The following is a 144,179-nucleotide window of genomic DNA, read 5'->3' as shown; positions in this document are numbered from 1 at the left end:
CAAAAAAACTATTCGTGACTAGAAGACACAGGAGCCCAGAAAAGCATCGCGATCTATTCACGATCGTGTGGGTGTACATGGTAGATGCGCGAATGTGTGCGTAGGAACTCAGAGGGAGCACGGATGTTTTACAGAAGCAGGAAGGTTTCGCAGCTATAGAGACAGGGAAGGCACGCAATTTGGAGGTGCAAAAGTAGAGAATTGCACATGGAAGAGGTCGCAGAGCTGCACCCAATCGTAGGAGTAACAGATTTTACACCACTAGCCGTGGAGATTTTGATCCCGGCAGCCACACCATTTCTATTGGCCGGAAAATAAATCAAGACAAGAGGCTAGAGGATAGGTATGGCGACGCTTCAGGGCCATAGAGGAATAGGGAACGTGAGGGGAGGAGCATTAACATAGGTGGGGAAAAGGGATTAAGAGGGGAGGGAAAGAAGAGGGGGACTATGGCACAAGGGGAGAGAGAGAGGGGAAAGAAGAGCATGTACATGATGGGAGGAGGAATGTAAAGATGGAGACATCAAGGGAAGAGGACCATGCTTTATTTGAAAGGAAGGGAAGGGGGAAATCAAAGTACTAGCTAGGTGGCTTTACAAGAATGAGCGTGTCTCATCAAGGAATAGCCCCCTCCTTTTATAGCCAAGAGAGAGGGTCTCTCCCAATAAATGCATCCTCCCACATGCATGGTGTGTGTGGAAGAGTCTCCCATGTGGGCTAGGTGGTTATGCACTCTCAATTGTGTGCGATAACGCTTGGCCACATTTTTCCACATATATCAACTCCCATATCCCAAGTCTATGATACTCCCTTGGTCTCTTCCCAATTTTATAATACGTTCAAACATCTAGGAGGACAAGTGGAGGGTTGGCACAAGGAATCTTTCCACCTCATCCTACTTTCCCCATTATTTAACTTGCACTCTTACCTCCCCCACATGGGCCTATCCTATATGGAGGGAATAACCCAATATAATATCCATCTCCACCTATTTTATATTACTTCTCCCATGGACTTTGGGCCATATCTCACTAAATGCAGGCATGGGACTGCCTAGGTGGAGGGTAGCACCTGGGGGAGCCATGCCACCTTAACATTTTAAAATATTACTACCATGGATTATGTACAACACACCTTATGGGTCCTCTTACGTGAAAGGGTGGCACATGGTCATGTCTTGCTACCTCACAACCTTGGGCCCTATGCACACCATATTTTATTATACTATTGCCACACATACAAGCACACACATATTTATGCCTTTTTCATTGGTCAAATTTATCCATAACAACGTATGTATGTATGTATGTTTATCTAGCAATCTATCTATCTATAGCTCCATCTTGCCACCACCATAGCCGCATGTGCATCTTGATTTTGGCATGTTTTAGCTTATGTGATGTCCTCTCTTTCAAATCTCCTCACCCACCCTACATTTCACTTTGCAATTGGAAAGTGCATGCTTTGTGGCCTAATTCAAACATTCCCTTTTGGTTGCTCTAAAAACCCATCATTTTTTCTTTATATACCTCTCTAAAACCCATATCTCAACTCGATTTGGGACTTGTATATCAATCCCTCTCTAAAGCCCATATCCCAACTCAATCTGGGACTAGTATATCAATTCCTCTCTCATCTATTCCAAAGGCCTTTCTACTATTACAACTAAGTTTTGGGGGATGGTATGCATTCCTCTATTATCCAGTCTAGAAACCCACATTTCCCCCTCTGATTGCATTGTGAAACTCATATTTTAACTCAATTTTGAGATCGATTTGCATTCACCTCTCATTACTCTAAAACTGCAGTTTTTCCTCTTCAAATTCTTCCCCATAGCTTTTTTAAACTCGATGTTAAGACAAATTTTCATTCCACTCTTGATTGCTCCAAAAACCCACTTTTTTCTTTCCAATTCACTCCCCATATTCCCTTTTGAAATTAAAATTTGGGATTGGTTTTGCATTCTTGTCTTGGGTACTCAAAATCCCAACTTTACATCTCTAAATTCCACTCCTCAATCATATTTGGGGTTGTTTTAAATCACTCTCTTGGACTACTGATAGCCACCCTCATCTTTTCTGCTTTGGGTTTGCCTCCCAAATTTGAATCTTCATCTAAAATAAACCCACCAATCCTAGAAAATGGTTTTTTACATGAATGTATAGATTTAGAAAAACTCTCAGGATAGAAAACGAACAAAAGAGTATATGTTATCCATCGAAATGGCAAGTAAAAGAAGAAAGAAAGGTGTAGAGACAAAAGGAGCAAAGGATAGAAGGAAAGGGGAAAGGAGAAGGAAAGAAAGAATGAAAAAAGAGGTAGATCTCCAATTCAATGAATCACTTTTAGAACATTGATACGAGAGGGGGGTCCATAGGGCACCATCTTGCAAGCTACTCAAGGGATCCCCCTTGCCCTCCCCCCCCACCCCTCCCATGCTTGATTAGCTTCCCTGCGCCTCCTTATATCTCCTCTTTTGTTACAAATGCCTGGCATATCTCAATATATATCCTTTTACTCTACAAATGTCCTACATATCTCCTCTCACTCTACAAATGTCCTATATATCTCTCTTTTTACACAAATATTGTACTCCTATATCTCAAAATTCTAGATGCTACCTCCACTCCTACTTTTTATGTGGCATTTTAGCCCATATAGAAAAAGGAATTCAAGTTAAATGAAATTCAAACTTTTATGTGACCCCACCTACCCTTTCTTGATCCCCTTCCTTTAGTTCATGCAGACTTTGCAAATGAGTACCTTGGTTTGAATGAATGAAAGAAGCTGAAACGGAATGTTCATTTGTGAATCTCTCTCTTATAAGGAATTTGGCACTCAAATCGTAGCACCCATGCATTGATCTAATGGGTAGTTTTGACATCTAAGAGAGTTGCTAGTAGGACCCTGGATCACAATTCCATTTGCATCATAGTCATACTATGGGAGAATTTGCAAAGTGACCATTGTTTGAACTCATTGCATAATTCGGAGGTTACTACCACATGATCTCGATGGATATGGACCGGCCTAAAGTTTAAATGATGTGGATTGGGCTAAAAATATGAGGCTCTCAACATGTCTTCTACTTTGCCAATTATTTAATCCTACAATGTGCTAATTAGAACATTCAAGCTTTTTTCAATTGGGAATTTTCTAAAATTTGACACCCATGGATAGACATCCATGATTGCACATTTTAACTCTCAACTATGGCACCAAAGTCCCAAAAACCAAGCCACAAGAGCCAAGAGACCATTGGAACTAGTGCACAATGACATTACAAGGTATATGACTCATATGCCATCGCTCGATGGTGGAAGTACTTTGTCACATTTATTATGAATATAAACAAAAAATTGTTTTTTCTACTTCATGAATCAAAGGTCTAAACTTCTTGAAAGGTTTAGATAATTCATATACACTTAATCAAACTTTTGAATATTTCAAGTCGGTAATGGCAGTGGAGAATGTCTCTAAGGTATTTATTGTGTGAAACAATGTGAAATACATAGAATATAGATGGATTTCCTTGCCTAAGGCATGACTACAAAATGAGTAGTGGAATGGAAGAACTGCACCATTGTTGGGTGTGTAAGGATCATGATGCAAACTAAGGACATGCCTATAAAGTAGTTTGCACAGTGGTTTATTTATCAAACCGGTTCCCTTCTAATGGTTTATGTGATGTTGGGAGAGTGGAGCTATCCACCAAGGGAAACAATGTAAGTGGCTACAAACAAGTCTCCAAGGTCAGCTCAAAGATAACAAGCATGTAGACGCATACAAGGCAAGATTGGTGGCAAAATGGTACGTTTCATTGGAGGGCATTACTTGTGAGGAGACATTTGCACCAATCATAAGAATGAAGACAATCTAACTTATTCTCTCTCTTGCATGTAATATGCCTTTGAAGTAATCTTTTAAGCTAAATTTATTCACATTAACATTTTATTAAATATTGATATTTTTCTTATTTGATGACAAAAATTGTAGGCTATTTTGTTTGAACACAAGGAAACCTGTTGCTAAGATAAATGCAAATCTTTATGTTGATCTTATGTGATCACAATCTCCTACATAATCATTGTCACAAAATCCATATAAGCATGTTTCACTAGTTTTTAATTCAATGCCATGTTAATTTCTTTGTTCTATTGATGTATTTAAAAATTCTTTGTATTGCATTCAAGTATGACTATTTAGGCTTTGACAAATATCGCATGATAGAACTAGCAACGTAGCTAATATCTAGCCTTGTTATTGTCAGATCAATCAATAATGAACCAAATAGTTTTATGTGAAATCTTTCTTTCATTATAAGCTTATTTACATCTTTTGTCAAAATGATGTTCTATTCTATTGTTATTGTAGAAACTTTGCCATGATGTCCAAACTGATGGCAATGATTACCCTAAATATGTGCAAACCTATTTGAATAACTTCCATTTTTTGGAAAAAATTAGCCACCTCTATTTTGGCAATGCCTCAATTTGAATGCCATGTTGTATATACAATTATTTTTGTTTGATTTTGATAGTGTTTTTATGTTGATAATGTCCACCTCTATTTGATGATGAACTTCTTATACCTCTACCTCTGTATGAAGCAAAAAATCCTTGTTTATTAGAAGTTTTTTCTGCTTGAATAGCTCTATTTCTCAATTCGTCATCGAATAAAATGAACTGTAACTCTTCCAATGTTGGTCTTTATTTGTGAAATTGCAATTCTTTCCACCAAATTTTAGTAATCTTCAAGTAAACCATTGCATGACCTTGTGGTAAATTTAACTAAACTTTAGGTGATTCGATTGGGTTAAGCTAACCTAACCCTAGCAATATATTAACAAGGTGTGGTTAGGAACCTGTGTATGGTAGAACCTAGGTTAGTTTATATAATTGGGTTAGTACATGGCAATCAAGGTTAATACAAGGTTTATTTTCATAGAATCAAATGTGCATGAGTGACGAGCATGTGAGCAAGGAGGAGGTCATGAGAAAAGGATGGGTCGCAAGGATGCAAAGGCCAAGCTCACAAGGGGTTGTATGATGAAGCACAAGTAGAACAATTTCCCAATGGTACTAAGGGTCGAAGAGGAGGCTATTACAGGTTTACAAATAGAGAGAATGAAAAGTAAGGTCATGAGGAGAGTGATCATGGCTCATGAGGGGTTCACAAGGTCGGTTGACAAGATGCAAACAAAAAATCATCTCAAGAGGATGAAGAAAAACAAGATCAAAAGGAGATAAGGATCTCATGAGATAAAACAGAGGGGTCTCACATGGGTGTGAGAATTATAACAAGGCTTCCATAGTGAACCAATGTGTAATCTTGAAAATGCACACAAACATCGATTGGGTAGACACATGCTATTGTGCACACATATTTGATTTAATATATGACATCAAGATACCTACAAACATTGTGAAGGCTTAAAATATCACTCTTGGAAGATTTATTGTGTAATTATTATACAAATCATATAGTCTTGGTGCCTTTCTAGACCTCACATGTCGCGATAATTCTTTATGGTTCTCTAGTCTTCAAGTTCAAACTTTTACGCAACCTAACACACTTATAGCAATTAACAAATAGTGTTGAGAGCCATGAACCTCCATGAGTTCAAAGGAAAAAACAAAAATGAGTTTAGACACAAGGGATATTCACTTAATCTATTCATGCAAAATCAATTGTGTGCATCAACCCTCAAGAAATATCATCTTCACCAAAACATAAGCCCTAATACCGCATGTACATGATCCACATGGTAGACTCCTTATACCATCTTATACAATAAATACAAGTAACCTAATCCCATAAATACCCCCATTCAATTTTCTCATAGCATGTGGGCAAGCCCGAAAATACCCAAGTATCCTCTATTGCCAAAATCAGCACAATGAACCAAAAGACTCAAGAGACAAGTACATGTGACACGTCTTACAACCAATTGGGAACCAACCAATACTGGCAATTCGTACCTTATTTCATCTCCACTATGCTCTAAAGAGATGTAGACACAAACAACTGAAGAAAGAATGCTTTGAAATCATATATGAGGAGCTCAAAAGCTGTAAAAGTAAGCTTTTTAAGCTAAAGCAAACATAAAAAGAGCTTCTAAAACCAAGAAAGCAATATCACAAAAGCCTCAAAGCTATAATTGCTTTAATACCATGTCAAACAAGTTTATCACAACAAAAATAAAAAATATGAGGAGAGGACCTCTCACATTTAGCTAAATGTACACCAATCTCTCTTATTCACAAATTTAAGCTTTTATACGAAGTCCATGCAGAGAGAGATGATAAGGTGCCTTTTTGGCACCAGCTAACCTTGTATCGATATTGTATGATTTATTCTAGTAAAAGGGTCTTGATTTTAGTGCCTCTGGAATTTAGTGTTCGATCCTCATCTTATAGGGCCCATTTTATTCTAGCTAATTCTTAAACAAGCATCTTATTTTGTCTCTGTCATTGTATACTAGTGGGATAGAATCTACACTTAAAAATGCATGTCTTTCATTCATCATCCTTTTTAAACAGTGTACTCAATGAGTATCTCATATCTCAAGTTTAATTCCATTAATCCTACATAACCATACTCGACACTACTTAAAATCATCACTTTTCCTCTCGTTGGTCGCACTTTATGACCCTCACAACATGCATACATCTTTGAATTCTTTGTTCCTTCATAGTGTGCAAACATCCATTTGCCTAAATGTGCACCACCATTCTATCTTTAATTATAAGGTATTGGCAAGAATCTATTGGTGAAACTAGCTACCCAAACATCTAGTAATGCATCTACATATATCAAAGCCTAGATTGAATAGAAAGTAATTAAAGCAAACCTCTACATAAGCATATTGAACTATACCCACAAATTGAGATGATAATTTCATGCATTTACATCGATCATTGATTCCATCCTATTATTACAAGGTTCTATCTAAAGTTTAAGAGAAAAGCCCATGGCAATTAGCTTATAGGATGTGTTTAGCATCAAAATGACCTCAGAGATTCTTGGGTGCTAACCCTCTAGAATCTACCTGGGCACCCAATAAATTACTGAGGTGAGATAAGAATATGATGGCAATACACCAAATAACCAACGTCTAGGATTCACCAATAAGATCCTTGTACTTCCACCTGTCATTAGGAAAATTTAGAGCTCATTTTTGAGCCCTCTAAGGACTTCCCTTGAGAATATTCTCTCAAAAAAGGGGGGCATGGATAATAGAAATGCCAAGTCTGACAAGTTTTGAGCCCCCATAACCTTTGTCGAACTTGGCATTTCTATTATCCATGGCCCCCTAACCTTTGTCGGACTTGGCATTTCTATTATCCATGCCCCCCTAACCGGACTTGGCATTTCTATTATCCATGCCCCCCTTTTTTGAGAGAATATTCTCAAGGGAAGTCCTTAGAGGGCTCCAAAATGAGCTCCAAATTTTCCTAATGTTGCTTTACCCTATTTTTCCCAAGCAATAGCCTCCCTAACAACTCCTCTGATAGCAAGATCCCATCTCTTGGCAAAAGGCAAGGGAGGATAGGTATTTATTTCCAATCTTGCATGGCAAATAGAAACCCCATTACTCCACCCTTTTCCACGCTCAATTCATCAAGGGTGCCCTATTGGCCCTCTTGTTTGTTCTTTGTGCGGTGGTAACTTGGACATGGAAAGGGGTAATCAGTTTTGTACTCAAATGTTTGCTAATAACGATTTGTTGGTAGTGTGCAAGGAAGATCATACCAGTTTTAGTGTCTTGAAAAGAATTATTTCCTGCTTCTGTAATGCATCCGGCTCAGTCTGCATGTGGAAAAAGTCTTATGCCCTGCGATCTATGTTTGATGATATGCTTGAGTGGGTTAATGCTTTGTTGGTACAAGTGATCCCTCCAAGACAAATAATCCAATATCTTGGAGCCCCACTGGGCATAGGGGTCTCCATGAATCAATGTTTGATCATATCAAATCATGTTGGTATGGTTTCCCCCTTGGTTGGAACGCCAGGCAGGCATCTTTTTCCTTACCCATAAGCCCTTTACTTGAGTGAGATCCATCACCTTCACCCTCTTCCATGTCCCAATCTCTATCAAACAGCTAATATGCATCAAAAAGAGAAGATTTCAATGCATTCCAACAATGAGAATGGGCACTAGCTCCATTCGGGGCATACAAACTAGCCAATTGAAACGAAAACCCAATTCCTGAAGTCCATGAAAGATCCTAGCTAGGATGGTCTTGCCTCCTCACCCTCTAACCAAGTTCTTAATAGCATGCAATATCCTAGTAGTAGCTGCCGAAATGCAAACCATAATACATCATCTTCTCCACACTTACACTCCCATAACAAATCAACATTTGGCTTTTTAGTATTGATAATACCTAATCATCTCTTATGTTTGCTTCCCCACAACAACTGTGTAGATTCCGTGAAAAAAATCTCACCAAGGCCATCTGACCAATAGTCTCCTTACTATGCAAAGGCTTTGGCCTTTTGGGTGCGCCCCCCCCCTTTTCCCTTTCATAATATAAGTTGGCTGGGTTTTTTTTTAATTATAAAGTTTAAGTAAAAAGAGGATCAACCTACTGATATGGAGAAGCCCTGATATGTAGCCACAAGTGTGTGTCATGTGGTTTCTCTCCTTACCATATAATAATATTCAATATTCCAACAATAATCCTTTGAAACATTACATACAAGGAAAAGTATATTCAATCAACCTCTTCAACTTTAGATAACATGCTTCTAAGCAAATTCATCCATCAAGAAATACACATCGATAAGTCTTTATCACTAACGGATCCACGTTTCTTGGATAATATCCTTGGGCATGTGGCACTCAATAGTTCATAGAGATCAATTGACCGTATTTAAACCATTGCATTCTAGATTATTTGGCCTTTATTTCTATTACGCTCTAGCTGAGGTGGCATGACCTCGAAAGAATCAGTTGACATTTCCCTTAAGGATCTACATTTGTAATATATTTGTTTGCGCTTCATGTAAATGATCAGGAGGGAATTAATGTCAAGGTCCTAGGTGAGGGCTGATAGCACCAAACTAGGTGGATCTGAGGCTAAGGGCCTAATGCAAGCAATGTGCCTAGGGGCAAAGGAAATTAAAGTATCCCAAGAGAGGGGTGAAAAGATGCATTAGGAAAGGCCCTATGATGATGACATGTGGCATCTAGATCCATCGAGGGAGATGGGGCTTGTTGGAGTTAGTGAGAGAATGAGAAGGGACCTTCACGTATGTTTTCAGATTTTGATTTTCTCTGTGTGAGCTCTCACGCTCTAGCAAGGATTTGGCTGGGAGGATATTCTATGGTGCTACTCCCATGATCTGCTGTAGTAAGTAGGAAGTTCGTTTCATTTGGTATCAGAGCAAAGGATGGAATGATCCTGCATTGTGTGTCAAGAAGCGACGAGGTGGGATTTCTAGTTTTGACATCACGATCGATCGAAAGCAGCACAATGGAAGTGTAGGTAGATTCCGGTGGTCGTCATCGCGGTTGATCGAAGATTCGCGTATCGTTGCGATTGCATGATTCGACGCAGGTACAAGGGTCATGCTGCCTGGGGTTCTTCGAGTGCAGAGCGCGAGCCTTGCCATTCACACGATCTAGTAGCTTCTCCAACGTCGATTCACAGAATCATAGCCATAGCTTGCTATCCAGACTCAACGTTCGCTAACTTTGACCGTGAGTTAGAGTTTGTTGACAGCGGGGGAGTAACGGCGACTCAGGGGCTGACGAATACACACAGGAATTCGACGACCAACCATAGATACGACAGGAGCGAGTGGACCAGGGAGGCGGAACACACTTGTGAGCAGAAGCGTGACAGAGATACGTATCGAGGGAGCCCTTTGATACTAGGATTCCAAGGTGCAGCATGGCGTGACGCATGGTGGAGTGCTACTCGACGAGCAGCTGGCCACAAATTCAGGACTTGGACAGCGAGGGTACAACTGAACGCACTTCCCTAGATCTTGCACACAATGGGATTGCATATATAGTGCGGGAGACTGTTGGTTGGATTTGCATGGATTGAAGAGGGAAGCGATTCTGAAGGCTGTGATGAAATCGTTGATGACCAGGGGGCTTCTCAAAATCTCTTTCCCTTTTTATTTTAACTCCTTTCCTGAGTTAGAGTTTCGTGAGGCTTTCATTGATCGTGAGCTTGTAAAAAGGTTAGATGCCATAGCAGGCGGTGGATACCAAGGCAGGGTATGATGCAGGAATTTCCCTAGTACAGGGAAAGTGGTTTGGGGTATATTGTGATATATGCATGTGTCAAATGCCTAGTCAGTGTGCATGTGGGATTGCAGGTATTCCCTAGAATAGGGAATTGTGTCAGAGTGCCACTACACTGAATTTTGTCAGTTTGTAAATACAATGTTCTAGCGGTGTTTTTTTTTTTTTAAACCACAAAATAAAACAAAACACCCATTGACCTAAATGGAAGCATAAGAAGGAGCTTCCAGGATGGAACCTATAGAGTCAGGAGTCCGACCGACCCAGCAGGTGTCGCGCCTAGTAGTTCACACCTTATCTGGCAAGATTGCATTACTTGAGGATGCCTTGCAGCAGTTATTAGCGCAACAATTATAGGCAAATGCAGGGCAGTCTGAACTTAGAAGAGTGATACACAGTATGTCTGCCAGACCTTCTCGAGATGAGAAAGAACAGGCTCCAATGGAACCGGAGTACCGGAGTCTAGTGTCCATACGGTCGAGCCCAGGAAGGCTAAAGTACGTAATATTGCCAATTATAGGCCGGAAAAGTATTCTGGTCGGATGAATTACCGTAGTTCTGATGTCATTGAGACCTGGTTACACAAATGGGATGAGGCGTTCACCATTTGTGAAATCAGAAATGATATCAAGAAAATCCATGAGGCCACCCACATGTTTAGTGAGGCAGTGGATCGGTGGTGGATTAAACAACAGAAAGATGGTATTGCATCCACTACCTGGGAGGGGTCTAAAAGGGAATTTAGGAAACACTTCTTACCTCCTGATGAAGCATCCTGAGCTTGGGATCAGTATAGAAACCTTCATCAGAAGAGTTTGTCAGTGGCATAATACACTGATAAGTTTCGAGAGAGCGTAATGAAGGTTGATGAACCCCTACATCAATCAATCCAAGTGAAAGATTTCATATTTGGATTGAATGATCGAATTAAAATGGAAGTTCAGGCTAATTATGACAAGATATGAAGAGGGGAGAGGAGAAGAGTGGAGATGAGGAGAGAGGGCACAGCTAGAGAGCACACCACAAATGACTAACTGTACACTAGATTTAGTTAAAAAAATAGAATATATACAAACCCTTTTAGGGTTAGGGTTAGGGAATCTAACCCTTTCCTTTATAGCACTCTATAAGGTTAGTGCTATGCACATATGATCACATGATGGTGCTATGCACACATGATCACATGATGTTGAGCGTGAACTCTCAACAAAGTATGCGAACACGTTGGATGATGCAATAGCCATAGCCCTGAATTATGAAGATGCCAAGGGCGGCAAGCCAAGTGGGTTTGCGCAAGTCGTGACCCAATATGGGTACCAGAAGAAATCTAGGTTTAAGAAGAAGTGGATTAGTAAAGGGAGTGGTTCGCAGCCGAATGGTCAAGCCAAGCAGGCAAAACCAGCTGAAACTCCTAAATCAAGTACCACCATTGGAGTGAAGAGGAAAGTAGCACCAATGGTAGCCCGGGCTTGGTCAAAGTCTCCCTTAAACCCAGAGCAAAGAGAAAAAGCGAGGAGAGAAGGCTTATGTTTTGGTTGCCTTCAGCCTCATCAGTGGAAAGATTGTCCATGAAATAAGGATCTGTTGAGAGTTCACGCTCAACATCATGTGATCATGTGTGCATAGCACCATCACGTGATCATATGTGCATAGCACTAACCTTATAGAGTGCTATAAAGGAAAGGGTTAGCTCCCCTAACCCTAATCCTAAAAGGGTTTGTATATATTCTATTTTTTCAACTAAATCTAGTGTACAGTTAGTCATTTGTGGTGTGCTCTCTAGCTGTGCCCTCTCTCCTCATCTCCACTCTTCTCCTCTCCCCTCTTCATATTTTGTCATGGTATCAGAGCTCCCTTGTCTTCCGCTGAGACATTGAGATTCTTGAGAGTGCGAGAGAGATTGTGAGATTGAGAGTTCTCTTGAGTGATTGTGAGATCCTTCCCTTCACTTCCGTTGAGAGAAATTTCTATTCATGTGAGAATTCCGTCCATGAGAGATTGAGAGATTTCCTTTAATCTCCTTTGCTCATTCTAGGACAGCTCCGTCCATTATTCCTTCTTTGAGTTCTTTGAAAGATTTCATTGCTTGAGAAAGAGAGTATTCCTTGTTTATGAGAGAAAGAGAGATCTAGATCTTAGTCTTTTGAGAGATCTTGTAAGGTTTTGTGAGAGAGAAAGGTTCATTTCTGAGCCTCTAAGTTTCTGTAAGGTTTTCTTGAGAGAATCTCTTCTTCGACGTGCTCCCGTGACTGTTTCCACCTCTGCTATCGGCTTCGACGTGTTGAAGAGGTTCTACTCCAAAGGCCACAATCGCAGCTCCTTGCTCGACTCTCCAGCTCCATTGGATTAAACGGCTGCAAGCTGGCGAGCCCACTGCAATAGCGGCTCCTTAAACAAGCTGCAACAACCATCGGCAGCTCCACCTACAAACGCGAGCCTCCGCGAGCAAAGCTGCACGCAACAATAGCCTCTTTAAACCTCTGAGGCTTCCTCAATCGACGAGCTTCCAGTAGCCCAAACGGCGGGCTCACGGTCGATGCTCCAACAAAGACGCCTCCATCCGAAAGGAGCTCCTTCAACGCAGCTCCTTCAACGCAGCAACGATCACGGGCGATAAGCCACGCTCCAAAAGTCTACAAGCGAGCTCCTAAGCCTCTTCCACAACTAAGGCGACCCTGCAATAGAGCTCTCCAGTGTGCAACGGTATCCTCCAACGACCGGCCAGCAAAACCATCTTCAACTACTCTCGCACAGATCTATCGGCCCTGCAGTAGCTTCAACGCAGCGCATGGCTGACCTCCAATAGCAAGCTCGCAACGCCACGCCCTCTCCAACAAAGCGGATGACTCCTACCTCCCAGCGGCCGTCGACCCAGATCAACAAGTGACTCCTTCAGCAAACGGCAGTGCAGCTCTACATCGGCTCTCATCGACTCGACAACCTTCCATGACAGCACGCCTCACCAAGTCCGTCGTCGAAATCCGTCATCATCTTCTTTTGCTTCACAAAGGTTCAGAGACCTTAGAAGTCGACACGTGGCAGATAGAATTTGACCCATGTTAGGTTAATCGTTAACCTTGGGTTTGGTCTTTGGTTAAAATTTAGCCACGTGGCAATCTTATCTGCCACGTCATCAGGCCACGTCACTTGTGCCACGTCATCTATGCCACGTCATCACTGCCACGTCATCAGGCCACGTCACTTGTGCCACGTCATCTGTGCCACGTCATCAGTGACACCTCAGCACTGCCACCTCAGCACAGAGCTTCACTGGCACACCTCTTGCTAAGCACAGTGCCACATCATCACTGCATGTGACTCACAGTGACACATCATCATTGAGCACCATTTGCACTCCTTTTGCCCCTCCACCTAGATCAAGTCATATCTCTTGATCCAGGAAGAATTTGAGGGTGCTCCAAAAAGGAAAGTCGCTCGATTTTTCGTGCTCTACGCGCTCGTTACATCACGCGCACATTTCGGCGCAAGTTACACTCACATTTGAGCCTCGCCGACAAAACCACTTCCTTCACGCACATTTGCCTCTACATCGACGCATCTGACCCAGCACTTAAAAAGAACAAAGGAAAAGGAATTATTTGCTGTTCTTTCATCGATCGACGGTTGGTTTAGATCTAGATCAGAGTAGACTAGATCGCCATAGAGGGGACGCTTTGAATTCCCCAAGTTGCCAATCTAAGCCATGCCCGAAATTCCCGACTAGTACCTACTCGGAGTCAGTCCATACGCTCACATCCGATTTCACATCATTGCATTACCTGAAACCTTACGTTCATCAGTTCAGTGAGCAGACTTCAGAGTTCAGAGGCATTGCAGATTGACTCAGTGGGCAGATAGCACTTGATTTCACACACACATGCCACCATTGTAAAGCCTATTTGGCTATCTCACGGCATCGTGCACAACATTTTTTTTCAGCCTTGTAAAGCCTCTTGGCTATTCCCGGCATCATTGCCACAAGCCTTGTAACACAGGTCAGATCTTATTTACTGCAGTTCTATCTTCACCGACGGTACAGAGATTTCACTTGGCATCTTCAGTGTATTTGCAGTTGATTCATACAGAGTTTTCCAGGACACTTTTTGAGTACATTGTTTGCACCATGTCGACTAGCAACCTCAATCTGGAGGCATCTGCTAAGTTAGACAACTCCAATTACGGTACATGGAAATATCGAATGGAGACCATTCTTGTGCTTCAGGACAAATGGGAGTATGTCGATGGATCCCATACCTAGACCATTGGCCGATCCAGCCACCAGTAGCTCTACTCCATCTGATGTCACAGCACCAGCAACGGGATCTACATCGGGATCTACATCTACACAAACAGTTTCCGCATCAGTAGCAGATCCTGCCATTGCCCGAGCTCAAGCAGAATGGGATAAGAAAGACAAGTATGCCTATCACCTGATCAAGCAGAATGTGCAAGATGTCATGTTAGGACAGCTCAACACAGTCAAGACATCAAAAGAAGCATGGGATATGTTCGCAGCTCTCTACGAGTCCAAGAACACATCCAGGATTCTCACCTTGAGAAACCAGATCAACCAGAGTTTCCGCAACAGCAGTGAAACCGGTCATGCTTATGTACTCCGCATCAAAGACTACAATCAACTTGCAGCAGCAGGAGAAACTATGAATCCCGCAGAAATGGTTCAAGTAATCCTGAATGGACTAGGAGAAGGATATGAGAATCTGGTCCAGAGTATTGCCATCCAACGGCAAATTCCAACACTTGAAGAACTTCAGTCAGTTCTACTTGGTGAAGAACTCAGGACTCAAGCCATTCAAGCACGTAAAGGTCATTCTAATGATCAGGCATTTTTTTTCACCGCTTCAGACAGAAGCAGAGGCAAAGGCAGAAACAGAGGTAGATCATATCAGAAAAGTGGTCAAAATCAAAGTCAGAATCAGCATCAGCATCAGCAGCATCCTCAGCAACATCAAAATCAGCAAAGAGGAAATCATTCCAACAGAGGAAGATTCCAAGGACGAGGGAATGCATCCACCAATGTGTCAAACATTCAATGCAACTATTGTCACAAGTTTGGACACTATGAAAGAGATTGCCGCAAGAAGCAGTATGACCAAGGCGGTCAATCCAGCAGTAATCGAGGGAATTCCCGAGGAAGAGGAAATCATCGTGGTGGACATTCTAGTCACAGTCATTTTGCAAATGAACATGGCAATATGTTTCTTGCAAGTGAGGAATTGCATCAGACTGATACAATGCACCTAGACACTGATTTCAATCCCAAAGAAGATTTCAGTTATCAAGTCGACCAAGTGGAACAGGATCCTTGGTACATCGACAGCGGTGCATCATCTCATATGACAAATCATCAGGAATGGTTCACAGAAATGAAGCCATTAGAAGGTCAAAAGAATGTCATCTACACAGCAGACAATACACCGAATCCGGTTCAAGGGACAGGTGTTATCCCTATGAACAATTTCACTGGTACAAAAGGATTAGTCAAAGATGTGCTCTATGTTCCGAAGCTCAGCAAGAACCTTTTGTCAGTAGGTCAAATGACGGAACACAACTACAAAGTCATCTTCGACAGTGATGAATGCACTATCAGAGACAAATCCAAAAGAGGTCAGCTAGTAGCAAAAGGTGTCAAGGAAGGACGCTTATACAGGATGCTAGCTACAGTACCAGATAAGCATGCCATGTCCGCTCAAATGCAACAGATGCCACTATCTGCAAAATGGCACAAGAGATATGGTCATGTCAACTTCAAGTACTTGTTAGATCTAAGGAATCAGAATATGGCAATTGGGATTCCGAAGCTACAGTTTCTTGGAAAGGTTTGTGAAGCATGCTGCTTCGACAAACAAAAGCGAACCAACTTTGTCCGAAGTACCTCTCGTGCACGAGGTATTCTTGATTTAATTCATACAGATGTATGGGGTTATGCCCAGACCCGCAGCATCAATGGTTCACTTTATTACTTGACCTTCATCGACGACTACAGCAGATATTGTTGGGTCTACTTTCTGAAAGAGAAATCTGAAGTGTTTGCCAGATTTCAAGAATTCAAAGCCATGGTAGAAAACCAAACAGGCAGAAAGATCAAGGTCATGAGATCAGACAGAGGAGGTGAATACATGTCTTCAGCATTCATGAACTTTTGCAAAACTCACGGCATTCGAAGACAATTCACATGTGCAGATACTCCTCAGCAAAATGCAATAGCTGAAAGGAAAAATGGGACTTTAGCAGACAGTGCTAGAGCAATGCTTAGTGAAAAGCATCTTCCGAATCAGTATTGGGCAGAAGCAATAGCTACAGCTAACTACTTGCTTAATCGGCTTCCTACCGAACCGATACAAGGAATGACTCCTTATGAAGCATTCACTGGACACAAGCCACGCATTGGGCATCTCCGCATATTTGGTTGCATAGCATATGCCCACATACATGATGATCATCGCAGGAAATTGGATGCGAAGTCACGCAAATGCATCATGGTTGGCTACAGTGAAGAAAGTAAAGCATACAAATTGTATGATCCCATCAACCGCAAAGTCATTATCTCCAGAGATGTAATCTTCGATGAGGAATCAGAATGGAAAACCTCACCTACACAGGAGATAGAAGCATCGACTTCACAGTCATCTACAGAACAGGTTGATGAAGAAGAGCAAGAATTGCCAGCAACACCCCAATCAGCGTCACAGCAGCTCAGACGGTCTACTAGGGAAAGCAGACCACCAGCCAGATTGACATATGCTCAGAAATGCAAAGCAATTCAGGTGGAAACCACCAACTATGCTCTTATGACTACCATCATGGCTACCGAAGAGCCAGTGTACTTCGAAGACGCAGTAGATAAGCCAGAATGGCAAACTGCAATGAATGAAGAAATGGATGCTTTGTATAAAAATAACACTTGGGAATTATGCGACCTTCCACCAGGAAAGAAGGCCATAGCCAACAAATGGGTATACAAAGTAAAGTACAATCCAGATGGCAGTATTCAGAGATACAAAGCCAGATTAGTTGCAAAAGGATTTGCACAACAATATGGCCAAGATTATGATGAGACTTATGCTCCAGTAGCAAAGATGGATTCCATACGGTTCTTGATATCACTAGCGACACTCAGTAAATGGAATGTGTATCAGCTCGATGTCAAGAATGCATTTCTCAATGGTTATCTAGACGAGGATGTCTACATGCAACAACCAACCGGTTATGTTGAACCAGGAAAAGAGAACAAGGTTTGCCATCTCAAGAAAAGTCTCTATGGCTTAAAGCAAGCACCGAGAAGTTGGTACAGCAGAATTGACAAATATTTTGCTGATCTGGGATACATGAAGTCCAATGCACATCATACTCTCTACTACAAAGTTCAAGGGGAAGATATTACTATTGCACTTTTGTACGTAGATGATCTGATTGTGACAGGAAGCAAGGATAGCTTCATCAGAAAGCTAAAACAAGACTTATCTGCAGAGTTCGACATGAAAGATCTTGGACTTATGCACTATTGTCTTGGAATTGAGTTCTGGAGAGATTCAGATAGCACATTCATGAGTCAGCTCAAATATGTTGACAGTCTCCTGAAGAAGTTTCATATGGCAGATTGCAAGATTGCAGCCACTCCCATGGAACAGAGTTTGAAACTTACTAAAGATTCAGAAAAGCCTACAGTCAATGACAGATACTACAGGCAACTCATTGGATCTCTTATATATCTGACAATCACACGGCCAGATATTTGTTATGCAGTAAGCTCACTAGCACAGTTTATGGCAAATCCAAAACAGTCTCACTGGAATGCAGCCAAAAGAGTCTTGAGATACATCAAAGGTACAAGACAATTTGGGATAGAATACAGAGGAAGTCATCCACGGTTGCATGGATACTGTGACAGTGACTATGCTGGAGATCATGAGACCAGGAGATCGACACAGGGATATGCATTTTTCCTTGGTCAAGGTGCTATATCATGGTTGTCAAACAAACAGCCAACTGTTTCTTTGTCTTCGACTGAAGCAGAATATAGGGCACTCACTACAGGTGCATGTGAGGCTATATGGCTCAGAAAACTATTGTCAGAAACAGATTACTTTGATGAGTCAAAGCCAACAACAATATACTGTGATAATCAATCGGCTCAAGCATTGGCCAAAAATCCAGTATATCACTCCAGAACAAAGCACATTGATGTCAGAGAGCACTTCATCAGAGAAAGAGTGTTACTTGGTGACATCACACTGCAGCATTGTGATAGCAAAGCAAATGTTGCAGACATCTTTACCAAACCACTCGGTAAAGAGCTATTCGAGAAACACCGACTAGCTCTTGGTTTGCTACAGAGGAAGGACATTCCCATTAAAGGGGTGTGATGGAATGTAATGCTCAGTCCTTCTTCGATTCCCCAGAATCATCATCTTGAGGGAAGGCCTACTTCATGATGTTGATCTTGAGGGAAGGTGTTGAGAGTTCACGCTCAACATCATGTGATCATGTGTGCATAGCACCATCACGTGATCATATGTGCATAGCACTAACCTTATAGAGTGCTATAAAGGAAAGGGTTAGCTCCCCTAACCCTAACCCTAAAAGGGTTTGTATATATTCTATTTTTTCAACTAAATCTAGTGTACAGTTAGTCATTTGTGGTGTGCTCTCTAGCTGTGCCCTCTCTCCTCATCTCCACTCTTCTCCTCTCCCCTCTTCATATTTTGTCAGGATCGTCGGATGGTTGAGATGGTAGTCTCAGAATGCGACGTGGAAATGGAGGGAAGTCCCAGAACAGATGCAAATTCAGTTAGCGGGATCTTCTCAGAGGTCAGTACCTTGTTTGTTATGTGTGTCTGTTGCTAAGCTAGTAACGAGTGCACCTGATAACATCTTATCTAAGCCCGCAGCAACGGGGTATACAACCTTTAATGATACGGAGTTAATTAAGATGAAAGGGCAAGTGGCCAATCATGATGTCATTGTGTTGTTTGACTCGGCGTCAACTCACAATGTAATTAACTCCAAGCTCATGAAGAGGCTGAAGTTAAAGACTAGCCCATCTGACTATGCGTATACGGTCAGGATGGCAGATGGAAGTTCAACTGAAGTATGGGACCAAAGGGTTGCCCAGTTGGAGCTTCGTATTCACGACTATGCTGAGAAGCTTGATTTTGAAATGACTAAGCTTGCTCATGCAGATATAGCCCTGGGTAAGGCATGGCATTCTAAAAAGAATCCAGCCATTGATTGGAAAAAGCACGTATATCAATTCAAGATGAATGATGTGCTTTATGTCTTATGAGGTGAGAAAGATGTACGTCAGGGACTGTTGGTTTCCGTGATGGAAATCCAAAAAGCTCAAGAAGAGTTTTTATTCCTTTGTACAGCATCAGTAGAGCCGGTTGATGCTTCTTCTAGCACCGATGTTGCGCAAAGTGGTGAATGGCCAAGCCGGCTGATCTTACAGCAGAGTTCTCTGACTGTTTTAGGGATGAGCTACCTTATGGGTTACCTCCAGAGCGGAATGTTCAACATAAGATCGAACTAATCCCGGGGGCAGAACCTGTAAATAGACCTCCCTATCAAATGAGTTTTACCGAAGAAGCGGAGGTGCGAAGGCAACTGGAAGAATACCTCCAGTTGGGGCAGATTCAACCAAGTTTCTTACCTTTTGCTTCGCCAGTGATATTAAAGAAGAAAAAGGATGATACGTTTCGCCTCTATATAGATTACAGAGCATTGAATAATATCACTATTAAGCACAGGTATTCGATGGCTCGGATTGATGATTTGCTAGATGCATTACATGGAGCCGTGATTTTCAGAAAGATAGATCTTAAGTGTGGCTACCATCAGATCCGGATTAGAGCCGAGGATGTGCATAAAATCGCTTTCAGAAGCAAGTTTGGTCATTATGAGTTTTTGGTAATGCCCTTCGGACTTACCAATGCTCCAGCAACATTCGTCATGCTTATGAACAATTTACTACGCCCGTATATTGGAAAGTTTGTAGTACATTTTATTGATGATATTCTAGTGTTCAGTAAAAGTATTACTGAGCATCGTGAACACTTAAGAATAGTGTTCAGTACTTTGAGGAAAGCCAATCTTTATGTAAATAAAAAGAAAACTATACTGTGTATGGTTAGGCTTGAATATTTAGGATTCATAATTACTCCAGAGGGGGTAGAAATGGATCCAAAGAAAGTGGCTGCGATACTGACTTGGCCAATCCCTCAGAGTCTGACTGCTTTTTTGCGATCATTCTTGGGATTTGTCCAATTTTATAGAAGGCATATCAAAGGATATTCCGAAATAGTATCACCATTGACTGATCTGACCTTAGATAAAGTACCTTTTATATGGGGACAGAATCAACAAGAAAGTTTTAACGCCGTGAAACAAGCTGTGGTTTCACGACCGGTGTTAAAAATAGTTGATCCCCAAAAACCGTTTTTCCTAGAAACCGATGCAAGTGGCATTGCGGTAGGAGCGGTTCTTCTTCAAGAGGGAAGGCCAGTAGCCTTTGAAAGCAAGAAGCTTTCTCCCTCTCAGCGAAATTGGCCAACTCATGAATTGGAGTTGTATGTTGTTATCCATGCTTTGAAAACATGGAGGCATTATTTGTATGGTTCAGAGTTTTACGTGGATGTGGATCATGATACTCTGAAAATTTTTGTAAACAGCCTAACTTGAGGGGCCGCTAAGCTAGGTGGGCAGAGCTCATGCAGGAGTTTAATTTGACGATTCGGTACCGAAGAGGGAAGGATAATAAGGTTGCTGATGCGTTGTCTCGCATTATGCACAATATGAGTTTTACGGTATTAGAGAGTGCTCTAATGATCAAGATTAGAGAAACTCAAAAGATGGACGAGTTTGTCCAGAGCTTATGGCCTAAAGCTCATGTGTTTAGACCCGGGAAAGAAAAGGATGACCTAGCATCTAGAAAAGGCCAAACATATGCAAGATATACCATAAGGGATGGTATGCTGAAAAGAAATGGCAAGGTTGTAGTACCTAATCAGAATGATCTCAGGCAGAGAGTCATTCGACACTGCCATGATAGCCCATGTGCGGGACATCCAGGAGTCGAGAAGACATATGATCTCGTGAAGCAAGATTTCTTTTGGCCAAAGATGAAAAATCATATTCATGAATATGTGACACGGTGTTTCTCATGTCAGGTAAGTAAGGCAAAACGAGTGAAGTCACCCGGACTTTTGCAACCCTTGGAAGTACCACTAGGTAAGTGGGAGAGCATTTCCATGGACTTTATTATGGGTCTGCCTACGACATAAGGAGGGTATGATTCTATCCTTGTGGTGGTTGATCGTCTAACCAAGATGGCTCACTTCATTCCGACTAGAGAGTCTGTTAGTGCCCCACAAGTGGCGGATTTGTTTATTAGACATATATTTCATCTACATGGATTGCCTAGATCCATAGTATCAGACAGAGATGTCAGATTTACCGGTCATTTTTGGACAGCGGTATTTGAGACACTAAGGACTAAGTTGGGAATGAGTAGTGGGAATCATCCTAAAACGGATGGTCAGACGGAGAGGGTCAACCAAATTTTAGAGGATATGCTTAGAGCATATGTGTCATTGAGGCAACATACGTGGGACAAGTGGTTGCCATTATTAGAGTTTGCCTACAATGATAGAAAACATTCCTCTACGAAGTTTAGTCCGTTTGAATTGAATTATGGTTATAGACCAACAAATCCAACTACAATTAGAATACCTCAGAGAGTGTCTAGTGCCGCGAACTTTGTGGTTCGGATGCGGGAGATGCTAGCACTTGCGAGAGCTAATATCCGCCAAGCTATGGATAAAGCCAAGGCATATGCGGATGAAAACCGGTCTATAAGAGAATTTAAGGAAGGAGAAAAAGTTTTTCTCAGAGTTCCTTCGCACTCTAAGTCTTTGACTGCAGGAGAGTGTGCTAAGTTATCACCTCGATATTGTGGGCCGTGGTTAATTCTAAAGAGAATAGGCAAGGTAGCCTATAAATTAGAATTGCCATAGGGTTACAAGGTGCACCAAGTGTTTCATGTTTCTCGTTTAAAGAAATTTTTGCATACAGGTGACTCACTAATCGAAGGTGTGATTTTATTTCAAGAGATGGAGAATAATGCAAGAAGCAAACCAACAAGAATCCTGGACCGAGGAACAATGCAAGTGTGAAATCGAAAGATATCCACAGTGTTGGTTGCATGGCATGGTCAGTCTCTATCAGAAGCTACCTGGGAATCCGTATACCAGTTGCGGAGAGCGTTCCCAAACTTTATCATCGAGGACGCTGATATCTGAAGAGGGAAGGAATGTTATGCTCTAGCTGAGGTGGCATGACCTCGGAAGAATCAGTCGACATTTCCCTTAAGGATCTACGTTTGTAATATATTTGTTTGCGATTCATGTAAATGATCAAGAAGGAATTAATGTCAAGGTCCTAGGTGAGGGCTGATAGCACCAGACTAGGTGGATCTAAGGCTAAGGGCCTAATGTAAGCAATGTGCCGAGGGGCAAAGGAAATTAAAGTATCCCAAGAGAGGGGTGAAAAGATGCATTAGGAAAGGCCCTATGATGATGACATGTGGCATCTAGATCCATCTAGGGAGATGGGGCTTGTTGGAGTTAGTAAGAGAATGAGAAGGGACCTTCACATATGTTTTCAGATTTTGATTTTCTCTGTGTGAGCTCTCACGCTCTAGCAAGGATTTGGCTGGGAGGATATTCTGTGGTGCTACTCCCGTGATCTGTTGTAGTAAGTAGGAAGTTCGTTTCAATTTCTGCATGCGATGGGTGAGGGTGAACACCAGACTTTTGAACCACATTCACCAAAGCGCCCATAAAAGCTACCTAAACTCTCTAAATCAAGCTCTATGCCTATTCTCGAATGCATCTACAAAAGCATACAATTTCCTACCAATACAGGGCTCCAACAACCAAAAACTTAACTTGTCATCGATCAACCTAGGGGTCACCTGTCATCAATCAACCTAGGGGTCACCTAGCTGGCCAAGTCACCTACCATGCATCATGTATGTGGAAGTCTAGATATGCTATCACCACGAACCATCATTGTCACTTTCATGAACCAACATTATCTCAAGAGTCACCTCCCTATTACGCATGTCACCTGTCACCAGGCTAGCCAAGTCACCTACCATGCATCACGTATGTGGAGGTCTAGATATGCTATCACCACGAACCATCATATTGTCACTTTCATGAACCAACATTATCTCAAGAGTCACCTCCCTATTACGCATGTCTCTAATCTATTCTACCCAATATACATCTCGGGTCCACAAGTAGAGCCGTTCTGATAAATGGAGCTATAAGGTTCCTGTATGAAAAGCTAAACAGGCGTAAGTCTGGTGGCCCCACAAGTAGGTCACTTGCTTACATGGAACTATATCACTCACAAGGCTATTAGTTTATATATCTTATCCTATCTTTTGGGCACTTTCTCGTGTAGGATAATCCCTATCGTTTCATGTCCCACATGCCCCTCCAATAATCATACAACCAGTGCCTTGATTTCTGACACATTGGGCAATCACATATCGTTCATCATACACGCCACACCTCATCTCATCAGCAAGGCATTAGCTAACAAGTGGATGGAGGACGTATGGTTACAAAGAAAATCTCCTCCCAAGCCTCTGTCTAATACAAAATTTGTTGGACTTCGTTCTCTTCTAAGAGGTGTTTGATACACCCATCGGATATGACAACTGATGTGTGCCTAGCTCTCACTATGCAGTGACTCTTGTGGACATGTTCAGCCTCATACATACCCTCCTAAGAAAAGATCTAACTTTCCTCTTTCACTTTAAAGGAAAAATCATACATGAAACTTCAGATCACTACCTTTATTACCTTCAGCCCTTGTAGCAGCTCCAGTTCAACTCCACTTGATAATAGTAATGCTCTATTATCCCCAAGTGCTCACAACCTCCAACATGATCGCTTTCTTGATCCTGAATGGAATTCCAAATTTGGTGTCTTGACTCGAGTCTTTTGAAAGATACATCCAATGAGACAAGTGATACTTACTCCAATATTTCGTCTACAAATGAGACAAGTGATACTTACTCCAATATGTCAGACGAAAACACAACAAAAACGCTCTTGGAAATTTCAGTGCCACATATAATTCAGGGCTTCATCTTGAGATTGCCATGTGCATGATCAAGAAATAACAAATGCAGAAATTTGGCAGAGTGTTAACGAAAACTTGATATTTCAAACTCGCGTTACTTTCAAGCCTTACACAGAAGCTTAATACTTGGTCAGTAAAATATTGACAGCCTCTGTGAAAGCTTCCGCTAAAAAATGTGAGGTCCAGCTGGGCACACCACTGATGCACACTCCTTAACTGAATATTCCTACCCTGTATATTTTACAAAGGATCCAAAATAGCTAGGAAGCAGGAAGATGAAGTGTCCCGTCTCATAACCCTCGAGGGACATTATTATCACTCATCATCCCCAACTTTACTACTACCAGAAAGTACCATCCACAACATCTATAATTGTTGTCTTTTCAATGGATACAGATGCTTAACAGGTCCCAAAGCCACCATCTGTCGCCCAATACTGGGCTTCCTTACCAGATAATGGTGGGGAATCGTTATATATGTGTTTATGTGTCCACCACTTTTGGACAGAAAACACAACTCTTTTGAAATGGATCAATGCACATGGATATCAAGGCGACGGACTGCTACCGCCAAAACTTCTTGTCTGCTTTCTCCGCATACCAGCATCAATCTTCTTCTGCCTTTCTGCAGGGACATCATAATCCCATTTCTTTCTTAGTATTCAAAACAAGAATACATCATCTATATGCATTATTCAACTTCGTATAGTGTTCTTTCCATGGCTTTATGTTCTCTTATGCAAGTGAGTGCAGACTTACTCTTATTTACAATGGCATTCCTTGTCAAAGCAAGGAACTCCTCCCACTGGATTCCCTGCAACTCCTGCTTCTCCTCCTCAGAGAGCTCAAAATTTGGTTCTCTTCCACACATATACGCAGCCCTTCACAAAAAACATGCGTCAGCTAAGCTATGACAAACAAGGCTCTTTCCCTCCTTTATTCATTCCCCGCAATAGCAGCTTGGTTTTTATATTTCCAAAAGGGGAGTAAAGAAAGAATCAATTCTAGTGGCGACAATGGAACCAGACCTTACCAAGTTGGCCTGAAGTAATTAAAACAACAGATTTCAGTTAATACCCCTCGTGGCACTCAACCCCCAGCCTCACAGTTTTAATGTGCCCAGTATCGAATTGGATACATACACATGCTAGTTTTTCTATTCTTCCCCTTTTTACATGAAGAAGAAACCACAAAGAAGAGAAGTTACCGGTCATAGAGATGAGCAGCTTCTTCCATTGAGGAGACTGTGCCCAAGTGTATTTGCTTTTTTTCAACCTTGATAGCAGCTTGCCACTTCATATTCTTGAAATACACACCACGTAGCATGCAAGCCTCTTGGTTATCAAAATGCTTCCGTCTTTGACGTTTCTTCCTTTTTGATTCATGTTCAGCTAAACAGGCATTCCAGTTAATCTCTCTCTCTCTCTCTCTCTCTCTCTCTCTCTCTCTCTCTCTATCTATCTATCTATCTATCTATCTATCTATAACACACACACACATCGCGTGCACGTGCACGTGCACGTACCTATATTAGATCACAAGATGTCAGAACAGAGTGCCAAAACTGCAAAGAAACCAGCCTCAAGGTTCAGAATCCAAGCAAGAGAAAAAGGGTGCAAGTAGACACCCATCAGATGGAGCATATTGTCAAGGCATGGAGCAGTCATCCTAGCTGCAAGTAATTCCCATTATTAGGGCAGCTCAATGTTGCTATGATATTTTGTCAGCTCATCACTGGTGCAAGGTGCACGATTAGAGTTCTTTGGAAACTTGCATAGACTTCACATTGATGACCATGCATAGAAGTGTCAGGGAGAGTATTTTTCCAACAAAATCGAATAATTATCTAAACAAAGTAAAAGGATAGCACAAATAGCATTATTTTAGTGGTTTGCAGATTATTTTTAGAGTGAATACAAGCATTATATACCTCATTAGCAAGCTCTACGTTGAGATCTTCCTTACAAAGGGTTCCTTTCTTGTTTTCAGCTTTGTTGTAGCTAAGTAAAAATCCATTTTATCTTGGCATTCCGTATCTGTTGCTCTCTCATATAACCTGGGCATTTCCTTTCATATGAGTTGTAGTGATGAAGTGGATGTTTCCCAACTACACAAAACAAGTGAAAATATTTGTTATACAGCTTCTGCAAGACAGAGAGTTGGTCTTTAGGTTGGTATCCCATCATCGTGTTGACTGTAGACAGCGTCCATAAGCAATACAAAACCCTCATCAACCAAGTTACACTTTGCAAAACTGCGTGTACACACACACTAATGGCGTCAAAGATTTTCCTTCAGTTGCAAATTGAAGAGCATTGGTGTCCACTCCTTTTCCTCATGACTGTAAAAGAAAAAAGGCTTGCTAGGCTTGCCAAAAACAGCCCAAGAGGGAGCCACAGAGGGGAGAGAAAATAGCAAGGGGGAGGCAGAGGAAGTGGCAGCTTGGGCTGCCATGGGCAGAAGGAGAATACGTATGATAGGAGGGTAGAGCAGGCTGATGCTTTTTTCCTTCAAAAAAGGCAAAAGAGGAGAGAAAATATTTACATGACATATAGAGAGGAATAGGAAATACATAAATAACCTAAAGCATCTACATTCAACCAAATAGTCATCAAGAGCAAAGAAACCAAGAGAATCTGATAACGACATGCATATGTTGTTATACATACACGATAGAATACTCCATGATAAAAGCAACAATTTCTTGAGTCAAATAATTAAATATGTACTGTGCAGTGTGACATGACATGATACATCATACATGGCAATGGGCATAGTACATGTCACATGACCAATCAAAACTATTAAAGTCTCTCATATAAGTAAAACATTGGAATCTCAAATTTCCATATCAATTCACAAGGTCCTCAACACTATACAAAGGGCTGAATCTTCAGACTCAGTATCGTCCTCATCACTGTTCTTTATTGAGGATCAAATTCCCCACAATCCACAATATTCTCCTCATCGTCAAACTTGGGGTCCCTAGTCTGCTTTGGATCTGACTCACCCCCTCAAGTTGTCTCTCTACCTCTGGATCTACAAGATTCTCCTCAAGGCTACACAAATTTGTTCCTTCATACAAGTCTACACTCCAAATACATCTATATTTGCACAAGCTCAACTAATAGACAAAGCACATCTACCTCAACCTCCTCACTTGATAATGCATCCACGACATTGATGTGCAACAATATGAACCCATCTAGTTGTACGGCATCCAATGCCTGCACGGCCTCAAGATTGCATATGTGTCACATTAAGACCAATAGCCTCCAACTACCAAGCCAGCTGAGCATATAGAGCTTCCTCAGCCTTGTCTTATGGAGGCCTCCGTGAGACCTTTGTAATGTCAATCTTAGTGATGTCCACCTACATAGAATCTAAAGGCTTATGAGCATTGAGCTTTGAACTAAACTCGAGAGACTACCACTAATTGTTTAAACTTTAATGGAAATAAGCTTTCTATGATCCGGATTCCATAGAAAAACTAAGTGATTACTAGTAATCATCTACATGGGACCATCAATAGTGCTTATCCAGTGAGTAGTTCGCCGAACAATACACCAACCTCTCCAACTATGACATGGCATGAGGGACTAGGACTCTAGCTCCTCCCACAAGCTCTAATAAAGCAATCCTATTGTGCATAGCATTCCAAAGTTGAAAGGAAAAGAACTCTTAATATATTATGTTATCATTTCATGTAGGATTCTAGAGACTAAATTCACCTAATTACAAATGATGAGTACCTACAAGAGTACCTCCCATGCCAATGATCGTAGGCATAGAGTAGAATTTCCATGTCTCCCACAATGAGATGGGTCAAACACATGCCTCCTACCTTCTAGAGGAGACAAGACTATCTCAAATCTCTCAAAGAAGTGGAGTGAGACACACATATTATGGATTGGCAGGCTCATCTATTCCACCTCCTGTCAAAAATTCTAAGTAGCTCATCCACCCTAACGAAACCAAGAAGAGTAAAGACAACGCTTCAAGTCGAATTTTAGACAGCTTACAAGTTACAAGAACTCAATGATGCGAATGGCACTAGCAAATATAGTGCTTACCCGGGAGAGCTTCTCGATGTACTCCATGAGTAGCTCAAAACAATGAGAGGAAAATGGATTTCAAACAACCTTGAAAAACTCTCTTGTAATAAGGGCCCCTATACTCTTGCAATTTGAGCCATTTATCCATCATAACTTGCACAACCTGAAACCAGCCTCAACAACGTAAAGGGTGGTAGGATCCACTTGATTACAGCATACACAAAAAATTGACAAGTAAATATGCACCACAAAACAAATCACAGGGGAGCTAGAGCGCTCCTACTCAGTAACAAGGATACCGATTGGCCCCAAACATTGGCGCCCCTTGCGGTATTTATTTAGCATTCATTTGAAACCAAGCGATTGATAACAAAGGTCTCTGGGAAGCTGCAACACAAGCAAACCAATGCCTGCAGACTCCCCGTCCAGCCCACCTTGTAATTCCCTGCTCAACTTCAAACAATGAATGGCATCCAATCACTAGACAATCCTGTATCCTCAGCCAACCAAAGCATGCAACAGAGACCCCAATAGCATCCACTCTCTAAGCCACACCTGCAATCGCACAACCAAGTGCCCAACCAGCCAAACACAGCTGAACAATTGCAAGACAAAGCCCTCAACATCTAAACTATGGTGCAATCAATCAATAAAGCACTTCCAAACGGATTGTGTCAATCTATAGCCTCCCTAGCCACTGCCCAACAGCATAAATCAACCTTTCTTCGCAAGGAAAGAAACCCAAACACAATAACTAGCCAACAACCAATCAGGGAATGGCAAAAGCAAGCAAAAACAAGCCTTCTTCTGCCCAATATCCATAGAAGAAAGGTCACCGAGGCTGGAAAACCCTAGATCCTGCAGAGAAAAGCTGATTCTGCTCTGGCATAGCCCCAAGAGCAGCTTAGAAGTGAACACCCACGCCTGGAAAGTTACCAAAATCAGCAGCAACACCCGGAAGTCTAGCAATCTGCAAACACCTGGAAACAGCTCTAGAACAGGACGGAGTCACCTACACAGCCAAGAGGACCTGGAGTTGAAATCGCAATATGCAGGACACCCTGGCTGAAATCGCAATCTGCAACAGGTTCCTAGATCAGGTGTGATTTCATCTGGCAGGCCCTAGATGCAATGGTACAAGCCCTGACTAATGACAATTTTCCTTGGCAGGCTCTGGAAGCTCCTGGTAAAAGGCGATTTTGCTCTAGCAGCACCTGGCAAGCTCTGGCAACTCACAACTGATTGTCTGGCTCACTGATTTCGCCTTCTGAATCCAAAAGAAGGGCTCTGGGCTTTTTTGGGAATCCTGTGCTAGAATTAGCAATTTTTAATTGCACCACTCTTTTGACCCCCCTGTTGCACACTTTGGCCATAGGAATTAATTGCCTAGTAATTGGGCGCACATTCACTATTTCCAAGGGCCCATTAGGGAATTTTAATTCCCCAAGTCCCACCCCATGGCCGAACCCTCGCACCCCAAAGGCTCAAGGCAATCACGTGCAAATTACGATAGTCGCAAATCGAAAGTCCCATAATTTCATGTCCTCATGACAGACCCCCCTCTTGAAAGAAGGCAAGCGTTCGCAACTGCCATAAATTACCTGTAAAAGAAAACCAAGTGAAAACACTACAATGTTTGTTAGGCAAAAGACAAGCAAACATTCCACATACATGCATACAAGCATACATGCATTCACAAACAATATGCTCCCCACGATGTCCGATCCACCTCACGTATGGCCATCGCTAAGGACCCACCGCCAGTGGTACATCATGAGCATATGTAAACACTTAATGCATGCGCATAGATGCTCAGACTGTACTTCCCAAGGATAGTTCATGCATGCTTTACCCACCTATGGCCATCTCTTCAGACCCACACTAGTGGTACATCATGAACATCCGAAGTACCTAAGATATCAAATCCAAATGTGAGTGGACAGCCAATCATGCCGCCAACAGATCACCAACAGTGCATATACGATTTGTAGAGCTGCAGATAACAAATACGTTATAGCACTGCAAACCAAGCGACTAGTACACCCAATGTGACTAGTACACCACGTACATCGCAACCAACGATGCACGACATAGACCACTTCCAAGAATTGCGCATCCGGAACCAAGGTCTAGGGGAATCCATTCTCCTTTTGTCAAAACCACATGACAAAAAAGAGCATTCCCATCTTGTCGAATCCTCATGACAAGAATAACATGCATATCTTATCGAAACCTCATGGCAAAAATAGCATCCAAAAGTAGCAGGGAAAACACCATCTTGCAAACCGTATAACATACATCATCTTGAATCAGATGCCAAAAAAAGAGTGACAAACTCTGCCATACAAAATTCTTTTTACAAGTACATGTATACGGCGCTATACAAAATCAGCCGTAAACAACCCGCTGTGGAATTAGGAACTCTTGCCCCCTTCGAAACATTCCGTGGCTTATCGGTGTCACTAGCCGGCTCCTTCCTCTTACGGTTGGGACAATCTCTAGACTGATGTCTCTCCTCTTTGCAAATAAAGCATTTGCCATCTTCATATAAAGCGCGTCGTTCCTCTGGAGACAAACGATTATGTTCATCCTTTTGACGATTAGCTTTTCTATCAGACTTATCCCTGCGAGATCCATTCTTCCTCTCGTCCTTCACCGGATCGGTATCATGCTTCTGACCACCTTTGAAACCAGAAGTCCTCCCTTGCATCAAAGCATATGCCGTGCTAGCATTCTCGATAAGCTGAGACATATTGGAAACTTTAGCCTTTGTGCAGTAGTCTCTCAACTCCTTAGGCATCCCGCAACAATATTCATCAAGCAACAAAGCCGCCCAAAACTTGCTGTTATACTCCTCCAAATTACGGCAATTATTGGAATTGAGCGCATGCCAAGCAATCATGATATCCACTTCAAAAGTCGTGGTAAGCCACGCAGCTGAAAACACTTGCTTGAAACCTACCCACGTGTTTGGTGCGGTGTTTTGCATAAGCATAGTGGTCCACCACTGAAGCATTCCCCTTTAGAAAACTTGCAGCCCGGCGTATTTTGGATGACTCTGTAAAATTCCCTCTTGTGTAGGCTGCATCAAACTGCTGCAAAAAGGTCAAGGCCTTAAGTTTATCCTTCACCCTACTAAATGTCTCAAATTTTAGAGCCGCACCAGCCTCTTTAAAGTCCATCTTCCCTTGAGGTGCCAAATTATCATATATAGGTGCCTAGGCAAAAGGGACAGCAGCACTCACTCCATCTCCCATACTACCAGCATTGGGAAAAGCTGTATTCTTTAGACCAACACCCATATTTTGCATATTTCCCAAAGCAAGGTTACCTGCTGTTGCATTAGGCATACCTGTTTGGATTCCTGGGGCTGCTCCAACATTTGCATACATCATATTCTGTCCCATGGGCTGTAAACTAGGCTGAAACCCAACTGTTTAACTAGCAGGCATACCCGAAAATTGGGCTTGTGGGGGGCTGACCATAGCATGAAACACTGAACCACCACCAAAATAACCTGGTTGCACCTGGTTTGCCATAACTCCTTGCTGTCCGGAGACGACGGACTGAAAATTATTACCTTGAGTAGGCCCCGGAATAGCATTAGGCTGCTGCTGACCAAAGGGGATTTGAGAGGGCTGATCCTGAAAGCTGACATGTAGTCTCTTGTTAGCTTCAACATCCCTATCCCCATCATCAGGCTTCCTTTCTTCGGCTGCACATCTGAATTCATCATCTTTTGGAAGTGAGGATCCTGTGTGAGCTGCGTGAAAGCACTCATGAAACTCTGCATCTGTGCCTTGAATAATTCCACATCTTCCTCATCAGTCTGATCATCCTCATGCTCAGCAACATGCTAGGACTCCTCTCTTGCACCCTGATCATCATCATAAGACTGAGACATCTGCTCTTCCTCTTCCTTTCCAATAAGGCTCAAAGATCTCTCCCTGTGAGACATATTTACTAAATAGTATGCTGTCTTCTTCACCTAGTCTGCTGGACTTGCACCAAGCCAACCACAGGCTCCCCTCTTGAAGAAGTTAGGTGGATCCTAGCGATGGAACCACTGAAACCAGCCTCAACAACGTAAAGGGTGGTAGGATCCACTTAATTACAGCATACGCATCAAATTGACAAGTAAATATGCACCACAGAACAAATCACAGGGCAGCTAGAACGCTCCTACTCAGTAACAAGGAATCATGTATCCTCAGCCAACCAAAGCATGTAACAGAGACCCCAATAGCATCCACTATCTGAGCCACACCTGCAATCGCACATGCCCAACCAGCCAAACATAGCTGAACAACTGCAAGACAAAGCCCTCAATAGCTAAACTCTGGTGCAATCAATCGATAAAGCACTTCCAAACGGGTTGTCTCAATCTATAGCTACCCTGTCCACTGCCCAACAGCCATTAGGGAAGAATTGGGATCTCCAAAGGGCCTCCAATTATTGTTTCCTAATTTCAAGGGATTAGAGAGTGATTTGAGGTGTACCAATGAGAGTGCTAGAAGGTGTGGAGCAATGGTATGTTGAGGTGGAGGGTGGGCAGGCCTACAAAGAGCCCCTATTGGTTGCTCCCCTTACACTAGGGACCACCCAAACCATCCCCCCCCCCCCCCCTCTCAACCCATGTTTGACCCTCCTACCAGGTGCACCACTCCCACATGAGCCCAAAACTGCCTTCAATGGGATGGTAGGGCCCTTGTGGCGAATTTTTCTTCTCCTCTCCCTCTTTCTAGGGCCTCTGTCCCCCACTATTCTGGTCCAGCCTGCCAAATCACTCAGATCTGAACCAAATCCCACGCATTTTTCCTCTTCCCCTCTTTCTCTGCTCCCTCCTGCTCTGGCCTGCTTGCTGCAACTCCTCTCTCTCTCTCTCTCTCTCTCTCTCTCTCTCTCTCTCTCTCTCTCTCCCCCCCCTCTCCCTCTCCTGTGCCTCTGTTGGAGCTGCTCTGTCCCTCCTCTTCTCCCTCTCTTGTGCCTCTGTTGCTGTTGCTCTGTCCCTCTCCTTCTCCCTCTCCTGTGCCTCTATTGCTGCTGCTCTGTCCCTCTCCTTCTCCCTCTTTTGTGCCTCTGTTGGAGCTGCATTGCCTTGTGTAGGAGTCCCATTCTTGCTGTTGCAACCTCTGCAAGCATGGTGAGGAGAAAGGCTACAAGACCACGCAATGCTGAAAATTTGGGGATTTTATGATTAATTTTAATTTTTAGGGTTTTGATATATATTAAGGGGTAAGAGCTCTTTTTACATCACATTCTCACTTTCACATTTAGAGAGCCATAGAAACTCCCGTCCTCAGAAGTTACTCCCTCCATCAACTACTATTTGCCATGGATTCAACTAGAACTGCATTCCATGACTTCATCTCACGAACTGCATTTGCAGATCGTGAGGAAGAGCTATTTTTGGTGTTTGATAGGACTTTAGATGTCCTAGGCACATATATGCAAGCAAAGGATGCCTTCTCAGATCTCATCCTTTACATGTAAGATAATTTCTCAAATTTTGCCTATACACTTGACCACACTTCAAAGAGATGGGTTCCCATAGATTACATAAAGTATCTGTTCATAGAGGAACCCAAGTTTGTAAAGCACTTGGCCCGCTTTTGTGACAACCTTACAAACGAAGGGTTTAGAACAGTCGAAGTTCAAGACATCCTAGACACAGGGATCACAGCAAAAATAGGCACCAAATTCCTTTCATGGGAGATGACATTCATCTTCCTTCTCCAAGAAGGAAATTTAGAGGAAGAAGCCTCATCATCTAGCACCCCCTCTATTAGAACTGCTGATTTGGTCGTCCCTAGACTAGATTCGAACATCTACATGGAAGAGAGTCTTGACTATCCAACAGAGGAGATGGAAGTAGCTCAAGCATTGAGCCTACTTCAAGAGCCCCTAGTAGAGCAAGAATCTGCATCGGAGACCGTTGACCCAGACTCAGAATTATGGTCCTTGTCCCCCCTCATCATCGATGGAGAAGAGTACGTATTCCTCCATGACATAGAGATTCTTTTTGGACTACGAGAGGATGAGGCACTCGGAGTCCTATCGCGGTTCGATGTTAACACAAGTGTCAAAGATCCCGAGATTTTAGGTACCGAAGACCAGACAATGGAAGACTTTCTCTTGACGACGCTGGTTTTAATGAGGGATGCAGACATGTCCGTATACGATGCACAACTCTCTTATGCAACAGCTTCCACCTCCAACATAGGTCAGGGAAAAGCGTCCACCTCCCAAATGGAACATCACACAACACCTGGTTCCATCAACATTGCAAATAAGGAAGGGATAGAAGCCGACGACGCTGTAGTGGTAAGTTCGAACAATATTTTTTATTTTGATGTTCTTTCAGTATAATTTGTTTTGTCGATCTTCTAATGTTTGTTGAATTGTTGCAGAATGCGTTCGAGCTTGATGATTTCTCATCTCGATGGAGTAATGTTCGCAGCACATTTGAGCGAGATCATTCTTTGACCCATTACCTTGGCAAAGTCGCAGAGCCTATCGTGGTCTTTCACGGCAAATTTCTCCTCGAGGTCCTTCAGAGCTGCTAAAGTGCAAGGCATTGTCACGTGCTATCGGATACTCCAACATTACTCGAAATGCCAACAAAGTCATTTTGGTACACCGCCTGGCTGCTATCAATGCCTTTAGATCGAACATTCATGGCAGGGCATTGACGGCAACGACTATGTCTTTGACAGCAGGAGAGGAGGATGTTAGTGCTGTTGCAGCTAGATTTATATCTAGGAATCCACTAGGGGATTCAAAGACCCCTATTCTCGATGTACTCGAACTAGCCAAGAGGAAAGATAGCCTATGAGGCCTTTTGTATATATAAACATATATTTAAATGAATATTTCAATGGATACATGACTACATGTCTTTATTATTTGTTTTAAGTTATCATTGCTCGTTATGAATTCCATTGTATTTTGTTTAAGTTGTCGATGATATATTTTCTCCATCATTTTAATTGTGTTAGTTTAATAAATTTCTAGCCAATTTAGTATCATTTTCACCAATTCTGGGTATCAAGAGTTCATTTCAATCAAATCTTGAAGGAATTTCATTGTCGCGCAGAAGGAAAAAGTGTCCGACACGTCGCCAGGACCCCAGAAAGCCCAAAACCCACCACGGCGCGAGCTTGGACATTCTGGCTTGCCAGAATCAAGCCAGAATATCCAAGTTCGCACCGTGGCGAATTTTGGGCTTTCTGGGATCCTGGCAACGTGCCGGACACTTTTCCCTTCTACGCAACGGTGAAATTCCTTCAGGATTTAACAAAATTCAAAACTTAGCTTAAAATGATCATTTACTGCAAGCATTGAAATGAAAAATATACAACAATGCGATAGTGTAGAGAATGTCGATATATTTTATTTAAAAAAATCGGCCCTCAGGCCTTAGATACAAGATAGTGCCTTCAAGGATAGGGGGTGGTCTAAGTCCTAAGAGTGGGCTGCAAGAGAATCTGGGGCCTCAAACTTGGGTCACTCCATAGCCGCTTCGCCAGAGCCATGTTCTTGTCCATGACCGTGACGCGCTTTGCATGGATGGCACACAAGTTGGCGTCCTCGCGAACAAAGCGATTGTCACTTGCTCTGCAACCTCCTGGAGCACCCCCATAGCTCATGTGCTGAAGCGCACGTCGTCCTTGTATCCTTGTGCAATCTCCTGTACCACACGTTCGAAGGAAGCACGCGGGATCAAGTTGTCGGTGATCTTCTGCATTTGCCTGATCTTCCTCACGGCCCACGCTCTTGGTTTTGCTCGGTACGGCTTCCTTACTCTTGGCGGGGGCCTTACAGGTATCCGAACACCTTCCCACGGCCTCATGTCTACCTTGAACTTCTTCCGCTGCTCCTGTCTGCGTTGGTCCTCCTCTGAGTCCTCCTCTCGCTGACGTCTGGAGCTTTGACCTTCTTTGGGATGGAGCTTTCTCAGAGTCTGCTTTACCCTCCTCATGGGCACAGGGTCATCTTTGCCATGGGTTGTATCTCCAAGAGAGCGAAGATGGTGCTCTTCCTGGCAGTCTATTGATCCTCAAGAAGCCTCTCTATATCCGAGAGGTTATCGAACACATTTTGTTCGATCGAGAGAGGGATCTCATGGGGAGGGGAAGGCCGAGGCTGAGGCTGAGGCTGAGGCTAAGGTTGAGGGGAAGGCTGAGGCCCTCCCCCTACTTGCCCCGCCTACACCCATTGCCCTCCCCCATACCTCCCATCCCCCCCTCCCCCCACCCTTGCTACCACTCCACCCCTCCCCTTGCCCCGCCCCACGCCCCTCCCTTCTCTCCCCCCTCCTTCACCATGTCCCCACTTTCCCCAACATCGTGTGAGTACAAAAATTATAGTCAAAATAAGCAAGATATTAAAGAGTAGAATAAGCAATATATTTATTTAATATTTGTATACAATTACATCATAGCTTCTGTTGGTAGTTGGACCCATCTGCTCCCTTCTCTCACTCTAGCTTGCAAACAACGTGCGACTCCTTGACTCCCTATGGATGCTTTCCAAGCACTATGCCTTCTATTCTTTGATACAATTTGAACTGCTTTTGCAAGTTCTGATGCATTTGCCTTTTCAGACTTCAAAGTCCTTCCTAGTAAACATCTCAAAAACCAGTCGAACATCTCATGCAATGCATTGCTACGAGCGATACCACCACCATGCCTTGAGTTCTTGAAGTAGGTTGCCTTGGCTCTATAGTGCGACTTCTGCATGCCTTGTGTATTCTAAATTGACAAAGGATCCTAATTTTGTACAAACCATGGTCCGTGTGCATAGAGAATATGCTACAAACATGATGAGAATCAAATCAGCAACAAAAACTATTTATAAAGCAAGTGTTAAATATTACAATGGTGCCAAGATTACCATGTAATGCATAATGTGCGACTCCCCCCATGCTTTCACCATTAATTGCATAAACTCTTTCACAACCATCTTGAACCTTTCATAATACATCTCATCGATTTGAACCTGGCGAAGCAATTTTATCAATGCATCTACCTTTGTCCATACTTTAGCTCTCAAAGTTGCTACTTGAGGATGAGAAGCCTTATTGGTCGTGCATTCACACAATGCTTTCCAGTATTCCCAACCCAAACTACTTTGAGACAATGTATGTTTGTCTTTGTCGAGATTGTTGTTCGATTGGAATCTCCTTGCCTTCCCTTCACCCATGGATACTTTTGCAGGAAGATTCTGTGTTGCCCCAGACATTTTCTTATCCTCCTTAAGTTTGACATGTCCTCCATGGAATCCCATCTCTGACAACAACTTCTCATCTTCCACAATGCAGCGTGCGGATACTTCTTCCGGAATTAAATTCCAAGCATAAACAAGATGCAAATACAACAACTTATCAAGTACACGCAGTTCTGCTTGTAAAGTACATATGTGTACTCTCTCAAGTGGGATGGGCAAGATGGGATTCCACTTTGGATCCTTCTTGTCGTGATTCGGAGCTTGCGTTTGGCTGCAAGATAGAATGTCATTCTCCTATTATAAGCCAACCTTTTTCTTACGTTGCGAATACATGCAATAAAGGCATGTGCTCATTGCATTTGCCCCTGTATCACAACGGGCACTGTAGACTTCTTATACTTTCCCAAAATAGCAGACTTGAAATTTTTGAAAACAGATGTGTAAGCTTCACGACTTACACCGGCAGTATCATAATCTGCAAGCATCTCCTTTGCATCCACAATATCCTTGAAGTCCTTCATCACCTCCTCAGCAACTTGCACACGTAGGCGCTTGTGTCTTGGGTCCCTTAGTATCCCAATGACATTGCTTGACTTCAATAAACTAGCTAGAGCATATGAACAGTCAATATCATCCCCGTCCGTTCTTCCCATCACATCTTCCATGAAGTTCCTAAAGAAGAACACAATAAAAACTTAGTCACAAACAGTGTAGCACAAAAGAGTGTAATCTCATTGGAACATTTGATAACCAACCTTGTAGCCCGGACTCTCCTCTTTCTAGCACCACCAGTGGGTGCCAATGCATCCATGTTATGTAAGTACCTTCTTTTTCTCTCCTTCAATCCCAAAGGTGTTTCTTTCATCTTTTGCACTCGTTCTTCTGCCTTCTCTCGTTCCTTCTCTACGGCTCGTCCTACTTGATTGTATATAGATCTTTCCAAGCCTTTTTTGGACTCAGCTAGCTTACAGAGTGACTCTTCTAATTTATGTCGCTCCAAGTCCAATGCATTTCGCTCCAAGTCCAATGCTTTGGCTTTATCATGAAGATCCTGGTTCTCCCTTTGAAGATCCTGCATAGAGTTATGCATTGCAATAATGGTGCTATTTCCTAAATATGCTAGCATCTCTGCTTGGGCTCTGCGCATCTCGCTTGCTTGCATAGCCATTGACTGAGCATTGTTTAACCGATTGCAATAACCAAGTAACCCCGCATGTCCATTTCCAATAAACCGAACTAGCTCATGCATTATATGGAAAGGAGGGCTCTTTTGGTTAGCAGGATCTAAAGGATACAAGGATCCTTCTACCCAAAGGTCAAGATGCTTCTTTCCTTGCGAACGAAGACTGTGGATTTTGGAAGCTCCCCTCAATCCTAGACTACGTGTGCTTGCATATTCAGCCTCTAACTCTAAGTGAACCTGGTACTTAGTAGAGACGTCCTCGAATGGTGCCATGACTAAAGGAGTGTAGAGAAGGAGAAGGTGTGGAGATGCAGGCTTGAAGGACCAACACGTAGGAAGAGGGAGGACGAAGAGGAGGAGAGATGGCGGAGGGAGGACCAGTAGTTGAAGAGGAGGAAAGGGGGGCAGACCAGCAGGTGTGGAGGGTGAGGAGGAGTAGGCGTGGAGGAGGAGGGAGGGAGGAGGAAGGAGCAAGAGGGAGGGGGGAGGACAAGCAGCAGTGGAGGAGGGAGGGGAAGGGCAGGAGGAGCAAGCGTGGGGGAGGGAGGAAGGGGGAGGGCTGAAGGAGCAGGCATGGAGAAGGGAGGGAGAGAGGGAGAGGAGTCAAAAGGGCCTCATAAGGAATGGATTAAGAAATGGATTAGTCCTAATGAAAGGGCCAAGGTAGGTCCCAAAAAGTCCTAACCCCCCCTCACCTAGGTGGGTTAAGCCCACGAGTGACCCCACCTCTTACACAACTCTTACTTCTAGGTGGAAACTAAAAATTTCAAAATTCAAAAATTCGAATTTTGAATTCCCTCCCTTCTCTCTCCTCCCTCCCTCCCTCCCCCTCCTCCCTCCCTCACTCCCCCTCCTCACTCCTCCTCCCCCTCCCTCCCTCCCTCCTCCCCCTCCCCTCTCCTTCCCTCCCCCTCCTTACTTTCTTCTCCTCCCCCTCCCAATTCTCCCCTACTAATGATAAATCAACCTTTCTTCGCGAGGAAAGAAACCCAAACGTAATAACCAGCTAGCAACCAATCAGGGAACGACAAAAGCAGGCAAAGACAAGCCTTCTTCTACCTAGTATCCACAAAAGAAAGGTCACCGGGGCTGAAAAACCCTAGATCTTGCAGAGAAAAGCTGATTTTGCTTTGGCACAGCCCCAAGAGCAGCTTAGAAGTGAACATCCACGCCTGGAAAGTTACCAAAAGCAGCAGTAACACCCGGAAGTCTCCAAAAATCAAATCGCAAGTTTCCCTGAAGAGCCTGGACAACCTGGGAGCAAATTGCAATCTCCTGTAGCAGCCTGGAAAGCCTGGAAACACATGGAAACAAATCGCAATCCAAAAGAAGAGATCTGGGCTCTTTTTGGAGTCCTGTGCTAAAATTAGCAATTTGTAATTGTACCACTCTTTTGGCCCCCTTGTTGCACACTTTGGCCCTAGGAATTAATTGCCTAGTAATTGGGCGCACATTCACTATTTCCAAGGGCCCACTAGGGAATTTTAATTCCCCAAGTCTCGCCCCAGAGGCTCAAGGCAGTCACGCGCAAATTACGGGAGTCGCAAATCAAAAGTCCCATAATTTCATGTTCTCATGACACAACCTTTTCTAGTCCCACCTACAATTCATGATACATTAGAGTAAATGGCAACTTGAAGTGCCAAGAATAATCAAGACTCCATAGAAAATGATTCATTAATGATAAATGAAAAACCTCAACTGATCATGTTACATATCATGCTTACGTCTATAATCACTTGTCAAATGTGACGGTAGATGAACTAGCTAGTGGTCTTTCTACCAACCTGTCCTGCAAGATGGCATGCAACCAGCGTGTGCCAAGATAAGAGAAGACAAGGATATTGACAGAACTCGTCTTCTAGCATCTGACATCCATCAGATGGTGCACCTGAATTTCTTCCAACCTTTGGGGATATTTATTTATGTATGCGATCTCATTATCAAGCCTTGTAATACGCATGGCCCCTTTAGTCCGGCTAACTATAGCAACAACTTACTGTCCTTGAAGTATATTCAAGATATTGAAAGAGAGACAGCATAAGATCAATATTTTCCTTATCTCTATCTCAGCCGCTTGCATGCACCTTTTTCTTCAAGCTAGATCTGTGATTAATGCATGCCACCTTTCCTACGCAAGCGACGTAGACCACCATGCGTTTGTAATGCGAATGTGGATCTGTGTGAATATGGGGATGGGGATGGGATTGGGGATGGGGATGGGGATGGGGATGGGGAAGTAGTTCTCGGCCTTTTTAGTAAGGTGACGCTGCTAAGAGAGGAGGGTCCTAGTGGCATCAGGTAAGGCTTTAGAGAATTTTTTTAACGTCCCAAAAGGATGCTTCCTACGGTATAACCATTCCAAAATACCTTGAATGCTTCAAACAACACCCTTTGCTAAGGTGTGCACTTCGATCAACCATGGCATCAAGGTTAATTGGTGTCAATCTCTCAATTTTTCTACTTTGATTTCCAAACGATCACCTTCCTATCACTAGTCTTGTTTATTGTTTGCTCAAATGGCATCTCATCAAAGAAAGGCCTTGAAACTTGTGCAGAGCCAATAACTGCAAGATAGAGTGCACATGACATCCTTTTTAGTTTAAAGACCCTAGCTCAAGAGCTAAGGTGATACACAACTGGGGCACAAAGATGATGACAATCAAAAGCGAAATTGTATTACATCATTGACCATTTACCAATGCCAAACATGCTAGTTTCATTCTTTAAGTGCTGCCTAGTGTCACAAAACACAAACGGAGGATGAGTACAGGGCATTGGAAACATATTACATGGAGTGTATGTTAGAAAGGTCACCTCCCAGTGGCTGAAGAGGCTTCTGCTTCTAAAATCGACATCTCTGTTGCTATACCACATAGCAAAATCGAAAACTCACACCACCATCTACAGACAAGAACTCTTTACACACCTAACTCAACCTAAGTCACCCTCCTTCTCGCAAGGGTACAATCCTCCAGTCGTGGAAGTCAATTCCTTAAAGCCTTGAATCAAGGTCATCCTTCAGCAAGGTCCCTGCCATCAAGCTCCCACCCTCCTACTTGAGCTCTTATACCATGTTAGAAATCAACCAACAAAGGGTACACACAGCGGAAGATTGATAGAATAGCCCAGGAGCTCACATAGTGGTGGTGTGAATCGCAAACTTTCTTATTTCATGTGCTTCACATAAGCAAATAGAAGATGCTCAAGAGAGATGCTCTTCCTTCCTCCTCCTCAAGTTGAATTCCTTTGGCGAGTCAGAGAAACTGGATGGGACCGATTATCCTATCTGGAAGGTGAAGATCCGGAGTCATTTAGTGGCTCGAAAATTGTGGAAAATGACAACAGGAATGGAGGCAAAGTCCTCATATCTAGATAACTGACACATCAGTAGAGGTGTGGGCCATTTTAAAGGATCTGCATGAGACAGATATATCTATACATCTCGGATCTTGAGACTTCAACATCAAATCCAAAACATGGATATGGATGAGGGAGATTCAGTTCATGACCACTTGACGAAAGTCAAGGTGGTGAGAGATCAACTAGGTATACTCAAGCCAGTTGACCTTAATGGTACTTCAGATGCTACCGCGGAGTGTCAAGAGCTTTGTTACGACTATGACAGTAGGAAAAAGGACCAAACCTCTAACCTTTGAGGAGTTGGGTCCCTTATTGCTACAGGAAGAGGCTCACGAGAAGCTCGATAACAAAGACAACGACGACAAGGCATTGCTAGAAAAGGACAAATCCGGCAAAGGAGCAGGGCAAGCCTAGCAGGTGGTAAGCCCAAGAGATTCTGGAGACGAACATGACACTTCCAAAAAGAAGAGGAAGCAGAAAACACATTCTTCTATTGCGATCAGTCAGGCCATTTTGCAAAGGATTGCATAAAGAAGAAGGCGGATCAAAAGAACAAGGAGTCTGACTCAGATTCCTATGATGAGACAAAAGCTTTGGCTAATGTGGTAGTCGGAGAACTGTTCTTGGTGACATCTCCATGTATTACTGAGGTCAGATATGCAGACCTAGAAGTCACAGTGAAAATGTATGATATTGAGATGTGGATGGACGGGGAGTCAGAGACCTCTGTGAAGGTGAAGGACAGCAACGAGTGCTTGGACTTTTCCAAATGCCTAGCTGTTGATACTAACATGAGGGTGGATTCCATGGAGTGCCCTAGGGTTTCAAGTTCAGATGGATGCTGTAATTCAGAAGGCCGCATTACAAGACTACACAGGTAATTGGTATCTGCCTCAATGAGGTCCATGGTTTGCTTTCAGAGCAAGCACACAGGCAAGACAATGTTCTGCTATGTACTTGATGTCATTGATTTGAGCCTTTATAGCATGCTGTGGAGAGGGGGCTACCACATGGGCAGCACCTCACAGCAAACAGGGTGGAGTTATCCCAAGGCAGAGGTGCCTACATGGTGGGGATTGTAGGCAGGCTGATGGCCTGCAACAAGCACAGGGAGAACAGCAGCAAGGTCGGCCAGAAAGTAGGGCTGGTTGGGCTGGTTGGAGCCAGCCCGCCAGGCCCGGGATGGAGCAGACCAAGGAGTTGGGCCCCTACATGGAATGGAGGGCCAAAGGCCCAGCTTTATAGAGCCCCACAGGTCCATGGAGAGGCAGAGAACAAGTCGGCCAAGCAGGTCGGCTACACGGCTCAAAGGAGCCTGGAAATAGAGCACCCATGGAGGAGAGTGCTGGATTGGCCAGTAGACACTCATGGGTCGGTTTTTTGGGGCAGGGAGTCGGCCAGCAAGGCAGGGCCTGGAGACCTATATAAGGGGGCATTTGCAGCCCCATTAATCATCCACCAGGGCAGCCTTCAAGGAGCTAGTTTGGAGCAGAGGAGCAGCACACTTAGGGCCTACATCCAGGAGGACCAAGGCTGGCTGTGTACTGCAGACAAAGCATGGAGAAGGGCAGCATACCTAGGCTGACACTCAGGGCAGCAATGTGCGGAGGATCAGACACGGAGACTAAAATTTACATACGCTCATCAGGGAGCACGCGGACTCAGGGATGTAGGAGTGTCTCGGACATAGTAAGTCAGCATCTTTTGGTGAGGAAAAAGGACCACGATTTGGTAGGACTTTGGCCCTCTGTTGTATTGTGTCCATTGGACGGAAATATTTATTTAGTCTTATATCTCTTTTGAGCATTGTTTATTTGCTGATCTGCACATATATGTGAAGCACATGAAGTAAGGAAGTTTGTGATTCCACCCACACCACCACTGTGTAAGCTCTTGGGCTATTTTATCAGTCCACCGCTGTGCGTACCCTCTGTTGGTTGATTTCTAACAGTGTAGCCAACTAAGCACATTTCACCTGATTATGCTGTCAGGATAGATATGTGCGACATATGGCATTACAGATAATGTGGGATCGTGTACAGATTTGGGGATTGAGTCTTGAGAATTTCCTAAGGCAACCCATGAGGCGTAAACATGACTTGGGTGTCAACAAGTCGGTAGGCAAAGCATGTACAACATCCCATGATCAGGTTGTCAGCTACCAAAGGAACCAAAGAGCTTGTTTTCCACAAAGCCTTTTGCTTCCATATATTTGACGGTTTGGAAAAGGAGCATTCGGCACCAATGTACTTCTATCATCCTTTTTCTATTGACTAAAATAGCATTCCATAATCGTAAGCTTCCACAACTCTCTTTGCTAAGGAATTCCTGCAGAAATTTAGATATATATATAATATCACAGCAATCACATTGATATTATTAACACATCCTGCTTTCCTGCCAGAAGGCCATATTTGCAAGAAATGAATATGTTGGGTGTTTGCTAGACAGGTCTAAACTTCAGCAAAGTTAAGTATTAAATTTATAGTCATGGATGCTTTTGAAAACAACATGCTCAAGTTACAAGCTTAAAATACAATGCAGGTTAAACTATAAAACAACATGCGAATTTCAGCACAATTAATCACAAATAATGCAGGAAAATTACCTTGTGCTGGATCTTTCATGTCCTTAGAGGAGCTACTCCCAGAAAATACAGAAGAACCGATTTGATTTTCCAAATCCTGAAACAAACAGAACAACTCTTTTCTTTACAATTCCTTGTTTCCGGCTCGGTGCTCAGTTTGATAATGCAATTCTCACTGGCACTCTCATCATTTAATGCATTAAAATGATCATTTAAAGGTAAAATGGAGTTCACAGAGCACGACATTTGAGATTGATTTCGCAACTGCAAGTGGAATGCGCATGGAGAGAAGGATCCTGGGGAGAATGGAGGCACTTTTCAGTGCACACGATGTCAGGCCTGGGCTCCATGGCTCGCCAGCGGCTTAAGGAAGAGTGTGGAGAGAGTGCCAAAAACGCTTCTAATTGAAGAGCTGGGAATCAAGGTTCAAACTCCCTACCCCATCTTCCTAGCTGGAACGAGAAGGGGAAGCCCGATGCCAACACATAGATATCTCAATACAGTAGCCAAAATGCACAAGGACAAGCTGCCCCGGAAAGCAATGGAAGCAACCAAAGACAAGGGCTGGTACAAAACAGGAATAGAGTGGCTAGAATTTGGGCAATTGATGCATCAGAACTCCCTGACAGACATTCATCAGAACTCCAGGACACAGACATTGAAATCAGAGAACTGGTAGCTGAAAAAATCATAGGAAAACTATGGCAGGACCCTTCTTTGAAAAACAAATAAAAAACTCTGGCAGGACCCAAAGAGAAGATGGCCTTCTACAAAAGTGAAATCAAGCCAATGCTGCCCAATGGGGGAGATTCTCTCAATGAGAACATGTCTCTCTTGGAAAGGAAACTAATATACAAACTCCAAGGCTGAGACTCGTAGATTAAAAAATGTGCCATGAGAGGATCGGGTTTGCAGCCTATTCCCATCAATGATTGTAGAGGACAAATGTCACACACTCCTCACCTGTCGAGCTTAACAGCACATCAGGGAGAATATGAAATAAAGATGTTCACACACAAACTTGCACATCCTGTTCGACCAGCCATCGAAGAGGATAGGAGCTTACATCAAGGAGGTATTTGGACATTGGAGTTAAGGCTTGGACCCGGCACACGCGCTCGCAAGCATGCCCAAGGACGCAAGCACATGAACTATTGTTTTTTGACAGCTATTTTTTAGAGTTGCAAGCTGTAAATTTTTCATCTCTTTCCTATAGATCCTTTGGGTCTCCAATGAACATTAATAATATAATATCATATCTTCTCTCTCTCACACACCTTTGTGCTACAGATCCTGTTGGGTCTCCAACAGACATTAATAATATCATGCCATATCTCTCAATCCTAGCCCCTTCCAGACCCGTTGCAAACAGTCCCTAGGCCCCTCAGCCCACCCGCCTGACCCAAGCCACCCTCGCGGCACTGTCCTAGCCCTCTTTAATCAACCTCCTATCCTCACAGCACTGCCCCCCTACCTGCACCTATCTGTGCCTGCCACTAAGCCTCCTAATTCCTTTTGTGACCCTGCCTCTGCCCCTTCAGCATCCCCACCTGCTCCCAATACTCCCCCACACTGTCATGACTTCTTGCTGCTGTTGGTGCTCACGATAGCCTGCTGCTGTAGCTGCTGAGCTGCTGTGCTGGGCTGGTGCAATTGCTGTTGTACAGCTGCTGCTGTGCTGTTACCAGTCTGGGTGGGGGGTAGCCTTGCTGAAAACCGGAAGGTAACTCTCTGACAGAGGACAGCTTTGACTGCAACAACAAGTCACACAACATGTAAGGACACAATCTAGAAACAAAACAATCTGCCATGTAAAGGGAAAACTGCATTTCAAGGGCTTTTCAAGTAGCAGGGAAGTGCAAGACTGTGTGCCCAAGGCGGTGTGTCAACTACGCCAACACAAGCCAGCGTAGAAGGGAAGCAGGCCCTTGAAAATGCTATGACCCCCTACATGGCAGGGACACCATCTCAGGCTACATTCGAGGCCCTTTTTCACCTTAACAAAATCTGTTTAGTTTTGATTGAGAAAATTGACAGTAAGCCAAAAATGTGGCATTGCTGAGGCCGATGCTGAAGCATTAATTACCAAGATGGGTATTAATCTCGCTTTTGAGGCAGCTTGGAGATCGATGCACCAACAATGCCAATGGTGCTAAGATTCCAGACTGCAGTGGCCAGATCCACTTTCAACACCGAAGGAGACCAGGACATACTTAGTTGATGACCTCGCTCTCCTGCAGCAAGAGCATAGAAGGGAGGGAATGATCCGAGTGATGGCAGCAAGACAAGAAGGGCAGTCAGCTGCATGCAAAGGTGGTGAGGTGATTATTCAAGAAAAGGAGAAAAGGAGAGAGGGATGCAGACAACACATGACAGTGTCGAACCTAAGGGATGCAGATACAAAACAGATTGAACATGGCTGTGAGGAACTGTAATGACAGTCAAGCGAGAGGGCTATCCCACAGTGATAGGACACAGATGGGAGTGACTCACAGAAAGAGATGAGAGAGAGAGAGAGAGGAATACAAAGCTCTGGGGGCATAGCAGTTCTCTTCAGGTCACACTTGATCTGTGATGTGGAAGGAGCACGCACGACACATGTGGATACGATCGGTCACTTGATACGACCGCACAGCCGATTTCCATTACAATATGCTACTTTCCTCTCATACATCCTCCTATGCGCATGAGGTCACCACAAAGGGAAACACCCCTACAAGACAATACACGATGATATCATAGAGTTCTCTAGACAAGGGGAGATTCTCCTCCTAGGGGACTCCAATGAGCTTGTGGGAAGCAGACAGGTGGGCCTACAAGACTTTCTATTGGACCTCCCCTAAGTACCAGAGACAAGCTTGGGGTAGTGAGGCAAGAGGATGCACCACGTGTGACAAGGTATGGGACAACATCTATTGAAGATGGGAGCAGTATATGACATGATAATATAATGGCTGTTATCTAGAGGGCTCACTTCATTCCCGCATGGTGGGGGGACTAGTATAGTGGACTACTTGATAGGTTCCTCAGCCTTTGTGTCGTAGGTACATGACTTTGCACCCCCCGGCCCTCACTCAGCGCTGACCATTCCTACTTAGCATTCAATATCTCCACTACTACGCCAGGACACAATGCATAATTCTCCTACCCCCACGCGTATTCAGATACATTTTGACCATGCCCTTGATGCTTTGTTTCTCAATACTACGCCCTTACAGACCTGCAAATGACTTGGAATTTCTTTGGCTGGCGTCATGGGAAAGGGGAGCATGATGTTGCAGGTGCAATGGTGAAGAGGTGCTTGACACATGAGCAACTATAGACGGATAGGGAAAAACTGCAATGTGCTAGCGATGTGGTAAGCTAAGGTCGAGGTTGAGTCATGGGGCACGTGCAAGCTACCCATACAGATCGAGACATGTCACTGGTTCAAAATGTTGCCACCAAACATTCCCATGCACGTCTCAATCTACAGCACACCCCTCAGCTGGGAAGATGCCCCAGAACCCATGGTTTGACGCTGAGTGCCGAGAGATGAAATCTCACCTCATATACGAGCAAGCATTTGAGAGACGTTTGAGGCATAGCGGGTCTCACACCGTAAGAGATTGGCTTTCCTCTCACATAGGCTAGATGATGTGATTCGTTCTTCTCGAGGAGGAGACTCCAATACTGCATGGGCGCTTCCCTCAGAGGGGAAGCCACACATCCCCATCCAGGACCCAACTATCCCGCACAAATATGCCACATCATTGTATGATGTCCCACCCCCTGTATCACAAATGATGTCCCAGCCCCTGTACCATCTGATTGTTGGGGTAAAGGCACATTGCCACCCTTTAAATGTTATGACCGCTATGATTGTCCTAAGACAGTCATAGGGTGAATACCTAATCCTAATAAAACTTTTGAGTTTGTGGTGTGGCTCAACGCATTCTTTACACACCCACACTCCCTAGTGTCTACGGTCTCCTACTGTTCCACTCCCCTCTTTCCCTCACAAGTGGTATCAGAGCCTACCTCCTCCCTCTCTCACTCCGGTCTACCCCTCCCTCTCCCCTTGGGCCTCGTGCCCTCTGTCAGCAGGCAGCACTGTAACTGCTCTCGAGTCTCAGCTCGAGCTGTGTAAAGGCTTCGGGCAGCATTCTATCGTGCGGCGGTTCTCCTTCAGCGCGGGCAGCAGCACGCGGTTCTTCAAGGGCAGCAGCGAGCTCTTCAGCTCGCTAGCAAGCGACTATCAGCAGCTCCAAGGCGGGCGCAGCCAGCGTGCAGCATCGGCCGCGCGCAGCCAGGCCAGCTGCAGCCTGCAGCTGCAAGCTGCAAGCTGCAGCCAGGCTGCACAGGCAGCTGGTCGCGACCGCGACCAGCCGCGACAGGCAGCCGGCCGTGCAGCTGTTAGCTGCCGGGTCGTGTGACCAGCAGCAGCCAGCTGCACACAGGCAGCCGACCTCCATCAGCGGGCTGTGAACAGCCGCGCACAAACCGGCCACGCACAGATCTTACTGTTCAACAGCGTCCTCGGGACGCGTGCACGTACAGGTACAGCCATACCGGCTGTACCCTCAGCCAAGGTTCGAGTGCAAATTTTTTTTTTGAGAATTTCGACAGTTTTTTTTTGGGATCCGTGCCCTCGCAAGTACAGGGTACAGCAGGTACTCTGTGCAGGCACAGCAGGTACTTGCAGGTACAGCAGGCACAGAAATTTTTTTTTGGGGAAGAAGAAAAAGAGTGAAGAGCACGCTGCTCTTTTGCGTGGTACATGCAAGTACGCGCAGGTACAAAGTACAACAAGGCTGTTTATGCATTTCCCGAGGATTACTCAGAGTAAAACTGTGTTTTTTTTTTAGGTACAACAAGTACTCTCATTGTCCCTCTTGCTAGGAGGTGACCGGGGCCATAGTGTGTGGTTGTTTGCACAGTTTTTGACGGGAGATCATATGCCTTGATTTTGCAGAGGGCTTTTATGCTTTTGCTGAGTGCAAATCTCAGTTTTCGGGTGACAATTTCATAGGGCTTTTGCCTGACAGTGAATGCAGTGTATGCCTTGGGGCAGTGTGGAGCCAGGGTGCCCACATTGGTCTCGTTTTCCGCAGTGTATCAGTGACATTTCTTTGCAGGTCACATTTTGTGTACGGCACTTAGAAAATCTCAGTTGAGCCGCGCTTGGCCAGGGCGCATCGAGTTTACTCGGTCCCTAACTGTCCATCGTTGACAGTGCTCAAAAGATTTTCTTTTCGATGTTTGTACGTTGGGATCTGTGTTGTTACTGTGCACACAGGCAGTTTATGCATTACATTGTCAAGTGAAAGTGCCAGGAGAGCGCTGAATTTTGTATGCTACCTCATTGTTGAGGGTGTTTATCACTTGGTACAGGTATTGATCAAGGGGCTTTTGCCCAGATTGTGCTTGAGAGCACTTTGGTCACTGTGTAGAGACTTCATATGCCTTTTATCCCCTTGACATAGGGGTGATTTGTTGGGATTTGTCCCGTGCTTTGTTGCAGGTTTGTGACAGGCTGAGGTGTTTGGAGCATTTTTCAGTGGTCAGTATAGTGTATGCCAGGTGGTTGATGCATGTTTAATCAGTGCAATACCTCATCTGAGGTGGGAGAAGTGATCAGGACATCAGTGTTTTGTGTTTCGTCAGATGATGATGCACTTGTAAAGCACTTGTGGAACAGCTGCAGCATTCTGTAGTTACTGTTTTATGCCTATTTGAGCACGGTACAGTGTGTCAGAAGGTACAGTGACTGGAGGGAAAATTTTCTGTTTTGCTGCAGGTTTTTTTACAGTAAAAAACAGCACTATTGTGAGTGCTCCTGGCTCTTGATAGAGCAGGTTTTCTGAGAAATCAGAATTTTATTTAGTCATTTTTGACTTACAGGGAGTCAGGCACTTTCCTTGTCTGATATGGCATCAGGGGGAAGTGAATCCTCAATGCTGAACATAAAGAAATTGGAAGGGGCACACAATTATGCATTATGGGCAGAACAGTGTTTGAATGTACTTCTGTTGAAGAAGATTTCTAAGTCCATAAGGTTGAAGGGTGTCCAGCCATCTGGGATGGCAGATGATGAGTGGGAGGAGCTTGATTTGTCCGCAAGGGCATCTATCATGCTTACTCTCACTGATTCTCTTGTGTTCAATGTTCAGGCAGAAAAGACCTCTTATGGCCTATGGCAGAGGTTAGAAGAGTTGTATGCCCAAAAGAGCTCAGCCAGTAAGGTTTATTGGCTGAAAAAGCTCGCTGACCTTCGCATGAAGGAAGGTACAGCTATGACCTCACATTTGAGTGAGTTCAATGCCATCTTTACACAGCTTATCGCACAGGGATTGAACCTTGATGAGGAGTTCAAGGCTGCTTTCTTGTTGTGTACCCTCCCTGAGAGTTGGGACACTTTCAAGACCACCCTGTCAAATTCAAATGTCACTCTTATGTATGCTGATGTGGAGAGCTCTCTCCTTATGGAGGAGATGAGCAGGAAGAACAATATGGGCAGCAAGTCTTCCAATGCTTTGCAGGTGCAGGAAAGAGGTAGGACTCAGTAGAAGGGGAGATCTGCTGGCAAGTCCAAATCCCGCAGTCAGTCCCGTGGCAAAAAGGATATTGAATGCTTTTACTGTGGCAAGAAGGGACACGTGAAGTCTAAGTGCTTCAAGTTTATACGGGATCAGAAAGCCAAGAAGGCTGAGACAAAGGATGCAGGCAGTGGAAGCAAAGGCAAAGGCAAGGCCAAGGCAGATGACTTGGATGCAGTCAATGTTGCAGCAGAGGACAGTGATGGAGATAGACATGATGTTTTATGCTCTTCTGCTGTGATTGCACATACCTTGGTTGTTGATGGCCATGACATGCACACCTGGCTCTTGGATTCAGGTGCTTCTTTTCATGTTACACCTCATAGGGAGTGGTTTACTTCCTATACAGGTACTCATGGGGTTGTTCATCTTGGGAACAACTATGCATGTCAGATTGCAGGGATTGGCAGTATACAGATAGTATTTCCTGATGGACGCATAGTCATGCTTGATGGTGTCCGCCATGTGCCGCAAATCAAGAAAAATCTGATTAGCACTGGCTTATTGGATGACAGTGGTTACCACACCACATTTGGGGATTCCAAATGGGTGATTACTGATGGCCAGGTTGTAGTGGCTGAGGGTTATAAGAGTGATACCTTGTACCCTCTTTATGTTTCCAGTGTAGGTAATCATGTTGTTGCCATAACCGAGCTGCCGAAGGTTTCATTGTGGCATAGCCGGTTGGGACACATGTCCGTTAAAGGAATGCAAGAACTGTCACGTTTGGGTTATCTGCCGTCTCTTTCATTTTCAGATTTGCCTACTTGTGATCATTGCATTTTTGGAAAGCATTCTATGACTCCTCATAAGAGGAGAACTCCCCAGAATAGAGCACCGCTTGATCTAGTGCACACTGATTTGTGTGAGATGCCACAGCTATCACTAGGGGGTGCAAAGTATTTCATTACTTTTATTGATGATGCCACACGCAAAGTGTGGGTCTATTTCTTGAAGCATAAGAGCGATGCCTTAGATGCTTTCAAGAAGTTTGTCGCTCAGGTTGAGAATCGGACAGGATGCAGGCTGAAATGCCTCAGATCTGATAATGGGGGTGAGTATGTGTCACATGCTTTTGTACAGTTATGCAAAGCTAAGGGCATTAAACAGGAACTCACAGCCCCTCATAATCCACCTCAAAATGGTGTGAGTGAGCGGATGAATCGAACTATTCAGGAGAAAGTTCGATGTATGTTGTCTTATGCTGCATTGCCCCATGGCTTTTGGGCAGAAGCCGTGCAAACAGCAGTTCACCTAATTAACAGGTCGCCGAACAAGGCTTTGGAGCTGAAAGTGCCAGAGGAGGTGTGGTCTGGCAAGCCACCTTCATACAAGCACTTACGTGTGTTTGGCTGCGAGTGCTTTGCTCATGTACGCAAAGAACTGCGCACCAAACTGGAGCCAAAGTCTTTCAGATGCATCTTCATGGGTTACGGTGACGAAGGTGAAATGGGGTACAGGTTATGGGATCCTGTCAAACGGAAGATTATACGCAGCAATGACGTCATCTTTAAAGAGGATAGTGTACACAAAGAACCCGTGCAACCTGTGGAATACAGGAGGGTTGTTTATGATGATGTCGGACAGCAAAGAATGCCCATTAATATGCAGCAGCAGGCTGCTGTAAATAACCCTGTTCAAGAGGGTATACAGGCTGAAAATCAGCCAGACAATTTTGCCAATGATGCACCACTGGATATGCCAGCAAATGGCACTGTAGGACAGCCAAATATGGTGGTACAGCCACCCGTCATGCATGACGAACAGGCTAGACAGCAGCCTAATACGGAGCATTTTGTTAGGAGGAGCAACCGTGTACAACGGCCTCCTGACAGGTTTGTTCCAGGAGCCAATAATGTGGCTGATTTTATCATGCTGACAGATTGTGGTGAGCCTTCCAGCTTCAGGGAAGCTATGGGAAGAACAGAGAAAAGGAAGTGGGAGAAAGCCATGCAATCAGAAATGGACTCCCTACTTCAAAATGATACATGGGACTTGGTGCAGCTACCTGCAGGCAGAAAGGTTTTGCCATGCAAGTGGGTTTACAAAGTCAAAGTGGATTCAAATGCTTTACCGAAGTATAAGGCCAGATTGGTTGCCAAGGGATTTAAGCAGGAGAAGGGCATTGACTTTGATGAGATCTTTTCCCCTGTAGTCAAGATGACTACTTTGAGAGCAGTGTTAGCTCTTGTTGCTCATGAGGACATGAATTTATGTCAGATGGATGTGAAGACTGCTTTTCTTCACGGAGATCTCCATGATGAGATCTACATGAGTCAGCCAGAGGGATATGCTGTTAAAGGAAAAGAGAAGCTTGTGTGTAAGCTCAAGAGGAGCTTGTATGGACTCAAGCAGGCACCAAGGGAATGGTACAAGAAGTTTGATGCCTTCATGCAGTCCCAAGGGTATCATAGGTGTGAGACCGATCACTGCTTGTACACCAAACGGGCAAAGGATGGCAGTTTGATGCTACTCATTCTATATGTGAATGACATGCTGATTGCCAGCAAATCTCAACAGGAGATTAGTGCTTTGAAGAAGCAACTGCATAAGTCTTTTGACATGAAAGACTTGGGTGATGCAAACCATATACTTGGTATGCGGATTATTCGTGACAGGTCCAAGGGACTTTTGTTTCTATCACAGAAGGAGTACATTGGCAAAGTACTGCAGAGGTTTAAAATGGAGGGGGGGAAGTCTATTTGAAGGGCCTGAAGGGGGAAGAAGAGCAAGAGGGAGAGAGTGAGAAAGAGAGAGAACTCCAAATGTGCGGGTGTGAAGTGATGAGCCACACCACAAACTCATTAGTTTTATTAGGATTAGGTTTTACCCTATGATTGTCTTAAGACAGTCATAGGTGTCCTATCTTTAATGAAGGGTTGGCAATGTGCCTTTACCCCAACAACCTCCCACCTAAAGGCCAATGTGCCTAAAGGGGAGAAAAGAATAAAAATTACAGCAATATACAGTTACTGTATACAGGACCATAAAATAAGAATGGTCTCATCCTAATCCCATGATGCGGCGGCAATGTGCAAACCGCTCAGTAGGCAAGCTCTTAGTGAGCAAATCTGCAGGATTATCATCAGTATGCACTTTCACAAGCTCAAGTCGCTTGTCTTCCAGTACCTCCCTGATGAAATGATATTTCACATCTATGTGCTTGGTCTTCTGATGAAAGACCGGATTCTTTGCCAACATGATAGCACTCTGACTATCACAATGCAAAACCGGCATATCTCCTGTAATGCCCAAGTCTCCCACCAGCCGAGTAAGCCATATTGCTTCCTTGCAAGCCTCAGTGGCTGCAACATATTCAGCTTCAGTAGTTGACAGTGCAATGCATTTCTGCAACCGAGACACCCATGATATAGCACCTCCTGCAAATGTGAAAATATAACCAGTAGTAGACTTCCGGTTATCTGCATTCCCTGCATAGTCTGAATCTGTAAAACCATGCACCAATGCATCCTGCCTACCATAGCATATGCACAAGTCTTTGGTACCCTTGAGATACCTCAAGACACCTTTCACTGCTTCCCAGTGCCTCTTGCCTAGATTTGCCATATACCTGCTGATGACTCCCACCGCAAAAGCAATATCCGGACGAGTGGCAACCATGGCATACATCAAAGATCCAACTGCAGATGCATACGGAACCTTGGCCATTTCAGCCTTATCATCATCTGATCTGGGGCTGTCCTTACTGCTGAGTTTTAAATGTGGAGGCAACGGGGTACTAATAGACTTCCCCCCCTCCATTTTAAAGCGCTGCAGTACTTTGTCAATGTACTCTTTCTGTGACAGAAACAAAAGTCCCTTGGACCTGTCATGAGTAATCCGCATGCCAAGAATATGATTTGCATCACCCAAGTCTTTCATGTCAAAAGACTTATGCAGTTGTTTCTTCAAAGCACTAATCTCATGCTGAGATTTACTGGCAATAAGCATGTCATCCACATATAGAATGAGTAGCATCAAACTGCCATCCTTTGCCCGTTTGGTGTACAAGCAATGATCGGTCTCACACCTATGATACCCTTGGGACTGCATGAAGGCATCAAACTTCTTGTACCATTCTCTTGGCGCCTGCTTGAGTCCATACAAGCTCCTCTTGAGCTTACACACAAGCTGCTCTTTCCCTTTAACAGCATATCCCTCTGGCTGACTCATATAGATCTCATCATGGAGATCTCCGTGAAGAAAAGCTGTCTTCACATCCATCTGACATAAATCCATGTCGTCATGAGCAACAAGAGCTAACACTGCTCTCAAAGTAGTCATCTTGACTACAGGGGAAAAGATCTCAAAGTCAATGCCCTTCTCCTGCTTAAATCCCTTGGCAACCAATCTGGCCTTATACCTAGGTAAAGCATTTGAATCAACTTTGACTTTGTAAACCCACTTGCATGGCAACCTTTCTGCCTGCAGGTAACTGCACCAAGTCCCATGTATCATTTTGAAGTAGGGAGTCCATTTCTGACTGCATGGCTTTCTCCCACTTCTTTTTCTCTGTTCTTCCCATAGCTTCCTTGAAGCTGGAAGGCTCACCACAATCTGTCAGCATGATAAAATCAGCCACATTATTGGCTCCTGGAACAAACCTGGCAGGAGGCCGTTGTACACGGGTGCTCCTCCTAACAAAATGTTCCCGATTAGGCTGCTGTCCAGCCTGTTCTTCATGCATGACGGGTGGCTGTACCACCATATCTGGCTGTTCTACAGCCCCATCTGCTGGCATATCCAGTGGTGCATCATTGGCAAAATTATCTGGCTGATTTTCAGCCTGTATACCCTCTTGAACAGGGTTATCTGCAGCAGCCTGCTGCTGCATATAAATGGGCATTCTTTGCTGTCCAACATCATCATAAATAACCCTCCTGTATTCCACAGGTTGCACGGGTTCCTTGTGTACACTATCCTCTTTAAAGATGACATCATTGCTGCGTATAATCTTCCGTTTAACGGGATCCCATAACCTGTACCCCATTTCACCTTCGTCACCATAACCCATAAAGATGCATCTAATAGACTTTGGATCCAGTTTGGTGCGCAGTTCTTTGCGTACATGAGCAAAGCACTCGCAGCCAAATACACGTAAGTGCTTATATGAAGGTGGCTTGCCAGACCACACCTCCTCTGGCACTTTCAACTCCAAAGCCTTGTTTGGCGACCTGTTAATAATGTGAACTGCTGTTTGCACGGCTTCTGCCCAAAAGCCATGGGGTAATGCAGCATAAGACAACATACATCGAACCTTCTCCTGAATAGTTCGATTCATCCACTCACTTGCACCATTTTGAGATGCATTATGAGGGGCTGTGAGTTCTTGTTTGATGCCCTTAGCTTGGCAAAACTGCACAAAAGCATGTGACACATACTCACCCCCATTATCGGATCTGAGGCATTTCAGCCTGCGACCTGTCCGATTCTCAACCTAAGCGACAAACTTCTTGAAAGCATCTAAGGCATCGCCCTTATGCTTCAAGAAATAGACCCACACTTTGCGTGTGGCATCATCAATGAAAGTAATAAAATATTTTGCACCCCCTAGTGATAACTTTGGCATCTCACACAAATCAGTGTGCACTAGATCAAGTGGTGCTCTATTCTGGGGAGTTCTCCTCTTATGAGGAGTCACAGAATGCTTGCCAAAAATGCAATGATCACAAGTAGGCAAATCTGAAAAAGAAAGAGACGGCAGATAACCCAAACGTGACAGTTCTTGCATTCCTTTAACGGACATGTGTCCCAACCGGCTATGCCACAATGAAACCTTTGGCAGCTCGGTTATGGCAACAACATGATTACCCACACTGGAAACATAAAGAGGGTACAAGGTATCACTCTTAAAACCCTCAGCCACTACAGCCTGGCCATCAGTAATCACCCATTTGGAATCCCCAAATGTGGTGTGGTAACCACTGTCATCCAATAAGCCAGTGCTAATCAGATTTTTCTTGATTTGCGGCACATGGCGGACACCATCAAGCATGACTATGCGTCCATCAGGAAATACTATCTGTATACTGCCAATCCCTGCAATCTGACATGCATAGTTGTTCCCAAGATGAACAACCCCATGAGTACCTGTGTAGGAAGTAAACCACTCCCTATGAGGAGTAACATGAAAAGAAGCACCTGAATCCAAGAGCCAGGTGTGCATGTCATGGCCATCAATAACCAAAGCATGTGCTATTACAGCAGAAGAGCATAAAACATCATGTATGTCACTGTCACTGTCCTCTGCTGCAACATTCACTGCATCCAAGTCATCTGCCTTGGCCTTGCCTTTGCCTTTGCTTGCATTTCCTGCATCTTTTGTTTCAGCCTTCTTGGCTTTCTGATCCCGTATGAACTTGAAGCACTTAGACTTCACATGTCCCTTCTTGCCACAATAAAAGCATTCAATATCCTTTTTACCACGGGACTGACTTCGGGATTTGGACTTACTAGCAGATCTCCCCTTCTGCTGAGTCTTGCCTCTATCCTGTACCTGCAAGGCATTTGAAGACTTGCTGCTCGCATTATTCTTCCTGCTCATTTCCTCCATAAGGAGAGAGCTCTCTACATCAGCATAAATAAGAGTGACATTCGAATTTGACAGGGTGGTCTTGAAAGTGTCCCAACTCTCAGGGAGGGTACACAGCAAGAAAGTAGCCTTGAACTCCTCATCAAGATTCAATCCCTGTGCAATCAGCTGTGTAAAGATGGCATTGAACTCACTCAAGTGTGAGGTCATAGCTGTACCTTCCTTCATGCGAAGATCAACCAGCTTCTTCAACCAATAAACCTTACTGGCTGAGCTCTTTTGGGCATACAATTCTTCTAGCCTTTGCCATAGACCATAAGAGGTCTTTTCAGCCTGAACATTGAACACAAGAGTGTCAGAAATAGTGAGCATGATAGCTGCCCTTGCGGACAAATCAAGCTCTTCCCAGTCATCAGCTGCCATGTCAGATGGCTTGACACCCTTCACCCTTATGGGCTTAGAAATCTTCTTTAATAGAAGTACGTTCAAGCACTGTTCTGCCCATAATGCATAATTGTGTGCTCCTTCCAGTTTCTTTATGTTCAGAATTGAAGAATCACTTCCCCCTGATGCCATATCAGATAAGGAAAGTATCTGACTCACTGGAAGTAAAAAGACTGAATAAAAATTCTGATTTCTCAGAAAAAACCTGCTCTATTAAGAGCCAGGAGCACTCACAATAGTGCTGTTTTTTACTGTCAGGAAATCTGCAGCGGAACAGAAAATTCTCCCAGTTACTGTACCTTCTGAAACACTGTACCGTGCTCAAATAGGCATAAAAACAGTAATTTCAGACTGCTGCAGCTGCTCAACAAGTGCTTAACAGTGCATAATCAGCTGACAAAGAACAAACACTGCTGTAAACACTGCTGTAATGGCTGTACTGATCACTTCTCCCACCTCAGATGAGGTATTGCACTGAGTTAATATGCATAAACCACTTGGCAAACACCCAAAAAAAAATGACACTTCAGCCTGTCACAAAACCTGCAACAGAAAATGGGATAAATCCCAAGCAATCACCCTTCTGCCAAGGGGATAAAATGCATCTGAAGATCTCTGTCGGTGACCCAAGTGCTATGAAACAAAATCTGAGCAAAAGCCCCTTGATCTGACACCTGAACCAAGTGAAGAACACCTCAACACTGAGGTAGTGTGCAATATGAAAGTCTCTCTGACAAAATCAACCAACAGTGTAATGCATATACTGTCCTGTGTAAAAATGACATACACAGATCCCAACGTACAAACACTCAATGAGGAACCTTTTGAGCACTGTCAACGATGGACAGTTAGGGACCGAGTAAACTCGATGCGCCCTGGCCAAGCGTGGCTCAACTGAGGTTCTCTCAGTTTTGCACAAGAAATGTGACCTGCAAGAAAATGTCACCTCGACACTGCGGAAATCAAGACAAATGTGTGCTCTCTGGCACCACACAACCTCAAGGCATACAAAGCATCACCTGCCGGGCAAAAGCCCTATGATCTGCTCACCTGTAAACTGAGATTCAAACCCAGTAAAAGCATATGTCCTCTTGCAAAATCAAGGCATTACCTTCCCAGAACAAAATAACTGTGCAATCAACCCCACACTGTGGTTCTCTTTTCCTCAAGCACGAGGTAAATGAAGGTACTTGCTGTACTTTCAAGAAAACACAGTTCTGAAAACTGAAAGATGATCCTGAATCAAGAGGAATGAAGAGCAGAGTGCTCTTTCTCCTCTCTTTCTTCCCCAAACAAAAATGTACCTGTTGTACTTTCGTACTTGCTGTACCTGTGCAAAAGCCAGATCCAAGGAGAAAAGTTTCCTCTGACACAGATCCCGAAAAAAAAATACCTCCCTGCTGCAAAAATCGGAAGCAGCTCCCTGCTCAGTTGAAGGGCCTGTCAGCGTACAGTACGGTAGTCTGTACTGTACGGCACAGGGCCGTCCGTACACGGACGTACGGCCAACAGATGGATGTACGGCCGTACAGATGTGCACGCGAAGGGAGCCTGCGGCTGCTCCTGCGCGATGCGCCGATGCGCTGCTCCCCTGCTAAGTGGCGCGCTGCTGCGCCGCCCTGACCTGCGCGATGCGCCGCCGCCCTGGCTGCTCGACGCGCCGCCGCCCTGCGCCCTGATCCGATCCGTGCCCACGCTCGATGCCCGCGCCCGCAATGCCGTCGTTGCTCGAAGTTGCTGCTCGAAGCCCGTCCGTACGGCTGTACGGACGATGTACGTCCGTACGGATGTTGCTGCTTGCTGGCTAGGTAGAGGTCGAAGGGGGTGGGTAGGCAAGGGTAGAAGGGAAAGGTGGCTCTCATACCAGTTGAAGGGCCTGAAGGGGGAAGAAGAGCAAGAGGGAGAGAGTGAGAAAGAGAGAGAACTCCAAATGTGCGGGTGTGAAGTGATGAGCCACACCACAAACTCATTAGTTTTATTAGGATTAGGTTTTACCCTATGACTGTCTTAAGACAGTCATAGGTGTCCTATCTTTAATGAAGGGTTGGCAATGTGCCTTTACCCCAACACTATTAGTTACCCCGTTGCCTCCACATTTAAAACTCAGCAATGAGGACAGCCCCAGATCAGATGATGATAAGGCTGAGATGGCCAAGGTTCCGTATGCATCTGCAGTTGGTTCTTTGATGTATGCCATGGTTGCCACTCGTCCGGATATTGCTTTTGCGGTGGGAGTCATCAGCAGGTATATGGCAAATCCAGGCAAGCGGCACTAGGAAGCAGTGAAAGGTGTTTTGAGGTATCTCAAGGGTACCAAAGACTTGTGCATATGCTATGGTAGGCAGGATGCATTAATACATGGTTTTACACATTCAGACTATGCGGGAAATGCAGATAACCGGAAGTCTACTACCGGTTATGTTTTCACATTTGCAAGAGGTGCTATATCATGGGTGTCTCGTTTGCAGAAATGCATTGCACTGTCAACCACAGAAGCTGAATATATTGCAGCCACTGAGGCTTGCAAGGAAGCAATATGGCTTACTCGGCTGGTGGGAGATTTGGGCATTACAGGAGATATACCTGTTTTGCATTGTGATAGTCAGAGTGCTATCATGTTGGCAAAGAATCCGGTCTTTCATCAGAAGACCAAGCACATAGATGTGAAATATCATTTTATCAGGGAGGTACTGGAGGACAAGCAGCTTGAGCTTGTGAAGGTGCACACTGATGATAATCCTGCAGATTTGCTCACTAAGAGCTTGCCTATAGAGCGGTTTGCACATTGTCGCCGCATCATGGGATTAGGATGAGACCATTCTTATTTTATGGTCTTGTATACACAGTAACTGTATATTGCTGTAATTTTTATTCTTTTCTCCCCTTTAGGCACATTGGGGCCTTTAGGTGGGAGGTTGTTGGGGTAAAGGCACATTGCCACCCTTTAAATGTTACGACCGCTATGACTGTCCTAAGACAGTCATAGGGTGAATACCTAATCCTAATAAAACTTTTGAGTTTGTGGTGTGGCTCAACGCATTCTTTACACACCCACACTCCCTAGTGTCTACGGTCTCCTACTGTTCCACTCCCCTCTTTCCCTCACACTGATCCCCTGCCCAGGCCCAGACAACCACCTTGTTTACCATATGGAATGTGTGAGCTGCATTACGTTGACTCCACACTAGGAGAGCCAAAAACCACGAAGGGCTATGGACTTAGCACTTTCGGATGGACAGGAGGTCTTGGCCCCAATCTTAGCTCATATGTTCAGCAATGTTGTATGCCACAGCTTCCCTGCTGCTTGGAGTACCATGACTATAGTTCCAGTTCACAAAGTAGGGGATCCCATGGATATTGGGAACTGCCGCACTCTCATGATTGGCCACACTCTGGCCAAGATTTACAGATCTGTACTAGAGAGAGAGAGAGAGATCAATACCTACACAAAGGCACAAGGACAACGAGCTTTGGGACAGCTGGATGCCGGTGACAACACTCCACTCTAGACCAAACCTTCACTCTACGCGTAGGCGAGATCAAAACCCAAAAAATTCTATGCTTGATTTGTAGGCTTTCAAAAGGCCGTTGACATGAGTGTGTATACGAGCCAAAGGGAGAATACATGCCCTAGGAGGCCTATTAGATTGGATTGAAAGAATGATCAGTGTGAAGTTATAATGCCCCCTCTCACCAAAACTTTTTGGGATCTACATTGATAAGATCACAGCTTCATTGACCGCCTTGGAGGTGAGGGGTCACTCCTTTCATGCCCGGTCTACTATGAGCTTCATGGACGATATCACTGCCTTTTTCAGAACAGGCACGACTTTCACAATAGCTCCAGTTTCATTATTAGGTTTATGTTGGTCTCTACCTGATCGAGATGCGACGATAGAGAGAGACTCGATTAGACAGCAAGAGATGAAGGTGACATGGGAGAAGATCGGACACAACGACATGTCATAGATTTCTACACATTCGAGTCAACCTCAAGACACAATGAAGTGGAGGAGGAGGAGCTAGCTGATATGAGGGAAGCGTGGATTAGCAGGGAGAGACGATATGGAGTGATAGAGCTAGAGACCCAGAGACCACGCACAAGGCAGAGGCTAATCGGAGCATGCAAGAAGGAGGTCCAGCCCATCCCAGCTCTACTCAAAGGGGACTGTTAGAGCCGAGATGTCACCCTCGACATGGAACATCGATTACCAAGATCATAGAGGCCACGCCCCTGACCATGGCAAGAGACCACCAGGTAGAGACAAATACGAGATATATTCATATCCCACCAGAGGACTGCCATGGCATTACGATCACAGTTGATAGTTGATCACATCTCGTGCTCTCTCAGGAGCTTCTGAGTCTTGGGTTTTGAGTCCTAGCTCTTGAGTTTCTTATCATATCACTCAGCAAAGCCCTAGCATGCCCTCGCCTGCCCATAGTAGCTTGTATGAGTTACTTATTATATTGTATACCTTTGTAAGACTAGAATAAGTCCAATCATACAAATTTAGAATTTTTGTTGTTCTTTGTCTCATAGGCCGTGAGGCCTCCCAAAGGCATCTCTCTCTCTCTCTCTCTCTCTCTCTCTCTCTCTCTCTATATATATATATATATATAATTTAATAGAGTTTCTTTCTTGCTCTCCAGCTGCACCCCCCCCAAAAAAAAAAACATAGAACTGCCCCTCCACCAGTGCAACTATGTCCCTGAAGTGTATTGCTGCCCTACTGGCTGGGGCAACAAGCACACTAATCCATCTTTGAGGTGACAGCAACCTGTTTGTAGCCCAGTCATAGGGAGGATCTTGCCCAAAAAAGGCATCAGCTGGGCATGGAAGACCTCACCTGGATTGCAGAGATGTTGAGACGGCGTTGTACATGCTTCTCAAGGTCTGTGTGGCCCTTCTCTCTAGGCCACTCAAGAACTGTGTGAACGCTGTTGGGCCTAAGTGCCACGGGATATTCACACCACTCGTGCTTACACATGCCCTATTCAAGACTATGCAAGAAAGGTGTCCTAAAGGGTTCCTCGACCCAAATGGACTTGAGGACAAGTAGATCAAAACTACAAGTCAACAGTGTACTACGAACTGCTGAGCACACTGGATAACAGTGCACAAAAGTTCATCATAGAGGCATCAGGGCCAGAGAAGGGGAAAGACAAAGCTAAGGGCAGCCCTTTGATTTGCCTTCCCTCTCCCCCCACCCTCCTTTGGGAATATGCTGTATCAAAATCAACAAAGAACAAGGGGGCACGGCATGCCAAGAAACTGCCCTTTTCCAGAGAGACTAGGAGAAGAAAAGAAGGCTATATTTTCTATATACTAGATGAGTCTAGGAACATGCCCAAACTCATCCTCTAAAAACACAACAAAGTGCAGTTTCAATCTCATGATAGTCACTCATAAGGTTGAAAACAATAAACTCCATCATGCATAGCAGGGACTAGCTACTATGACATCACCACTGACGTCATCAGCAGCCAACGGTAGGGGTAGACCATAGCATAAATATATGCTCTCACATATACAAATCCACACACCCACACATACTTGAGCATCCATTTAGTACTAATTTTCTGTCGACACTTCGGAGGTGAAGGGCAGACTCCTCTAGCTGATAGGGCAACGCATCACTTAAACGAGAAGGCTATACTGAAAAAATGTGTTTAGATAAGCAAAGACATGCATTGCAACACAAAAAGCAACCCACAAAAATAACCAACCATGTGGGACCAAACTCGAATCCTTAAGACCTTGTAGAAATTCCACGTGGTTCCTCTACCATTGCCTTGGGGTAGTGCTAACAAAGAGTGAAGGGGTAAAGTTGAAAACGTTGCACATCTTTACTCCACAATCGAGTTGAGAACATTGTTCACTTAAGGATGAAGGGTGTCTTTAAGAGGCTAACTTCCCTAACTTGCTTTCAAGGGCTGCTTATATCAAGGTGCAGTATGCCCTTGCACAACACACAAAATGATTGGATGCTCAGGTTGTAGTAATGAAATATGTTAAAGAAAATGAGAAATTTGAAACCACATCCAAAAGCTTCTCTTTCCATTTTGAAAGGTATTTTCAAGCAGGTGTTGTGGATGTCAAATGAGCATGTCGAGAACAACAAACACAATAGACATTACACCAACTATGGCATGCCTCATGTACATGGCATGAATGCGGATGCATTCACCGCACTTAAGCCAGAAAATGAAAACTCAAGAAAGAACTATAACAACTTTAAAATTATCAGAAAAACAGGAGGATGATTATACAAGACATTAAGGTGAAGAAGATACAATCCCAAAGAGGGGCTGCAAAAGAAGTATTGTAAGACCAGGTTATAAAAAATTTTATCCATCCGAAATTTTTTGGCAGGACTCTACATGACCATTGTCATCAATTTCAGTTCAGAAAGCACACAAGGAATCGAGAGTTGGTCATATAGATGCCATAGCCAGATCACCTTCCACCAGATTGTTATATCAACAAGCACACACACCGCAAGGCCTACTCACTGGTATAGATAGAAACCATTTCTCAGTGGCTTAGGGAGTGAGACTTAGCCGTGATGGGGGTATACAAAGCATATGAGGGGATTCGAGACCATTAGAGTATGCTAAGCTTTAATCAGCATGCCTCCAAGATGTTTAATCAAGAAAAACAGTAATCATTGTTTCTAAGCATTTACAATCGTATATAGCATTAGCCCATGTTCAGAATCACTCAAGAAAATTTTGGTTAAATTTTAAGATCCTTAGCTTGGTTTCTGAGTCCAAGGAAGCCTAGCCATCCCTTAAGTTTGACTTTTATAAGCGAACTAATTAAATGTAAGGGTAGCTTTCAAATACGTTTTTCTAGTCCCCCACAAAGAGAGAGGAGTCTTGGGGCAACCCAACCTTTTATTAAGAGTTACATATAGGCTTATTATTAGACCTAGTAACATTTAATCTAGATTGTCACCCATCACAATGTTAACAATCTAGAAAAAATTGCTTTCATGCTTTTTTATTTGCATTTCAGCTTGCTACTTTTCTGACTAACTTTATAGGTGATAACTTTTCTGACTAACTTTACAGGTGACAACCTCTGTCTCACACACCTCCTTCATAAGTATGTTCCTCTTTTCGCTAGCCCATGCTTTTCTTCACTGCTCACATGCTCTTCAAGACAGTCAAACCCTCCAAGATGTTTTTGATCGTATCTTCCTCATCTCTGCATGCCATGTGCAAAAACATATCTTCCTCATCTCTACGTGCCATTTGCATCTGTGCACACTCGACAACTCCCTTTTCCTTCCTATAATAAAACCATTACACATTCTTGTTTCATTGCTGCAATTACCAAAACCCGACCTCTGCTGTGTAACACCATGTAATTCTAGCCGGCCAAATCCCCTCTTGAAAATTGTGGTGTGCTTCCAAAAACCCCGGTTGCACCTTCTAGTTGACATTTAGCCTCATGTACACTTCGTGGCGCCTTCTCTACCTTGGATCAGACAGTGCCATCGAAGTACTTTAAGAGATATTTGTTCTCATCCAGAAAACATCGGATGGTAGTAATCGGTGCTATCTTGGCACTAGATCTTGGTTCACCCATGCACACTTGCGCATCCATTTATACACAAAGTCTTTGTACAGAGTTTCTATCAACACTCTACAAGAGAAGGGCAGGCTCAGCCATGACGGGTGGCACTAAAACAGAAGGCCAATCAAAAAGTAGTCCACATTCTCTTCAGTCAAGCTACAACTACTTGTGAAGAGTATAGTATTTCATTTAGTCTCTCCCAAATGAGCATTCCTAAAAATTCTTAGAAAAGATAGCCTTGTTGAATCTTGTGTGATTTCCATATGATTTAAATATCTAGCTAATAACAAGCTAATATTTCTTTTAAAGACTTTAAGAAGGGGGAAAGGAAGAAGAAAGATTCGGCCTCTTCTAAATTCAAAAAGAAAGACAAAAGGATCAAAGGGAACAAAATGGGGCTCACAAGTCAGCCCCCTCCTACAATTGGGTCAAAAGCTTCAAAGAAGGCATGGAAAGCATCTCGGGACAATGTAGATTCTTTGGACTTCTTCAACTCCTTCATATAGAACATATAAAATTTTGAAGAGACGTGTGACTTCTTGTAGCAAGTATTTGGTTCAAGAAAGTCTCTAAGCAAATATGAAAAGAAGGACAAACATGGTAAGATTTGGTTACAAGTGGTGAATGCAAGGGAAGAGAGCATGAAAAAGAGAAAAGGCATCGTCGTTCACTAATATCGTGACAAGATCTAAACCTTTCACTATTCCGAAGTATAATACAAACCGGAAGTTTTTTTACTTGGATTTGTGGTATGGATACTTATTTTGTACGAGACACCCTATGAATGGGCTAAAATGGACTTTGCAAGAGGGTTCAGCTCCTCTCTCGAAGCTTGTAAGGAAGGAGCTATGGGACGGAATCAAAGAGCAAATGAAGCATTTTCTTCCACAAAATTTTTAAAGATCAAAGATCACACGCATCAATATTAGGCTACTTTGTTTAAGATAGAGACTTTTGATCATAAGTCGCCACACGAAAAAGCATGGAAGTACTTGGATGTATTGGCTTACAGAAAACGAGCATGACATTTGTCACCACCCAAAACTTCTTATCACAACCCGAATTGAACACACATCGCTCTCCTCATTCAAATCACACCCGAATCAAACATGTGCAAAATGAAGGAAGTTAACACAGTAAAAACACTAACAACGTAGCGTGAGATAGATTGACTCACTCTCTCTAAGGCTCAACACTAACTGAACTAATAGAATGATGCACTCAATACACAAGTGATGCTGTGGATGTGAGTGAGAGAATCAGAGGGAGAGAATATAGCGGGCCTCCAAAGAGGAATATATATATATATATATATATATGTGTGTGTGTGTTAGAATATGAAGCCAAGTTGAGTCAGTTTGGTGTGTTCTAGTGTGTTCTAGTGTGAGTTCTAGTCTAGTGTGTCCTATGGATGCCACGTGTCATATTGGGAGTTATCCCATATGCATAGGTGTTCATATGTGTGTGTGTGTGCTCTTATATAAGAGCTGTACTTGTCTAGTGTCAAATCAATCAAGTATCAAGCTACAAGCTCTTTGGTCTACATGTGAGTACTTTTATTTTTGTTCATTGCTCTAGTCATTTCATTATGTCTCCTTTTGATATCACTTCTTCTCTCCTTAGCCTACTCTCTCTCTCTCCCTCTCTCCACCATGTCCCTTCATGTGGTATCAGAGCCTCCCTTCCTACCTCCCCCTTCTTCTTGCTCTATCTAGAGGATGAGAGAAGCCTACAAATGGAAGCTTCCCTCTCCTCTAAGGTAGAGCCTCCCTTCCCTTAGCCTCGCCATGGTTCCTCGTTTGTGAGTTCAGCTCACTCCCGCATCAGTTCGTGGTTCTCCCTCAGCATTGGCGGACATTCCTCGTCAGTTGGTTGCCAAAAACTTGTTTTGAAGCAGTCCAGCAGCTGTTTTTTGATCTTTTGAGGTACGATTTTGACGTTTTTTGACATTTTGGCACTGCTCAAACATAAACGACCCTGTCCCGCACCATTTCTGAGGAAAAAATTTTGATTTTTTATCCGTACAGCTGTACGGACATACAGACCTCTACAGGCACATGAGAGACAGTGCCAGGAGTCCGTACAACTTGTCAGAAGGCGATTCCAAGCAGTTTTAGGCTACTTTTTGGCATTTTTTACTCAGATTTGGACTCCCATGACCTCCACCAGTGATTTGAGCTTCCCGAGCTTACCCACAAGTCATTTCGACTGTGCCGACACTCTGGTACATTGACTTGAGGCTTCGACAGCGGGGGAATACTCTTTTGACTGTCCCGAACAGTCAAATATCATTTCTCTGATCTCGGTACATTCGTTGACTCTCCGATTGGCACATTGACTTCAATATATACCTAGATGAATACAAGCACATTCCCAAACTCATCCTCTAAATACACAACATAGTGCGATTTCAATCTCATGATAGTCACTTATAAGGTTGAATGTCACCACAAATGTAAATATCCTAAGTCAAAGTACAGTTGACCATTTATCTAATCATAATTAAAGAGTTTTCATTTGTGTTAATTATGGTCAAAGAGTTCTTTTAATGGTCAAAGAATTTACTACGGTCAAAGACACTTGACTCTGGTCAAATAAGCCTCATTTCGATCGGGGAGACTTAGTTTATTACCAAGAGGATTAACTGCGGTTAAACAGAGAACCACAGAGCTGACTACGGTCAGAGAGTGTTGACTTCGATCAATGAGACTTGGCATGCGCCAAGAGGGTTAACTACAGTTAACCAAGTTGTGCCAACTTCGGTTGGAGAGATGTGCCAGCTTCGGTTGGAGAGACTTGGCCATAATTAAGGGGCCATGACCATTGGTCAAAGCCCCTTAATTACGACCAAGAGGGTTGACTTCAATCGACCAAGAATTGTGTTCTATGTTTTGTTCACATGTTTATCCAGTGGGGACGCCCACCTGTGACTAGGATTAGTCCACAGTTTATTATTTGCATGCAAAGCGCTAACAATTAATGGGTGCCATGGTGGTGCGCTTTAATTAATTGTTGCACGTATTATGAGGGACTAAAGACCCAAGCAATTTGGAGCATAGCAAGTATTTTGGAGGCCTTTAGACAAGTGGCATGTTGCCATTTTAGAATGAGCTTGAAGCTCTTGTAAAAAATGGATTCATGTTTGAATTTGTATCAGACAACTCTACGCTGAACTCTTAAGAGTACTCAGATTCTCTTGATGAATAAAAACCTTTAGGGGGGTCCAGCCCGACGATCGTCCTAGACCCTCGTATATCTGTAGAGAGAGGGGGAGAGGGACAGCAAGAGAGAGAGTGTTTGCAGTAGTTTTATGTCAACGAGGTTGCATTGGTATCAGAGCATAAGGTCTCATTTTCTTCCTAGGAAATGACGATCCAAGTAAGATTGAAGAGTGCAGGCTTTGGCGTAGAACGCCTGACGGAAAGTAAGCCTTAAGGGAAGGTCGTCATCGACGGTCAGTTACGCAAAAAAAAAAGCCGAACGGCGTCGTGCTCTTCCGGGTATTTTTGTTAAGTGACAAACAGTGGGAAAATGGTGGGCACTGGGTATTTGTGTTGCCTTCCAGAGATGCTACCAGAGATTGCTGTCGAGCTCTTGTGAGGTTCGAAACGTTGTAATCAGGCGCGGGATACGTGAACTCACCGAGTACCCTCATCATTTGACACTAGGACTGGAGGCGGAAAAACACTGGCGAGATGGCTTCTTGCATGGTGTCGAAAATTGGCAGCGATCTGTCGCATGACGTGAGCAACGGAGGTGCCTATGCTCATTGATTTGCACAGGTCATTTGACTGGAACGTTCACGTTTAAGGTGTCGTGCATGCACTACAGAGAGGCATTCCTACGTTCATCACCTGCAAATGCCCATGGGTATCTCCGTTGACGTGTGACGCTGCAGGAAAAATTTTCCATCACTTCTTGACCTTAGGCTAATGTGGTAGCCAAGCTGACGTGGTAGGCAAGGTAGCCAACTGACATGGCACACCTGTGTGACCTAACACGTGGCAAGTGACATGGCACTGAGGACACCAGCTGACGTAGCAGTGCATGCACAGAGCTGACGTGGCAACCAACTCAACAGTACACGTGGCAACCAACACAGATGCTAATGTGGCACTGACACGTGGCAGATAGGTGGCTAACCCGTGGTTAGTGTAACTCTAGTTAGCTAACCCCGGTCAGAGGTCCAGTTAGTTGGCCCAACCAAACCAAACTGGTTAGTGGAACAGGTTTGACCAACTGACTCTGGGTGTAGTTAACCAGACTATAGCTGGTTAACCAAACCACAGTGGGTTAAGGCCCAATTGGGAGCCAACCAAACCAGACCAAAACTAGTCTGGTTAGTGTAACCAACCGGTTACCCATCCACTTACTGTCCAAAAAGAAAAAAAAAGACAGTTGCAGAGACGGTTCTAGCCATCAATTTTCACTTATCTGTCAAACTTTTTCCTATCAGAAAAATAGCAGAAAAGCAAAGAAATCACAGATTCGCACACGTAAAGAAATGCATACCTTTGAGCAGTGACAAAGGGAAAAAACAGATGCCTTTTGAATGTCATTTGCAATAGCCAAAAAAGGGGCACATAGCTTTGAGTTTATGCCTTAAGTTGACAGCCCGGCACTGCACAAGTTGTGAATGCAAGACACCTCTTGTTGAGGTATTTTTCTCTTTGAAAAGCAGAGGCTGAGTGCATCAGTTGCTTACACAGTGTGTGTGTGAGAGTTGCAAATCTTAGACAAGTTACAGAGATGGCTTCACAGCAGCATGCCCAATCATCCCATGAGGGAATGGCAGAGTCTAACCGATAAATAAAGAGAATACCTACAGAGAGTTGATTACTCAGTTGGGAGAGGTAACAAGCGATCCCTTTTTTCGCAGGATGGTACAACCTCTTTTTGAGGGAAAGCTAGGAAGCCTCCCTCTGGAGCAGATCAAGAAGAATTGGGCAAAAAGAGAAAAAGAGCAGGTCCTCTTCCCAAGAAGAAAAAGGCGAAGCATCATCACAGTTCATCCAATTTGTCTTCATCTTCTAGCTCTACCTCTTCATCCTCGACATCACCTCCTTCTTCGAGATCTTCAGAGCCCAAGAAGAAGAAGAAAAAGTCCAGCGGGAAGGCAGAGACTAAAGAATTCAAGGATGGTGGGAAGTCAATAAGATTTGCCACTTACAATGGCCAGTACGGCCAAGCTGAAAAGGCTATGCAGTTCATAAGGCAGTTTGATGCTGCCTTCAGCTTGGAAAATTTCAGTGAGTCCTCAAAGCTTTGTACGGTTGATTTGCACTTGACTGGTACAGCCAGTGCATGGTGGATAGCTAAAACAGCCAACTATGTAGCCCCCAGGAAATGGAAGGACTTCAAGAAAGCTTTCTATAAACAGTTTATTCCCAAACAGTTTCAGGATCATGTCCTTCTGGGTTGGGAGAGCATTCATATGGAAGCACAAGATACAGTTGAGTCTTACAACCAGAAATTTTGGGACGCATACTTGCAGGTTTCGCCTTTCAAGAATATTTCTGACAAGACTCAACTCAAGAAGTACAGGGCAGGACTCACTCCAAAGATACAGGCCCAAGTTAGCACTAAAGATATTAAAGAAATATCAGATCTCACACATTTAGCCAATGTGGCTAGTCCTATGTACATGCAGGATCCTACTAGTGTGCCTTCATTACAGGCAGGGTTATCGGGGAATAAAAAGCCAACGATCCCCAAGTTTGAAACAAGAGAGTTTCCCAAGGCTCAGAAGAGGGGATTTCAGCCTCAAAAGCCGAGGGCAAACCAAGTGCAAAAGCCCTATAAGGGAAGACCACAGCTTACCCCTGAACAGATTGAAACTTTCAAGAAAGAGGGTAAATGCTTCAAATGCGGCAAAGAGGGGCATGTGGCTGCCCAGTGCCCAGAAAAGCCTTCAACTTCGAAGGGAAAAGAGACAGAGAAGCCACGGGGACCATACAAGCCAATGGCAAGAGGAACTCCTGACATACTGGGTCATGTTTCAAACCCAGAATTCAGAGACTAGCAAGCGCTATCAGAGGATCTAGCCCTGAGGCTGGGAGTAAAGACGGAGGAGTTGGGCAAGGCTCTCGATGCCGACCAGATGTTCTGTGGGAACCCTCTGCCAGTCACTCCCTTCATAGGGAAGCTCCGTCTTCATGTACAGCGTTATGTGGATCAGGAAGACTTCTTCATTTCTCCACTAAAACATCATGATGTAGTCTTGGGTATGCCTTGGTTTCATCGCAAGGCAGTGAAGTTGACCCTTCCTGAAAGAGTGCTGGAGTTTGTACATAGGGGCAAAGTACATCGTGTGGTTGCTAGAAATAGAGGGGAAACTATTCCCATTGTATCAAATAGTTCTGTTGGAAAAGAAATAAAGTCTGCAGTTTCAACTTACATGGTTTTTGTAAAAGAGAGAGAGATGGAAATGCATGCTGAAATAAGTGAGGCAGATCAGAATAAATTTCAGTTTCTTGAAAATTTTAAAGATTGCTTTTCCGATGCTTTGCCAGCTGAGAGACTTGAGGATCATGGCATAGAACTCATTCCTGGCAGCAAGCCACCCAATAGGCCCCCATACAGAGTTAGTGCAACTCAGCGAGAGGAGATTATCACTTAGGTGCAGGATTTGTTGTCCAAGAGGTTGATTCAGCCCAGTTCTTCTCCTTTTTGTTCCCTGTACTGCTAGTACAAAAGAAAGATGGCTCATTCCGTATGTGCGTCGATTACCGCGCACTGAACAAAATGACCATCAAGATTAGATTCCCTATTCCACGCATTGATGATGTGCTAGATCAATTAAATGGAGCTTCAGTTTTCAGCAAGATAGACTTAAACAGTGGTTATCACCAAGTGAGAATACAGCCTCAAGATCTCCATAAGACAGCATTCCGCACTGGTTTTGGGTTGTATGAATATCTGGTGATGCCTTTTGAATTGACATGCCCTAGCTACTTTCAATAGGATGATGGATCGCATTTTTCGACCCTACAGACAATTCACTGGTACCTTCTTCGATGACATTATTATCTTTTCTAAGTCCGAAGAAGAGCACAAGGAACATCTTGCTACAGTGTTTCAAGAGCTGAGAAATCATCAACTCTATGCAAACAGCAAGAAAAGTGAATTCTTTTTGGAAGAGATCCATTATTTGGGGCATATAATATCCAAAGATGGGATACGGATGGATCTGGTAAAGATCCGCACCATTCAGAAATGGCCAGAGCTGAAAACTGTGCATGAAGTTCGAAGTTTCCCAAGCATGTGTTCTTACTACAAAAGATTTATCAAGCATTTTGTGGATATAGCTGCTCCACTCCACGATCTTACTAAGAAAAATGCAGCTTTCAAATGGGGAATTCCTCAAAAGACAGCATTCATCACACTCAAAGAGAGGCTGACCACAAAACCAATCTTGATAGTTCCAGATTTATATCAGCCATTTGATGTGGATTGTGATGCTTGTGGGGAATGTGTTGGGGCTGCATTGCATCAGAATGGTCATGTAGTGACCTATGAGAGCAGGAGACTCCGAGATGCAGAGAGATATCTGGGAATCTATGAGAAAGAGTTATTGGCTGTAATTCATGCCATCCGTACTTGGAAGCATTATCTTTTGGGTGCAGACTTTACTGTTAAAACAAATCACCAAAGTCTGAGATACTTTTTGACTCAGACAAAGCTTTCCGAGAAGCCTATGAAATGGGCAAACATGCTGTCAATGTACAATTTTCAGATTGTCCATACTCCAGGAGTTCGGAACAGAGTGGCAGATGCCTTGTCCCGAAGACCCCAGGTCAACAATGTGACTATTGCTTATCATCAGGACCTGGAAGACATGAGAGAACAATATGCTAATGATGTAGATTTTGGAGAGATTATACAGCAAATGCAAGAGGGGCAGTCCACCAGTCACTATTCCCTGAAAGATGGGTATCTAATGAAAGATTACTGCCTATGCATCACCCAAGAGATGAGGAAAAAGATTTTGGAAGAATGCCATGCACCTCCCTATGCTGGGCATAGAGGAATTACATCAACAACTCAAGCACTAGAGAGGTATTTCTTTTGGCCAGGGATGCGGAAAGATATACATCAGTTTGTTACTGAATGCCTTACGTGTCAAAAAGTGAAGTGTGATAGACGGAAGGCACCTGGCCTACTTATGCCTCTTCACATGCCTCAGGCACCGTGGGAAAGTATTGCAATGGACTTCATTTTTTATTTGCCAAGATCAAAGTCAGGGAATTTATAGATTCAGCAAGCAAGCTCATTTCATTCCGGTTCGTTAAACCATAAAGGCAGATCATATGGCTAAGCTTTTCATGGCACAAATCAACCTTTGGAAGGGTCCAGCCCGACGATCGTCCTGGGCCCTAGTGTATCTGTAGAGAGAGGGAGAGAGGGACAGCAAGAGAGAGAGTGTTTGCAGTAGTTTTATATCAACGAGGTTGCATTGAAAACCATAAACTCCATCATGCATAGCAGGGACTAGCTACTAGACATCCCCACTGACGTCATCAGCACCCAACAGTGGGTGTCGACCATAGTATTTAAAAAAATGCTCACACATACAATGGGTGGAATATACAGCTGTATGAAGGGGTGAAACCCTCACTACAAAACTGTAATGGAAACTAGAACTGTAGAGAGGAGGTCAATCCTCACTAGCTGATCCCAGTAGATCCAAGGCTACCCTGCTGGTCTGCTGCAGGGAATCCTGGCTGCTGAGCTCAGCACTGAAGGCCCAGAAGTGGATGAGGGGGCTGCCTTTTATAGGCGCCCTTGGACCTGGAAAAATGGCCGACTGGAAGGCTGCCTATACCTACTGGATCAGTCTGTCGCATTGACCCTAGAACCTGCCCCAACCTGCTGATGTGGCACCAGCCAATCCATGTGGCGATCAGCACTGACTGCTGACATCAGCACTGAAACGTGGCAGCTCCTACACGGCCTGTACTGCTGCTGATCTGTCTGGTGCCTGCGTGGCAGCCTACTGACATGGCTGCCTGCGTGGCATTCCACATGGCTGCCTGTGTGGCATTCCACGTGGCTGCTTGTGTGGCAATGGCTGCGCTAGCTAACCTCGTGGCAGTCCACGATGGCCACGGACTTGTGAATGCCCATGACATCACCTTCTGCTGAAACTCAAACTAGGGTAGAGAAAAGGCTTCCTTTACACTGCAAGGAGGTCTGGATAATCTGTGAAAAATCCTCTTCCACCCATGGTGCTTCGTGGGAGCCTCTGTTCTTGAACTACAAACATTGTCAATTGCATGTCCCTCTTTTGAACCAATGAAGTAAAATCTGCCCAGGTTCAACGATCTTGGCCTCATCAACAATTTCAGGCTGCTCCGCATCTAGTACTGTGGTAAGTGCTAGACCCACATATGGTTTGATCCATGACACACGAAACACTGGCCATGTCGAAGGTAATTACAACTTCAGGCCACATCATTCACAACCTTGATGATTGGAAAAGGTCCAAACTCTGATGAGAAAGCTTTGGGAATTTCCTTCCAATCCACTTGAGAAGCTTTTTCATTATCCCAAGATAGACCCACTGACCTTCCTTGTAACTCTGTGCTTGTTGGTTTGCGTTCGGTAGGTCTCTTGGGCTTTGGCAATGTGGTCCTTTACTAACTTCATGATCTCCTCATAGGCCTCTGTGATACGATCAGCTCCGTATACCTTCTTGGATGTCCTAGTGAGAAGGGACTTGAATTTCTTGCCGAAAGTTGCTTCATAGGGAGTCCAACCCACGCTGGAAGAATGGATGTCATTCAGGATCATATGAGCAGATTCTGGAGTCCCCAAAGGACAACATAGCCAATGAAAAGAAGCCTACCACACGAAGGCATACAAGCACAGCATGGACGTGAGTCTACAAAAGGAGAATGGATATACGAGAATGAATTTATCTAAGGATTAAACAAAAGAGGCTGAAGCCGATTGGGCAGAACTGCCCAAAGCTTCATGTCGAAGTTTCGTTCAATTTCAAAGGTTGTCAACAATCTCTCAATGAAGCTTCCGCTATCAACCAGGTGGACCATCCAGGGTTTTTACCTTGTGGGCAAAAAACAAAAGGTTGAACTGCACTGTTTATTTTGATTTCATATGATAATTTGGGTATGTTTCGGATTCATCTAGGTATATGCTTTTGCCATATCAGCAGAAAATGTGATTTTCTTCTAACTTCGTCGAGGTTGTGGCCTACTGCTATAGTGATAACTTGTAACATGCAGGGACTTGCAAAGCAGAAACATAGATAAAATGTAGAAAGAGAACTCAAGCATGAGAGACACTAGAAATCTTCCTAACTATAGTACACTGCTTTATTTATACATGGTTGCCAAATCGGATACAAAACTGTGCTGAGACCACTCCCCTAACTACAACACCCGAGAGATGGAGCTATGGTGCAGAACTACGACCCCAAACCTCGCTGCATGCTGGCTGAAAGTGATGTTGGAGGCTGGGAGCTGCCTCCTGAAATGAGGAGCAAAGAGCCCCTTATATAGGGCTGGTACATGGGCCGAATTGCTGGTAGGTTGACCAACCAGACCAGTCAGTTGACCAACCTGCAGGGTCGGTTGACCGACTTGTTTGGGTTGGGTCAATTGACCCGATGCGGTTCCTGTTGAAGGTTTCTCCTACACAACCCAGTGGACCTGCCAATTGGCCGCCAAGTTGCCCCAAAAGGGCCTGCAACTTTGCTGTGATTTGATGGTTGTGCAGCTAGTTGTCACTGCCACTTGTGCCTGGCACTGGTGCATGTGATATTCCCCTCTTCAAAACTTGTTGCTAGGTGGATACCTCACAACACTTTGCCATGGTGACCCAAACCGCTCCACCATGGCTTGTGATTTTGGAAATTGGGAATGGACCCCCGCAGCTCGTGCCTGACTCATCCCTGGACTAGGGCTCACAATGGAGTCACGATGTACGACAAATGGGTCAGACTGTCTGTCACAATGCTCCCTAGTATAGGGGTGCATGTGATACCTCTCACCGCTTTGCCCTAGCAAGCCAAACTCCTACACTGTGGCTTGTGATTTTGGGAACTGGGAATGGGCCCCCGTAGCTCGTGCCTGACTCGCCCCTGGACTAGGGCTCACAACGGGATCATGGCGTACAACAAATGGGTCAAACTGTGTGTCACAATGCTCCCTAGTGTAGAAGTGCATGTGGCATTCCCTCCTGCTTAAATTCTAGATGATGATAGCTGCTGAGGGGGACTGAGTGGATCTGCCAAACAAATATTATCGTGATGACCATCTGCTGCTCGAAACTTGACTATCCTCCCAAAGAACGGGGAAATAACAGTCTGGCACTAGGACTAATCTGGTACCGCTCCAAGAGGCTGAGGAATGAATGCTCTGCTATGATAACACGGCAGCTTAATAAAAACTCCTGAGAACTGGTACAGCCGTGAAGACTGAAAACCGAACTGTTGAGGTCAGTCATCCCACAATGCTACTACTACGAATTTCTTATCCTTAGGTGGTATGGTACTCAGATAGGCTCTTGAAAATATGAAATGCATGCTGTCCTCGTGAATTGCTAAGGACTAACTAGGCTGCTTATGTGGATGCACTGCACTCTGGAAGGCTAATGGCATAAAACTGGCTATCAGTTGCTGCTGATCTGCACCCTCCCCACTGCAAAAGATCCACCGACATAGAAATGATGGTACTACTCCAGGAACTGCTAGGGTGATGACAAAGCCACTGAGGCTAGGCAACCAAAACTGAAAATGTGGAAACTCCAGAATACTCACATGCACTCCTGGGCACTGTGGTACTGCTGTCTGCATGACTGCGATGAGAGAAAGCTGGAATGCACCTACCTCATCTGCTGGCGTGATAATTACTGAGGATAAAAGCTCTGCCACCCTCCTAGAATCTAGAACTTGGATGGAAATGTCTCCCGAAAAACCTGCATTATGCTAGGAGCTGCAGAAACTATACCTATCTCCTCCGAGAGAGATGGAACTGTGGATGTCTCTCTAAGGAGCTGAGCGGCGACTGGCATTGGTTCTAAGGAGGAGACTGCACTGGATGCTCTCCGAAGGGAATGGGAGAGCTGCTGGGCACCTCTTTGATGAATCGGTTGAATGGGGTGCTGCCTGAAAGAACTGTGAGATGTCCAAAACTGTTGAGAACAACTCATCTACCATGAATGACTGGTATGCCTCTTGAAAGGAGTGAGAGATGGCTGGCACAGCTTCTTCTTGAGTACTGAGGAAGTACTAAGGCTGATGAGCACACCTCTGATGTATCGACCGAACTGTTGTCATTACCAAGGGATCTGCCGGTGTAGACACTGGTCACTGCTACTGTTGGTGGCTCGTGATCTAATGGAGAGGACACTATATGACTAGCCTCTCGAAGCGGACACAATAATGGGAAGACGTCGCCAACCTCTTTGCTGACTAGAACTGCGACTGCTGCCTCCCTTTAGAACTGAGGAAGGGTAGCTGCGGAGGGAACTGCATGACTATCCTCACGGACTACCGAGGAATCATCAACCTCCATACTACTAATAGCTACACCTGCGACTCTAGTTATGAGGATAATCCCTCCTGCTGGTGCTAAGCATCACGGCCAATGGGACTGGAAACTAAGCCCCCTAGTCCTAAACACTCCTAATGAGAAGGTGAAATGGGAGTCATGCCAACTGAAACTGATGTGGCCAACTGAGCTTCAAGGGTGGAAGTCCCATATGAACCAACCGAAGTGATGAAGAGGCCTAATGGGTGGAAGACCCATCACACCTATTTGTTGCATCTGGGGTGTCCCCTTGGGTGGAAACCCCAAGAGAACTAACTGTGGTGAATAGAGAACTCCAATAGTGGACCTAAGAGGCTCATCTATGGCAGCTGCTGATGGGTCTGAAATATCTCCAAGGATCACAGCTGTGAAAACCATCTGCTCCCCTACTAAAGCTGATCTAGCTGACTGAGATCTCGAGGTGGAAGACCCAGAGAAACTGACTGGACATGATAAAGCTGCTAGACAAGTCCAAGACCCATCCGACGTAACTCCACGAATTGATTGATCGCCTCGGGTAAGAACTCCAAGAGAATAAGCTACTGAAGCTGGATGATCCCATGGGTGGTAGACCCAAGAGTCTCATGATCTAGGCGTGCGAAATGAGCTGAGCTGGCCCCAAGGATGGAAGACCCTTGGGAGATGGCTGTGGAAATGATTGCACTACCCCCATGGGTGGAAGACCCTGAGGCATATATCTAGATGAATCCAGGAACATGCCCAAACTCATCCTCTAAAAACACAACATAGTGCAGTTTCAATCTCATGATAGTCACTCGTAAGGGTGAAAACCATAAACTCCATCACGCATAAGGAAGACCCTGATGCATTGCATGTAGCTACCGTGGAAACTAAATGGTCCCCTAGATTGGTAGACCCAAGGAAAACCATTGTCTGAGCTGCTGCAAAATAGTACACTAAGCTGTGCTCGAAGATGGAAGACTCTTGAGCACATAAAGGACTGCTTGCTGATGAGCGGTCTATGGGTACTGCAGAAGAATAGTCCACCATACTGTGCTCTAGGATGGAAGACCCTTGAGCATCGGATGATGAACTCACATTGGTAATTGCAGATGAGCAGGCCATGAGAAATTGATGGTGTTGTAAAAGCATCTGCTCTCTCGGTCACCTGCACTAGACCTCCTATGCAGCCAAGTCGGCATGACATCTGGATCGATGCACGGCCACCTTAAGGCGTTCCTGTTCCAATAGAAGCCGGAAACGGTCCAATGTCGTTGAATCCTCCTTTGTCTTCTTTTCCTACTTGGGCTGCTCAGAAAAGAGCCTATTCTGCTCAAGGAGATGATCCTGCTCCCTGAACGCTTGCTTGAGATGGATGGGTCCATGATGGAAGACTGGTAGACCCATCAACTGCTGCAACAATGACTAAAAAAGCTGAGTGGAGAAGCCATGTAGACAGAGAGGCCGCTGTCACGCGAAAAAAGTCTATTAAAGCTTGGAGAAATAGAGGTGATCAGTTGGAGTATGAAAAGGACGTAGCATGCTATAATGAAACAGCAATTTTCAAGACAAGATGAAGTTGCCCCATACAATTTTCAAGCTGGAGCACAGTATGTAAGAGGTAACTGTTAGAACTAAGAGACAAGTCTGGTCAAGAGGTAGACTTGCAAGGAGCAGAAGGATGTGAAAAAGTTTGTAACGAGGGCAAAGAACCCCAAGCCATACAGTTGAGTGCTAAGGGTGGCCATGAGGAGAGCTTGTGAGACACAAGAGGCAGAAGAGCTATCAAAACAGAGGGGAAAAAAATCACCCCTAACCTTGCCTCGCAAGGTGTAAACGCGTACGGGTGAAGACGGGAGCCAGCCCGATGCGCGATGAAGGTTGGGAGGGAGGGGCTAATGGAGTATGGTGCCACCACTAGTCTGGGGTAGGGACAAAATACAAAATTACATAAAATCCCAGACATGCTCCCTCCTCTACTAACTAAGTCCCCATAACTAAGCTTTGCTGCCAGCGGAAACATAGATATGAGAGACACCAGAGATCTTCCTAACTATAGTACACTGAGTTATTTATACATGGTTGCCAAATCAGCATACAAAACTGCACTGAGACCACTCCCCTAACTAAGACATGCGGGAGATGGAGCTATGCTGCAGAACTACGACCCCAAACCTCACTGCATGCTGGCGGAAAGCGCTGTTGGAGGCTGGGAGCTACCTCCTGAAATGAGGGGGTATTTTGGTCAGGTCAATTGCCCCTGGACGACCCAGTGGGCCTGTCAATTGGCCACCGAACGGCCCCAAAAGGGCCTGCAACTTTGCTGCGATTTGATGGCTGTGCAGCTAGTTGTCGCTACCACTCTGCCTGGCACTGGTGCATGTGACATAACTCTACCAATTTGAGCAATCTGCTGTCCTATCAGCTATATTTGCTAAGCTTTAACCCTTCTAGGAAAGAGCAAGGTTGGAGGCCAGTGTGCCGAGCTTGTGTTTGAGACTAGAGAACCTTACCTCTTGTGCACGTTGGCTGCCTCTACATCTGCCAGCAAAGCCTCCACACATAGTTAATATGCAACCTCCACATGTCTAACTTATAATGGCAACTGATCAAGTCCAATAATGGCAAATCAAGTGTCTTTTATGTCCTACTTCCCCAACCCCACTTTACGGCATTCTGAAAGCTACGGGTGTCTTTTTCAATACAGGGATACCCCCCCCCCCACTTTTTCCCACTCACAGACACAATTTAGCCCACCTCTACTAGTTGCAATTTGGAACAACCACAGAAACAATAAAAGCTCCAAATTCTTTCCCACAAAAGTACTTTGCAATTAACTTGTAACATTTCCCCCAATTTCTATGAGCAGTAGAAAAACTCATGGGTATAGACCTGGCATCATACCAAGTATTTGTTTACATTGACAAGAGGCATAGTTTGAAAATTGGGTCAATTAATAGGAAGCATCACATCATAATCATAACAATCTCAATATTTTCATGCAAACATAAACTAAATCTCGAATCAGGACAGACAGAAACTTCAGAACTTTATTTGAAAGTTGAAACTCACCGGCTTCAATTCCACATCATACTCCAAACTGCCTCTCTGAAAACCTGAGCTTTCGACGACTTGAACCACAGGCTCCAGTAACTGATGTTGTCCATTGATCCTTGCGATCTGACTTAGAACCTTATGCCTTTCTGCATCACCCAGACAATATATTATTCATGTCCCAGTTTAAAATCAATCTCATATGAGTGCTCTGCATCTCACAAGATATTTTTAAGTTACAGGTAACAAGCTTATCTTATTTTACCAAAAAAAAAGTGAAAGATCGTATTGTAAGTTCTGATTGGCAAAAAATATGCATGAAATGCCAATCATGCAAAGGTATGAACTTTTTAAAAATGAGTCCTAAGCACCCCGCAAATTCCAAATTTTCATCATGCTAGAGCCAATCCAAGTCTGAAAGCTAGAACAATATCGAATCACTTGCATTGCAATTCAAGGATTGCAAAAAGAATCTCTCTCTCTCTCTCTCTCTCTCTCTCTCTCTCTCTCTCTCACCGACCCTCTTCGGGCTTTACATTGATGAGGTCACATCCTTCATAGACCGCCTAGGAGGCAGGGGATCACTACTGGCTGATCTCATGATACAAATACTGCTATACGCTGATGACATAGTCCTTATATCATCTTCAGCGGAAGGGCTGCAGAGACATCTGGAGGCTCTAGAGGTGTTCTGTAGAGAGAGAGAGAGACTTGACAGTCAACCTTGGGAAGACTCACATGCAATGGCCCGTCAACTCAGCTTCACTTACCTTGGTGAGCCAGTGGAGATAGTGTAGTCCTACACATTTGCTGCTTCTTCATAGGACCCCTCTTCATGATGACCCATGCAGCCCAAGCACGACTCACGCGAGGGCAGACTACTTTGGCCCGGCTAGAGAGACAATAATTCCAAGCACACTTCCAGGACCCACCAACGAAGGGCTGGCTCTTCGACACACTCGTGCGACCGATTGCCGTATATGCAGCACCCTTCTAGGGATATGATCTACCGAAGACCGAGTGGAGGAAATTTGAGCGGCTACAGGTGATTATGGGGTCCAGGATGACTCGGAGTAAGCCCTCAGTCCCAAATGAGATAGTGCAGGCAGAGTTCGTCTCATGACTCCTCTACAGGTTGATGCCATCTTTCAGACAGTGACATTCATCCACAGAGTCTGGGACTTACCTTGATGGAGACTTACCGAGACTGGCCCTAGAGTCATCCAGACGACTAGCAGAGAGTGGAGCAGACACATGGTATGCACAGATATCCACATGGTTTGCGAGGCACAGTATTCAGATGGACACGCTCCCCCCCTTTCAGTACAGCATGGACACACCCCCTGAGTCGATCCCGCGAGACAAGATTAACCGTATCATACGGCTAGATCTCCTTCAGCAACATACATCTTGGACTTGAGGGGGGACCAGGAGCTCCCCACCAAGTCCCAAGTTCTATCACTGCAGAAGTTAATCTCTCTCTCTCTCTCTCTCTCTCTCTCTCTCTCTCTCTCTCTCACCACCTAAGATGACACAAATCAAAAATGAAATCCAAAAGAAGGCAACAAATTTGGAAGAGTTCCATCCACGGAAGACAATGGAAGTTGACAGAAGTGTCAATTTCCATCAATTCATCAACACTTTTCCATCAAAAAACTAGTAATGTATACTGCTTCTTTTTGCATTTATTTGGACCATTTAGCTATAGAATGCTTTGGAGTGCCAAGTGGGAAAGTATGAAGGTACTAGAGACTTCATTACCCAAATGAAGGAGTGCATTTCCTTATGCATGGACAGGACGGACACTCAATTGGATTTGCAGCAAGTATTGAAGAAGGAGAATGCTGCCATAAGGAAGTCTGTGGATGAACAAGCCTCATGCATTAAGGCTTTGGGAGCCCTCAAACCTGAAAAAGCAGCCCTGAAAATGAGCCTGGAAGAGCTCAAAAATGGTTACAAACAGATCTTGCAAGACTCCAAGAAAATAGAGGCCAAAACTGAGGCTAACATGGAAGCTCATGTCAATTATGGATGCAAGTGAACTGACACAAAGCTCAAAAAGTCATCCGTGACACTTTTGATGAAGAGAGCAGGAAGAAAAATAAAGCCCTTACCTAAATTGTTAGCCATGAAAGAGGAGACAATCAGCCTTTTGGAGGCGGCCAAGAAATATATGCACGACAAAGTTTGGGGTGGATTAAACCCACATTGAGAATGCATGGAGAGTGGGAAAGGATGACACATAGGAGAAGACACTGACCAAGTTTAAGCATGCCTCAGCAAGATAGGAGGTCCTCATGAAGAGGGCAAGCCTCAAAGGGACCCCAATCATCACATTAATGAAGATCTTAACACTTTCACAAATTGAACTGCGGAAAGAAGGTATCAAGAGGGTTATGGAAGCAAGGGAAATGGGCAAATGGGCTTAAGATAAGAGAGGAAAATCACCTCTCGAACCAAAGCAGTAAAAATGGTCCAGTGAACTTGCTTTATAGTTGTCGCAGGCGGAAGTATTACTGCCAGTGATATTATTAGTACTGCTGGTACTATTCTTATTACTGTCAGTAATAGTATCCTTACTGGTGGTAATAGCAATAGAAGCACACCCCATCCCAAATAGGGGGTATGTAGCCTTTGAGCAAAGTAAAGTAGGAGACAAAACCACACGGCTAGCATATACTTGTATGCAACAAAAGAAGCAGGTCTCTTTTGAACCACCAGTCAAACAGGTGATCTACCTGAGTACTGACAGTGTACCAGGTAAGTTTTGGATCTGGCAAGAAATCTTAGGACATGACATGTGGATTATGTCACTACGCAAGCTCTTTGTAGACTGCACTTTGTTGAGGTGTTATCACTGCTGTCAAATAGATCTTGTTGGGTGTCCAATGGACATTAAATCGAATCAAAATCAAGTCCTCTCTCTCTCTCTCTCTCTCTCTCTCTCTCTCACACACACACACACACAAACGTGGAATTAAATAGGCATGCCCACCACTTGCAGTATGTATTACAGTACCTAGTATGCCAACATGTCGCCGCTTCCTGATGCTCACCATTGATACCACTTTGTCCAAAATGCGGTCAAAAGTATTCAAATCCTCTCACTTGTCAGGTGCTTGCCATGCCGTTCAGTCCATCAACCACATCTAGACCAGTGCTCCAGCAAATGTCCGCTTTCAAGATGTAGAACAAATGCAAAGCTTGAAATGTGTCCAACTGTCTAGCTGTTATATCTCTGTCACGAATCCAGCACTCTCTTCAATCTCAAAGCACCCCCTGCCTTGTCTGCCGCTGCTGTAAGTCCTTTGCTTTGTCGTTTGGTTCTTCTAATCTCCAAAGACTCCAGACCCTTATGGTTATGAAGTGCCAACCCCAACCTTTCCAGTCATCTCATTGTGCCAGATTAACCACTTGCTCAAGACCCTGTTAAGGAGCTTCTGGCCTGCTATATAATCGCCTTGTCAAACATAAGGAAAAGGTAAACATGTATGCAAGAAGGACAGACATTTCCTGCACGCTTGTGACTTCATTTTAAATCCATCTTTCAAACATGAAATGAATGGAAAGAAGTTTTTAAAATGTGAGATGCAACTTGCACATAGTTTTGCGCAGCAGACAAGCAACAAATTTTCCTTTCAGTGTGTATCGGCAGCCACGTATCGCTACTAAATTAGTTTTAAAGTGTCTCCAGAAATTTTGCTTCACTCTGTCTCCCTAGGGGGCCGCCTTGCTCTCACCTTAACGGGCTGGAAGGGTGGTATTACATGCGATTGAGGGAAAGAAAAGAAAAGCAGATCACATTATGGAGATGTTGAGCTTGTCAATTAAGTTGTTCAAAGCGGAACTTCAGGTCTAGTTGATGACGCTTTCATGACGTAATCCATACTCTTGAAGAAACTCTAGTTTCGTTAAGACAAGCCTATAGCTGGAACAATCTAAGAAGGTCCCTGAACTGGAACTCTTAGTCATGATACGGCTGTAACGGGTGCACAGCGGACTCAGTGAGACATCACCTTTCGAAGCGACACTCGAAAAAGCTTTGTAAGTGAGTCCACCCAAGAGGCCGGGATGGTTCTGGCGATGAAAGAGTGAAGGAATTGAGGGACCCAGATCGCTAAATCGGAAGGAAGAGGAGAGACGAAGGCTTGAGGAGGAGAAGAAAGGTGTTGGAGATCGAGGGCGGGGGAGTTGAGAGGTGGGCGAGTTGCCACCAAGGGGGAAGAGGATGGAAAGGAAGAAGTTGAGCTAGAGAGCAGAGAGAAATCTGGGAAGGTGGCAAATGGGCAGATTCGTAGAAGGAGAAAGGGAAGGGGAGGGAGGTAGAGGAGAGCAGAGGAGATGAAGATGAAGATGAATGAAGATGGTGAAGTTGAAGAAGAAGGCTGAAAAGGTGGCGATGGAGCAGAAAAGGTGATAGAAAATGAAGATGAAGATGACGATGATGAAGTAAAAAATCATTCATCATCATCAGCATCATCATCGTGATGGGCATCCTCACTTTTCCTCCTTCCTTCGTCAACCTCCCCTCTTTTTTTCGCTTCTCGATGATGCTCATGATGTTGCTCATGAGCATCCTCTCCCTCCCTTGAAGGCTAATCGACAAATTTTATGTCAAAATGATTGGACATCAGACAAGTTCACCAGAATTTTGCACCATCGATTGCCTTCCCTGACTCTCTCTCTCTCTCTCTCTCTCTCTCCAAACAATAATACCTCCACTTATGGGTGAACCATGTGGTAGGTCACTTGGCTAGCATATAACCTGTACCCCTTAGGCTACTATAAAGGCTTTTAATTGGTGGGGCTGGATATTGGTGGCTAGTCATATGTTTGCCAACATATGTGCATGTGTGTTAGAGACTATGTAGATTGAGAGATATAGGGTAGCTTTTCAACAATATGATTCAAAGATTTGCCCTTACAAGCAATTGCAACCACCCACCCATCCAAATGGCAAAATAATGTGGGATGCAATGGTTAAGAGGGTAGTAATGGCCATGTGTGAAAGTGGAGCAGCATTTGCAAAATTTGTCCCACATAACATAACTACACTCACCCACTCATGGTTCTATCGAAGGGCACCCCTCGGAGGGCACAGGATCCACAATCATGGTTAACTCACACACACCCATCCGCAAGCTAGGACACCAGGCCTGCCCTCCAAGATTTGAATTCGTGACTTGAAGATTGTGCTCAAACGACTAAGCCAAAGCCTTGGAGGGTAAGTATAGATTTTTTAATGGTATATCCAGAATCTCCAAAGTTTTTTTGCTTCTAGAGAGACTACAATAAAAATTGCAATCTTTGCAAGAGATTAGCTTCACTAATCTTTTGATGAGCTTTCTCCTTAATTGTTGGCCTTTGTCATGTCTATGTTTGCCCTCTAACTCTTGTTTTCGCAAGGATTAATAAGTATAAAGATATTTATGTATATGGATGCACATGCATGTGGATATGTATGCATGTGCATGCATAAGGCATATCTTTAGACACTACTCTATACTCACGAGTCACAATCAGTGCCCCATGTGCTCTTGAGGATTCCATAGTACCTAGTCCTTGCTATGCATAATGTAGTAGTTTATGTACCATGTGCAACCTTATGTGAGACATGAGGTCACACCGTTTGCGGTGTTTTCACGTGAACATGGGCAAGATTTTGCATTCATTTACATGTGTGTGTGTGTGTGAATTACCCAAAAAAAAAAGTATGTGTGTAGATTAAAAAGCCCCATCAATAATTGAGCCATACAATTAATTCCATGAATTGGATAAAAAGTAAAAAGGGAAACATAAGGAAATTTTATCTGAGACATCAACAACTAGAGTTTGCAAAAATTTCCACCAAAATTAAGAATTTGTAATAATATTGAGTTTGACAAACACAATTTGAAAAAAGATTTTGAATCCTCATGTAGTCCAGGTTTTGAGGTCAAGGTCCACTTACCTGCCACCATCCAAACAAATTAGGTGTTAGAACATCATAGTTATGTTTGGGTAGACAGGTAATGCCTGTTTTCCTTAGGTTGTTATCATTTTACCTAGGAATATAGACAACCTTATGGATTGTTAGATAAATAAAAATAGTTTAAGTCACAAGTGGAGTAAGGAGCGAATGAGTGCATGGGTTGAGAAGGGATTAGAGGAGGTATGGGAGGATTAGTATGCTTGGTGTGTGGGATGGTTAAAAAGAGAGTGCAAAGGGGAGATTTCACGGGGGGTACATAAAAGAGTAATTCATTGTTGGGGAAGTGTGTGTGTTTAGATTTAATAGTCCCATCAATAAATGAGCCATACAATTAATTCCACCAATTAGATAAAAAGTTATATATGAGACAAGTACAAACATATATTTACGACATCGAAGTTGGGAATTGCAGGAAATTGAGAGTTTGCAAAAATTGTAACAAATTTGAGAATTTATAATCATATTGAGTTTGAAATAGGAACACAAGATTGGAAATAGGTACACAAGATTGGAAAAGGGTGTTAAATCCATCAGGTTGTCCAGGTTCCAAGGTCAAGGTCCACTTACCTACCACCATCCAAGAAAAACTAGGTGTTAGAACATCATAGTCTCCATTGGGTAGACGGGTAATGCTTGTATTCCCTGGTGTGTTATTGCTTTACCTAGGAACATAGACATCCGTCAAGATTCAAAAGTAATTTTTTGAAAATACCATGCCATATGTACAATTGGTGTCACAAATCTAGCATAAAAGGGAATCATCCACCACTAAAGTGTGTGAAATAATAAGGGCGGTATTCCACACCCTTACAAGAAAACAATCAAATGGGGGAATATTATGCCCTAACAAAGAAAACATAAGTTTTGAAAAAGCGGGGGGGTTTATCCGCACCCATATTTTCTTAAATTTAAAGAATAATAGCTTGAATAAAGAAAGAAGGACTTAGTGCTCGAGGGGGGTGTTGCATACTCTTGAAGAAATTATAAATTTATTTGTTTAATTACAATCAATAAATAAGGAATAAAATACAATAATTAATCATGGGGGGTAGGCCACACCTAGGATTAAGGACAATAATTTAACAAGTTGGAAAAATTTTGAGGGATTAAAGGCTTTAATTGCCTTACTATCAAAAGCCTATGAGGTATCAAAAATTCCTAATCATGCTAGCCGAAAGCTAAATCCTCCTACACAAGAGAGATTTTTAAGACTAAAAAAACATTACTGAGATAGCTTATAGATTACTTAAGCAAGTTGTATCATGAAAATTGACAAGGTGATAGCCATCATATGTTACAATTAGGAATAGTAATATTATTGGAACTAAAGTAATTATAAGTTAATAATTACATGAATGTATTTTAGAAAATAATTCAATTGCTAGAAATTAAAAGGAATAATTGAATCAACTCCTAAGCGTGAGCAAAGACCAATTAAAGCAACTGCATTAACAGTAATCCTAAGTAAGGAAAAAGAATAAAAACTTAGAATAGAGTAATTGACTTAATAAAGGAAAATATACATAGTTGAATGAATCAAGAAAAGCTCTAAGCACATTATCTGAAGGACACGAAAGTCTTTTAACAAAAAATAAATTTTGCCTAAGAAAATTCTTTAAAGCATACAAATTAGAGATACAAATAACTAGAAGGATAGATAAATAGAAAGAGAAATTAGTAGAACAAAAAAAGTTAATTGGATAAAGGATCAATTAAGTAAGGCATTTAAATAAGCCTAGTTATTAAGGGACCTTAAGTAATTAAATAAAGCAATAATAATTAAGTTGCATTTTAAGTTACATTAAGTTTTAACCGTTGGAGAAGGAAAAATTAAAACACAATGCAGTCCTAAAAGCAATGAACTATAATGAAAGAAAAACACAAAGTGACACCCAATAGACAATAGAGCTAATGATAAAAATGAACAATCTGGAGATAAAGGGTTACCAAGGAAACAACAATACTTATCTATCTATATATAAAAGTAACAACTATATATATATATAGGAACAGTGAATGGAAGAGTGGCTAAAAGCACGTCTAGTAGGAGATTGCCTCCACAGAGAAAAAAAGAAACTAGTTATAAAAGGGTCAGTCAACTCTAAGGTTGACTGGCCAAAGCATCAAATCTTACGGGCTATTTACCAACAAGTACGTGTCACTAGCAATAACATGCAACAATGGTAAGCATCCATGAAACCAATAGCATCCATGTTAATTCTGTCGACTACAAGGAGCTAGCAATGATAAGCGAGCAAAGAAAGGCAAGGCATGATCAATGGCTATAAGCACAACCTAGTTCACTTAGAAACTCCATCGTTAGGCAAACTAAGCAAGAGGGAAGCAAGGCGAAGAGCTGGCAAGTCGAGAAACAGTGTAAGCAACCATAAGTGTAAGAAGGAAAATCTTACGTAAGGCGAAGAGCAGTGAGTGAAAAGGCGAAGAGCAAGCAGAGATACTATGAAGGCGTTACAATAGAGAGGAAGTTTAGCACCAAGAAGGAGCTGTGCAAGACAAGCAAGAAGAGAGGCTTGTCACCGTAAGGATCCGGTTATCATAATTTATTTAGCCATCATGCTAGCCGTCTACCTATAGTATGAGCATCAACAGAGTAGTCAAGTGCATATGGCCAGGGAGTAGCCAGATGGGAGACAAGAGCAAACCATGAGAAGAAGCGTAGTCCTATTTTTCGCTTGTGGAGAAGAAGCTTGTGGAGCAGCAATCACTCAACGAAAGATCAGTGGAGAGCAGAGTGGGGAGCAATAAGAGAAGGTCGTGACAACTGAGGTGAGTAGGAGTACAGCAGAGGAAAGTAAGGCTAAGGCAGCCAAGTCGTGAATCTTCAAGGGAGAAAAGCATAAATAAAGACAAGGGTGATGGCACTGGTAGTTACAAGGTCGTGGGCAAAAAAGTGAGAGGGTTGTTAGGTAAGTGGCCTGATTGCTATTTGCATGCACATAATAACGCCATGTAGCTAAAGGAAGGGGTAAAGGTCGCGGGGTTTAGGTGTCAGAGAGGTTAGGTGGAGAGCCCAGGTAAGGTTGCACAAGTTAGGGGTAAGAATGGTTAGCAGGGAAAAAGAGAGCTAGGGGACCGTAGAAGTAGGAAATAGGGATAAGAATAGTTAGTAAAGAAAATGAGGGAAACATAGAGTAGGATGAAATAAAGGGTTAAGGTGAGGGGGATATAGAGTAGCCAAAATAGAGTAAAGGTTAAGTCAATTCAAAAAAAAGGGGGGGTAAATAAACACAGTAAATTAAAAAAGTAAGCCATCACTTACCAAATGGAGAAGACTATAGAAAACAAATAAGGAAGCTACTCACTATATAATTTTTTACCAAAACCAAGTTCGCAAATCCCAAACAAAATTATGTAATGAAGTGTACCATATGATTAAAGTATTAAAGTTCTAAATAAGTACTTAAAGATCTAAAGAGGGGAAATTAAGGTTCTTAAAAGGAGTATCACAAGTTAATTCAACTAAGGATGGAGGTAAAAAAAGAAAGGGAGGGGGTGTATTAAAAAGGTTAATAGTATTAAAAGGAATCTTTTAGGTGTGGGGTTAATTTTGTGTAATTCATAGGTGAGGAGAGAGGGTGGGGGTATGGGTTCCAATGCGTGTGTTTGCAAAGTATAGAAAATGTGTGTGTGTGTGGAGAGAGAGAGAGCCTTAAGTGCTACCCTTTGTCATGTCTATGTTTGCCCTCCATCTCTTGACTTTTGACAAGGATTGATGAGTATAAAGATCTTTATGTATATGGATGCACATGCATGTGGATATGTACGCATGTGCATGCATGAGGTATATCTTTACACATTGTTCTACACTCAGGAGTCACAATTATCACCCCATGATGATAGCACCTAGTCCTTGTTGTGCATAATGAGTTTATGTGCCATTTCCAACTTTTTATGTGGTGTGAGGTTACACAGTTCATGTTGTTTTCACATGAACTTGGGCATGTCTTTGCATTCATTTAGTGTTTTATATATATATATATATATAAACATTTATGGGCTAATAGAACTTTCTCTTTGTATCCTCTTGTGATTGTTTTTGTGAGGTTGAAACTACCCCATTAGCATTGTTTTTAGATAAACTTGTGCATGCTTATGGATTCATCTACATATATGTATAATTTACGAGCTAATAGGCCTTTCTCTCATATCCTCTTGGTCCTTTTGAGGGGTGGCGAGGGGGGGGCAAGAGAGAGAGAGAGAGAGAGAGAGAGAGAGAGTGTGAGAGAGCACAAGGGCTCACTATGGAATATGCAAGATAGCACATGCATTTAAAAGAAGGGGTTTTTTAATTGGACAATTTAAACACTTTTTAGAAAATTATAGCTACAAACGAAATTTTAAGATTGAAATTTAAGGGGGAAAGTAAAATTTTGTGGAGGATTAGGTATGTAGATTGAGGAGATATTGGTGCAGATGATAATACCAAGGATGATGCTGGCACTAAATCTAGGGCTGATGCTAATGTAGTTGTGTATATAAGCTAATAAATCTATAATATACCTCTTGTTGTCCTATTGGTGCTATTTTAGCTGCTAATGTAGTTGTTTGTAGTGGTTGATGTCATCTACCTCTTGTTGTCCTGTTTGCGACTATTTTAGATGCTATAGTCTTTTAACTTGTCCTCCTTTTCTCCTCCTCTTCTTTTGCCATGTTCTTTTGCTCTTTTTTTGTACTCTTTTCTTCCTTGAGTCATGAGGGGGAGAAGGGCTCAGTGCCCTTCCTACCCATCATATCTGTAGGGGCTGCAAACAACAAGGCTTCTTAGACTAAAAAGGCTGGGGGGGGGGACTTCCTTGGAGCAAAATGGCCAAGGGGAGGAGGTGGACCGGGAAAGCGAGGTAGGGAGTAGGGAAGGGAGGTAGGGGAGCATGGAATTGAGGCGGGGGACTAGGAATGGAGACTGAGAGGCAGGAAGATAGGTGGACAGTAGGAAAGGGAGGTGAGGGAGCAAGGAAGGAAGGCAGGGGGGATGCATCAATTTTGTGAGCAAAAACCTATGAGTAGGTTTATCCGAGCATGTTTTTCAAGAGATTTAAAAATTGTATTTCTTTAGGAAACATGGTTTCTACACTTTTATTTTCACTAGAACTAGATCTCTTTATCATAAAAATATACAAACTAGTCACTCATTCACTTTTACATAACATAAATTTTCTTATTCATAGGACATCCCTTTGTACCCCTATTATTACCTTAAAAAATGTTAAAAATTATTCCTTGAAGAAAATTCCCTCATAATCACTCTCAATTGAAAGCCATTATATGTGTCGGAAACTAAACAATGGCAACCTAGGTGATACCCAAGAGGACAACATGGGGGCACCTCCAAATTGGAAAAACTCCTCAGTCAACAAAAGTAGAAAACACTCGCAATTTGAGGGTAGTTTTTGTGCCACAAGGTGAGGCCTAAAGATATAAGAATTAATTGAAGACATAGAAAAAAGAAAAGACATTGCAAAGAATGCACTTGTGATTGCACAAAAGACAATGGAGGAAGCAAATCTTAAGAAGATGAGCAATGAGAAAGTTGGTGCAGCCCTCAATGTTGTAAAAGCACATCTTCTATCAACACAAGTGCTCATTGTTGTCTCTCTGATGCACCCTCTCGTAGATTTGTGAATGATCTTTGAACGCCTTACATGGTGTGCCTACAACTCCCCCGCTTCCATCCTTCATGAGGGGAGAGGTGCTTGCGAGCGGCTATCTAATTCGTCCATGTGAAGGAAGCAGATTTATTGTCATCATTGTTGACCACATCAATCTGGAGGTTTGTCCACCTAGCTTGCCATGGAAATCCATAACCACCACAAAATAAACTTGATCATCATTGACATGGAGTTCAAAATGAACGACTGTTTAGCTTACCATGTAACTGCCATCCTCCAGTGGTGTTGGTAGGGTGCTTTGGGTATAGCTTTTGGTAAAAAATCATCACGTCCTCAAAAAGCACTACCTGAACATCATTGTACTTAATCCAAAGACTCAGTTTTCTTTTGTGTGATTGAACAGCAACCATTCGGATTCTGAGACATCACTTTCCTTTAACAACTTTGGATCCTAGCCTTCTATGTCAACTATTATTGTGAATGATTTTTTTTTGGGTCATCGATAATCCACCTTTCTTGCCTTCCACCTTGCTGTGCAAAAACATCATGCATATAATATGAACAACCAAGAAAGAGATCCATGTAAATAAAAATAGTGATAGAGAGAGATGCATATGCAAAGAGGGAGACACAGAGAGAGAGAGAGAGAGAGAGAGAGAGAGAGAGAGAATGAACGTTGATGAAGTTTGAGATAGAGTGACACAAGATACCACCTGAAGAGTCTCGCTTCTATTTGCATATTTGTCTCCTCTTCTATAAACAAACTTGCAGATAGTTGGCCTACATTTTTCCTCTTGTGCTTCGGCCATTCTCTGGTTTTTGCTCGCTTCAAGGTCTCTACACACGCTTCAAGGTCTCTACACACGAAAATAATGATAGAAGTAGTAGTCAAAGTACTCATTCCACCCACCCACCACCTCGCCTTACATTATATTTCATGTGCCATTGATCATCATCCAAATCACTTGTGTTGGAAAAATACAAATACATGTAAAACAACTAAAGGGCTAATTTTTATGCTTGTTACATCACCTCTTGACATGTTCTTATAAGCATAAATAAGATAACATGTTAAGCTGCTTACAATGATGTGTAATTCTTGTGTTTCTTTCTTTTAAAGTGGTTTAACCACTTACATAATGATTATTGTGTGCCTTAGATCACTATACATCCATTCGTCATGGCAACACAAGAGATCGAGATAGCCAAGTTGAAGGCTGAGGTTCAAATTTTTATCTATCAATTAGCAATTGAACATATGGTAAGATTTAGTGATGAAGATATTCGAGCCACTGCAACTTCAGAATATTTGTGAGATCGAATGCAAGCCCAAGTACTTGAACGTCAAATACATGCACTACCAAGGACGTGGCCAAATATTAAGGTCTGATTTGAAATTGATAGTGGAGCAATTCTTTCCTCAAGCATTGGGATATCTGATAGATTAATGGGAAAGATTCACTAAGGTGAGGAATGTCACCTTGCCTGTCAATGGAGAGGAGAAGCTTGCACACTGAATGGAAGGAGTCACAAGCTTCCAGTCAAAGGAAAACTATAGATGAGAAAGGGGTTGTAGGAAAAGTGACAGCTAGTGCCTTGGTCCATTTCAACAAGGGTGGCTAGTGGGTTAGATGCAAACACCAATCTATCCCAAGTTGAAGGGAGGGCATAGATACAACTATGTATTATAGCATATGCCGACATGTGCTCTTAAACAATGCATTTTCCACTGGAAGCACTAAAAATGCATGAATGGTGGTGGGCAAACGAGGGGAAGGGAAGGTTTATTGGATACAAGTTGTGCGTGTCCTAGCTCTTTGACCAACATCATGGTACGTTGGCAAGAGGAGTTATAGAGATGATGCACGTGCTCATGTAGCACTAAATAATGACCTAGTGATGATAGTGGTCTATCAAGCTGTCTGTCATGTATTAGAATTTAGGATACTCGCACATCTAAGATCTTTGGGCTGTCACTCCATTTTTCAAGGAGGTAGTGTGCACTATATGCAAATGTGTCTCCCACATCTTTATGGAACATATGTAAGATGGGTTAAGTCTATACATCCAAGAGAAGAACCTCGCTTTGAATGGAACTCCCTACTCACCAAATTATGAGAATGGTTGTTTTGTCAGCATGATTTGTCTATTGCTACTGATATTGCAAGTTCTTTGGGAGTAGTCTATGAACAAAGATATGCTCATACAGATCTTCAGGCTACCAAATACATGTTTGATTTCATAGGGGATGATGAGTTGGTGTGAGTAGGAATCATTGATTGGGGAAGAATCCTAAACTAGACTAAAAACAAGTATTAGCAAGACCCAGTCCATGCTCCTCTAGAGGAATTTTCATGGTTTACGCCATAGTTATGTGCCAGTCCAAATACACTTCCAAGTCCCAAGGGTGCATAGACACCACAGTCAGATTGCTTTTTTGTGGGTTGGCTATTTAAACAAATTGTCAGTTGTGTCAGAGACATTGCAGGAGATTTCGGTGACAACTCATTGAAGGGAGGAACTGTATCAAACTCTTGCTTGATTTTCAAAATTTCCAATGCAAGATTGATCCAAAGGAGAGAGCTAATATGGGAGAGATTTTGAAAAATTTACATAGTCACAATGTAAAAGAGGATATGCAATGTGACCCATTGAGGAAATGAAGGCATTCTTGTGAAGATAGGTTACATACATTTTTGTCTTGAACCATCTGATCACAATTTTGAGTGCCAAATTTGTAATCTCTTTTTTTTTTTTTGGGCAGAAAAAAAAGTTTGTTTATATAATGATCATCATATGATTTGTACACATAAGGTCCTCAAAAACAAAAAGACCCTCTCAAGAGAGGAATATACAATCTGTAGCCAAGATATCTCCTGATCAAAGAAAAAGCCCAAAAAAAGCTGCTTTTAGTGACTAGGAAGCATCCACGTAGCCTTATGACAGAAGAATAGGGTGTCCCTTCAGACTGTAGGTTTTTCTTTGATAGAGAAAAGGGAGGGTAAGAGCTGTGATTGAAGATCAACACTGGATTTTTTGCACCTCCCAGCATCTCTGATATGGTCCTCCAGTTCAGCCTGCAATTGTGAAATCTGTTATTAAAGTTATGGAATTCTTGATCCAACAGGAATTTGGCCTAGATCATAGAAGGTAGTGATCAGTTTAGTAAAAAAAAACCTTCCATACCAATTCAAAAACAACTGATCAGCATGCATGACCTCACCATTAAATTGATAAGCATTTCTGGCAATCCAAATAAACCATAAAGCATGTGCCCTGATGTACATCCATGTGGTATAGGGCAGCTTGAGTACATCCCTGAAAAGAAGTGACTTCCAGTTGATTGGTTCCCCTAGCATTAACTAAACCACCTTCTAGACTTTTCTTGACTTGCGGCATGAGATAAACAGATGGAATATGTCTTCTTTGAGTCCAAAATAGTATTTATAGGTGCCATCTCCCTTACCAATCCTGAGGCTTCTGCAATTAATTCAGATAGCTTTATGCAAAATTAGCCACAAAAGAGTAGACATTTTCTCTGGTAACCTTCTATCCTAGATCAATGAAAACCTGATATCCCAAATTCTTTCAGCATCAGCAAGATTCCATCTGGCACTAAGTGTGGAAACAACCCCTTCAATGCCCTCAGAAGGAGGAGGTATAGGTAAGAAAGATGAACTGCCAACCTAGCTGAACTCTCTAGTGAAGTTTAAGACCCTGCCCCCTTTCCAGGTAAGGTCTCCCTCCCACAATTGCAATCTTCTCATAACCATCTCTTGATCTACATTAGTGAGTCTGTATTCCCTTCTTATCTCCAGCCATGTCTTTCCATTTGAGGTTGGTTTTGTCCCACAAATCTCCCCAGTTGGTTAGCCCCTTCTTTGAGAGTTGCCATGCTTTTAGGAAATCCATAGCCCTTTGAATGTTGTTTGGTAAAGAAAACAGACATCCAGATTGAATCTAGAGTCATGAAACTCCTTTTTCTAGAGAGAACAATGTGACTCTTGATCTGTTCATAGGCCCCCCATAAGGTTTTCCAAAGCTAACTCCGAGCTAACTCCCCTTAGTCATGCAGGGTTCTAGGTTACCAATAGTTCAGAGTAAAGGAAAGTCCTTCCACCTAGGGGCCCTGTAGGGTCTAACAAATTTAAGCTTTCTAAGTAGGAGGTTAGGCCCTTCACTATTAGGAGAGGTGATGGCTTTTATTATCCATGTGGTCACCAGTTTGTATATTAATTACTCCCAACCCTCGTTCTTTTCTGGGTCTGGTACAAATGGACCATTTGACCTTTGATATTCTCCTTCTTGTATCACTCCCCCCCACAAGAAGGATCTGCGGACTCTTATAAACTTTTCTAATCCTATTTTTGGAGGGGCACCAATAGGAGAGATAAAACATATCTATTGGGTTTATGCAATGGTTTAGAACAACCCTCCTCCCTACTAGATTTGCTTGTAAACCTCCGAGCATGTCTATTTTTTTTGAATCTATCTAGAAACCACTCCCATTTGTCTTTCATTTTTACTTTGAAGCCTGTGTATATTAATTACTCCCAACCCTCGTTCTTTTTTGGGTCTAGTACAAATGGACCATTTGACCTTTGATATTCTCGTTCTTGTATCACTCACCCCCCCCACAAGAAGGATCTGCAGACTCTTATAAACTTTTCTAATACTATTTTTGGAGGGCACCAATAGGAAAGATAAAAAATAGCTATTGGGTATATGCAATGGTTTAGAACAACCCTCCTCCTTGCTAGATTTGCCTGTAAACCTCTGAGCCTTGTCTATTTTTTTTTGAATCTATCTAGAAACCACTCCCATCTGTCTTTCATTTTTACTTTGAAGCCCATAGGAATACCCAATAGCTTGAAGATTTGACCATGTGGAATTCTTTTGCAGCCCATTTGTTTTCAGAAGGTTTTGAGAGTCACCTATTAGCAAGGCATAGCCAGTTTTTGTGTGGTTTATTTTAGAACTAGATGCCAAACAAAAGATGTCCATATTGCCAAACAAAAGATGTCCATACAATCCATAGCCCTTTGGATGTTTGCATCTATATTTCTAATGGTGAGAGTGGTGTCATCTGCAAATTGCTGATTCACTAGATACTCTATTGAAGGGAGCTCAATACCTCTAATTTCACCAATTGACACTTGATATTTTATTAGCCATCCCAAGGCATCAGCAGAGCCATAGCAAACAAGAGAGGGGCCAAAGGGCACCCTTGTCTTATTGATCTCATAAGCATGAAGCTTTGAGACATTTCTCCATTCACACAAACTTTTGTTGAAGCATTGGAGAGTAGTAGGGCAACAAAGGACGTGAACTTGGTTCCAATCCCCAAACTATTAATAGATTGCAAAAGAAAATCATAATTAAGGCTGTCATAGGCTTTGCCAAAGTCAATTTTTACTATACAAACCTCTTGATTACTCTCATCACAACATGTGTGAAACCTTCCCATAGATTAATAATTGCCTCCAAAAGATGCCTGTTTTTTATAAAGCCTTTCTATTCCTGCAGAATCCAATTATCCATTTTACATCTCAATCTCAATGCAATAGCTTTGGCATAGATCTTGTAAGAATAGTTTAACATGGTGAGGGGTCTCCAGTTTTTTAAAACTATTTTGTCACCATCTTTTGGAATGAGTTTTATCACACCTCCATTTAAGTGGTTGGGTAAACAGCCCTATTCAACACTCTCCCTCCAAACTGCCAATAGAAAAGGTCCCATGTGTCCCAAAAAAGCTTGTAAAACTCTACAAGAAGCCCATCCTCCCTCGAAGTTTTGCCATCAGCCATAGAGAAGGCTGCCTCTTTAAGTTCCTGCAGAGAAAGTTCATTTTCTAGTTGCATCCTATCTAAGTTGGAGACTTTACATTGTCTAACTGTCTGGCATTTGTCTCTAGCCTCCAGAACCTTATCATCATTTGTGTCCACTGTACTTAGCAAGTTCTTGAAATGACTGGCAATAATATCCACATTTTCTTCTTCTGTTATGGCCACCTCACCATCTTTGTTCTATAAAAGAGGAATTTCCTCTTGGTGTCTCTTTTTTTCTGATCCTCATGAAATTTTCCTTAGTTGATCTATAAACTTTTCCTACCCACCATTCCTTGAAATATATCTTGGCATTATGAATTTTGATTTACTCCTAGATTCTGATTTCCCTTCCTTTTTTCAGAAGTTGTTGCTGAGCATTGATGTCATTCATTCTTTCTCTTTGTTCAAGTCGTTCTAGCTTCATCTTCAGCTTATCTATTCTCCTTGCCCTAACAGAAGCCCTTTAGAAGCCCTATGTCTTTGAGTTGTAATATCTTTGAGTTATACATATGGATATTTGAAGTTACTATACCTTGTATCTTCAATTCTTGGTAGTATTGTTGGATTGAGATTGTGCATTTGATTGTAAGAGTTTGACTATTTTACTGTACCGTCCTTCAATTTGTATAAGCATGCTCACTCCACAATAAAAAAATTCAAGTTGTCCTTGTTGTTCAATTTCCAGGATAGGTAGCACTTGAATAATGTCCTCTATGTCTTCCACTGTTGCTAGTAGTCTTTTCTCTTGTGGCATATTATTTTCCTCTGATTTTGTAGGAGACAATAGTGTCTTTTTTTTCTCTGGCTACCCAGGAGACAACAATGCCTTTAACTATTGACGCAACACTATGGTTGGTATGTGTACACATGGAAAGCAGCTCAGGTATCATTTTATTCGATTTGTTTTGGAGGATGGATAGTTGAAGCTAGAAAAGATACACATTGGCCAAAATCTTGTAGACATGTTGACTAAGGTGGTAACCAAGGAGAAGTTGAGCTCTTGCTGAATTTCAATTGGTCTTCAAGAGTGAGGGACAACATGAGAGATAGCCAGATTCAAAGAATTGAGGCATGTATGCTTGCAAATATGTCAAACCAAACATTTGTGGCACCCACACAACGTGCAGTACACCCCTTGCTGAATAATCAAATGGCAATGCATATGAAGGGAGCTAAAAGGGAGGTAGCCAGATAACTAATATAAATCCAATAGGAGCAAAGCACCCTACAAAGAAAGTTGTAGTACTTAAGCCAAAAATAAAAGATTTTGAGTCATGCATAAATAGGAAAGATTTTGAGTCATGTGTAAATAGGAAAGGGAAATACTTCATTATACATGTGATTGACAAAATGGAGTTTAATCATTGCTCTTGCAAAACACACCTCCTAGAGGTGGGGATCTTAGAAAAGACACCTCCTAGCATCTAAGAAACTATGGACCTCATAATTTCTTGCATGCATGAGGTTTGGGGTGATTTGGATTTTGGTAAATTCAAGGATTTTGATGCCCCTTATGTGCCTTTGGATTTCTTTGCATGAGTCTCTCATCTCACTATATGGTCATGTCCCTTCTTCCTCGACAATGTTTTTAGTAGATGAGCCAAGGGAGAGTCATCTTGAACTTATGCATCTTCAATCTCTTTTGGGGTATAACCAACACTTGCAAGATTTGTGATGAGGTTGTCAACCATTTCTGATATTTTTCTAGCACTTGAATTCATGGGCTCTCAAATGCATTCTTCAACTTCCTTTCACTATATCCATCTTGCACCTTTGTCACCTTTGCATCTTTCAACTTATCTACAATTCCCAGTTGTAGCAACAATGAAGTGATGAGTCATCCATGTCTTCACCACCACGCCGAAGTCGTAAACTATCAGCAACATTCTTCATGTTAGCAAAATTTGTAGTAGAGGATATGTCTTCATTGCCTACTTGCATGTGCATTTGATTGCTTGCAGGCATGCTCTCCATCTACCTTGATGAAAACACATTCCGCTCATACATTTTTCTTGATGATGAGTTACACATTGAAAGATCTGCAAAAAATGACAATCCAATGACCAATACCCAAAGTAAGAAACAAATAGAGAAGGTGAATATATGTCTTCAATATTTATGAAATTTGTAAAAAATAATGGAATTGAAAGACAATTAAAGGAGCTCCAAAATTATTTGTTAGCAGTGCACGATAACTAGCACATCATGCATGATAATTAGCATATGATAATTAGCATAGAGCATATGCTACCTAGCACAAAACATATGCTACCATGGAACATATGACATCCAACAAAGAAAATATGCTAACATAGAAGAAATGCTACCTAGCACAAAACATCTACTATCTAGCATAGAACATATGCTAATACAAAAGGTATCCATGTCTTTATTCTTTGTTTCTCTTGCCTGATGGCATCATCAAGACACAAACACATCTTATATGCATTGCCCATTATTGCAGGCGGTACCTCAATTTTTTGTGTGTAGATTCAAATAATGCAGGTGATGTACAGATCTTGCATTCTAAATATCTCATCCTACCTAAAGGGACTCCAAAAGTAGTAGTGTATGACTCACATAAGGACTTTTAAAATTCCTCTAGGAAAATAAATATACTTACAGAAGGGGATTTATAAAATTTCCCAAAATTTACAAAGGGGATACTAGGAATTACTAGAAATAGGTTACATAGGGATTTAGAAAAGAACCCTTGAACGCACGTAATATAGAAATATTACACTAAGTGACCCCCCCGAGTGTTAGAGTAATGTCTGTTGTTAAAAAAAATTCTTTTCCTATGCCGGTCTATGCCTCCTATATGGAAGGCTAGGTAATTTTGCTTCCAGATTACTGTCATTCATAATGCCTCCTATATGGTAGGTCAACACTTCTATATTCAACATTTCATAATGTCCCCCTAGCAGTTTCACTTTGCAAATACGAGTCCTGATGGGTCTATTTTTCCTAGGTAAAGCAATAACAAGCCGGGGTGTGCAAGCATTACCCATCTACCCATTTAAAACTCCGTTGTTCTAACAATTGGTTTTTTCTTGATGGTGGCAAGTAAGTGGACCTTGACCTCAGAACCTAGATTTCTGGATGGATTCGACATTTTGTTACTAGTTGTACTCATACATCCATATTACAATATGAAAAAAGTTTTTCCCACCTTTATCTGAGCATTGTGTGCCATGTTGTTTATAGGTTTCTTTTTTTAAACATACACACACATACACACACTCAAACCTTGTTAAACCCTTGGTGGGGTTAACCATGGATCATGTTGGTAATCCTTGGTTGGACTACCACATGTTTCATGTCACCTGCCACGTTGCTTGATAAACACTTATCGAGTTAGGCAAGAACACTGGTTTTTGCATAACTCAAAACTGTTTAACCTCTCCAAACTAGATGAATATTCTCTCACATTGCTAATTTATATGTACAGGAATGCTGGAATGATTTTCTATTAAAGATTGGATTTATGGATGACATTTGCCCACCTCCGACCCAAGGCATCCAAACGGTATTGGCTTGCTTTCCAAACAATGGATTTCATTAGAAATTGATCACGTTCGAAGAAAAAGCAAAATGGAAAGTACACACCTTTAGCTTCAACATTGCTTCCATTAACGACTGTCTGGCTGCAGCTACTCATAATATTCCAAAAGGATCCCCACAGTGCTAATGTGGCCTTTGATTCCTTTCTCCGGTGTCTCATTCATGTCAACTCTTCTGATGAGCAAGATTTAGTGTTTTACCACAAGGCTCTACTGGCCATTGTGAACAAACTCCTACTGGTAAATAACTTACCCTTGATTCCATTGCCTGCCCAAGTTGCTTGCATTCTGCTGAACCCCTTGGTGGATGTTGATGGATTTGATCCTACTAAGAAAGAGGCCTTGACAAGCCTTACCCAAGATTTTGCTCCTTCTGACAATCCTCTTGCAGAGTTGGCCTCCTTCATTCCTCTTCTTCTCCCTAGATAGCTTGAGTTAGATTCCAGTGGTCTTTTTCACAAACTCTGGAATTTTGAGACTATTAACCACCATGCTCCCTTCACTCTTGATTCACTCATAACTGTATGTAGTGTATCATTTGATGCAGTTGACCAATGCAAAGTATCTGTGTGGCAAGGCAAGCATTTTCTCTTAGCTGTGACCTCCCTTTGTTTTCCCTCCAAACCTTTGACCAGTCCAAATGTTCAAGCCATGGTGTCTACTTCCATACCAAAGTTGTCCCTATAGAGAAGTTAGGCAAAAAATACCTCAAGACTCTTTGGAACATTCATAGGGCCATACATCAAGTGTCGGTGTTCCACTCGCGATGGATCTGGGTGTACTTTCTCTATCATGTGGCTTGACCAAGTCCTCTCGTACATGATCCACAACCTTCAAAATCTCTTTAGACTTGATTCCCCAAAAGGTAAGTTTTATGCTTTTATTGCTTGGATCGCTTCTCTCCCCCTTGAAGGTAGAACAAGTCTAATTGCATATTACCTTTTCCAAGAACAACTACTTGAAGGGGCTCGTAACTTGACCCGTGCTACTTCCAACTCCCCTCTTTTGTTGAAAATCAACCATACTCCTCTTGCTCTTGTTATTGAACAAATCCTTAAACTGAGCCTTGCCATTGAGTCATCTAAGGGATCTTTAAAAAAATCTAGGTTTTCTACTCCACATGGATCCTCATCTTCCTACTCCTCCAAGCATCCTATGTGTGGAGCTAAGAGATACAACGATGCTTCAGACATCGCCAAACAAATCACATTTGAATAATGGCCCCCAACGATCATTAGCAACCCAGATCAATGGTATGAAAACCCTTTTTGTGGAGAGGAAGATCTCCAAGAGGTTTATCCATGTTTGTTTTTCTTCAAAAGTTTTTGAGTTTATTACACCCAGGTTGGTTTTTTTGGAAGTTATTAAAAGTTTTGATCGTTCTAAGATATACATGTTTGAAAATATTGGATTTGCATGGTCATATACTCTAAATATCTCAAATTGGTTTTATCATCCTATGGACACATTTACCACTTCTCAAAACACTTCATGCATATGTCGACAAAGCAAACACTTTGCGCCCTTTTTAAAAGATGGATTCATAGATGAGTCACATGTGCTCATCACAGACATATCTATATGTCATCATCCAAAGATTAAAAAGTTCTTGTCTAAAGGTTTGAATCATATTCCCCCATTGCCACCTAATCCTTTAATAGCAATTGAAGAATTATTTAAGGCATGATGTGAGGTATGCAAGAGCTTGAATATAATACCTAGCACCCATCATAAAGACAAGATTAGAACAATATGTCTTAAGATTATCGATAAACATTGTCTCAATTGGAATGCTTCCCAACCATGGTATAAAGATAAACGTATAATGGGTGAAGTTCAATATCTTACTACACATTTGTTTGTAGTAGGATTGGATAAATCACCATAAACACCTACATTCATGTGCAAAAAATTATGCCAACTACTAGCTATTGATAGGATATCTGGAAATGAATTTGAGACTACAAGTTGGAATGAGGAAAACATTACGGCATCCGTGAAACCTACTTCAAATTTTATTGGATCCGTTACCCTGGATACTACCTTACCACCTTTGTATTACAGAAACCTATGATTGGAACCTATATTTCATCAATTGCATGGAAAAGAGACAAGCTACCTGTCCCCAATGTTGCCTTCATTCATCTTAATAGCAATAGACCCATGAACAACTGCTACAAGGTATGTTTATCTGAGGTTGTCCCTATCATATATGCGCATCCAATCATGAGATGACCTAGCTAGACTTGACTAAACTCATAAAACTATTTTACGATAATGGGTTTCTTCAATGTAAGATCAAAAAGCTAATTACTAAATTCATATATGAGAATCACTTTCCGGGTTGTCGTATCAAAACTATGTCCTTACTAACACTTCTTGGTGGGGGGTAGGATACCATATGATGGGTGTCCTGCCCCCATCATATGGTGTCCCTCCGGGTCAGGGTGGGGACACACACACTTCTTATTCTTACTCACACACACTAAACCCAGTGTTCTCTCTCTCTCTCTCTCTCTCTCTCTCTCTCTTACACACACACACACTTTCTTTTTTTTTGTAAAACCACAGCTTAAATTATCAAAGACTATGTAATACAGAAGGTGAACTCCGTGATGGAGTCAACCTTTGAAAGTCAAAAGCAGTGGAAAAAAACATCCAAGACCAAAGTATCCAGATCTCCCTGTTGAATACAATCATAGAGTGATTGACGAAGGGATCCTCGAAAGAAATAAAATGGATCAAAGGAACCAGAGCCAAATGATAGATGAGTCCTCTGCAACCAAATGCTCCATAATGACCAGAAACGCGGACCCAGGCGAGGAACAAGGAAAACGAGCGAAGTCAGGGAGGGGTGCAACCAAAGATCCAATAGAAGCGGAAAAAAACCACCGAAGGAAATCAGAGCCGAAGACAGTGCGAAATCTGATGAATAAGATCCCTGGAGGTGGAGCACGACCATAATAAATGTGGGATGGTCTCCAATGAAGAAGCACAGCGCTAACATCGAGAAGAAGCAATGCCGCAACCAGCCAAAGTAGTGCCCACCGGTAGAGCTCCAACCAAACAATGCCAGAGGAAAAGGTGTTGTTTGAGCGGCAAAGAACTTTTCCAAAGAGATTCGAGAGTTCGTTGCCACCAAATCAAAGGCTTTGAAAGATGCCAGAGTCGATTACCATGATCATGAATCCATGGCACCGAACAGAGCCCATGATAGACCCTGTGAGAAGTAAGGTCCTGTAGAGAGATAGGAGCTCCAGAAAGGGAGCGCGGAAGGAGACACCAATCTTGTAGAATATGAAGAGGCTGCAAAGGAGGGGCCGAAAAAAAAGGGGCAAGCATGAGACCAATAGCATGCTAGAGAGCGCAATGATGTAAACGGAGGCAAGTGACAGGAAAGGAAAGGAAATAACCCTGCTGGTCGACCACATCTCCCACAAAACGAATACTTGTCTTCATTAGATTATAAGCCTTGATGGGATACCGCAAGGCTAAGGGATGAGAAAAAACTGCACTCCAATGTAGACTTTCAAGGCGAAAGGAATTCCCCTGTGGAGAAGGCTGACCTGTCCAAGAAGCAGTGGAAAGTACAGTTTTCCAATTGCGAATGAGCGCCGTAGCACATGGAGCACCTGGAATGCTACCAGAGAAGTGGCCTAAAACTGCTTCCCAATGATCTATAATCCAATGTCCGTAAACATGTGATCGCATAGTAGTACACATGGTAGCGAGCATAATAGCCCAAGGCTGATCCTGCATAAAGAAAGTGGAGAGGAGGGTAGCCTTTCGCGCTAAGAGATGCAGATGAATATTCAAAATGTTAAGCCCCCCATGCCCGAGGGATTCACTCTTCATTAAAGGGGGACGTCACCTGCGTGCATGAACTTCAAGAAAACCCCCTATTTAAGGTCCACGTAGGATGATAAAACATCCCTATTTAAGCTTATAAGATACCACCAAAATTCCATTATGTCCTCCCCTTTCCTTAAATCTACATTCTTTCTCAAGCATTTAGATTACACAATAAGCAAATTTAGGTTACTTTCCCTATGACTATTTAAAACCATACACAAAATCAAACTTGTTTGGACTAGTTACCCAAGGTAACCTATATTATGTCCCCCCTTCTTAAATATGACATGGTCCCCCTAGCTTAAATTCAATATTGGGGAAAAAAAAGGGCCCCCACCCCTAATGTATAAGCTTATGCCTCATTTCAAAAAAACCCCCTATTGTACACTCACGTGATATCATAAGTTTCCCCCTGTGAATCCCTCGGGCCCCCATGCGACTTGGGTGAACAAACCAAGTGCATTTTGAGTAAGCGCAGGGCTTTACAATGGTTCTTTGTTTTCCAAAGTATCTCCATGGCATAGGACATGAATGTGGAAGTATCCTTCTTGGACCACGGAAGAAGTGGCAAATAAAACTGCACATATGACATCAAGATAGATTGGACAATGCGCAGACGGACATGTAGAGGCCAAGTAGGCAACTTCCAATAATGTAGCTTCCTTTGCATACGAGAGAATAACCATTGCATATGCTGCTTGGGAGATAGAAACCAGCCAATAGGATAACCAAGGTGGCGAATGAGAGCATGTGAATCTAAAATCTCTCCTGGCCAAAACAATGCATGCCAATCGGAAGCAGTGAGGGGAAGCAATTTAGACTTTCTGAAATTAATAAATAGCCCCACTGCCAAGCCAAAATCAGCCAATGTGTCCATTAGTATTTGAACATCAGAAGGAGTATTTTGGAGCATAAAGAAAGAATCACCAGCGTAGGCTTAGGCAAGAAAGGGCTTGCTGCCCGGAATGTGCAAACCATGTAAGGAATCATCTTCCAAAAGGTGATCCAAATGAAGAAGCAATGGATGCGTAGCCACCGCATAAAGAAGTGCACTGAGAGGACAACCCTGGCGGACCGATCTTCCCAAATGCCAAATAGAAGAAAGGTGTTTGCCCAAAAGACATTGGGCTGTTGCATCCGCATAGAGCCAATAAATAACATGAACAATTTTGGGGCCAAACCTGAGGTGGCTCAGAGTTTGTGAAATATAATCCCATTGGATAGTATCGAAGGCCTTGGCTACATCCACCTGTATAATCAATACATCCTGCTTGGAGTATTTGGCATACTCAATACCAAGCATGGCATTGGCTATATTGTTCACACACACACACACACACACACACACACACACACACACACACACACACACACACACACACACAATCTGTAACTGGACCCCATCACATACACACACACATTCGCATATGCACACAGTAATACTCTTTGATAAGACTTGGGATAACTCTGCAATCTCAATATGTAATTTTTGGCATTGCTAATAAGTATTTGTGGTAGGACATACATGGGCCACTCCAGACTTGTTATAATGTTTTTTCCTTACTACATGAATAATTATGCCAAATTCCTCGTCATAAGTATTGGTTAATCTCGTAAAATGCTTCCCCTAAGCCCTACCCTAGTCATACACACAGATGGGTTCTTGCCTAACAATTTTCCTGCCTAATAGTTGTGAGGTATTCTCCCATGGTGGAATTTTGATCTTCTTGATAATGAATATTAAAAAACATTGCTAAAACTCATGACAATAATATATGTTGGAGGCTACTGTCGTACAATAATTGACAATATATGGTATTTATATGGATAAATATTCGAACAAATAAGTGCGAATATACATATACCTTACCTAAGCATTTCATGGTTAGATAAAATGGTGAGATTAGTTGGCAGTATATACCTATTTTACGGTGAATGTGATAGACATTTATTAGGGGGAAGATGGTATCCTATTTCTATAGTTCTTTGTGCCCCTTCTAGCTATCTTGTTCCTCCCTCCTCTACTCGTTCCTCACCTTACGCTTCCTTTCCCATCTTGTTCCCTTGCACTCATGGCCTCTTCTCAAGTTAGTTTGTTTGGCCCCTCTCCTAATCTCTCTATTGTTAATACTACATACTTACTTGCTACATGATTGGCAAGCTTGATGGACCTCTCATTCCTTCTACCTATGCCTGCGACAATATCTGCTACTCCCTTGGTCTCCCTCTGCTTGGTCATTTTGTTCTAATAAGGCGCTGCCACCTGAATGATGGTTTGCTAGTCACGCTTGGCCATGTTGGGTTCTTGCTGGGGTCACATTATAGCTGCGTTGGGTGTGCTACGGTTTAGCTATATGAAGCTTCTCAACAACTGAGGGCATGCTATACATCACCTCCATTGATAGCTCCAGTCCTTTGCTCCTAGATCGATGGGAGAGCCTTTGCCTCACCTTTACATGGTTGCGTAAGTTCCTTGTCGGGCTCTCTGGTCCTGTTAATAGTCTTTGCCTTGGCTCCTCTCGATTCTGTGGGTAATGTAATCGTAGGAGGTGGTGTTGCTCTCCCTTGCTTGGTTTACCTTTGTCACTGATAATCCTTGAGTGAGTCTGTGGTATGCACTTTTACTCCAGAGAGAGACTTGCTTGCTTCAACACTTATGCCACTCCTTGATCTACAGTACTCACTGCTGTCATACTGTGGCTAACAGGTGAGGTATTTGTGACAGTGACAGTGTGGCTATTGTCATTGCAGTTGATATTTTTTGGGCTTGAGTTTGGTACATTGGTGCAGTGTATCTTGGTTGTTCTGTCATCCATTGTGATGGCTTTGGCATCAGAGAATGCATTGTTTAACATTGAGAAGTTGGATGGCATGAACTTCTCCTATTGGAAGGAGCAAATCTACAATGTTCTAGTGCAGAAGAAGCAAGTAAAGCCTATAAAATGCAAAGGCATAAAGCTAGAGGATTGGGAAGATGATGAAGAGTGGAAGGAAATGGATGAGCTTGCATGCTCCACGATCATGCTCACACTATCAAAATCGGTGTATTTCAATGTGAAAGATACTGCAGGTGGTGCCTATGGTGTGTGGACAAAGTTGCATGATCTTTATGAGAAGTAAAGTGCTGCTTGTCAAGTGTATTGGATGAAGAAACTCATAGATCTTTGCATGGAAGAAGGGACTTCAATGTCTAGCCATTTAAATGAGTTTAACACAATTTTCACTCAACTTTCAGCTCATAAAATTGCCTTTGATGACTCAATTAAGGCAATGTTGTTATTGGTCACCCTTCCTGAAAGTTGGGACACTTTTAAGATTGCTATAAGCAATTCAGCCGGTGCAGGAGGCCTGACAAGCAGTGATGTTGAGAGTAGCCTTCTCACTGAGGAGGTAAATAGAAAGAACAATGCTGGAACTAAAAGTTCAAGTGCCTTCAATGTGAGAGGGAGGTCATATTCCAGGGGGAAATACCACGATAGAAATACAAGCAAGTCTAGAAGCAAATCTAGAGGAAAATCCCATGCCAAAAAGGATTTGCAATGCTTCTATTGTGGGAAGAAAGGCCATTTCAAAAAGGATTGCTACAAATGGAAGAACGATAAAGGCAAAGGCAAAGCTAATGTGCAGCCCAAGAAGGAAGAGAAATCCACGATCAAAATAGAGGAAGTGAATGCCATAAGTAACAATAGTGATGAGGGTGACATTCTTTATGCCTCTATGTTTGAGCATGCTTTTCTTGTGACTAGTGATGATGCATTATCACAGAATTGGATATACTAGACTTAGGAGCATCTTTCCATGTCACTCCACATAGGGAGTGGTTTACCATTTATGATGCAGGAAGGAAAGGAACCGTGAGACTTGGAAATGATTATCCATGTGACATTGTCAGAGTGGGAGATATCCACTTGTCTCTTCCTAATGGTTCTACATTCATACTCAAGAATGTTAGGCATGTTCCAAATCTGAAAAAGAGCTTGACAAGTACGGGACAGCTTGATGATGATGGCTATCATGTGTTTTTTAACAACAATACATGGAAAATTAGCAAAGGGTCACTTGTGATTGCTAGAGGTTCCAAGCATGGAACGTTGTACTCAATGCATGTGTCAGGCATAAGAGATAATGTAATCAATGTGACCGAGCAGCCATCCATTTCTTTGTGGCATCGTCGGTTGGGACACATAAATATGACAGGAATGAAGATACTTTCTAGTTTGTAGTATGTTCCCGTGTTTAATTTTTCAGATTTTAGCATGTGTGAGCATTGCATGTATGGGAAGCAAACATGGTCTTCACATAAAAAATCTTTGGGCAAGAAGAGGCTTGTACCATTGGAGTTGGTTCATAGTGATGTGTGTGGACCTATGCCTACTGTCTCATTGGGTGGTGCTTCCTACTTTGCTACTTTCATTGATGATGCTACACGGAAAGTGTGGGTCTATCCTTTTCGGAAGAAGAGTGATGTCTTTGATGCATTTCAAAAATTCTTAGCATTTGCTAAAAATTAGTCGGGCAAGAAGCTCAAATGCTTGCACACTGATAATGGAGGAGAGTATACCTCTCATGCATTTAAGAATTTTTGTAAGCTACATGGCATCAAGTGGGAGTTGACTACTCCTGAGAATCCTTCTTAGAATGGGGTTGTTGAGAAGATGAATAGAACTATTCAAGAAAGGAATATAAGCATGCTTTCTAATGCTGGTCTACCTCATGGCTTTTGGGTTGAGTCTATCAAGATAGCAGTACATCTTATCAATAGATCGCCTAGCAAGGCACTAGATGGGAAAGTGCCAGAAGAGGTTTGGTCAGGCAATGTTAGCGCTATGTTAGTTCTAGGTTAGTTTTAGGGTAGTGTTAGCACTATGTTAGTTCTAGGTTAGTGTTAGCACTATGTTTTTTATGTAATCCCATAGGTTAGTTGGGCCTTGGTTCTCAATAGCGGGTTGTTAGATGAGTCTATTGCCTCCTATTTGTTACCTTGTGTGGCATTTAATTTCATAGGCGAGGTTTTCTAATGTTCCTTCTCGCATACCTTTGGAGGTACTTGGTGTTAGTGGCTAAGTGTTCTAACTAGCGTGTGGTATGGTTGCTTTGTGTGTGAGTCTGTAGTCTTGGCTAACTTACAATTTTGTATGTTTACTTTAGCAATTGCATAGGCGGTAATTATACTATTTTTTATCTTAAGTATGTTAATTAGTCCTTAGGCCACCTGGCATAGGTTGCTTGTGGAGACAGTTGCTTGTAATATAATTTCTCAATAAGGTGCTAACACAATAACACGGTTAATTATTTCATGCCTCCTATATGTAAGGCGAGATGATACATTGTTTCTTCTGTTGACTTCTCGTTTGCTAAGCTAAAGTTGCCTCCTCCATGGAGGGCTAGGTCATTGCTTGTCTTTATGTAGTAGACACCTCCTATATGGAAGTCTTAATAAGTCTATCATGCCTCCTCTATGGACGGCTAGGATTTTTTAATACATTATTAATGCATTCTACATGGAATGTAAGTACAGCCTCGGCCTAACCAATTCATAGGTAACCACTAAGCTATGACACAATGGACTATGCTATTGTATGACTGGTTAGGATGTATACTTATGAATTGGAAAATTTAACCTATGTTACAGTTTTTCCGTGTGATGCTAAAACATTGTATGTTAATGCTATTCTATGCCTCCTATACAGAAGGCCAGGTAAATTTTGCTTCTAGAATATGGCTATTCATAATGCCTCCTATACGATTGGCCAACACTTCTGTCTCCAACATTTCATGATGTCCCCTTAGCATTTTTATGTTGATACCGCTATCTTACCTTTTATACTGACAAATGGACATCTCTTTTTAGTACACATTTGGCACTTATACATATCAAAAGATGGCCCGTATGTCTACTAATCGGGATCCTGCCGCTATTGTCTTCATTAATAAAAAATTGTAAGAGGACAAAAAATTGGAAGAGGATAGCAAAGATGGATTGACAATGCATCATGCTCATACAAATGCTAGAACACGACCCTATCTTCCTCGAAAATCCAAGAGTTTGAGAAACTAAGAATCCACTAGTATTGACCTTACTTGGGACTGTCTCTTCCACTAATAAAAAAACTTTTTTTTGGTTTACCCAGTGTGTAGCATCACTTAGTGCAACTTGCACTCTTTTTAAGAAATTCTTTTGGATTGGTACTCTAATTAGTCCCATCTTCATAAAGGTGCAGTTGCATGTTTTGCCTATATAGACATCGACCAGTGATTTGATATTTTAATGAGTGCATAACACAGTGACATAGTCAATTATCTCATGCCTCCTCTATGGAAGGCTAGAGGAGTGGGTTTTAATACATTTATCCTTGTTATTGTCCTTCCTTTTTGACCTGATAAAGCTAACCTATGCTACACCTTTTCCATGAAATGCTAGAGTAATGTTTGTTATAAAAAAAATGTCTTTTCCTATGCTGGTCTATGCCCCCTATATGGAAGGCTAGGTAATTTTGCTTCCAGATTACTACCATTCATCATGCCTCCTATATGGCAGGCCAACACTTCTATCTTCAACATTTCATAATCTCTTCATAATGTTTCTCTAGTAGTTTCACTTTGCAAATACGAGTCCTGATGGGTCTATTTTTCCTAGGTAAAGCGATAACAAGCCAGGGTGTGTAGGCATTACCTGTCTACCCATTTAAAACTCCGTTGTTCTAACAACTAGCTTTTTTTGGATGGTGGTAGGTAAGTGGACCCCGACCTCGGAACCTAGACTACTAGATGGATTCGACATTTTGTTACTACTTGTACTCATATATTCATATTACAATATGAAAAATTTTTTCCACCTTTATCTGAGTGTCGTGTGCCGTGTTGTTTATAGGTTTCCTTTTTTACACACACACACATGCACACACGCACGCACGCACGCACGCACACACACACACACACACACACACACAGAAGGGTGAACAAGGACTTGGCCAGAACCTAATCACCCTAAAATGTTTCCCCTAAAACTAAGCATCAAAATACTAAGTATAACAACATCAATAAATATGTTCATAAAAGTGTCTATAAGCTTTGAAATCTTAAGTCAATCCACAAATAGTGATGTTTAATGTTTATCTTGATACTATATTTAATAATTCTTATTGACACTTTTCAAGATGTGTATTTCATCACTAATTCAAAATGTGAAAAAAAAAGTCATTTATGTCCAAAATAACGGCAATTTTTTGTGAAAAAAAAGTCATTTTATGGTGAAACTGACGTCAATTGTAGTAGTGATAATAGGATGACACCCATTTGAGCGCTGTACCTTACAAAGCCATAGTGATGTCATGCCATGTGCCCTAGGCCCTAGGTTTCCCAAAGTGAGCCATGGCGTGCTTTGTGTGAGTGTGGTGCCATGTGGCTTGTGGCTCATTGTGCTAAGCTTGTACAATGCCACATGGCTTGTGGCATACTGTGGCCCATATCATTTAGGGTGTTTATACATTGGGTATGTAAGTGGCTTGAGACAGGGTCGCGGGACGAAGTGGATGCCATGCTATAAAAAATGATTGGATGCTCAAAAAAGATGTGGACAAAACCTTGGGTATAGGTCTTGAACCATGGTTCACTTGGGAAAAAGACAAGAGTTCAACCAATAAGCTCCAGCCTAGACCTTGCCATCCCTCAAGCACATGAGTAGTGTGTAGCCACCATTACTCTACAATGTGTGAGTGTACCTTGTGGCCTATCATATTGTTTACTCTACAATGCCATGTGGTTCATCAGCCCATTACACCATTTCCAAGGGCCGAGTCTCAACAGCCTAGTGCAATCAGCCCCAATCGCTCCCACACGTTCAGCTTATTGTCGTATTCTACATGACGCGTGAAAGGGATCAGGGTAGCCCATCACTAAGCTACAGGATTTAGGTAGATGGAGTACGAAAGGCATCCGGACATAGAAGACGTGAAAGGCATTCACGACGCTATCAAGGAAGAATGAAACCAAGAATGAAGATGATCAATATTCACGCCCGATTTGGCGATACAACGAAAGTTATATAATATGTAGGAGGATGATGATTCGGGCATAATAGAAGCGCAAACGACGATCAATTTGTGACGCGTATCTTTGGGCTTTAGCATAAGATGAGCAGGATTGACAGCTAGCAGAAGATGATCACTGATCAGTGTTAACTCCTGATTTGAACTGATCAGTATTGATTCCGGATTAGTATTGGCAAACGTTTTATCGCCGACAACTATGTTCAATATGTCTGGTAGACTTGAAGCGCTTCAATTCATCGTCCTGATGAGCTCGGCCGTTATTTCCTGCAGGGGCAGCTTCGAGCTCCCTCTTAATATCTCTGCACTCATTTTCTTTGGCGACTCAATCTTAGATACGGGCAACAACAACTACTTGAGTACTGTCGCCAGGGGCGATCACTATCCTTACGGAATAGATTTACCTCAGCATCGTGCAACGGGGCGCTGGTCCAATGGGTTCATAATTCCGGATATGCTTGGTAATAATTTGTCTGTCCTCAACATTGTGTATGGTTTCCCAAATTACAAGGTGATTGTGTCTAACATTAAGTTAATATCCGTTAAACATTGCTGTTGGTTTTTTACCACTTACGTTGATTCTTGCGAATTCAGCCGAAACACTGGGCTTTGACTCTCCCTTACCGTACTTGAATCCAAATGCTAGCGGCCTGGCACTTCTAACTGGCGTCAACCTGGCATCAGGAGGATCGGGATTGCTTAATTTCAGCCTCCAAGCCCAGGTCTGTGGTTTTAGCATTATGAGTATTAAGAATCCAAAGTGCTCAGAGTTTTGCAAACTATTAAGGGGTTGTTATGTGAGCTTTCCATTCTCTCTCTCTCTCTCTCTCTCTCTCTCTCACACACACACACACGTGTACACACACACACACACACACACACACATCTGCAAGGACGACAACAACAGTTTTTTCAGGTATAATTTGAACGAAAGTTTTGTGCAGATAGTAGCCCCCCTATCGAAGCAGATGATTTGGTACGGAAACTACCGACATCGACTGGAACAAATGCTAGGCGCAACAGGAGCTGCCACCCATCTATCAAATGCCTTCCATGTAATAAGCTCAGGAACTAACGACTACGTTATCAGCTATTACTTCGATCCCGCCATGCAAGCACAGTACAACATCAGTGAATTTCGAACTCTGCTATTGCAAAGCTATCAGGAAAATCTGGAGGTAATAATTTACGCCAGCTTGCCAAAATCGCAGGAAAGCCGTAAGTTCTTTCAGAGATTCGCTTCTTCTAACAAATATGTTCTGCGGATTGAATTCAGCAAGTGTACATTGAAGGCGGAAGAAACGTAGCAATTATAGGGATACCCCCTATGGGGTGTATACCTATCCTAATGAGCCTTTTCAATGGTAGCAAAGGGTGTGCTGAGGAATTCAATTCAGAGGCGCAAGCGTTCAATGAAGGGCTTCAAGCCTTACTGTCCACTCTTGGTTCCAGCTTAAAAGGTTTCAAATTGAACTACATTGACACTTACGATACCGCGCTTCAGATACTTCAACGAGCTGAATACTACGGTATGTTCATTGATCCTATTATATGAGTCATTTGTGTAGCTTAACGTGAAAAAGACGCTTGACACAAACCAATGAAATTTGCTACGTAGAAGTGTCGATTTGGTCCTCAAAATCGTTGGAGCAAAGTAATATGAGAGAGATTGAAGCGGGATGGTGACTTGAGTTTAGATTTTTGAAGACAAAACTGTTGTTTGGGCGATGGAATAGGAATCACGGAGACCACCCGAGGCTGCTGCGGCGACGGATACTTGTCTGCTGGGCCGACGTGCGTTTATCTTTCACCAGCGTGCACTAACAGAAGCGAGTACTTCTTCTTCGACGCCGTTCATCCAACGCAACGTGTGTATGAGATTGTGGCAAAAGAGGTTTTTGGTGGAAACGTGACCGAGTTATTCTGATGGCTCCTGTTGGGTTATGAGCTCTCAGCCATAGCCCCTCCTCGACAGCTTCGCCTGCCTGAGTTACATAGGCAAGGTTCAGTGGACCCTTTCTTATGCCAATGTTTAGGCAGACAGCATTGTGCCATCAAGTGAAATTCAAGCTTGATGAGCCACTATGGAACATGGGCTTTGTATAATATACTAGTGTAAAACTGCATCACTATGGAACATGGGCTTTGTATAATATACTAGTGTGAAACTCTTGGCAATCCTATTAAGTTATGAGCTCATTCTCAAATCAATGGCAATTTTTCGCCCCCCAAAGGTCCATAGGGGTGAATGTTGTTAGTTGTGCCCTTTTGGATTTTTCGCTTGCGTGGAGTCAAGTTGACTTGGTTTAAGTTCGTGGTTAAGGGTTATTTGACCTTCATTCCGTGGGATTAGGGTAGAGGTTTTGTCCTCTTTTGCAAGTTTTGAATGCTCTGCTTACTCTTGGAGTGTCTCCCCTGCGATCGGGGCTGCGATCGGGGCATCGCGGCTATCTTTGCTGCACCTCTATGGTGTATTACGAGAGGCTTGCTCGGGAGGGCCTGATGGCTATGCACGGGCATGGTGATGGGGGAGGACAGCTTGCTGCTGTGCGCAGGCGTGGCGATGGGGAGTATAGCTAGCTAGAGATCTCAAATGAAGGACTTTTGTAGGGATGGAGGCCCATTTTGTTTTGTTGTTCTGTAGCATGTAGGGCTGTATCGATTATTGAAGAGGCCAACTGTTCTTTGCTTGCACCTCTTCAAAGAATCAAACAGAGAAGCATGGGGGATGATCCTGTCAGGCAGATCACTATCTACTCTAACACGATCTAGGTAAGCATTGTTGTTGTGTGATTATAAGTAGAGCTAGTCGTCGATTGTTTAGTTGCAAGGTTGTCATGGTCATGTATGCTTTGTGCGATTCTTGCTATGATGATTTTGATACAGAAATGATTGATTCTGAAGGTCATAGTTATGGGAGCATTTTGTGTTTTTGGATTCGAGTGCATGCATCATTGTGAAGCACTGTGATCTCGATTTTCTTTACATGTGTGGGTTTGTTATGGTGATGATTTGCTCTGCCACACTACTACACAGGGATCCTATTGCGATGTTTACGTACCGATGTTTAGCGCCCGCTTAGCGTTAATCGTCGGTATGAAAAGCGGGTTTCCTAAATCGTCGCTATATAGCGACTCTTGCTAAAAGTCGCTATATAGCGACTATTATAAAGGTCGCTATATAGCGACTTTTAAGTGTTGCTATATAGCGACACTGATATACAATTTTATAGCGATGTTTTTCCAGAGAGGTTTTTTTTTAAATATAGGCCTTAAAAGTTAGTTTTTTCCAATGACAAATTTTTTTAAAATTTCATACATGTTTGAGCTCATAGAGAATAAAAAAATGAGAGCATGTACATCAAGCCTTTGAAGCTCATATATTCATGTCCAAGTTTGAGATGAGAAAAATCAAATAAGAGCATTTACATCAACTGTTTCATCTTGAGCCAAGTCTAAGGCACCAAACAAGTCTATCTCCAACTCTATACCGAGTTGATCTCCTAAATCATCATCGTACTCTAGCATCGTACGTTCACCTAAAAGTATTTGATCATCTTCTTCAATAAAGTATGGTGATTCTTGATGATTGTTGTCTTCTTCCTCAATATCGTGATCTCCATCCTCCTCCCGTGCGATGTCATTATGCGCATCTTCCTCTTGGCTCATATGGTGATCTACATCTTCTTCGTTAGATTCATCAATTGGATCCGGCATTGGTAGTGGCATCTCCATATCCACATCTCGATCTTCAAAAATTTGCTTACTTCGTGGTGCAACTTGGATCACGTACCACCATCTTGGATCAGAACGATTCGGATGAAAAACCACCTTTATTGAAGATGGGTGCCAAATGTCGTCAATTATATATATGAAATTATGCTCAAGTACATGTATCAATGGACTTTAAAAATGAAAGCTTCGACTAATTAAATCATTAGTATGCACCTGCTCACAGTGCTCGGGAAGAACAAAAGTATCACTTTCATCGGTCCAATGTTTGGTGGAGTCTATTGCAAAGAGACCGCTACTATCTTTTCTCACTGTCGCATGGGGACCATTGTAAGTAGTTCTAAACCATTTTACATCAAGAATGAAAATAGTAAATCGTCTGAAATCAATTTCATAGATGTCGCGTATGGTTCCACAATAATCCAACTGTGAGGAGAGAAGATTGGTATTTGAAGCACTTGCTCAGCTATCTTGTGTGAAGTTAGCCATGACTCCACAATCATATGTGACTCTCTTTGAATCAATGCGTTCCACACAAAAATGTCGTCCATATGACCATAATGCACTGTACTTTTTGTACTGTAAAAGAGCATCATTAAAACAATGAAGATGCATCTATTTTATAGCATATATTGCCACAAATAATTACTTAATTACGTCAAGAGGTAAGAAACTTACATACACCATACATCCAGATGATAACTCTCGCTCGCGCTCGTTTATTGTCTCTCCATCACGTTCGGCTTTACGTAGAGCCAGTTGTAGCCAATCAAGTGACATGTGAGTAGGGAGAAGAGCCAGATCCTGTGGATATGGTTGTGATTGCCTGTACATTACTCTGAATCTCGTCCTTGCATTTATTCTTTCTGCTTTGGCCACTTCATATCTCTCAATCCACTTCTGTATCTCAAGGCTATTGAGGATACAAAACTTATTGAATTTCTCCATTTGCTCTTCGCTCATCTTTCTTTCAATCCCTTTTCCTTGGGGAACCTCGCCAACGATGCGATCATCATCCTTGTTGTGCCAAGCTTGCGGCATATCGGGATCCGTGGATGCAAGAAACTCTATGATATATACTAATGACTCTTGCACAAGCCATCCCTATGCCATGCTTGCTTCCGGTCTTGCTCTTTGTCTTACAAATAACTTTAAAGTTTTCATAAACCGCTCGAGAAAAAACATCCATCGACTATGAACGGTACCTGCTATAGCCACCTCATCAACTATGTGCACAAGCAAGTGGACTTGAGCTGTCATAATGCTCGAGGGAAAGTGCTTCTCAAGCAAGCATACGGCTTCGATGGATTCCACCCTAGCCTTCTCGATGCTCGATATAGAGATCTCTTTTTGAGATATCCACCTATTTCACATGTCCATGCATATGTAAGATATTTGAGATATCCACCTATTTCACATGTCCATGAAGAAAATACATAATACAATTCGATAGTAAGCATACCTCACAATACCACAGATCTTGAATATAGCATTTCTAACATCTTCTTGTAAGCACCCTTTTATTGTAATTGGGAGGATGAACTATCAAAGCAACAATGAAGTCATGTCAACAATATAACATAATAATAATTATGCTAACGCATCACGATTATTAGTACACTAATTCTACTTAGAATACCTGTAAGACCTCGTGCCAATCATGGGACTTGAGCCCACTAAGCTTATTGTCCTTTGAAAATGCTCCTTTCAAGCAACGCATGTACCCTATCGGTGTTTGAAAAGAGGCAATGTCTGCCTTGACCGCTGCCTCCTCCCTCGTAGAGAGGATCCACGTTGCTTTTGGGAGGGCAGCTTTTCTCGAAGCCTGCACTTGGGGCCACAAATGAGACATCCTATTCATAGCACGCAAGTCTTCTCACACTCCTCTCGAGTCCTTGGAACCAACCAAGTGTGCCCAAATAGTAGCCCCCACATTCTTGAAGATATGCATGGGATCCAAGAGATGATTGATTTGTAATTGACCCCAATAAGGAAGCTCGTGAAAGATCAAAAGCCTCTTCATACTAGGAGGAGGTTCCTCTCCATTCACCCTCCAAGCTTGAATCCAGTCACTTGCCTTCAAATATGATGGTGGTGGATCAAGCTGACCTCCACGTGCGAGATGGTCGAGCGGAAGGTATGGAGCATGACCTTCATAAACATTTTTTCTCATATGTTTGGAGTAGCATGCAAGCGATTTCAGAGCTGGTCCACAAATAGGACAAGCATGATACCCACTTGTAACAAGTCCTACATGCGTGCATGAATGTGTTAGTATAAGACATGCGTGCAAAAGAGAGTCAAAAAAGCATAATCCCTCATTGTACATGTAAAGATACAACCACGTACCTGTGCACTCTCCATATCCTAGGTAGTCATGCATGGTCCACATCAAGATACCTCTGACCAAAATATCATTGGTATGTCTAGGAGCTTTGGAAATATCAAAGACCTGCACTCCTCTCCATAATATCTGTAACTCCTCTATCAAAGGTACCATGTACACGTCCATGTTTTTTGCCTTGTACTTTCCTGGCACAAGTAGTGCAAGCATGAGGTGTCCCTTTTTTATTGTTAGCCATGGTGGGATATTGTAATTCACCATGACTATGGGCCATGTCGACCAAGATGTCGAGCGTAACCCAAAAGGATTCACGCGGTCCATGGCTAGCCCAAGATGTAAGTTGCGTGGCTCCCTCGCAAAGTCTAGCCACTGATTATCTATGTGCTTCCAAGCTGCACAATCTGCAGGAATCCTCAACAATGTGTCATCAGTGGACCGATGAGATGCATGCCATGTCATCAATTCCGCTATGGATTTGCATCGGAACATGTGTTGTATTCTTGCAATGATGGGAAAATGTCTCAAGACCTTTACCGGTATCCGCTCACCCTACAAGTCATCTCTATATCATTGTTCCCCACACTTTGGACAACTAGCCAAATCTCCATGCTCACGATGAAAGAGAATACAATCATTACGGCAAGCATGGATGGTATCATAATCCATACCCACCGTTGTTAGCATCTTTTTCGCTTCATCTCTTGATGCGGGCATGGTATTTGATGTAGGCAACATCTTCTGGAGCAACCTATGACAAAGACACTATCCAAATGATGATTCTCAAAACAAACAATATCCAAATAATGAGTCAAATTAATGCAAGAGCTAACCTCATTAAGGCCGAGACACTTGTATCCGACCACCCATACATGCATAAGCATAAGCATGAGCATAAGCTCATGCTTATGCTCATGCTTATGCTTCTCTCTTTCCCCCTTCTCTATTTTCCCCTTCTCTATTTCCCCTTTCTATTTCGGCATAAGCTCATGCATAAGCATAAGCATGAGCTTATGCTCATGCATTTATGCTCATGCTTATGCTTCTCTCTTTCCCCCTTCTCTCATTCTCTATTTCCGCATAAGCTCATGCATAAGCATCTGCATGAGCTTATGCTTATGCTTATGCTTAAGCATAAGCATAACCATAAGCTCATGCTTATGCTCATGCATGAGCATGAGCTTATGCTCATGCTTATGCTTCTCTCTTTCCCCCTTCTCTCATTCTCTATTTCCGCATAAGCTCATGCATAAGCATAAGCATGCGCTTATGCTTATGCTTATGCTTAACCATAAGCATAAGCGTAAGCTCATGCTTATGCTCATGCATGAGCATGAGCTTATGCTCATGCTTATGCTTTCCTCTTTCCCCCTTCTCTATTTCCCCTTTCTATTTCCGCATAAGCTCATGCATAAGCATAAGCATGAGCTTATGCTCGTGCATGAGCATGAGCTTATGCTCATGCTTATGCTTCTCTCTTTCCCCCTTCTCTCATTCTCTATTTCCGCATAAGCTCATGCATAAGCATAAGCATGAGCTTATGCTTATGCTTACACTTAAGCATAAGCATAAGCATAAGCTCATGCTTATGCTCATGCTTAAGCTTCTCTCTTTCCCCCTTCTTTATTTCCCCCTTCTCTATTTCCCTCTTCTATTTCCGCATAAGCTCATGCATAAGCTCATGCTTATGCTCATGCATGAGCATGAGCTTATGCTTCTCTCTTTCCCCCTTCTCTCATTCTCTATTTCTGCATAAGCATGAGCTTATGCTCATGCATGAGCATGAGCTTATGCTCATGCTTATGCTTCTCTATTTCCCCCTTCTCTCATTCTCTATTTCCACATAAGCTCATGCTCATGCATAAGCATAAGCATAAGCATAAGCTCATGCTTATGCTTCTCTCTTTCCCCCTTCTCTCATTCTCTATTTCCGCATAAGCTCATGCTTATGCTTCTCTATTTCCCCCTTCTCTATTTCCTCTTTCTATTTCTGCATAAGGTCATGCATAAGCATAAGCTCATGCTTAAGCATAAGCATAAGCATAAGCTCATGCATGAGCATGAGCTTATTCTCATGCTTATGCTTCTCTCTTTCCCCCTTCTCTATTTCCCCCTTCTCTCATTCTCTAAGCTCATGCATAAGCATAAGCATGAGCTTATGCCTATGCTTATGCTTAAGCATAAGCATAAGCATGAGCTGATGCTTATGCTTATGCTTAAGCATAAGCATAAGCATAAGCATAAGCTCATGCTTATGCTTCTCTCTTTCCCCCTTCTCTATTTCCCCCTTCTCTCATTCCTCTAACTCTTATTCTCTATTTCCGCATAAGCTCATGCATAAGCATAAGCATGAGCTTATGCTCATGCTTATGCTTCTCTCTTTCCCCCTTCTCTATTTGCTCTAACTCTTATTCTCTATTTCTGCATAAGCATAAGCATGAGCTTATGCTTATGCATCTTATGCTCATGCTTATGCTTCTCTCTTTCCCCCTTCTCTATTTCCCCCTTCTCTCATTCTCTATTTCCGCATAAGCTCATGCATAAGCATAAGCATGAGCTTATGCTCATGCTTATGCTTCTCTCTTTCCCCCTTCTCTATTTCCTCTAACTCTTATTCTCTATTTCTGCATAAGCATAAGCATGAGCTTATGCTTATGCATGAGCATGAGCTTATGCTCATGCTTATGCTTCTCTTTTTCCCCCTTCTCTATTTCCTCTAACTCTTATTCTCTATTTCCGCATAAGCTCATGCTCATGCATGAGCATAAGCATGAGCTTATGCTTCTCTATTTCCTCTAACTCTTATTCTCTATTTCCGCATAAGCTCATGCTTATGCATGAGCATGAGCTTATGCTCATGCTTATGCTTCTCTCTTTCCCCCTTCTCTTATCCTCTTATTCTCTCTAACTCTTATTCTCTATTTCCCTGTTCTTCCTCTTCTCCTCCCCCTTCTCTTTTCCCCCTTCTCTTTTCCCTCTAAAATCCTCTTCTTTCCCTCTTTCCTTTCCCTCTTCTCTCCTTTCCCTCTTCTTTCTCTTTGCCTATGCCTATGCCTATGTTTGTTTTTTTGTTTTTTGTTTTTGTGTTTGTGTCTATGTTAGACATGGGATCATGTCACTCATCTGATGAGTACGGACAACCTCGCAGGAGAAGAGCTCATGATCTTTATGCTCCAGAGGACTTTGATTTCTCTTAGGCGACTACCCCAAGGACTACCCCTGGTCCGACTCCTCTGGGACCTAGCACTACGACTACCCCTGGTCCGATGCCTCTTCCATGTAGCACTGCGACTACCCCTCAGGGAACTCCTTTGCTAGCCGTGCATGGCTTTGTCGGGAGTCCCGACGAGTTTGTAGCGCAGATGAGCGATGAGGAGGCAGTGAGATTCTTCTCTCTGCTATCTCAGAGGACCTCAGCAATTCCCTCCCCTACACTGACGGGGGGACGTACTACCCAGTCGTCCCCTCGTGCCCCTTCGACTGCAGGGTCATCACTTGCACATGCCTCTCGTAAGGGAAGGAAGAGTAGGAAGGGCGGCTCATGTTGTGCTGACTCGGGAGATGTAGACAAGTCAGCACACTCACGCTCCTACAGGTCTCCACTTGGTCCGGAGACACAGTATCAGTCAGGTCCCTTTCCCTCTCCTACTCCCACTGCTACTCCTTGCTCTAGAAGCGCTTGTGCAACTTCCACTTCTTCTGACTCTGCTACCGTCAATCCTCCTTACTCATCAGGGGACCTCTCCTATCAAATCACAGCTGCCAGAGAGATAATAGAAGATAGAAAGGGCAAAGCAGTGATGGCCACCATGAGGAGGTTGATGAGTCATCACTTCAAGAGCGGCATTGCTATCGATTGGCAGTATTAAGATGCCCAAAAGAAACAGGCAGTCATCGATGATTAAAACAAAGATATCCTAACCCGCCAAATGTGGAGTTTAATGAGGATTATATGCGAGAGCGCATGGGTTTGGTCTTGAAGCATCGTAGATCAACCTTGCGTACTTCCATCACAAAAGGGTTGGCTAAACCCAGCTGGGTAGACAAAGCTGATTGGAAGTACTTCAAGAAGCAAAATAGGGACCATCTTGAATTGTTCGAGGGTCAGAGGAGGGCTGCGAAGAGATGGCTGGATGTCGTAGGTACTTCGCACTTTGGTGCAGGCAGATGGTATGCATTTGAGGCAACCGTGGTAAGTCTACTTCTTCTCATTTAATGTATTATTCTATTTGTTTTACTACATATTACATGCACTTTAGCTAACTCTAACTCTCGTAAATTGGATCCACAGCAAGCTGCAATGGGTCATCTTCCTACAGATGTAGAGACGCGATGCACATTTCGGATAGGAACAAAGCCGTGGTTCATTAAGCAAGAGGCAATGGGAGCGACGGTCGATTGGGCTGAGGTGGCTGCTCGCACGGTATAAGTTTACTCCTACTTATAATCTCACTTTTTAATTTAAGTTCCAATCTACTTTTTGATTTATATGGTTCACTCTTAGGGTCAAAGCTTAAGCGTCCCATCATCGGAGGTGAGTGATGAACAGGGCCAAGGATCAAACACACATGACGAGGATGAGGGAGAAGACACAGTTGACGAGGTCCAAGGAATAGGCCAACAAGATGAGGATGATTCGGATTCGGATGAGTAGTAGTGGTAGTAGCATTTTCTTCGCCCTGTATGTCATTTTGTAGATCCGCTCGTTTGAGCAATTTTGTATTGCCCTTTTGAAAGGGTAATTTTGTACAAACAGTGTTGTATATGTCCGACATGTACATGCTTTTGTTGCTCATCATTTCACAAGAGCGATTTTGTATCACCCTTTTCACAAGGGAAATTTTGTTATAAAAAAACTTTGTTTTGTAATTACAACAAAAAAAAAGGATTAGTGGGGCTAAACAGGGCCATAGCAAGCCCTGTTTAGCCCCACTAACCCTTTTTTTTAAGTTCTGTTAATTGTTGCTATATAGCGACGTTTACTAGTGTCACTATATAGTGATGATTGACAGTGTCGCTATATAGCGACGGTTCTTTTCCGATGCTTTTAGCGACTCTTATAGTGACATTTGCGCCCGTGGGAAAAAAAAAATTAATGTAAAAAGCGTCGGTATTTTTGTCGAAAAATGGCCTATGCCTTGTAGTGCCAATGCATGCATCATGGTTTACCTTGGTGGCCTGTGCAAGATACTCTGCTGACATGCAGTTCATGAAGGCTGGTAGTTGTATTGTGGGTGGAGAGCTTTGTTTTTTGGGTTTGATTTTTGGGGTTACGTTCTACGTTTGAGGATGGCGACAGATGTAAAGATATGAGGAGATATAATACTTGTGAAAGTCGATTCCACTTGGGTAGGTGATTCCATATCCAATAGTATCCTTGAAATACCAATGCACACATAGGTAGGGTTTTCTAATTTGTTTAATCCATTGGTGCAAATGTAAATTGATAGAGTAGTGACAAAGAATGCAATGTTAGGTTGGTTATTGGCCAAATAAGAGCTCAAGAAGAGGTGAACTCCAATTCAATTGTTGATACCAAGTCAAGTCTGAACAAATATGGAGAGAGGAGAGGAGAAGGGTGAATATGAGGGGAGAGGGCACAGCTAGAGAGCACATCATAAATGACTAACTGTACACTAGATTTAGTTGAAAATAAAAAATATATACAAACCCCTTTAGTGTTAGGGTTAGGATTTCCCACCCTTTCCTTTAGCACTCTTTTGGGTTAGTGCTATGCATATATGATAACATGATGTTGAGATGAATCCTCAATACCTTCCCTCAAGAGGATGATTTTAGGGAATTGAAGAAGGACCGAGCATTACATTCCATCACACCCCTTGAATAGGAATGTCCTTCCTCTGTGTCAAACTAAGAGCTTGTTAGTGCTTCTCAAAAAGCTATTTTTCCAAGTGGTTTGGTAAAGATGTCAGCAACATTTTCTTTGCTGTCGCAATGTTGCAGTGTGATGTCACCTAGTAATACTCTTTCTCTGATTAAGTGTTCTTTGACATCAATGTGCTTTGTCCTGGTTTGATATATTAGATTGTTGGCTAATGCTTAAGCCAATTGATTATCACAGAATATTGTTGTTGGCTTTGTCTCATCAAAGTAATCTGTTTCTGACAATAGTCTTTTGAGCTATATAGCCTTCACATGCACCTGTTGTGAGGGCTTAAATTTTACTTTTGTTGAAGACAAAGAAACAGTTGGCTGTTTATTTGACAACCATGATGATACCAAGGAAACATGCATATCCTTGTGTGGATCTCTTGGTCTCATGATCTCCTGCATAATCACTGTCACAGTATCCATGGAACCTTGGATGACTTCCTCTGTATTCTATCCCAAAATGTATTGTACCTATGATGTATCTCAAGACTCTTTTGGATGCATTCTAGTGAGACTGTTTCGGATTTTCCATAAAATGTGCAAGTGAACTTTCTGCATAACAAATATTTGGCCTTGTGATAGTCAAATATATAAGAGATACGATGAGCTACCAATAGTACTTGTCATTGACTGCAGGCTTTCCTGGATCTTTTGTAAGTTTCAATCTCTGTTCCATGGGAGTGGCTGCAGTCTTGCAATCTTCCATATGAAACTTCTTCAGGGGACTATCCACATATTTTTGTTAGCTCATGAAGGTGCTGTCTGAGTCTCTCCAGAACTCAATTCCTCAAGACAATAGTGCATAAGTGCAAGATCTTTCCTATTGAACTCTGCAGATCAATCTTGTTTTAGGTTTCTACTGAAGCTATCGCAGCTTCCTGTTACAATCAGATAATCTACATACAAAAGTGCAATAGTAACTTCTTTCCCTTGAACTTTGTAGTAGAGAGTATGATCTGCATTGGACTTCATGTATCCCAGATTAGCAAAATACTTGTCCATTCTTATGTACCAACTTTTAAGTGCTTGCTTTAAGCTGTAGAGGCATTTCTTGAGATGGCAAACCTGATGCTCTTTCCCTGGTTCAACATACTTTGTTGGTTGTTGCATGTAGACTTCCTCTTCTAAGTAGCCACCATTGAGAAAAGCATTCTTGACATCTAGCTGGTACACATTTCGTTTGATCGTGATATAAAAAATCTTATGGAACGCAATCTTAACATCTAGCTAGCACACATTCTATCTAGTTATTGGTACACATTCGATCTAAGTGTCGCTAGTGATATAAAAAATCTTATGGAATCCATCTTTGCGACAAGATCATAAGTCTCATCATAGTCTTGACCATATTGTTGTGCAAATCCTTTTGCAACTAGTATTGCCTTGTATCTTTCAATGCTTCCATTTGGATTATACTTCACTTTGTAAACCCAATTGTTTGTTATGGCCTTCTTTCCTAGTGGAAGGTCACATAAATCCCAAGTGTTGTTTTCGTACAAAGTTTCTATTTCTTCATTCATAGTAGTTTGCCATTCTGGCTTGTCAACACAACAACACAAAGCAACTATAGATGCGCTTGGTAGATGCATAAAATAGCGGGCGCATCTATAGGCATTGCTTAAGTACAGGAATTACAGGTGCGTCTAAAACCGCATCTAACAACTCGTCTACTTGCGCATCTAAATAGCACATCTATTTGCGCGTTTAAACTGAGAAAATACGGGCCCATTTAACATTGCGTTTATCAGTGCATCTATTTGTGCATGTATTAACACGTCTATTTGCGCATCTAAACTGAGAAAATATTGGCCCGTCTAACATGGCATTTATCAACGCGTCTATTTGCACGTGTATTAGCGTGTTTATTTGTGCATTTACATTGAAAATCAGACGCGTATTTAGACACGTAAATAGACGCAAACCAGAGAATACAGAAAGTGAGATTTTGGTGTACATCATTGCTTTCCAAACATTGCCCATGATTACCAAAGCACATAATTTTAACAAAAACATCAATGCTTTTTTGCAAGCCCACATATACAAGAATTAAGTGAGGTGAGGAGAATGAGACAATATGTAAAATAGTTTTGCCAATATCAATGATGGGATATGGTTCAATCTCATCCTCAATGAGATCAACCGTTGCCAAACTATCTACTTCAAAATCCAAACAAGTGTTTAGATCTACAAATACATTTAACCCACTACTACTTGTGGTACTCATGTGCTCATTGAAATCAGCATCACCAATGGTAGGCTCATGCTCACGGGTAATGGCCTCAATATCTGTATCTCCTATCTCATGATCATCCTCCTCTCTCAAATCACGATCATCATCACGTCCATGGCCATGATCATCCTCCATATGCTCCATATTAGTAAATGTACTATACATCACTTTGGAATGTGGCATAATAGGTATGACATGCCACCATCTATTATTATCCACCATTGGTTGATAGACAATCTAATTCAAACACAAATACAATCATGTTATTTTTTTTGCATCAAATATTTAAAAGCGAGTATTTTTATATGTGTGCATAGTATCTGTTCACATTGTTGCGGTAGTACTAGTGTGTCCTTCCTACTTTGCCAAAACTTTGTGGAGTCAATAGTTACAAAGCCACTTGCATGGCGTTTGATTGTTGCATTAGGGCCTCTTTCCACCACGTCCTTAAACCACTTTACATCCAAAACATACACAAAGAAGCGTCGAAAGTCAAGCATAATAATATCTTGGATTATGCCACAATAATCATCCATGGCTCCATTGGCTCCCTCAAAGCTAGCAATGACGCCACAATCTTGTGTGTTTCTCTTATCCCGTTGTGTTCGAAAATGCTTGCCCTCACACCATATAGCATTGAACATAGTGCACTACACCAAGAAAAAATCAATTAAATAAGCAATCTAAATTATTGAAAGCTCCTAACTTATGCATAACATTCTATACACCGACCTTGCTCATGCATCCCCTAGCATACTCCCATTCTTCCATTGTGATATGCATCCCCTCGTCTTTCTCTGCTTTCTCCATTTCATCAAGTAGCCAATCCACATGAATATCCTTTGGGAGGGTATGGCACACGAGATCCGTGGTGTGTACGAAAGAGGGCCCTTTCTTCTTGTCTTCTTGCCTTTGCATCCTCGTATCTTGTCACCCATCTTTTCATCACATCACTATTAAGCACGCAAAAGAGGTTGATACTATTATGCAACTCCGTGTCTATTACTTTGTTGCATCCTTTCCCTCGAGACACAATAGAGGTCATCCTTAGGTCTTCATCATCTCTCCATAGTCGTGGGAGAGAGCTATCCACATTAATAAGAAACTCAGAAATATATACAAGTGACTCTTGTACCAACCAACCCTCGGCCATGCTACCTTCGGGTCTTGCATTTTGTCTCACGAAGCCCTTCAAGTTCTTCATGAAGCGCTTGAGGAAGAACAACCATCATGCATGTATAGTACCGCATATAGCAATCTCATCCACCAAATGCACTATAAGATGTAGTCGGCTAGTGAGAATAGAACGTGGAAATGTCTCCTCCACTAAACAAACCACCTCCACTGACATAACTCGAGCAGCATTGATACGCATCATATTTTGCATCATGTAAAGTACCTCACAAGCTTGCCCATCTTGTAAATACAATCTTTCATGTCCTTCGATGCACTACATGAAATGCTAGTAGGTAGTATGAACTGAACCCACGAGGAGGTGGTTGATTAGTTGCTTATAATTATTCACTCACAAATTTGAAAGGAAAAAGATATTATGCACATAAAATACTTGGAGCATCTTGTGACAATCATGAGATTTCAAGCCATATAATTGCTCTACACCTCTTTTCTTACTCTTTGTAAAGGCTCCCTTCAAACACCTCATGCATCTACTAGGAGTACGAATTGTAGTAATAGCAGGCTTCACCGTCGCCATCTCTAGCTTTGATAACATCCACGGTGCATGAGGTAAAAAAACATGCCCATTTGGTCTCTCTTGTGGCCAAGCTTCACGCATCCTTCCTGTGGTACGTAGATCCTCCCTTATGCCTATAGAATCTCGTGTCCCATTCAAATGCTCCCAAATGGTAGATGCCACATTCTTGAAGATATGCATGGGATGAAGCAGGTGATTGATCTTGAGGTGGAACCAATATGGTAAACGATAAAAGATGGATTATCTAAACAAAATAAAGTGTTAGCGAACAATCTTTATTTCCAACCAATATAGCACACAATAGTTACAAACCCTTACCAGCTCATGCCAAGTGGTGGAGGAGTCGTGGAACCGTCCCAAATTCTCATCCAATCTCCCACGGTGAGTGATTGTGGGAGGACTTCATTCCAAGGGGCAACATATCTAAGATGATTAGGTGGGAGAAATCGATGGTGATTATCATAGATGACCTTATTCAATGCGTCTGCCTATGAGGCAACTAGTGAAGGACCACAAACAGGACATGCATGGTAGCCCGATGTAGTGAGACCTGAACAATATATGCAATTAAGAGTTGAAGGTGGGTTTAGGGTGCCACATCCTCTGCCTATTCATAATTAGAAGTGCAATGCTTACCTGAACACTCGCCATAGCCTGGGAAGTCATGCATCGTCCACATCAAGACTGCTTTGTAGTTAAAGTCTCGTGACGAGGGAGGCCTGCTCACATCATGCACCTCGATACCTCTCCAAAGTATCTCTAGCTCGTCAATCAAAGGCTCCAAATAAACATCAGGGTTTTTGACTTTATGTTTCCCTGGAATTAGAAGGGACAGCATAACATGTCCTTTCTTAATAGCCATAGAGGGTGGAAGATTATAATTCACCAATATCACTGGCCATACACTGTAAGACGTGCTTTTGAGACCAAATGGGTTCACACCGTCCATACCCAATCCAAGTCTCAAGCTCCTAGGTTCTTCCTTGAAGCTTGGCCATGTGTCTTCAATATGCTTCCATGCAGGAGAGTCCGCGGGAGTTCTCCACTTGCCATCAGTTGATCGATGGGAGGAATGCCATGACATGAGCTCTGCAATAGATTTGCACTTGAACATATGTTGGATGCGAGGGATTATGGGAAAATGTCGCAGAACCTTATGAGGCACGTCCAAAGTTTTGAGATTTGCTCTATATCTTGCCTCTCCACAAGTAGGACACTCTCTTGCATCCTTATGTAGTCCACGAAACAAAACGCAATCGTTGATACATGCATGGATGCGCTTGTAATCTAATCCTCCAAGAGAGGTCACATGTTGCCTTGCCATATCTCTTGAGGTCGGTAATTTATTCTCCCTTGGAAGCATTTTACACAATAGCCTGCACGTGAAGACCATAAATGAAGAAAAGCATTCAAGTAATTGACCCACTAGCATAATTCACCATGTTTCCAAAATAGACTTTAAAGCTTACTTGAGTAATGCATTCAAACTTGCATTGCTCCATCCATAGATAGTTTCCAAGTTTAGTAACTCAAGGGAGGCACGTAGAACAGAGAATGTGCACCCCTCAAACAGTGGAGTCGATGCTGCAGTAAAAAGATAATCCTGCTCCATGCTATCATCCCTCCCTTGATGGACATATAAATCCCGCACCATATCATCAAACACGTCCTCCTCCACGGCTTCATGAGGTAATGGTGGAGGGCTACTATCACCATCACTCCATGCATCCGTAATGGTCCCTCCTGAAGATCCCACCTCATATTGCCGACGCTTTGCCTCCTCATGGCGAGCATAGGGCAACATATGTGGGTGTGGCACTGCAACCTATATCAAATTAAAACGGGATCATAACTCAAACATATGAATACCCATAGGTATCTCAATCAACCTTAACTTACAAACCCTTACCCTGTTTATGGTCACATCCCATTCTCCATACTTTGAGATGTGATTGCGTGTAATCCTGCGTGCACGATACATGTTTCCTCGACATCGATCACACATACATTTGATTTTTTGCTCCAACCACATTTCGTGATGGTGGATACAAAGGGATTCATCCTCACTAGAGCTACTTGTTGAAGATGAAGACATCCTACAAACAAACAACCCAAAAAAATTTGCTCTTCTTCAAATGTTTAATTTTAAACTCTGTGGCGCATCTAAAGGCGCGTCTAAAATCGCGTCCAGATGTTTGTTCTGTGGTGTGCATCTAAAAGCACATCTAAAAGCGCATCTAAAACCGCATCTACTCTGTGTATTTAGACGTGCCTATAGACGCGCTTTTAGACACGGCTTTTAAACCTGCTTTTAGCGCGCTCGCTTCGCTTTTCTTCACATTACTTATACTTCACGTAGCTTGCTTGCTTCCTTATTAGCAGAACCACAGTTTCGACGCTTAAGAGGAAGGCACCCACACTTACTTCCAAGCTTACACTTAAGAGGAAGGCACCCACACTTACTTCCAAGCTTAAAGGAGAGGAGGGCAAACAAGGAGGAGAAGCAACTTTAAAAAGGAGAAGAACCTTCCATACCTCTATCCAAGGTAAGTCTTTTTGCAGTTGATCTTTTTTGGAAGTTTGCTCTCTTTGGATTTGTACTTTCTCGTATCCAAAAAACGCATGATTTGGGTATTAGCGTCATGTTTGTGTGTCGAGCGCAATGTCCTTTTCCCGGGGGATTCAGAAGGGGAACCTTACGATATCACGTGAGTGTACACTAGGGGGGTTTTTTGCAGATGATGCATAAGCTTATACATTAGGGGTGGGGGCCCTTTTATGTTTTGGCTAATCTTAAATTTAAGTTAGGGGGGTGGGAGGGGGGGGGGGAACTAATCTTTACCCTAGATGTAGACCCGATGTAGAAATGACACACAAATACTCATTTGATAAGTCAGTCACTAGGTGTTCATGAACTAAGCCCAAAACTAACACTAGGTCTCCTTCATTGATGGTGATTCTTATTGTTAATTATGGTAATCAAAGAACTAATCGTGGCTAATTAAAGGGGCTAATGTTTAGAGAAAATAAGAGAAAAGGCTATGGAAAAAGGTGTAAGAAATGTTCCATAGTAATGCATTCCTACAAGCAAATTAAGCATAACATGGCCACATGAACACCACCACACCCACACCTATACCCTCTCACTCTTTCACTCTTTGATTTTGACCACAAGCTGGTTCTCCTAAGTTGTCCTTATTCTCTTTTGGCATTTGTAAATATTCACTCTATCTTTCTAGTACACTTTGCTTTGCACACTTTGCAAAATTGCCCAATCACCCAAAGACAAAGAGACTATCTATCAGAGGATTAAGTAAAAAATGGAGTAATGGAAGGCTACATGGAGTCCCAATGTTGTAGATCCAAGAATATTGGTTTTAAGGGTGGTTCAAATCAAGGAACTTGAGATCCAACCTTGTAAGTCATGATATAAACAATCTTTCATAATATAAAACAAATATATCATTAAATCATTCTCTCTTTAATATAGGTTTAATATTTTATTCTAGTGTCTATAGTAGTGTAATATACATGTGTCTTTTCAATATTGCGACTGTGTGACCGCTATTTGAATAGTGAATTTCTTAATAGAACCCTTCATTTAGAATTTGTGATAGGAAGGAAGTCATGTGACCGCTATGTGTAAGTCTTGGGACAATCTATGAGAGACGATGAACCTAGAACTATCAAAGCAAAGATGTGCATTGAAGGACACCATTACAAATGCCTTAATACACTATGGATCAGTGGCGGTGAACCTAATAACTAAGGAAACCATGATATATTTGGGCTTGGAAAAGATGTTATAAAGTAATTAGGTTGGTTGGCTTGCCAACAAAAGTAGAAATTAATTGCCCTCCCAAGTATGTGTACACATGTGGCCTATCCCATGAGTGAGGGCTTTTCACACGATTGACCATACTCTTTGTTTTCTTAACCATGGTGAAATGGAGCCAATTTTATCCCCAAAAATGGAGGGGGGAAATGGGGAAGCACGGGAAAATGGGTTTCCTATCTTGCACATGACTTTTGCCCTATCTTATGCCTTGTACTTTTGCCTCTTCAACCTCCATTGCCCTGGCAAGTAGCCCAGCTTTTGCCCTCCAAGCCTCGCCTCCCTACACCCTTGCTCATCGTTTCTCCTTTGTTTGCTGCTACTGTTGAAAGTTGCACATCGTGGCTTGATAGAAGCGTTTGTTGGAGAGGTCCGTCGGTGGGCAAAGTTTAAGAGCAAGCTTGGAGGCTGCCGGAGCTTTGAGCTCTTGGATGTGTCCGCCGTTCAAGAACTCGATGATCAGCTTCCTGGGGATTGCTACGAGCTCGATCGAACATGTATCATGAGTCCGTGCTGCATTCGTTGTGTAGCAGGGGAGCATGCCTTGGAGGCTCTTGTTGACATAGATGGAGTCGCATATTGTTTGAAGCAACAAAGGAGAGCTTGCTATAGTAGCCACCTAGAATGGAGGAGTGGCTTGGCTTGATGAGCCGTCTAGAGCTCTGTTGGAGTCAATGGAGAGGAAGTTCGGCACTGGAGAGGCGATGGCCTTAGAGTTGCTGGCGACTGCCAGACTTTGTTGGAGATGGAGGAGGCTCAGAAGAGCCGCATAGGTGCTTAGACCTTAGCAGAAGGCCTTAGGATATGATAGGTGCCTCGGATATGCAAAGTTGGGTGGCTGCAGGTCGTAGAAGTTTTGGAGCCGAGTCAAAGGCCATGTGCATGGAGTTTCATTTGCTGAAGGTTTTGGTGTCGAGCTCACACCTCTAAGTTGAGGTCCCCATAGATGTATCCGATTGATGTTTGTTGGAGAGGTCCATCGGTGGGCAAAGTTTAAGAGCAAGCTTGGAGGCTGCCGGAGCTTTGAGCTCTTAGATGCGTCCGCCATTCAAGAACTCGACAATCAGCTTCCTGGGGATTGCTACGAGCTCGATCGAACATGTATCGTGAGTCCGTGCTGCATTCGTTGTGTAGTAGGGGAGCACGCCTTGGAGGCTCTTGTTGACATAGATGGAGTCGCATATTGTTTGAAGCAACAAAGGAGAGCTTGCTATAGTAGCCACCTAGAATGGAGGAGTGGCTTGGCTTGATGAGCCACCTAGAGCTCTGTTGGAGTCAATGGAGAGGAAGTTTGGCACTGGAGAGGCAATGGCCTTAGAGCTGCTAGCGACTGCTGGGCTATGTTGGAGATGGAGGAGGCTCAGAAGAGCCGCATAGGTGCTTAGACCTTAGCAGAAGGCCTTAGGATATGATAGGTGCCTCGGATATGCAAAGTTGGGTGGCTGCAGGTCGTAGAAGTTTTGGAGCCAAGTCAAAGGCCGTGTGCATGGAGTTTCATTTGCTGAAGGTTTTGGTGTCGAGCTCACACCTCTAAGTTGAGGTCCCCGTAGATGTATCCGACTGATGTTTATTGGAGAGGTCCGTCGGTGGGCAAAGTTTAAGAGCAAGCTTGGAGGCTGTCGGAGCTTTGAGCTCTTGGATGCGTCCGCCATTCAAGAACTCAACAATCAGCTTCCTGGGGATTGCTACGAGCTTGATCAAACATGTATCGTGAGTCCGTGCCGCATTCGTTGTGTAGCAAGGGAGCACGCCTTGGAGGCTCTTGTTGACATAGATGGAGTCACATATTGTTTGAAGCAACAAAGGAGAGCTTGCTATAGTAGACACCTAGAATGGAGGAGTGGCTTGGCTTGATGAGCCGCCTAGAGCTCTGTTGGAGTCAATGGAGAGGAAGTTTGGCACTGGAGAGTCGATGGCCTTAGAGCTACTGCCGGCTGCCGGACTGCGTTGGAGATGGAGGAGGCTCAGAAGCGCTGCATAGGTGCTTAGACCTTAGCAGAAGGCCTTAGGATATGATAGGTGCCTCGGATATGCAAAGTCGGGTGGCTGCAGGTCGTAGAAGTTTTGGAGCCGAGTCAAAGGCCGTGTGCATGGAGTTTCATTTGCTGAAGGTTTTGGTGTCGAGCTCACACCTCTAAGTTGAGGTCCCCGTAGATGTGTCCGACTAATGTCTATCTCTCTCTACTTTACTCCCCTCCAAGAGAGCCATGCCATGTTTTCGGGTCCAATACAGTCCAAGAGAGCCATGCCATGTTGCCCATGAGTCTGATAGAGTAGGGGACTTGCCAGAGAGCTGGAAAATCCTTTCAAAAGCATGTTAAAAGACCTTCAAATGGCCACAGCTAGCTATATATACCACTTGGGCATTCCCATTCTCTACACAATTAACTGGCAATGACTCCATACTCTTTTGCAATCTTTTTAGTTCAAACTAGCCAGCTTTCAGCTAGGACTTGGTGCTATTACTGTGCTCTCAGCCTGCTTGGCCTTATGTGTGGTTGACAAGGTGGGCTTGAGAATCGTACTCCTTGTCTGCACGCTTCCATAATCACATTTGTAGCTGTATATCACCATACATGTCAACAGTTTTATGTCCATTTCATGCCTCATTTTGAACATGTTAATGATGATTTTGCTGTAATTTGTTCCTCATTTCCTTTACTTTACAATAGGTTTTGCTGCTACTGCAAATAATGCATTGAGAAGGCCTATGTTTCTACTTCAACTCACATATTTTTGGTTGGAATTTGTTTACAGGTGTTGTAATTTGTTACTAGTTGCTAGAGTAGTTGTAAGCTTCAAAAGGAGATTGTTGGCTTGAAGCAGCTCTGATTCTTCCATACTTTGCTCCAGGTTTTATGTCCATTTCATCCTTCATTTTGAACATGTTAATGATGGTTTTGCTGTAATTTTTTCCTCATTTTCTTTACTTTACAACAGGTTTTGCTGTCCATTTGAGATTATCTTGTTGGGCACCTTTTTTGTTATCTAGCCCTTTTATAGGAGCATGGAGAGGCATGATATTGTGATTGTGTTAGATGAGGGTGTGGCTGAAAATCATGTGTTGCGCTCGTGTTGGGATATGTTCATCTTAAAACCGGTGATACCTACAAGGACTTGAGAGAAGAGATCATCCTTGATTATCTCATCATAGATGATTTTATATTTTTGGGAGGATTCAGGAAAATTCCAATAGGGGCCAAGCAAGAGGAGAGATGGATAGTTGATACTGCAGAAGTAACCATCCAATTGAAAATGGAATATGATACACAAGGCAAACGCCAAAAAGTGGACTCAGTTGGAGATAGCAATAAAATGCAGCCAAAGTGTACAGTGTCTCCAGATTTATGTATGCATGATCTTGCTCAAGGGTGTGAGAGGTACAATATGGTGGATGATTCGACTACGTGTGGTAGTGTTTCTAAGAATCGATTGAAGAGTCACCTTGCAACACCATCTGAGGTCAAAAAATGGAAGAGGGAGATTAAGATAGCCAAAGAAAAGTTAAGAGCAAAAGGCCGACATGATAGATTTGAGCTCATGTCAAAGGACAAGGATGGTAAAGCATTGTTTCAAATTTGGTGTGAGGAGTGTGATTACTCTTATGGTCAAGGGGGTCCTGACACTTTGTATAATTACACACACTCACACATCAACTCAGCATCCCATATGAGGATTATTGGGTTATGTGAGCCTTGGTTCATTGGATGACATTATGGAATTAGGAAAAGAAAAAGTAAATGAAGCAATGTTGGAGGTTTCAACCTTTGCAAGTGAGAGTAATGTGGTGTTTCAACTAGTAACAGAGACTATTGGAGAATATAGCACTCTATCAAAAGTCTATATAAGCTGCATGCTAGATAACAAGTGGATACCACTATTTCCAAAGACAGGATCTCTACGACAATGCATGATTGAGCATATGAAATCCAAGCTACATATCACAAAGGCTAGTGGCATTGATTCTAGTAATCAAGTGAAGAGGGCTGGTGGTCGCCCATCCAAGGTGACAATTATAGATAAGAAGCAAAGAGATCTAAGTGGTTTTTTCAAGAAATGTTCTGCTAAAGGTAAAACTCACATGTTCTAGCTGTGTTTTCCATCAATTTTGTATTTTCCAAGTGAACATTTTTTCTTATGCTCTATTGTAATGTTTTCTTATAGATAATGACACCTTGCAAACTGCCAATGCATCACAAAAGCCATCAGGTATTTCTCATATGCTTCTATTTTCAATCATTATTTCTGATTTTTTATAGAGATGTTAGGTGTAGCTAGTCATATGGCTTTTGGCTCTCTCTCCATTAGGCAAATTTTCAAGCTTCTATTTTCAATCACTATTTCTGTTTTTTTATAGAGATGTTAGGTGTAGCTAGTCATATGGCTTTTGGCTCTCTCTCCATCAAGTCTATTGGGAACTTAACAGATTCCTCCTTTGCTCACAGAGAGTAGCTTGCTTGCAACCTTGTGTTGGGGTTTTTGGTAAGGGTCATATAACTATGATGGGAATGTGGTTGACTTGAAGCCCTTTTTGGATGATAGTAAGGGAGGTGGCAAATGGCACAATGAGCCAGCAACTAAGGCAACAATTATGATGGGGACAACAGAGTTCATTGAAATTAATGGCACTTTCCGTCATAAGGATTGCAAGCGAATATGTTTGGAGGGAACATACTTTGATAATTTGCAATGTTGTGCATGTGCTACTATTCCTAAAGAACGAGACTTTCGCATGCGAGTGTATCGACAAATTTGATCTTTAGACACTCGTGGATCAAGAGACATAGGAGGTGGTAGACGGTTAGATTATTTGACTCATTTAGAGTTATTGAGAGTAGCAAAAACAAAGTCCACAATGGTTCAGGTATTGAAGAAGGAGATAGCATTCACAAGAACTGAAGTTGTTGCATTGAGCGTGAAGGTTAGAAGTCTTCGGGAGAGCACTATGGAAGCCATGGTGAGGAAAGATGTTAGAAAATTTTGTCAAGATATAATCAATGCTCATGAGCTATGTCTATTTGAGGGAAAGAAGGCATTGTGGAACTTCTTTGTTGACATTTCACAAAACATTTCAAGAGTAGGTCAAGGGAAGAGATATTCCAATACAACAAAGGAATTATTTGAGACTGTCAAGATATGGGGAGGGACAAGGTAGCATAATTTCTTATCACTTAACCTTGGAGGTCCACACATGTCCACCACAATGAGGTCCACAAGAAAAGCACTTTTCTTTCGAACTAGTTTACAAGAGGATATATTTCAACATGCAAGAGAAGTTTACACTTGTCACATGATGAAGAAAGGTATACCCTTGGGTAGTGTGCCAGTTCTTCTAGCTGAGGATGAAACAGTTGTGAAAAGAATGGTGAGATGGGTGGCACGTGATGATATTTTGGTTGGATTTTGTGGTAAAAAGCTGGAACACACTTGCATTCCAGACTTTGTCATGCAAGTTGGTGATGGTCAAGATGGATATCTTAGAGTTGTGGATGCTTTTCAACATAATGTGATTGCTCATTATGCAAGGGTATTGATAGTGAATCCTCTTCTTGAATGCTTGCCAAAGCTAGTTCTATTGGTGCAATTGACATGTAATACGTTTGATTCCATGTTTGTCAGAGAACAGTGGGAGAGCATTCAGCTTTCTTGGAACATTTTTCTAAGGGACGTGGTAGGTCCATTGATAGGACATGCTTCAGATGGGGATAGTAGGCGCAGAAAGTTGATGTTGCAAGATTACTCTTCTTGTCAAGGTCCCAGGTTGTGCATTCCTTGGAAGGGTTGGCCCTTTACAGCACACATCACATTTGATGGGAGTATCAGTGGTTTGCATGATCAAGACTATATCCATAATGGAAAGAAACTTATCAATCCTTTGGATAGTGCATCTAGGAGGTTGGTACTTGGTAGAGAGCTTGTGACTTTGAATTATGTAGCAATTGTATATCAATTATTCAAGGTTGATGAACATGGCTTGCAAGAAGGGGATATTGAGAGGAAGGATAGACAAAATTGGAGAGCTGCACAAAGGATTGCTGCAAAGAAAGTACAAAAGTGTTTGAAGTTATTACAAGAAGGCTATGGTGCTCACCAAGAGCAGACATTGGGCACACGTATGTACTTATCAATAGTAGCATCTTACATTGATATTTTCTTATCACCTACCTTAGACTTGTATGGTTGTGTGAAAGCTGCAGGAAAGGTGTCTTTCTTTTTCAGGTATGTAGAAGTTGCTACCATTGCTATTAGTGATATATGAATAAAGGATTTTGAACATATTTCCAAGGTTTATGTGGCTAATACTCATGGTTCTTTCTATATGTAGGATTTGGTGCATGTGGATCACTAAACATGATGCATACTCCCTAAAGCAAAACTTTATCAGTAGAGAAATTGTTGGAGGTGCAAATCTCTCATGGACAAAGGGGATAAGAAGAAGGAGAAAGGGTTGAATTATCCCACATACAAAGGTGTGTGGAAGATGAAGGGACATAAATAGTCCAAGTTGCCCCTCCTATCTTCAATTCCCCCAAGCTTGCCTTTTGTGGAGGTTGGAGGGCTGGCTAGGCAAGGGTGCCTTATGGCAGGGGTGGGGACCTGCCATACACACATGCCAGAGCCTCCGTAGTGGCCATGAGGGTTGTGCACTTTCGTGAGGTGCTAGCAGTCTTGGCGGGGGGCACGCTAGGCACATGCTGATCCCCGGCCACCTCTCTCCATGATCGATTGGAGGGGGGTGTTGGAGGTGCAAATCTCTCATGGACAAAGGGGATAAGAAGAAGGAGAAAGGGTTGAATTATCCCACATACAAAGGTGTGTGGAAGATGAAGGGACATAAATAGTCCAAGTTGCCCCTCCTATCTTCAATTCCCCCAAGCTTGCCTTTTGTGGAGGTTGGAGGGCTGGCTAGGCAAGGGTGCCTTATGGCAGGGGTGGGGACCTGCCATACACACATGCCAGAGCCTCTGTAGTGGCCATGAAGGTTGTGCACTTCCGTGAGGTGCTAGCGGTCTTGGCAGGGGGCACGCTAGGCACATGCTCTTGGATTCTAACAGAAACATTCATTAACATTCAATTGTCATGTCACTTTGTGGTTCTCTTGATAAAGACCTTTAGGGAAAAGCATCCTCACTTGCACGTACCCCTTTCTTGCACAGGATCGGATGCATGTGAGAATTTTTTCAGCAAGGTGGGTGGAATGGTTTGGAATGAAAGATGCTATGATGGCTTTGATTTGCTGAGTAGTACAGGAGCACTTAATAGAATAGCAGAGTTTCAAGCAGGTTCAATTCTTAAATTTCCAGCAGCTCATTCTAAACAAGAAAATATATGGGCTACTTTGGAAAAGGAGAATGGCACTCCTTGACATAGAAGAGGGAGAGAGTAGGAGTTTGGGAGTGAGGAGAGGAGACACACCCACAGTAGACACCAATAGGTGGGGATAAACAATGAGTGGTACCTCCCCAAGTACACACAGTAGTATATATATATCTTTGGATAAGGCTAGGACCACTAGGCACTAAGTACAATGCATACTTAGTGTACTTAGCAGTACTAGACTAAAAACTGTTACATAGGGTGGCCAGTGCCTTACCCCAACAACCTCCCACTTAAAGGCAATGTGCCCTCAAGAGAAAGAAAAGAAAAAAAACAGCATATACATCATAATATACAAGACCAGTAGACTGGCCTTAACCTATACCCATTAGCCGTCTGCAATGTGCAAACCGCTCAGCAGCCAATCCTTTGGTCAACAGATCTACTAAATTGTCATCAGTGTGAACTTTCACAAGCTGAAGTTGCTTGTTCTCAAGCACCTCCCTGATAAAATGATACTTCACGTCGATGTGCTTCGTCTTTGCATGAAAAACACGATTTCGTGCCAACTGTATGGCACTCTGACTGTCACAATGCAACAATGGAGTATCACTAGAGTAGCCCAAATCTGCCACTAGCCGAGATAGCCGTATAGCTTCGTTGCATGCCTCAGTGGCTGCAATATATTCAGCTTCTGTAGTAGACAGAGCAATGCACTGCTGCATTCTAGATACCCACGACACTGCACCTCCAGTGAAAGTGAAAACATATCCGGTAGTAGACTTCCGGGTATCAGGGTGACCGGCATAATCAGAGTCTGTATAACCCTGCACTTTTGCATCGACTGCCGAAACATATACACAAGTCCTGTGTACCCTTCAGGTATCTCATGACACCTTTCACTGCATCCCAATGCTTCCTGCCAGGTTTAGCCATGTATCTACTAACCACTCCCACTGCAAACGCAATATCGGGCCTGGTTGCAACCATAGCATACATGAGACTGCCACACGCTGATGCATACGGAATCTTTGACATTTCAGCCCTCTCAGCATCTGTCTGAGGGCTGTCCAAAGCACTGATTTTCACATAAGGAGGCAATGGAGTACCAATACTCTTCCCCCCCTCCATGTGAAATCTCTGCAAGACCTTGCCAATGTATTCCTTCTGAGACAAGTATAGCAACCGCTTTTCCCTATCCCGAAGTATCCGCATGCCCAGTATATGGTTGGCATCACCAAGATCCTTCATATCAAAGGTTTGGTGCAATCTTTTCTTCAAGGCATCGATCTCCTTATGAGATTTTCCAGCAATCAACATATCATCCACATACAAAATGAGGATCAGTAAACTGCCATCTGAAGCTTTCTTGGTATACAAGCAGTGATCAATGTCACTTCTTTTATAACCTTGGGTTCGCATGAATGTATCAAACTTATGATACCATTCTCTGGGTGCCTGCTTAAGACCATAAAGACTTTTCTTCAGTCTGCACACAAGCTTCTCCTTTCCCTTCACTGTAAAACCTTCTGGCTGCTGCATAAAAATCTCTTCATGTAAATCACCATGAAGAAATGCCGTCTTGACATCCATTTGGACCAAGTCCATATCTGCATGTGCAACCAATGCTAATACAGTTCTGAGAGTTGTCATCTTAACGACAGGAGAGAATATCTCATCAAAGTCAACACCATATTCCTGCTTGAACCCCTTGGCAACCAGTTTGGCTTTATGCCTTGGCTTTTCACCAGGTGTGACTTTAAGTCGATAAACCCATTTGCATGGCAGTACTTTCTTACCAGTAGGCAAGGGTACCAATTCCCAAGTGCCATTTTTGTGAAGACTGTCCATTTCAGACTTCATAGCAAGATCCCATTGAACCTTGTCTGCCCTCTGCCTAGCCTCTCTGTAGCATGAAGGCTCTCCACAATCAGTGAGCATTAGATAATCAAAGCCAGGAATAAATCTGTCTGGCTACCGTGTCGGTCTGGTTGACCTTCTAACTTGATGACCATCATCATGAGGTGGCTGTCCAGCCTGTTCATCACCCAGTTTTGGCTGCATTTGCATGTCAGGAAGATCATCTAACTGTGGTACATCCATTGGGATATCATCTACCATATCTGGCTGTTCATTTGGACCTGCTGCAGCATCATTTAATGGCTGATTATGCTGCTGTTGTGGCTGATTTACAGTCGGTCTGTGTTGCCCATGATGCCTGTCATCATCAATAGTTACTTTTAAAGGTCCCTGTTGTACAACAGGTTCCTTGAACATGATGGTTTCATCAAACACGACATCATTGCTGCGTATAAGTTTTCTGTTTGTGGGATCCCATAGTCTGTAGCCCATCTCACCTTTGTCACCATACCCTAGGAAAATGCATTTCAGAGTCTTTGGATCTAATTTAGTCCTGTCCTCCCTGCGTACATGCACATACGCAACACAACCAAAGACCCGTAGGTGTTTGTAAGACGGAGGCTTACCCGTCCATGCCTCTTCAGGCACACCACCACATAATCTCTTATTCGGTGACCTATTTATAAGGTGCACAGCTGTCTTTACAGCTTCAGCCCAAAAAGTGTGGGGCAACGCAGCATGTGACAACATAGATCTGACCTTTTCTTGAATGGTCCTGAACATTTTCTCAACGGTACCATTCTGTGGTGGA

At 42.8% G+C, this 144,179-nt stretch overlaps 2 protein-coding genes across 2 annotated transcripts; one reads left to right on the top strand and one right to left on the bottom strand.

Annotated features, from left to right (window-relative positions):
• Positions 1 to 24,476: 24,476 nt before the first annotated feature.
• LOC147905727 (uncharacterized) lies at positions 24,477 to 85,958 on the bottom strand. Its single transcript, XM_087374290.1, has 7 exons — positions 85,576 to 85,958; positions 84,579 to 85,004; positions 81,578 to 81,708; positions 44,876 to 44,951; positions 25,646 to 25,829; positions 25,198 to 25,319; positions 24,477 to 25,063 (listed from the first exon to the last, which is right to left on the bottom strand). The coding sequence occupies exons 2-7, from the start codon at positions 84,616 to 84,618 to the stop codon at positions 24,987 to 24,989; spliced, it is 630 nt and encodes a 209-aa protein (XP_087230416.1). The 5' UTR covers positions 84,619 to 85,004; positions 85,576 to 85,958; the 3' UTR covers positions 24,477 to 24,986.
• Positions 85,959 to 114,656: 28,698 nt separating this feature from the next.
• Positions 114,657 to 116,375, top strand: LOC147905726 (GDSL esterase/lipase At2g31550-like). The gene is made up of 5 exons (XM_087374935.1): positions 114,657 to 114,909; positions 115,043 to 115,170; positions 115,393 to 115,626; positions 115,725 to 115,977; positions 116,185 to 116,375. Exons 1-5 carry the CDS (start codon positions 114,657 to 114,659, stop codon positions 116,373 to 116,375), a joined length of 1,059 nt encoding a protein of 352 aa, XP_087231061.1.
• The last annotated feature ends 27,804 nt before the right edge of the window (positions 116,376 to 144,179 follow it).

This window comes from Dipteris shenzhenensis, chromosome 1 (assembly GCF_047967505.1).
Source record: "Dipteris shenzhenensis isolate YYH24624 ecotype China chromosome 1, Dip_SZ_1.0, whole genome shotgun sequence".
Classification (NCBI taxonomy): domain Eukaryota; kingdom Viridiplantae; phylum Streptophyta; class Polypodiopsida; order Gleicheniales; family Dipteridaceae; genus Dipteris; species Dipteris shenzhenensis.
This window is presented reverse-complemented; position numbering and strand designations above follow the sequence as displayed.

What these genes read in the sequence shown, in the direction of transcription:
- LOC147905727 (XM_087374290.1), bottom strand. Translation starts at nt 84,618, where the DNA reads ATGGTGAGCATCAGGAAGCGGCGACATGTTGGCATACTAG. An exon ending in GCGACATGTTGGCATACTAG is followed by an intron (nt 81,709 to 84,578) that starts GTACTGTAATAC and finishes TGGGTGATGCAG; the next exon opens with AAAGGCATAAGGTTCTAAGT. An exon ending in CATGAAAGATCCAGCACAAG is followed by an intron (nt 25,830 to 44,875) that starts GTAATTTTCCTG and finishes ATGCCTGTTTAG; the next exon opens with CTGAACATGAATCAAAAAGG.
- LOC147905726 (XM_087374935.1), top strand. Translation starts at nt 114,657, where the DNA reads ATGTCTGGTAGACTTGAAGCGCTTCAATTCATCGTCCTGATGAGCTCG. An exon ending in CATAATTCCGGATATGCTTG is followed by an intron (nt 114,910 to 115,042) that starts GTAATAATTTGT and finishes TTGCGAATTCAG; the next exon opens with CCGAAACACTGGGCTTTGAC. An exon ending in GCTATCAGGAAAATCTGGAG is followed by an intron (nt 115,627 to 115,724) that starts GTAATAATTTAC and finishes GATTGAATTCAG; the next exon opens with CAAGTGTACATTGAAGGCGG.